This window comes from Nelumbo lutea, chromosome 3 (genome assembly GCF_056320005.1).
Source record: "Nelumbo lutea isolate HS-2025 chromosome 3, American lotus-T2T, whole genome shotgun sequence".
NCBI classification, from domain to species: domain Eukaryota; kingdom Viridiplantae; phylum Streptophyta; class Magnoliopsida; order Proteales; family Nelumbonaceae; genus Nelumbo; species Nelumbo lutea.
Genome location: NC_142686.1, coordinates 55,035,077 through 55,179,255, shown reverse-complemented (window position 1 = coordinate 55,179,255; position 144,179 = coordinate 55,035,077). Strand labels below are relative to the sequence as shown.

Here is a 144,179-nt window from a genome sequence, read left to right as displayed (position 1 = left end):
TCGGCGTGTTTGGATTTTGGCAAAGATTCATCTCAATGAAATTGATAAGATATTAAATTCCACTCAGTTGAGTCAATCAACTTTAGCCGCAGCCCCTTCTCAAACTAGAGATAATCATGCTCTTTCTTCGATTTTCCTAAACTTAGGAGCTTTCTTTTGAGGGTTGAAAGAGTCCTCTCTTAGGTGAATGAGTTCTCATCCCTTTGGTTGAGTAAGTCTCCAAATCTTACTATCTCATTGTAATTCATCTTATAGTAATGGAGTTCCATACAATTTCATTTTGTTTCTATTTGTTTAAGCAAATTTCTTTCATTTATTCTTTATATTTGAGTTGCATCAATCGGTAAGCAGGTTGAGTTAGAGCTTGCAAGTTCATTGCTCTACTCTCTTTTATCATCCAAAAATAGTATTGCAGGTTTAGAAAATAGGGCAAACGGCGTCCCTATTTTGACAATAAAATCATCAAAATTAGTTGACAAAGTTGCCTACATATCCAAATTCTTCGAAATGTGAGGTAAGACGTTGAATGTCCAAATTGAAATTCAACACAAGACTCCAATTCGATATGCTCATCTTGATGAAGAAATCAATAAGCTTAAGAAAGGTTACAAAAACCTCCAATAATAAGCAAATTTATTAATAAAATGAAAAAAGAGTAAGAAATTTTCAGTTCAAAAGTAATTTTTATAATTTAAAATATTTTAAAAACTTATAAGTAATGATAACAATCAATAAATATAACGACAAAAAGCAATTAATAAAAATAATATATACATTTTAAAGTTTCTTTAATTTAAAATCCATTTAAAACACTAAAATCAAAACATATATAATAAAAATTAATAACAAATTAATAATATTGTATAAGGCTCCTTATGCCACAATTTCTTTTAACAAAGTTTGTGCATCACATGAGTCTTATAACTATTAACCTAACAAGATTATCAATACTAGAAAGTTTTAGATCTTCACTATTATGGAAATATAACCAATATCAGGACTGGGGAAAGAGCAATACTGGATGGGAGTCGATGTCAAAAGACAGAGAGGGAAAGGGTTTATGTGAGATCCGATGTCATAATAGGGAACAATAGGACCCAATGTAGAGAGAGGGGGTTGTGTATTGGGAAGGGGTTTATGTGCCCCTACTTGGATCAAGCTTGACAGTGAGCCAAATTTCATAAAAAATTAAAAAAAAAATTATACATGTAAAATATTATACATAAAAAAAAAATTATTTCTTATTATTCACTTAAAATTAAAAATATTATATAATATAAGCTTGATTAGGCTTCACTGAACCTTGAAACTTGGTTTAGGTTGAATCAATTTGAGCCTTTGACAAACTGGGCTCGAAAGTTTCATGAAAAACTTGGTTCGCATCCACAGCTACCTTTAGATGAGCAAACAAAGCAGTTCATTTGATGGCAAAATTTACAAGAACCAAGTGGTGTCTCATTTTTCTCCTTGGATTATATTCCTCAATCTTTAGCGAGGTTTTGTATTCGGATACCTGACAAAAAAAGAGAAATTTGATATGTTTAATAATAGGAGATAGAAAACCACAACCTAACTAACTCTTGCTACACTCAATTAGGTCCTATATATACATAATAAAAATAAGTTAGGTTTAATTGTTTTGTCGAATATGATAAAGTGGTAGTTTCCTAATCAGCTCTTTCTATTTTCTTGATTCATCATCTTATTGGAAAATATATGCCAATAATTTAAAAACAAAAAGGAGAGAAAAAGTGACTTCTTTCAATTAAAGAATCCAACTTTGAGAGAACCTGCAATTACATGGATTTTATCCCATGCTTTGGAGGGACACCGAGTGACCATCTCAGCTGCTGAATCAAGCTCTGCATTTTCTTGCCTCGTGCTAGATTATATCTAGAGCTTAATGCATGGTTTTCAAAACTGAATCAGACCGGATGGTCGGACCGTAAAAATTGGGAATCGGTTAGATGACTGGTTTCGTTTTTCACTAAAACGGGATTTTTGTTAAATAAACGTTGATTTGGTCAGTAAACCGCTGACTCGAGCGGTTGAATCGTTCGAACCGTTCAATGATTTTGATCTTTTTTTTATATTTTTTGTTAAAACGAGTCATCTATTTGATTCAAACAGTCAAACCGTTCAACTCGAAAACTAGCCCCTTGACCGATTTGTTGTCCGAATCGATTTTAAAAACCTTGGGTTAATGTAAACCTTGTTGATGTTCGCATGGATGCTTTCTAAGTTTTTAATTGTGGATATTATTTTTTCAATTTGGTACTTGTGGGAGAATAGAAATGAAAGGATTTTTCAATTCAATAATAAGACTATCCTCTCTCTTATTATTTTGAGTCAAGACTTAAGTGCCTTCTTAGAGGTTAAAAGCTTTAAATCAGATTTGATGAATAGAAAATGTAAGATCTTGGTTGGAGACTATTATGTGGAAATGCGCCCCAATGGACACTATCAGGGTTAACTTTGATACATCTTGTACATAGAAAAATCTGATATCCAATAGAGATAGAAGGAATTAAAAATATTTGTAAAAGTCACCCCAACAAAAAAAAAAAGTAATAGAAGAAACGATAAATTTATATAGGTCAACAGTGACATATTTCAAGTTTGAAATTAATTAGATTAGTTAAGTTAATTTGGTTACATAATTTCATTAGGTCACCTGGGTTAATTAAATTGACTTGATTATTTGGGTTTGGTAAGAATATTAGGTTAATTAGATTGATTATGTCAACCATGATAGTTCCACTTAATCAATTAATTAGTTGAATTAATTAAATCAATCTGGTAGTTAAATTAGGCTAATTTTGTAATTAATTATTTTTATTAGGTTTATTAATTATTAAGTCAATAGATAGAAAATAAATAAATTGTTTGCTCATTAATTTACTAGTCATTTATTGTTAACATTTATAGTTAATGAAATTTATTAATAGAAAACGGAAAAGAGTAATTATTATAAAATTAATAGTAATAGTAATAGTAATTACTATCAATTAGGAGTAACAAAAAATTAATAGAAAAGACGATAATAGAACATTAAATGACTTAATTAGCCTATTTACTATTAATTTACTGCTAATAATTCTTATTAACAAAATTTATTAGTAAAAAATAGTAAATCAAATGAGAACATTAACAAATTAGTTCTTAGAATTTCACTAACAAACTAACCATTAGAAACTCACTAACCAAAATGGTTATTGAAAGCCCATTTATGAATTTAAATTAAGGTTCATTCATCTTATTCTCTCAAAACGATTGATGTTTCTGGCATCAATCTCCCCCTCTTGAAAAGAACTCATCCTCGAGTTGACCCTTTGGTAGGCAATTGATGGTGTAAACCACCAATTTGGGTTGTGGTTTTTCATTGTGCCTCATAACTATTGAAACACATTTTAACGCCCATTCAAAATGTTAAGAAGATGGCTGCCCATAAGAATCTTCATATACTTGTATAAAGCAATCAAAATCTCCAATTTGATGAGTATTATTTTCATCAATTTGAAATTGATCACAAACAATAGAAGATTCCTCGTAAATAATACTCTTCATCAAACTTTGGAGGACTAGTTGTCTCCATTTTTAAATTAATTACGAATGATAGAAGATTCTTTATAAATAATAGACTTTACATCAAGCTATGAAAAACCATACCAGACAATATAGTCTTCTTTATTTCATATTATGAATGAAAAGGGCACATAAGATTGTCATTGCATGTATTGATTGTTAACTTGGGCCATCAACATCTTACCTCACTTTTTGAAGAATTTAGGTGTAGACAGCATTGTCAATCAATTGTGTTTTAACTATGACATTTTGTAGAAAATTTTGATTAATGAACCATTAATTTGTTTGTTGTATTACAAAATAGACCTGAAGACCCTTCCGATGGTGTATGGCATTACCTATTTTGATATAGATTTCATTTCCGGAATTAGAACATCATCTAGCCCATTTTCTAAAACTACAACACTGTTTATGGATGAGGAAAGAGAATAGAGCAATAAAGTTACAAGTTCTAACTCAACCCACTCTAATACCAACCAATTGGTGCAATTTAAATATGAAGAAAAAATGAAAGAAATTTGTTTAAAGAAAAAATGGAAAAAAAAAAGAAGGGAATTGAACAAAACTTTATTGATATAAGGTGAACAAAGAGGCAAAAAAAATTAGGATTCACTCACCAAAGGGATTGGGGACTCGCTTAAGAGATTTTAAGGCCTTTTCTTGGTACTTAACACAATACACTGACTTTTCAACGTAGGTGGTTATAGCAGAATTTGAATCCGCATCTCTGTTGGGACTTTCCAGCTAACACACCAACCAAGCCACCACTCAATTGGTATAAGGCATTATATAGAGAACAAAAAAAGTAGATGTTGGAACATTTAATATTTTTTATTAGAAATAGTAACATCATTAATGATATATCAACATACAACTGTCAACCCCTATTACGGGGTGTTGAGCCCAAGGTAAACTTTCATTACAACATTTCCCAAAACAAGTTCTCCCTCACAATCCCTTGTTTGGTTAAGGTATCAATTAATCCATTAGTTAACCTTATCGTCCACTTGAAACATGCATCAATCTCCCTTATTATGCTAAGGATTTCCTTTATCAATTTTCTGTGTCCAAGCTCCCAAACAACTTGACTGCAACCATTCAATTAACAACTTAGAGACTTCTTCTATCTCAATTTGGTTTAACCCAAAGTGTTTGGCATATCTTACACCTTGAAGCAAAGCCATCACTTTCGCTCTTAACAAGTCCTTCACTTTTATTGGCCCTGAAAACATAGAAAATATTCTACTATCTCCATCTCTGAAATCTTCCCCTGTACTCGAAGGGTTTGAATTACCTTCAGAGCCTCCATCAAAGTTCAACTTCATCCTTTATTGTGTTGGTGGGGACCAACGTTTCTGTACAACAAGTTTTAGGGAAATTATAGCTGCCACCTCACCATAATTCCTGTAAATGTCCTCAACTAAGAAGCCCTTGAATAAATCAATTGATTTCAACTAATGAATAATCATAAATGGTTATTATTTCTACAATTTCCTCCTTGGATATTTTTACACTTTTAAAGATCCTATTGTTTCTTTCTTTCTAGACTAACCAAAGAATAGTTGTTATTGTAACTTTCCACTTAATTCTTCTACACCTCTTTGGTTGCATAAAAAAATTGGGTCAAAAAGTTTTACCACATCCAAAGGAAAGGTCCACACATATAGTCAAAAAGATAAGAAAACCAAGACTAAATAAAGAATGCAAAAGGACAAGATATTAGGCGTGTGAACATCTCATTAGAACCCAAGGAAAGGCAACAAACATGGGGTGAAAAAAGGCAAAGATTTTGCCTATTTTCTTTTCAATACCATCCTAAATATTGAATTTTTGAAGTAGCACCTCTCAACAAAAAGCTCAAATTTTTGGAAGTACAGGGCTAAACCAAGCCTTCTTTAAAGGAAAGTTCCCTACAAGCTTAGATGATTGAATAAGGCCATTATAGACAATGAAGTTTTCTAAATTTTGCCATCCAAGCATGATTTATCCAACTAAACCAATCTTAAAAGAGTAATAAGTTCATCCACCATCTTCATTTCCAACTCCCTTAACCCTCTCCTTAAGCCTAGGTCCCATGAATTATCAATAAAAGCCAAAGAGAACACTTTTCTTTTATTCTCTGAAAGTGAATAAATAGTAGAGAACCTATCACTAAGGATAATCCCTCTAACCCAAGCATCTTCCCAAAACAACACTTTGTTTCTTGCACAGGCATTAAATTTGAAATAAAGGAGAATGAAAGGCAAGATGCCATGGATAGCTTTCTAAGGAGAAAAATGAAAAGCCCTAGCATTGAGACCCACATCCCAATAATTGTTTGCCAATCCATGTACGTTAGCAATCACTCTATGCCACAGTCTATCTTATTGCATAAACAAACTCTACAATCACTTCCCCAATAATGATATATTTCTTAGTTTGATATTTCCTATTTCTAGGCTTCAATCATCTCTACTTCTAGGAACCACCTCCTACTTCACTAGGTGATCTCCTTAGTTTCTTCCTGTTCCAATAGGGAGTCCCTTGTAATCTTCTCTAATTGGTTTGTCACTTTTCCTAGTACTTAGAAAGTAGATAGGAAATACACTAATAAATTGGCCAACGTTTTTAATTAGAGTTATCCTTCCCCCAAGGAAATGTAACATTTAATAAAACACCCATTAGTAAACTAGTTGTTAGAAACCCACTAACCAAAAACACTGTTTAAAGCCCATTAGTTAGTTTAAATTAAGGTCTATTTATCTTATTCTTTGAGAATGATTTGATGCTTCTTGAATCATAATTTTAAACCGCATCACCCATTGAACTGGAGGCTTTCACCTTTCAGGAAAGGTTTATTACTTGCTCAACAGCTTAAGCTGAATCAAATTCTAATTGAAGGAGATTCTTTGGAAATAATCCACGCCCTTTGGAAACCAATGTTGTCAAAGTCCAAGCAGATTGGACAGTTGGACTATCAAAACGGGGAACTGGTAGACAAAACCAAAAACAGTTTTTTTTTTCTTTTTCTTTTCTTTTTTTTATGCTCAATTCTTTGAAATGTTGGCACGGTGAAACTAACTTTATTTACATTTTAACATGCAATATGCCCTCTAATATTTTATTATGTAAAGCATATTTTGATTAAAAGATAACTATAAGCCTATAACCCTTTAAAATTTATTTATTTTATTAATTAATGTTTTTAATTTGAATAAATCAAGTGGTTCAACCATTTGCCCAAATAATATTGATCTAAACACGGCTTAGTGAGGAGAGTCAGCTTGATGAAAGGAAATTCCATTTGTCAGTAATCAATTTATGGTCCACTGGAAGCCATTTAATAATTCTAGAAGACAAATATCATGCATGGTACCCTGACCTTAAAATCAAGAATTACCTGCTTTTATTTGATAATAATAATAATAAAAAAAAAAGACTTACATTCACACAATTTTGTTCTTCTACGTGGTGGTATGTATTCTGATAATCTCTTCTCTTTCCCTGCGCAAGGGAATTGGGAAAACTGACATTCCCAGATGAACGTTCACAATGTGAAATTCAAGGAGTGAACATGGGACCCATAAACTGCGCCCATTAATAGCTCAGGTGACACCTTGGGAAAGAATTAATTTAACAATGCAAGTTCCCCACTGCAATACTCCTTGAGAATAAACTGAACAAATTATACTGTCTTGGTGATGGCCATCCGGACAAGCTAACAGCCATTAACTGCCTGATAATCTGATGAAACTTTGGATGATCAGACTAGAATATTCAGAAGGGGTAAATGCCATATCGAAATATCAAATGATCCCTGTTCTGATACTGGTAGTGGCATTGATCTTCAGGGAGTGCTCTGGGATATAGGTCCGACCTGTTATTGCAAACAAATGTTCCAATCAGAATCATTGCTTCTACCCACTAGAATGTGGGGTTAAACACTGGCCAGAAAGGTAGCAATAACTTGCCAAGTTATTTGAATAACTTGGTCCCATATACCCTAACCCTACATGGGGGGGGTAATGCCTGTAATGTTAATCAAATTCAATAAACAAAATAAGCTCACAAAAATGAAAAAAGTGTAGGACTAAATTCAATGCTGGGAGAAAAAATAAAAAAGAAATGGCACAGAAGAAACCATATCTGCCCCTCCAAGGCTCCAACTTATTTGGAAGTTGGGTTACATTTCATTTACGAAACGACAAAACACAAAAACTATGGCCTCTTCTAATCCATAACTTCCATATTCTTCTTAACATCAATGCTAAATAGACTCCCGATTGATAACCATTTCAGATATAGTGCATCTCAGACTCCTTAAATGTCTTTGGTAAATGCACCAATTGCAACTGTCTTGGGAACAACAAATATGGTAAGAGGCTTCTTTCTTTCAGGCTGCGTTTGAAAACAATGCAAATATGTAGAGTGCAAAACGGTTCATATAAATTGTAAAGTTGGGTTAGTTTTGCATTGACAAATTTACCTCCTTACCATACAGACTTTTGGCTGTAATGGATGCAAACACGAATTCCAATAAAGCATATGCTTTTTTTTTTATCAAAAGCCCACTTGAATGCAAATTTACTTCGTTTTTATTGATGTATTTTTACATCTTATTATCAATGTAAATATGCATTGATCTGTCATTTGTCAATGCAAAAATGTAATGTTGCCAAACACACGCAAAAGTGAACCAGAGTGGAAATTTACCCTGAACCAGGATTTACACTCCATTTGCATTGTTTCTAAACGCAGCTTTAGAGATTTGAACCCTAAAATTATTCTTGTGGAAGTGAAAATTTAGGGATTTTTTAAAGGCTTAATGATGCAGGAGCTAATATGGGATCTCTCTATCTATCTATATATAGTTCTGTCCCAGAAATCAGGTAGTGATTAATTATCGTGTTGCATGATTTAAGCTATTGTCGTGACTGATTACCATAAATCATATTCACTCTAGGATCTCACTGACTGATTCTAGGAATTAAATTGATTTATGTTTTCCCTTAATTTTACATCCAAACCAAAACTTACCCATTTCAACATTTTTGTCCTTTTGTGTCAAACCATATGCAAATACTTTCGTGTTAGATGCATCAAAGAGACTTGATAAAAGATGAGGAAATCAAGAATAGATGGAGAAGCTATTTTAATAGATATTAAATGAAGAGCATAAAGAAGGTGATAGTCGAGGAGGAATTAGTGACTCTAATATTACTAAAAATAATATGTACCTTCATAAAATTATAAGTTTCAAAATGAATTAGGATATGATAGTATCACAATAGGATAATGAACAAAGATGTTAGATGAATGGGTAAAGAACACTATGGTTTCTATATTCAACAACAAAGGTGATATACAAAGTTGCAATGATTATCATGGGATTAAGCTCATTAGCCATATTATAAAACTTTGAAAGATTTTTTTGAGTAACAACATGCAATTTATTCATCCAAAAAATACACTACCCAAGAGCTAGATAGAATGGATAAGTACAAGATGTACAATGACCCCATTCATTTTTTGGTAAATGGAGAGGGGAGAAATTGGTCAACAGGAAAGTGATTACCGTAGACCAACAATCCCATGTTCTTTTTTTGGTAAACCATAGGTCCCATGGTAAATGACCTTTCCCCGGGTATCACCTAGGTGGTTAACTTTCCCACCAGGGGGAAAGTGGTGGGTAACTTTCCTAACTGGGGAGAAGTTGCCAACAAATGATGGGACAAAATTTCCCTTCTAATAATAACATTTTATGGGAAAAAAGGTGATTGGTCAACTTACCTATTAAATCTCTGTACAATGCTTTGTCCAGAAATTAGGTAGGGTCTGACTCAATTAAAGGAGAATAGGGGAAACCAATTCCCCCAGTGGTGGAGTCTTTTGCTTGGCTCATCTCAATGGGAAGTATCCTGACTCAAGACAATCTTTGCTTGTTTGAAGAGGAGTCTATTCTTCACCCTCTGATTCGATGCAATTACATTAGGAGTATTTGGGCCTATTTCTTCAAGCTATTTAACATGGATGGTTGGGATCCTAATGTCTGTATGGAGATTTTTGGGCGCTGGCCGAGGGTAAATGGAAACATCAAAACAAAAATCATGTGGATTTGTGCTCTATTTGATGTATGTTGGGAGGTCTGGAAAGAAAGAAATAAGAGAATATTTGAAGGCAAATTGAGAAGCAATATAGAGTTAACGGCTGTCATCACTCATCAGTTCAAGGATTGTAGGGTGGGTTTTAGTTTTGCCAGAATTCAAAGGACTAAGCAAAGAAAACTTTGGAGATGACTTCTGGAATACCCTGAATGATTAAGTCTTGCTGTATTTTCTGTTTTTTGTTCTCTGCTTCTGTTTTGTAAGAATTGGGGTGACTTCTTGTCACCAAATCAATGTACCTTTTGAAGAAAAGGTACATCAATCTGATTGGAGCTAAGGGCATAACTGTCTAACACCTTTTGGCCTATTTGAATAATTTTTTTTCTTTATTGATCTTCAAAAAAAGACAAAGAAAGAACACAAGTAAATGTACTTACCTGGGTAAGTGTTTCCTACCCAGGTAAGTGCACTTACCCAAATAAATAGCTTCCTGAAAAGTAACGGGGCCAACGTGTTAGTCAAGATATCAAATAATAAGCTCATAAAGAAACTCACAACATAATAAATGGCCCAGGTTTTCCCCAAACTAAATGCTCTTTGTTTACTCCAAACTTGGCAAGAAAATCTACAGCGCACTTGCAAACCTAGGGACCCATCCAAATTAAATGAGCTCTTTAGATTGTGCCCTAGTTTCTGTACTTATTAAATTAAGGTTCTACACCTCCATGGAATGTCTTCTTCTTGCCTCATAAAACTTTAAGGAATTTGGTAGTCCCCTTGAATGACAACTTCTGTTCACCCTTGAGAAATCATTAGATTCAAGCCTTCTCTTACTGCCAAAATCCCAACCCTCAAAGAATTACCATGCCCAGTTAGGCTTGAATAGCTGAGAAGAGTTTTACATCCATGATCTCTTACAATGCCTCCAATTCTAAATGCCCCAGGTTACAAAGACAACGGCCACCAAAATTAAATTTTATATTCCCCCCTTTGAAGCTCTCCATTCCTCTACTATTTCAGAGGCTCTAGGCTGGTGAGATATCACTATCAGTCAATCTCTCCAAAGATCATCAAATGAAAACACCTTTAAATTCCTCACATGCCAAAGCCCAATGTTCTATTCTCATTTTCGAAAATTTCAATAAAGGAGTTGATATCCAAGTCCTTGTCTTCAAAAATCCTAGTATTCCCAAGATTTTCTGATTGGAAAATAGTTTAGAAAAACATGGAGCATTAAAAAATTAGATTTTTGGGGACAAATATCCCAAGGACTAAGAGTTTTAAAGGATCTTAGATGAGGTGGTTAACCAAGGGTTGCCTTTGAGGGATTATCTGATGATGTATGAACACACTTTGTACTACTCCTTTCTATATCTTTATTAATAAAAGTCATAACTGTTATTCATCATTAAAAAAAAACTTAGTGTTCCTTTCTCCCCATATTCTCCATAGGATTGCAGCTCTCATACAATGCCATAGAATTTTTTCTTTTTGTGTGGCATACCAGCAAGTTGATGGAGAAGAATAGATGATGGTGCTATTCATACTCCACCAAGGAGAGAGAGAAAATAGATCCGAACCTGAGAAGCAAACTGAAAGTATAAAAAGAGATGGTTAGTGTTCTCTCCATTCTTGGGAACAAAGAGCACACAAATGAGGGGAGAGGCGTCAAGTTTTTCATTCCTATGAAGTCTGTCCTTTGTGTTAATGGCCTGCATAGTAGCTTCTTAACAGAAAGTTTTACTTTTGGAGGGGACAGACCAATCCAAAGAGCCTTAGATGGGAAAGAGAGTGGCAGTATTGAAAAAGAATGCACAAGTGAACTTGCCCATTGGATATCAAGGGGTACCTCTTTTGGGTTATCATGAAGATCTATTACATCTTTTATCAAAGAGAGAGAGAGAGAGAGAGAGAGAGAGAACAGAAGATCTATTATATCTAGAGTTTCTTACCTTCTAATCCCTCCCCTCAACCCTAGGTTCCATGTGATTCTCCCTTGGTCCATGATTGCAAGTTCATTAATATATTGTGAGGTTATAAATTCTGGGGTAAGATAAGAGGGGAGTCCCCCACCATGGATCCTCCCAAAGTTTCACTTTACTTTGGGATAGAGTAATTGAGCAGAGATTAAGACATATAAAAAGTATATTGGGAAAACAATTTAGTGGCATGACAGGGAGATCAACAATGAAAGCTATCTGTTTATTGAATCAATTGATAGAAAATTTTAAAGAGAAGTGAGATCTTCATATGGTATTATTGATCTAGAGAAGGCATATGATAATCCTGAGAGAGATAATATGGTGGGTTTTTGAAAAGAGAGGAAGCCAAATAGATATGTGGATTTAATTAAGAACATGTATGAAGGGCTAAAAACCAATGATAGAACACCTATAGGAGAACCGGAATTTCTAATTATAATGGAACTTCACCAAGGCTTAGTACTTGTCCCTTATTTATTTGTAGTGATCATGGATGAATTGACTAAACATACTTACGAGGAGACCATGGTGCATATTATTTATTAACAAATGAAGCATAAAACTATAAATTGGTAAAACTAAAGAAGGATTAAATGGAAAATTAGATTAGTGGATAAATACCTTAGAAGAAAGAACCATTACTTGGTATAATAGTATAATCTTGTGCTAGCAAGAGTGAGAAAATTAATTCAAATCTGAGAGTCGCCACTTTGTGCAAAAAAAAATGCCGAAGGATAGAAGTTAGAACCACAACTAGTCTAGGGGGTAATGGCCTTTTTTGACCTAGAGATATCTCAATGTGACATCTTTCATTACCTTTGTTCGATAACCCACAACAAGGGAGAGAGTGAGGAGGATATTGCCCATATAAATTGGGCAAAATGTAGGGATGCATCTAGAATATTATGTTTTAGGAGAATACAACTTAATCTAAAAGGAAAACTTTATAAAATGGTTATAGGGCCAGCAATTTTGTACAGAGCAAAGTGTTCAAAAGTCAAAAAACATGTTCAAAAAATGATTGTGGCAAAAATGCAAATATTAAGATGGGTGACTGGGGAAAGTATAAAGGATAAAATAAAAAAAAAAAAATCTTACTCGATGAATACATGAAGGAGAATAAGAATATGGATGATATGATTTTGAGAGTGAAGGACCTTTTTAGGCCATCTACCAATGAGTGTGATAAAGGCAAGATTAAACCCGCCAAGAAAATAAAAGAAAATTAAACCAATTGTCATATCATCAGAGAGTAAAAAGGATGAAATAGCTTCGAATCTAAACCCGAAAGATAAATCTACAATCAAATCATATCCCACCTAGAGAAGCCACGGAATTAGAGAAACTTATGAGAGATTTTCTATGGGAGCCAGGAGAAAATAAGATGGACCATCTAATTGAGTGGGAGATTGTGTGCAAAAGTAAAGAGGAAGGGGGTTTAGGCATAGGAAATTGTAGAGAAGATGGGCCGAATGGCCCATAGGCTGTTACTGTATGCAATATTTATGTTCTTCTCTGTAATGGGCCTTATTCTAGGCCCATACTCTTTTATGTTCCTTTTTTGTAATTTCTTGTCCAACTAAGGACCTCTCTTGTAATTACTAAAAGATTAACTTAATAAAAGTGTATTAGAGAGTTAGAGGGAGGTTATGTTTGAACTCCTCATCCTCTAACTCTTCTTGCCGCAGCTCTCTCTTCTTCTCTAATCTTCTCTCGCTAGTTTTCTTTGTTTCAAACACAGTCCCTACTTCTAGGACTGTTTTTCAACTTGGTATCAGAGCAGGCCACTGCTTGGCGTGTCCCTCATGTGGTTCTAGTCCAGCCAACTACATGAGGAGGTTCTAGGGCTGAGAGTTTACAGTCATCCGCCTGATTCTTGGAGGTCATTGGAGGGTTCCCAAGCTTCTACACACTTGGAGAAGGGTTCGGTGACCAGGAAGAATCAGAGAACAAGTTGCTTTGCCTGATTTAAAATCAGATAAAAGGGTTTTCAAAGTCATCCTAGAGGACAAGTGTTCGGCCTGGTTTATTGTTCAAACCAGAGACTCTCTTACTGTAAGTCTTTGCTCAGTTGTTTCTGGGTTAATTTTTCACTGTTTTGGACTGTTAAAAAGGGTCGAAGTTTCTTTGGAAACAGTACAGCTATTCGGCTATCCTCTGGTCTGATTTAATCCAGAGATTTCTGGGTTGTTTTTTATTTCTTTTCTGGACTGTCAAGTAGCCGAAATACCCCTGGAATCACTGCTGCTGAGACTGCTTCATTCGGCCACTGTTGCTGGACTGCTCCTACCCAGAAATTTCTGGGTTGCTTTGGAGGTCCTATTCGGCTGATTATTGGGTTGGGAAGTTGCTGAGACTGTTAAAACTAAGTGGTACTAGTCTCATCTTCATTCCAGCCCCTTCTTGAAGGCTGAAATAGTAAACAGTGCCCTATACTTTGAAGGCTGAAACGGTAAACAGTGGGCTGTTAAGTATTGCACACTGAGTGTTCAACAGAAGGTCTCTCAATGACTGTAGTCTTTTGTCTTCCTCTTTGGGACATCGGCTGTTAGAATCTGAAATACCTTGTGTTTGGAGGTTGTTGGGTGTCTTTTTGGAGGCTGAAACAGTAAAGAAAGAACTATCACCGAACTTTGCATGATGGATTTCTCAAACTTTGAAAACAAAAATACTGCTGAATGTGGGCAGATTTTGGGAACCCCAACCGATTCTATGCTAGCTGTAACTACAGTCAAGCTTGATGGGACCAATTACTTAGCTTGGTCACAATCAGTGAAGATTCATATTTGTAGCAAAGGAAAATGGGGTTTTATTTCTGGGAGCAAGAAAGCTCCTTCAGAGGATGATCCATCTTATGAGAGATGGGTACAAGAAAACTACACTGTGATTGGGTGGCTTGTGAACTCAATGCAGCCACAGATCAGTCAACATTATCTGTGGATGAATTCGGCTAAAGAGATCTGGGATAGGGTTGCAGAGACTTATTCCCAGAAGTTGAATGTTGCTAGAGCTTACAAACTGAGAAGTGATGTGAAAAATCTAAGACAGGGGGAGAAGTCACTTGCAGCATACTTCTCAATCTTAAAATCTATATGGCAAGAGATTGATTTGATAGAGGCTGTGACTTGGGATACCCCTAAGGATGCTGAAACATACAGGAAATTGGTTGAACGGAATAGGGTGTTTGAGTTCTTGACAGGACTGAATTCTGAATATGATATTACAAAGCAAAACATCTTGTCCAAGGAAGATGTTTCATTGTCACAAGCATATACTCTGGTCAGCAGTGAAGAAAGTAGAAGGCAAGTGCAAGTTCAAGGAGTTGGTATTAATGATCATTTTGCAAATATGGGAACTAAACCCAAAGGGGTTACAGAAGCTCACAGTGGCACAGGAAGGAAAGAAGTGATGTGTGAATATTGTAAGAAGCCGAAACATTCAAAGGACAAGTGCTGGAGTTGCATCCCAATCTTGTACCTATCAGATTCCAGAAGAAGAATGATAGTAGAAAGACAGGAAGTGCACATGCAGCCACAGGCACAGATATAGAGGTTGAATCTACCAGTGCACAGTTGGCAGCCATGAAAGCTAAATATGAGAAGTTTGGAAAGATGATCAATCAGCTTGAAGGTGCATCTTCATCATCCATCCCTTCTAGAAGTTCAGCCACCATTGCATTTGCTCACTCAGGTACAAGGGCTTCCGCTAACCATGCATCCACCTCAAGTAACACAAAACCCCTTGGATCATAGACTCAGGTGCTTCTAATCACATGACCAACATTTCCACTTTATTTGTTTCATATGATTTACTTCCTGGCCGTGACAAAATCACCTTAGCCGATGGTTCTCTTGCCCCTATTTCCGGCAAGGGAACTGTCAAGGCTACAGACTCCTTACTCTTATCTTCCACTCTTCATGTGCCTAAATTAAATACCAAGTTGTTATCTGTAAGTAGCCTGACCAAATCATTAAATTGTTGTGTAACCTTTTTCCCTTCTCACTGTGTGTTTCAGGACCTGAAGTCTCAGAAGGTGATTGAGAGTGGCCATGAAGCGAATGGAATATACTTGCTCGACACCCCTGGCCAATGCTTTGATCATCCCAAGAATGTTGCTTTTGGTTCTACTTTTTCAGAGTCTGCTAGTCAAATTATGTTGAATCATTGTCGGTTGGGTCATTTACCTTTTTCTGCTTTAAGCCATTTGTTTTCAAAACTGTTTAAGGGAGTCAGTGTGTCCAGTCTCAATTGTGAGTCTTGTCAGTTGTCAAAGCACTGTAGAAAAAATTACCCTGTGAGCAATAAAAGATCCTCTTTTCTTTTTCATATTGTGCACTCTGATGTGTGGGGGCCATACCATTTATCCTCTATGGGGGGTTACAGATATTTTATCTTGTTCATTGATGACTTCTCTACATTCACCTGGTTATACTTAATGAAATCCCGGGATGAAGTCCCAAGACTTGTGAGGCAATTTCATGAGCTTGTTCTAACTCAATTTGGTACCAGAATTAAGGTTTTCAAATCTGACAATGCAAAAGAGTATTTTGAGAAGAGTTTATCCTTGTATCTTTCAAACATGGGGGTTATTCATCAAAGCTCCTGTGTTAGAACCCCTGAACAAAATTGAGTTGCTGAGAGGAAAAATAGACATATTGTTGAAGTTGCAAGGAGCCTTTTGTTTGCCTCACATGTTCCCACAAGATTTTGGGGTGATGTTGTACTTACTGCTACCTATCTCATAAACCGTATGCCATCCAGGGTTCTAGGGTTTAAATCCCCCTTCAGTCTTCTTCATCCAGACAAGGATCTCTTCCCAATTCCTCTTCGTGTGTTTGGCTGTACCTGCTATGTTCACATTCCAAGTGTGCAAAGACACAAGTTTGAACCGAAAGCCCATAAATGTATCTTCCTTGGTTACTCCCCCACACAAAAGGGTTATTGTTGTTTTGATCCAAAGACTGGCACCCGACATGTCTCTATGGATGTTACCTTTAATGAACTTTCTCCTTTTTATGGTTCCTCTCAGGATGGACTTTGTCCACAGGGGGAGAGTCTGTCACAAGTTTTTGCTCTTTCTCTTCTTGTCCCAGTTGAGTCTCTTGACAAACTTGTATCCTCACCAAATGAGTCAAAGGAAGATCAATCATTTCATACCTCTTGTCCCAGGGACCCTATTTCTTTACCCCCTCACCCTATCCATAATCCCAAAGTGTATCAAAGGCAGAGATCCAGGAATGAGCAAGTGGTTTCCTTTACAATAGATGAAGCTCATACATTCCCAACCACAGATGAGATAACAGGTACTGCTTCAACTCCTTTGGAATCATCTTTTCCAGACCTTGATGTCCCCATTGCTGTTAGGAAAGGGAAGCGGAAATGTACTACACACTGCATTTCCAAACACCTTTCTTATGACCTGCTTTCTCCTTCATACTTTGCCTATCTCTCTTCTGTTGCTTCTAACCCCATTCCTAGGTCTGTCTCATAAGCTCTTGGGATTCCAGAATGGAGAGATGCCATGGAAACCGAAATGGATGCTCTACATGCAAATGGTACTTGGGAGGTGGTGGATTTGCCTGAAGGGAAGGATCCGGTTGGGTGCAAGTGGGTTTTCACCATTAAATACAGGGCTGATGGAACTATTGAGAGGTACAAGGCTAGGCTTGTTGCAAAAGGCTATACACAGACATATGGGATTGACTACCTGGAGACTTTTGCCCCTGTTGCCAAGATGACATCTGTGAGGGTTCTTTTATCTCTGGCAACTCACTTTGATTGGCCTCTCTATCAGTTGGATGTAAAGAATGCATTTCTGAATGGTGACTTACATGAGGAAGTCTACATGTGCCTTCCCCCAGGGATGTATGGGAAAGATATGCAAGGAAAGGTATGCAGATTGAAGAAATCTCTTTATAGTCTCAAACAATCTCCTAGAGCCTGGTTTGAGAGATTTAGAGTTGCACTTGTTAAATTCGACTATGTTAAGACACAGTCGGATCATACTCTGTTTGTGAAGAAAAGTAGACCTTTGGCAGTGTATCTCATTGTGTATGTTGATGACATTATAGTGACTGGTAATGATGCCTCAGGCATTCTGGCTCTTAAGTCTTTCTTCCGTACAGAATTTGAGATTAAGGATCTGAGAGAGTTGAGATACTTCCTTGGCATAGAAGTTGCTAGATCCAAGGATGGGATCCTTATTTCCCAAAGGAAATATGTTCTTGATTTATTGTCTGAAACTGGAAAACTGGGTGCAAGACCAACTGCAACTCCCATTGATATGAGTCACAAACTTTCAGCTACAGATGGAACTCTGTTGGAAGACAAAGGGGTTTTTCAGAGACTTCTTGGGAAGCTCCTGTACCTGTGCATGACTAGACCAGATATTGCGTATGTTGTCAATTGCATTAGCCAATTCATGCATGCTCCTAGAGATACTCATATGGCAGCAGCAGAACGGATTTTGTGCTATCTGAAAGACTCTCCAGGGAAAGGAATCCTATTTACCAAGCATGACCACTTGAAACTTGAAGCCTATACTGATGTTGATTGGGCTGGAAAAATGGATGACAGAAGATCTACTTCAGGATATTGCAGTCTGGTGGCTGGTAATGTTGTCTCTTGGAGGAGTAAGAAACAATCTGTTGTGGCCAGATCTTTTGCAGAAGCAGAGTATAGGGCCATGGCACATGGGGTTTCGGAATTGTTGTGGCTAAGGTCCTTAATGGAAGAACTTGGGATTGATCATGACAGACCCATGATGTTGTACTGTGATAATCAGGCTACCAACAACATTGCTCACAACCCGGTACAACATGGTCGAACCAAACATATTGAAGTTGATAGACATTTTATCCGAGAAAGAGTCTCCTCCGGAGAAGTGTGCCTTCCATTCGTTACCTCTGAAGGACAATTGGCAGACTTTCTCACCAAAGGCATCTCCAAGGCAAGACTTCATCATGACACTGGCAAGCTGGGCATGATTGACATCTATGCTCAGCTTGAGGGGGAGTGTAGAGAAGAAGGGCCGAATGGCCCATAGGCTGTTACTGTATGTTATCTTTATGTTCTTCTCTGTAATGGGCCTTATTCTAGGCCCATACTCTTTTATGTTCCTCTTTTGTAATTTCTTGTCCAACTAAGGACCTCTCTTGTAATTACTAAAAGATTAACTTAATAAAAGTGTATTAGAGAGTTAGAGGGAGGTTATGTTCGAACTCCTCATCCTCTAACTCTTCTTGCCGCAGCTCTCTCTTCTTCTCAAATCTTCTCTTGCTAGTTTTCTTTGTTTCAAACACAGTCCCTACTTCTAGGACTGTTTTTCAACTGAAATGCAGTACAAAAGAATGTAGTGTTTTTAGAAAAATGGATGTGAAGGTGGCCTTTGGAAAGAAAGAGTTTGTGGCACGAAGTGGTGGCTAGTATTCATGGCTGTTTAGAGAACAGTTAGAATGTCGGTGTATCTTGTCAAGCCATGTTGGCAACACCGTGTAAGGCAAGTCATAGTATTCTTCCACAATTTCTCAAGTTTAACAGGTATTATGTGTGTTATAGGAATTTTGCTTGTTTTTAGGAGGATGTTTGGGTTGAGTACCCTTAGTATGGAGGTTGTGTCCAAATTTATCCCCACTCCAGCTCCTTTGGCCCCAACTTGGGACTTTAGTTTTCATAGAGGATTAAGAGATGAGGAGATTCATTCCTTGTCCAGTTTGTTGAGTACCTTTAGTAAGGTTTGTATAGATCCCTCAAAATGAAACAAAAGGATTTGGTCTTTTTTTGTGTGCCTCTTATTTTTAAATCCCTCTGCCAATCTCCTTCTCAATGTTTCCAATCAAGGAAGTTTGGTGTAAGCCTATTCCCCCTAAAATTAGTGTTTTTTGCTAGGTGGGAAAGGAAAAACCCTCAATAATAAAAGAAAGACCTTTCCCGTGCATCTCACCTATTTGGCATGTTCTTTGTAAGTCTAACAATAAGGATTTCTTTCATTTACTAATTTCTTGTGTGGTTATTGCGAAATCATGGGATTGGATTTTTTATTTGTTTCAGTGCAGGTAGACTTTGCCATTAGAGGTTAGCATGCTATTTTATTCTTCTACCTTTGTTTGGCCTAAAAAAATAAGGTGAATGTGGAGATGTGCTAGAGAAGCTTTGTTGTAGACCATTTGGGAAGAAAGGAATGCAAAAATCTTCCAAGGAGAGAAGCCTACAAAAGATGAAGGATTGTTTGTTGTATAGGGCAATCCATTGGTTAAAAACATAGGAATTTTTGGGTTCTTTTTCCTTTGATGATTGCTGGAGGAATTGATCTTCTGTGGCAAGTTTCTCTTCCAGAAATAACTACTACCAGTGACTTGGACATCCCCCCTTAAACATTATGTAAAACTAAGCTTTGATAAAAGTAGTCTTGGTAATCCAGGCTCGTCTGGTATGGGTGGGGTCCTCAGAAACGAGGTTGGGAATATCTTATCTATTTTTTCTCAGGTCCAATGGGAGTTTGAGACTCTACAAGGGATGAATTACTAGTGGTTGTTCAAGGAGTGCAAATAGCAAATCAGCTCAGAGTGGAGTCCCTACAAGTAGAAGGGGACTCAAAAGTGGTGGTGAGGTAGTTGAAGGATTCAGATTCTGTTATGTGGTGCTATAGGAATGAAATCAAGAGATTCAAGTGGATTACATGGAATATGAATATAAGCATACAATGAGTGGGAAGAGTGGCAAATGCTTTAGCTGATGGTTTAGCCAATCAAGGGATCAATATGGAACATCTGTTTTGGGCTCAGTTGTAACTTGCTTTCTGCCTTAACCTATGTATTTTGGAGAGGATGCAGCTCACGCCTCTCCTAGGGATGATTGTATTGATTTGATCTTTTGATTAATAAATTATTTTTCACTGATAAAAAAAAAATCAGCTTACAGACTAGTGAAAGATCAAAATAAAGGCAATCATAGAGTAATATTCAAAATCAGAATATTTGGACGTTAACATTTCTTCCTCAAATCAAATATTTCTTGTACCTGTTATTTAATGATAGAATACCATCTAAGAGTTTCCTAAAACGTAGAGGTAGGAACATAGATATGGATTGCTCCACATGTGGAGAGCAGGAAAGTACTCATATATTCAAAAGCTATGAATATGCACAACAAATCTGGATGTTATTAGACCCAATATTCCCAACTCTAAGGGGTGTGTGTAACCTCAATTGAGTAGCAGAGAAAAAGTAAACAAGTCAGACAATAGAGATTAGATTTACAGATTGAAGGAAAACATGGGAATGTTACTATGGAAAATTTGGAAAAATATAAATCAAAAGGTGTTCAATAACACTATTCTCCCTCACCTAACATCATTGAGGCCAGACACTAAATGTTAGAATATAGTGCTACTAGCATTTTAGACAAGAATTAAGAGAGTAAACCTTAAAGCTATACTAGGTGAGATGAAAAGATCCACCAGAAGGGTACATCAAGATAAATTTTGATGCTTCAAGAAGAAGTGATTGGAGTACTACAATCAGATACTTAGCCCAAAATAGTGAGAGCAAAGCTCTATTTCCAAAAGCTAGGGATATTGGGCTTGTGATTGTCAATGTTGGGGAGGCATGTTTTGCCCTAGAAGCCCATAAATAACCACCAGGTTTAAAAACAGAAATATAATTATTAAGGGTAACTCAAAGCATGTAATAGACAGTGTAAAATGAGTTGATGAGAAACAACTGGGAAAAAATTTATTACATGATGAAACACACACAAGAACAAGTGGGAAAGAAGCCACTAGAATATTTATTGTCTGCAATCAAGTTCAATATGCATGTATGCACAGATAAACAAGCTTATAAGATTTAGATACTTGAACTCTTTGGTTATCCTCTGGGTGTGAAATATTCTTTTTGGGTTGGTGTGTTCACTCACTCAATATTCTTCATTCCTATACATTCTAATAGGCCATTAACCAATTCTGGCCCCAGCTATTTCAAGGGTACCTTGGGAGGGGTGGACTGGATATGGACCTAACATCTGGCACTTTATGCACAAAATGACCATTATCGACTCAAATGTGCATTATGACTCTTGTCAGCTCAAGACTTTACCATCACTCCAACCAATGGACCCTCTTTCCTATAAATTTTATTTTCTATTAATGAATTTTTTTTATTTTACAAATAAAAGAACTGTCAAGTTAGCCTGTCTATCATGTACTTAAATGTTTCCAAGCAGAACATGTTTTCTGGCATAGCAAGAAACTTCCTAACTATGAATGTTTAAATGGCTCATACATGTAGTTTTTATATGAAGACTAGTCAGCCTTGTTACATCCAAACCATAAGAGCATATTCATACCTTTCTCTCTAACATGAACCTGCAGTGTATCGAGTGTAATAATCCCATCTGTCAAGGGGAGTAATTCAAGCTTGACAGTAGCAGTGGACTGAGCAGGAACACATCTGAAACAATAAAACATAATTTTCAATGCTTTCTAACAATAACAACAAACACTAACAACCAAAATAAGTAGAAGATATTACCCAAGAGGAAGTGTACTCTGAAACCAAAGATGTGTGCAACCCAATCCATTACTTGGAATGACATCAGAAACAGAAGCAGTCTCCTCATGAGAAGGAACAGACATTCTTCCACCACTAGAATTCTCCTTTTGATTATCGGGAATAGAACTAGAAAAAGAACTAGAACTTAACCTGTGCACACCAGTACCACGTCTCTCACCACTCACTCTTCCTGCAAACTCAGAAAAACCAACAAATGGACTCCTTGGTGTTGATGGTGCAGAATTCAGAGAGACCACTGTAGGGGGTGAAGTAAACGATGCTGGAGCAAGAACTGTTAGGGTTAGATCCTCCGATGTTAAATTTGAGGCCTGAAGAGTTAAAACCTGAAAATTTTGGAAGCATACCACCATTTAAATTTCAAATTCAAGGTTAACCAAAAGCATATGCTGAAATGCTGAACAAGACAGGCATTAAACCTGAACTGGAAGCTCAGAAGTTCTTCCATTGGACCCAGAAGTTTGTTGTGACATTTCAGAAGCAACAGAAATCATGAGATCCTTTGCAACACGAGGTTTCCAACTCGTAGGCTTCTTGAAAAATAGCCTCGACTCTAAGGAGAAAACAATGAACACCAAGCATAAGATAAGAATCAAGGAACTAATAATCCACATCTTGAAGTATTTCAGGTACAAAGGGATTGTGATAAGATAGATACCAGTGTAGTTGCATCTACATGATACTAAAACTGCATACTTATCAGCAGTTAAAGAAACCCTCTTTCCTTCACCAAGCCTCGAGGACAGATGAATACTTGGTGCTGTCCTTCCATCCTGTAAATGTGATAGTTGAGAATTTTTTTCACCATAACCCTTAAGATTTGACCACACTGAGTTTGCTGGTTTGAGAATAAAAGAGTATTCTTCACCTTTCCTGCCATAAGATAAACAATAAAATAAAAAATAAAAATCAAAGTTCAACTGGAATAAGAAGAGCGAATATCATTATCATTTGCAAAATATGACACTATAAGGCTAGAATTAATAGATTCCTTTTTGCTAATACCCATTTGTATGAAATTTAACAAGCTATACACTAATATCCATTTGCAAATGGGCTAACAGATTCAGTTTTTTAAACTTCCATCTTTCTACAAGTCTTGAGAGTATGTTTTGTTTATATTTATAGTGTTTGTGTTTCAAACCCTAATATGTCCCGTGCTCATCTTCAGATCATAGTAGAGAAGTTAAAAATATCTAACACTAACATGCCAACTAGAGGTGGAATGTTGAGAATATGTTAGCAATATGGTCGACCTACGGTGTCCATGTCCCAAGCCATAAGATTTCTTGTGTTAATTGTTAAACATAGGTATTTCTATCTTTTTACGATAGATATGGCACTGAAAAGAATGGAATGACGAAACAGGATTCATTTATCCGACTCCATATCTTTTTACGATACATACTTCTGTTGTTGTATCACTAAGACTCTTTTAACAATTTAAAAGAATAAAAGTTGAGGAAGTCAAGAATCCCCCTTGACATTTTTTCTTATACCTTTCCGGTTGCATCACTTTTACAATAAATCAATAATAGACAATATCTATTAATAAAGAAAAAAAAATTTCAAAAACTCTTTTCCTTCCCTCTTTTTTTTTTTTTTTTTGAAATATGGAAATAGAAATTGTATTAAGACGAGAGGGAGATATTCCCTCCCAAGAAAAGTACAAAGAGAGCCAATATAAGAACTATCAAGAGCTAATTACAAAAGTATCATTCCCAATGATCCTATCCCAACATGAGAAGACACTTAGAGAACCAGGGATATAGCAGCCTCTCCAACTTGCCAATCATTGATTCCATAGGTGAATTTTTGCCATTAAAATTCATATCATTATGTTAAATCCAGACGGCCCAGCAAACTGCAACTGGGACTAACTTCCACAAAACGGATCCCCTCTTACAAGAATAGAGAGCCATGCTGGGAAGAGGCTACTTGGGTCACTAGAAAGCATAAAGAACACCCCTAACAACTGGAAAAAATGCCATCAAATGCTGCAAGTCAAAGAACAGTAGATCTGAAAGTGGGAGACAGATTCTTCCCCTTGACAATAGAGACTACATGGGTTAACTAGAATCATGCCTTTTCCTGCAGGTGATTGATAGTTAGGGTCCTCTCCATAATAGTTGTCGACACAGACAAAAAAAAAAGAAAAAGAAAGGATTTTGAAGGAGGTATAGACTTCCATATCCTTTTCCATGCCACTGCTGCTGAGCCATTAGACCTATTCAATTTAGAGAAGAAAGATCTGACTGAGACTGTTTACCCTTTAGAGCCATTTTCTTCCTCTTTTTTCTTTTCCTTTTATTTTTTCAGGGGGGAAGGTTTTACGGAAGGTTGACAAATAAATGTAAGCTTTTATGGCTACTGAGAAAGATGGTTTCTTCAATCAAGCAAGCATACACCAGAAGAGTTTTTGAGATAGTAACTTTCCTCTTAGGCATAATTAAAATTAATAATCCTGTTTTCAGGGAAAGCTCCTTTTAAATAGTTTAATTATGAAGCTTGAACCCATCCTTTAGAAAAGGGTAGCACTAAGCACAAGTTGGTAAAACTTCAAACTGAAAGTACAGTCATAAGTTGCCATAAAGAACAAAATTCACTATTTTGTCCATAAATCCAAATAAAAACTTCTAAGTGCAACCACAAATTCTATGGTCTGAAATTAGGAAGAGGAATTATTTGGCATAGTTTAGGTGTACATGTGCACCATGATTAGAAAGAAAATAAAAAGGAACAGATAAAATGTACTCTGCAAACATATAAACATTCTTCCTTTAAACATACATGGATAAAAATAGCAGTAACCAAATTACAAGTATAATATGCAATTTTTTAACAGCCCAAAACTATATACAACACACATGCCAGGGATACCAACCTGAGGGCAATATTTGGCAAGCTGTGGTCATTTCCAGCTTCGATGCATGCAATTGGTAATGAATGAGGCGGTTCACTTTTTGGAGCCTCCTCAAAAACAATTGATATAGCATCCACAAATATCACAATATCTGGTGTATTTGCAGGACAAATATTCTGGAAAAAAATGTTTAATTTTGTTGTAATAAAAGAAACTGGCAACACACACTTATATAGAAATAGAAATATTTTGGGTCAGCATTATATTGATTTTTTTGAAAATCACAACTAGTACCTTTATCTGAACACAGAGGAGATCCTCTGTATTACAGTCAACAGTGAAAGAATGGATTTCTACTGGTTGAATAATTTCAAGTTTTCTTCTCCACCTCCTTCCTGGTATGTAGATGCCTTCCAGTCCACAATGAACAGAAAATCTTTCTGGTTCAAGCGATACACCTCTAAAGGATAAACGCTCTTCACTTCCAGTTTCTTGACTCTTCAGAGACTTCTGAGGCAGAAAACGATCCCAGTCTTCCAGCTCAAAGTTTGGTTTAGAATTGGAGGTTGTAACTTCAGGAAGGGGTGGTGAAGTATTTGGAGGAAGAGAAGACATTGAGTAACTTCTCAAGTTACCAAACGAGAAGAGTTGGGAGCCAGATGAACCAGGAAATGTGGACTTCTGAGATGTTGAACTTGCATTCAAAGAAGCAGGAGATAGAAGACGAGCTGGAGGAGGAAGACTGCGATCCAGAGGAAGCAACCATTTGAGAAGTTCCCCACATGGATCATCCTGATTTGCATACATAAGGTTGTTGACCTTCCCAGAAGCTAAACTTCTTTCCTGATATTTCTCAAATTGAAGCACATCAAGTATGGGATCTTTTGAAAAATTAACTCCAACATTGACTCCTAAAAGCACCTGTATTCTTCCAAACAAGGAGACAGGATGAGAATCAGTAACGATACTGGTAAATGGTTTTTCAACCACAGCAAGTTAGGAATATAAGTTCAACTGACAAATGAAACAATTTTGAGTGCAAAGACACAATCATGTAATTCTTTTGCTGATGGGCTAGCTAAACAAGGGGTGGACAGGGATGTCATGTTCTGGGCAAAGATGTGATTTACTTTTCTTCTTTTTCTGTTCTCTCTTTCTCTCTTGTTTCCTTTTTTGGGGCTCTTGATGTAGCTGGAAGATGAGAAAGTGTCTTCTTCTCTGTAATTATTGTGATAATTAATGAATTAATGAATTGTGTTATTGATCAAAAAAAAAAGACATAATCATGTAATTGTATCAACATGGAAATCTTAAATGCCAAACTAGTTTGCAATAAATTCAAATTTTGTTTTATAGAATAACTTAAGAAAAGGTGAATTCTACATGGTTGACACTGGTATACCCTTGGACTGCCCTGGTTTTTCTCCAAGAAAAACTTTGCAGAGAAGTTCTAAGAAGAATGAAAAAAGTTAGTAACTCAAAATCCCAAAGAGGGGGATTATCAGAAAAAATATTAATGTAAAAAGGGTAGCCCAAAGGTTCCCACCAAACTTGTATCCATTTAAGGCTTCCCAATGTTCGCCTAGAGCATTCATCTCGCATCTAATGCACACAGACACAGACATGGGCACAGCAGAGAGAAAGAGAGAGAGAGAGAGACAGAGAAGAGGTATTTACTATATGTATCTGCCTGCATGGAAAATTTATAGATAGATAGACAGAGAGAGAGAGAGAGAGAGAGAGAGAAGAGGTATTTACTATATGTATCTGCCTGCATGGAAAATTTACAGAACTAACATTTTGTTAATTCTTTACTTCTCTTTCTTGCATTGGCTACTATATCTGCATGGGTGTTCATACACATATTTGCATGTCTATGCATGGGATGAGTGAGATTGTGCTCCTATGAGAATTTAAATTCTGAATTCCATTTAATTTAATTATTATAAAGGGGATATTGGAATCCTAAATGGTTATCAAATGGTGGTCTTAACCTCTTAGGTGATATTTCTCTAGAAATTCAAAAGATGTAATACTTCTACTGAGTGCAACTATTAGGCATATAACAAGAATGCAATAGTTGAATGGCCAAGTTTAATTGCCATCTTACAGAATCTTGCAAATCTCAAAAAAGGGCCATTACCCAAAGTTGATCCTAGCTATCTGGGGTCTTGGGAGGGGTAAACTGATACGGTCCTAACCTTTGGCTTTTTATTATTATTTTTGTTTTGGCACAAAGTGAGAATCTTGCAAATCTGTCCCTAACAAATTCAAAAATTGTAATACTTCTAATGAATGCAACTAATAGACGTATTACAAGGACACAATAGCTGAATGGTCAAGTTTAATTGCCATCTTATAATCTGTCCCTAGGAAAACTATCATAGGACCAGTGGAAGGTTTGAAACAGATAAATCTCAAGAGATTCCTTTAGCCCAAAGTCATAATAGCTTACACCAGTATTTTCATATACTCTAGTGTATACTAGTGTATGTTTACCAATTTTGAAATTTGAAGAATTTGGATTGTACTTTGGTAATGCAAATCACTCTATGATGCAGGTTTTGTCTAGGTCATTGTATCCTGGAACCTTGATTTTGTTGATACCACTGTTGCAACTTTGATATTATCAAAAACAAATTTATTGAAGAAAATTACTAACATAATTTGCCCCATATTGAAGCCTTTTTATCTTTGATTTCCTTCAAACTCTTCTTGGATTGGGGCAGAAATACAAAAGGCAGATGCAAAAGGATCCCAAAATCCACTACTTTCTGCATTCCATTGTTTGACTTTGAAAGCTGACTCACATAGAATACCGAAGTAGCAGGTATTTTGCCACATTTTCCAAGACTTCTATGAATAATGAAATAACCATTGGGGTGCTAATCATTGCATTATCCACCAGTCACAGATTCTGTGCCATGGAAAGTGAGATTGGAAAACTTATTAAAGATCAAGCAAAGCAAAAGACTAACTTCCCCTACAACCATGGAAGCTTCAAAACATACCACTATATCCCCATTAGAAAGAGCGCAGCACTTGACAGTATTTCTAGCTACTCCACCAGATACGCTTGCATCAAAGTTTCCTCTATCAATAACTGCATTGAGTTGAGTACCCTTCCTTGAAAATTTTCTGTTCCCTCCATTAATTGTAGTCAATTTTTCCCTAGCCATCTCAGATGATTCTGAAGATGGCCCTCCTGATACACTTCTTCTTGACCAAAGCGGCTCATCTGATTCTGCTATTCTAACAAAAAAATGGGAATGTTTAAATCTTTCCAAAAGTGCCTGGGTCCGTCTTCTATGACTTTCTATTCTGAGAAGAGATTCGCTTGCAGAAATATCCCCACTTGGATCAATCTTCTCCGTAGTTAATGGGGTGTCACTATTATGCTCTACCTTTTGACTAGCAGGACTTATTTCCCCTCCTTCAGTAATGGAACTGGATTCAGTTTCCATACTAGCGTTTTGCTGCTTAGTCTTTTGTAAGCCATTTTTACTCATCATTGCAGCAACCTTGAATGGAGTTATAAGCTCTTTATCTTGATTAGAAGTTGACAGACATGCCAAAATGTGAACCTGTTCACCTGGTTGTGAAAATAGAGTTCAGACTGAAGTTATAATGCAACAGAAAAGGGAACTCCCAGATGGTCGTGTCAAAGCTAAAAATCCAAAAACATTAACATTCAAAAACAATAAAACTACCGGGAAAAACAAAGGAGCGGTCCAAGGCGCGAAGTGTGAGTATATCTGGTGCATCATTCCAATCATCAGGAAGTTCCTCTGCAAGTGTACATCACGAATTAGAAACACCAGAAAATGAACTCCAAATTGCTTATTTACAATTTATTCAAGTCGGTGGCATTTAGAGATTATTAAATTCATGCTTGGGAAATTTAGGGGAACATTCACTAAGAAATCAAAATAACTAAAAATATAAGTCACGCATCAGATATGATTCTAAAAGAATCATACCATGACAAAATATTATAGATGGACAAGAAAAAAATTAATTGGGACATAAGAGTTCCTCTCTAATAAAACCAACTATCTGTCATTATCATCCAATTATAAACTGATGTCTACAAAACATTCCACCAAAAATACAATTTTACCCGTTTAAGCTACATGTGTGAATTAACGCTCAGATCAATCTATTGGGGTAAATTTCTAGAATATCACGGAACCACGAAACAAATGTGATTGGTTATAAGGCAATTTGAACATTGCAGAGATGGATATCGCAAAACATGAACAGAGGAAACAAAACATGAATAAAAATTAAGAGCAACAAAAACCCAGAAAAATTGTGAGGCGAATTTATACTATATGGAACAGTAATCTATCCTTCGTCTTCTGTTGTAACATCGGAATGATTCTCAACGATGGGAAGATGATGCTTGGCGCTTTGCCCTTCAACACCAGTACTTCCACGTCCATCTATGCTTGGGGGGAATTTGGAAGGGGATCTTAAAAAATAAGGCACTCCAAAGTTATTGCTTGTTTTGACGTAGAATTCTGGTGCGAAGCGGGTTCAACAACAGAAGGGTGATCGACGACTACAACATGTGCAGTTTGAAGTAGAAAATTCATTGTAACTCTCGAGTGAGAGTTAAAGGAGAATCATATAAAATTTAACGAGGAAGCTATTAATAAAACTAGGTTGTTATTAATAATAACTATTAAGTATAATTTAGTTTTAAGTTTACTATTTATTTATGAAAAATTAAATAAAAAAACTAATATGGGTTTTGTATCTTTCTAATTTCTAATTTCTAATGTAACCTATTATATTTGAAAATCATTATTAATTTATATTTTTAATTTGATTTTAGATATTAAATGAAATCTTATTCATAAATAATAATCCACTTTATTTGATATTTATTATTTATCTAATAAACCTACTTTGAGTTATTTATTTTAAAAGTTAAATTAAGTTGCTTCCTAAAAGTTAAATCAAGTTTGTAATTAATAAATTTTTCTTTTTTAAAAAATCATTTAAAAATAAACTTGGGTTTATGGTAATCTTTTAGTAGATCCCACCATTTGTATTTAATAGATAATGGATAAGTTGTGTTAAGCTAATAAATATATGTATTGAGAATGCTTATGAGTGAAACTATCCACTTTTTGAATCATATTTCTTGAATTAATAGGATGCCATGTGTTTAAATAGTGGTAGTGGATTGTGGGCTTTAACAGCAATTTCTCAGAAAATGTCACATGTCTAGCTTTCCAAAAAAATGAAAATACCACATATCTAAATGGTAGCGGACTGTACATCGATAGTGGGATATGGGCTTTAGCAAGAATTTATCAAAAATTGCCATGTATCTAGAAAATAAGAAGGCCACTTGTCTAAATAGTGGTAGTGGGTTGTGGATTTTAATAGCAACTTCTTAAAAAATGCCACTTGTCTATATTTCTAGAAAAATGAGAATGCCATGTGTTTGAATGGTGGGGGTTGTAGCCTGAAGACCTTTATTTAACACACACACACACACACACATATATATATATAACTATTACTAATAATAATAGTTATAACTAATAGCTAATTCAGAGAATTAAAAGAATCATAACGTGACAAAATATTAAATGGGCAAGAAAAAAATTAATTGGGGCTTAAGAGTTCCTCTCTGATAAAACCAATTGGTTGTCATTACCATCCAAGTATGAACTGATGTCTAGAAAACGTTCCACCAAAGATATAATTTATACCCGTTTAAGCTACATGTATGAATTAACACTCAAGCCAAATTCCTAGAATATCATGAAAGCACCACTTAGACAAATGTGATTGCTTATAATGCAATTTGAAGATTGTAGAGATGGATATTGCAATACATGAACAGAGGAAACAAAACATGAATAAAAATTAATAGCAACAAAAACCCAAAAAAGTAGTGAGGCAAATTTAAACTTTATGGAATATTAATACATCATTCTTCTTTTGTAACATTGGAATGATTCTCAACAATAGGAAGTTGATGCTTGGTAGTTTGCCTTTTAGCTCCAGTGCTTCCATATTCAACGAAGAGGTAGTTCGAAATAGAAAATTCATTTTAGCTCTCGAATGAGAGTTAATAAGAGAATCATATAAAATTTGACGAGGAAACTATTAATAAAACTAAATAATAACTATTAATAGTTATCTTAAAAATATTATGGAAACTATTCACTGTTAATAACTAATTAATAGTAATTATAACTATTAACTAGTCATTATTAATAGTAATAAATATCAATTAACTATTAATAATAGTTCTAATTATTAAAAGTTAATAACCGAAGAAAACAAGTGATGCATCATATATGATTCAGAGAATTAAAAGAATCATACCATGACAAAACATTAGATGGGCAAGAAAAAAATTAATTGGGGTTTAAGAGCTCCTCTCTAATAAAATCAACTTGTTGTCATTACCATCCAATTATGAACTAATGTCTAGAAAATGTTCCACTAAAGAAACAATTTTTATCTATTTAGGCGACATGTATGAATTAACACTCAAATGGATCTATCAGGGCAAATTTCTAGAATATCACGGAAGCGCCACTTAGACAAATATGGCTTGCTATAAGGCAATTTGAAGATTGTAGAGATGGATATCGTAGAACATGAACAGAGGAAACACAACATTAATATAAATTAAGAGCAACAAAAAACTAGAAAAGGTGTGGGGTGAATTCATACTATATGGAACAATAATCCATCCTTCGTCTTCTGTAACATCAGAATGATTCTCAACAATAGGAAGTTGATGCTTTGCACTTTGCCCTTCATCTCCAGTGCTTCCATGTGAAACTCCACTAAGTCTACCACCATCTACGCTCGGAGGGGAATCTGGAATGGGATCTTCAGAAATGAGGCCCTCCAATGTCGTTGCTTGTTTTGACACAGAATTCTGGTGTGAAGTGTGTTCAGGAACAGAGGGGTGATCAAGGGCTGCAGCATGTGTAGTTCGAAGTAGAAAATTCATTGTCCCTATAGGAGAATCTTATAAAATTTGACAAAGAAACTATTAATAAAACCAAGTTATTATTTATAGTTAATAGTTATAACTGTTGATAGTTATAACTATTAACTATTAATAACTAGTTCTTAATAGTTATTATAACAATTAATAGTTATAAATAGTAGTAGTAACTATTAATAGTTATTAATAACTATTAACAAAACCAAGTTAAAAAAACATTTACCTTATAAATAGTTAATAAAAATTAAAAAATCATTTTTTAAAACATTAATTAAAAATATTTCAATTCCACTTAAAATCAAACTTAATAAACACTAATAAAAATAAGAAATTTAAATACAATAAAAAAGATCAATTAATAGTTTTAACAATATTATAATTTAAAATCTATTGCACATAATAAACATGGATTTGATATATCATATATTGCACGTATATTGAACCCGTGTTCTAGTGTTGTATTATGTTTTGCTTATTCTTTTTATTTTATTAGATAACTTTATATTCATGCATTTTGAATTAATTGATATTATTATTAAAATTGACACTTATAAAAAATAGAGGGCCTATTAAAAATGATATAGAAATAAGAAAATTTTCTAAAACTCATCATGACATTTCTCTTAAACTCACCAAAACTTTTCGAAGCATCTAGGGAACCCCATGTTTGTAAGCTGACATTAAATAGATTAACAAATATTGGTAGATTACTGCTTTGCCCTTTGTTCTATTGTAAATGGAAATTTAATAAAAAATAGCAAAAGTATATCTCAAATATTTCAATCCAAAAATTTTTCTGCTCATTTTACATATTTAAGTAAAAATGGAGCTTAAAAAAAACGCTTTTGATTCAAATCAAACTCATCTAATGCTCCATATCTATTTGCCTAAAACAACTGTCACTTTATCTCTTTTAATTTCAAATGCAACAAGAACCAATTCTATCAAATGTCATTTAGAACAAAGGTGAATTGAATAAAATTAGGCTGACATAAAATATGTTTAATAAGACTAATATGCCATTCAATGGTAGTTTGGTTAGAAAAATTGTATTTATGCTGACATGGACAACTTCTATCAATGAACACCAACAGTGATCTAACAGATGGTGAGTTTTGGAAAGCAAAAAGTCACTGACATGAGGTTTCCTGAATGTTTTGAAAGGTCATAGTGAATTTCAGAAAAATGTTGAAAAGTCACGGTGAGTTTTTAGACAATTTCCCTAAAAATTAAGATTCATGAAAATTCATTAAATTTTAAAATCCATTTAGATTCCATTTCAAAAAAAACATGGGTTTGACTTGGACCAGCTCAACTCAAATGGGAATATATTAAGGCTCCTTGTAGTTGTTGTGACCTAATTTCAAATTACCCATATAGAATGAAACAAGGCTTGTATATGTGACATGTGCAATACTATGTAGTTACAAGGCAAGGGACTAAGGGTGCAACTTGGGCAAGCCCAACCCGAGCTTGAACTAACCCAGCCTACATTTTTTCATGGGTTAGGCTTCGATTTTTTGTCCATAGGTTGGGCCCAGGCCAAAAGCCTTAGGCTTTTCTATTTTTGGTGTTGCACTTGGTAATAGCCTCTAGGTAGCTTTACCCGGTCTAAACCTAACTTAACCTTATCCTAACCTAAGTCTAGCTCAACTATACATAAGCAACTTGCAGTGACCTTAGCCTGACATAAACCTAATGTGCATGCATGATACGTACACTAAATTCCTATTTAAATCTTTAAATTAGTAACGATAAAAAGACTCATGCAATTTTTTAGTGCATTGAGCCTAATAGGTCCACCTTAGCCTAATTAACCAATCTAAGCTAGATCTGAGTTTGGTTTCAACTCAAGGATGTAAATTTTTAGTTCAAGCTAGGGTTGGGTTGGAAAATTCATGCTTAACCACATACCCAATTAGGATTTAGGTCGTAAGTCCAATATTTAGGTTTTGGACTAAAACCCCAAGCTTTTCTATTTTTTATGTTAGGTTTAAATCTAGCCACTAGGTAGCTCTAGCCCTGGCATAAACCTAGCATACATACATACATACATGCATACACATACATACGTACGTATACGTATGTACACATACAATATATATATATATATATATGCAAGATATGCAAACTTCCTATTTGAAGCCTTAAATTAGTGATAATAAATAGGTTCATACAACTTTTTAGTGCATTGAATCTAATAGGCTCACTTGAGCCCAATTGACCAACCCAAGTTCAACTCGGGTTGACTCAACTCAAGTATGTTAACTTTTCAATTCAGCCCAGACTTGGGTTGGAAAGATTAGGCTTGACCTCAGGCCCAATTTGCACTCAGGCCTTAGGTCCAATTTAGGGTTTGGGCCTAGGTTGACCTTAAACCCAATCAGCCCACCCACCACCCCTACAAGGGACAAGACCCCTATGTGTTTATGGTGCAAGGTACCATGCCTTTCATTAAGTGGGTGAAGCTAAACCATTTCCTATAAAAATCATTGAAATTTAATTTTTAAAACTCATTTAAATTCTATTTAAAAAATAAAAAATTAAAAAATGATATTTAAAAATAATTTTATTATTTTAGGAGCAAAAGCAAATGACATACAAATTTCCTGTGCATCGCACAAGTCCCAACTAGTACATACTAATATGTATTAAAACTTTTAACCTTGCAAAACACTGAGCATAATGGATTGGCAAAACAAGATTCATGTAACCAACCCCAGGATGACGATGATGACACGTGTCTATTTATAATCTATATCTATATCTATAATCTATAATACTATTAAGTGGGAATGAGGTTTAAATTCTGGAATTTTTCTTGACTTAAATATCCCTACTTTTTAATTTAATCCCTCTTTGCTCTTTATTATGAGGCAAAATGTGTAAATTGAACTACTACTTTTATTAAATGCATTCTCTTTCCTCTCATTAACTATTATATTCAAGGTGTTAAGTCATATTTTCTCCCATTAAAGTCTATATTCGAGGTGTTAACTCCTATTTATTAAATTCATTCTATTCCCTCTCATTAAGTCTTATATTCAATACTCACTCAAAAAAAGGCCTATATTTAACTCCCATTCTCTCATTAGATCATTTATCTGAGGTATTTTTCTTTTTCTTATGAATAAATTCTATTAGCCAAATCTATATCAAATGATTTTCATAACACAAAACCTATGTGTTTAAAACCAACATGAAAATGAAACCTTACCTTCATTTGGGTAATGGGTAAAGTAGTTCAACCATCTCAATCAAACAAGTCAATCAATTGTCTCATAGTTAAATAATAAAATTTTTAAAAAATAAATAAAATATAAAGAATACAAGAAACATGGGAAATTTTGTGAAACTCTTTAATATTATGTGTTAATTATAATATTAAAAAAGTCTGAAAAATAAAAAGTATTTTGTCAATGATGGAAATGAAATACAACATTTAAAATCTATCCATTAATGAAACCATTTTCCTGTTTATATCAAATGGGCCATCCCATGATGTAATAATTAAATAATAAAAAATTCAAAAAAGATAGATATACAAAAAATATTAAAAAAACATATATATTTTGTAGAAAATTTTGGGTACATTCCTAATACTATATGTATCCATTATATTAAACAAAAATAAGTTTGATAAATAAAAATTATTTTTATTAATAATAGAAATAGAACAAAAAATGAAACTAACTAAAAAAAGAAAATATTTTTCAATTAAGTGGTGGTTGAACATCCATATGGGTGCAAATTGGGTAGGCACAACTAGAGCCAGATGAACCAAGACAATAACTTTAGATGGGCTAGGTTTGGATTTTCGATCCTTGGGATGAGCCTGGGTCCAAAAGGTTGGGCTTTTTTTATTTTCTTTGAGTTGGGGCCAAGCTTTACCCAACTACATACCTACATACATAAACACATATTTGCAAACATATATACATATATTCATACAAAACTGCTTACATGCATACAAATGTATCAAGTTTCAGTGTGGCCCAGGACTATATTGGATAAATTCGTTTTAACCTCAAGCTTGGCCCAAGCTCAAGCATTAGGACCAATTCATAGGGTTGGACCTGGGTTGAGCTTAAACCTAGCCCAACTCACCCAATTCGCATCCTTAGTGATGATATTTGGGTAAAATGGATCAACCAATGATGTCATAAAATTATAATAAAAAACTCAAATATATATAGATAGAAATAAAAATTATATAAATTACAAAGTTTTGCCAAAAAAATTTAGACATCTCTAATATTATATATTTATCATATTAAATAAATAACAAGAATATTGAAATTGTTATTGTTATCTGAATTTTTCATGTGCAAATGCACATATACATTTACCAGTACATTAAAAGTTTATAACAAATCTTATTTGAGGACAAATTCTTACTTTAGACTAAACAATGGGCAATTGGATGGACAAAACCAAGTAATGATCATTGATTGGTAATAATAAAACTTCATTCAGCCTATTTCTGGAGTAACAAAGGTTACAAAACTAGACTAATGATGAAGTGGTAAATGGGGAGTCCGAACCTTGTCCCAATAAGCCTTTAAGGGCCATACATCGGGAACATCTCACCATGAAGGACAAGGGAAATGTTCTTAATGCATGTCTACAATGGCTTGTTGGAACGTTTATCGGGAGTATATCCGAGCTCTAAGTTGAGATCTATTGTGAACCCTATATTTTGCAATAGATCCTGATGCACATTTGATAGAAAGTAGGACCTTATTATATTTTTCTTTTATTTTTTAGGTGTGTTTCGATCATCTTTTTCATTCTAATGAAAAAGGAGTGTTGAACATACAAAGTGGAAATAGATATGTCCTGAAGGTACCAGCTAGCTTGTTGGTAAGGTCTCAACCTGTGGGATTGAATGGGGTGTTTCTTTTGGAAAATGGTTTACAAAATAATTGACTTAGTAATTAAAATACAATAACTGCATATGATTCATAATATGGACCTTCTACATTCTGATGGGGCTAATTTAGTGTTTTATGATTATCAATTAATACTTTAACTTAAACATAATTAACATATTAACATCATTATACATGTGCTAATTTGTAAAAATTTGTACAAATGTGTCTTGACAATTGACTCTTAACTCTTGGTTGACACTTTTATTACTACGGTGTAAGGGCATATGCCATGCAATGCAAGTAGAGATAAAATAAGAGAAGAAACTAAGACTTTCAAATTTTGAAATTCTATTGTGTTTTTTAAATATTTTAACTCATTTATTGGATTTAAATATTGAAATATATGGATAATTACCATTTAAGCTTATATGATATGATGCTATTAAAATTTTGTGATACAACTTTTATGACTTGCATGGGAAGGAAGTATGTTTGATAATATATTTCATCATGCAAACTATTAAAGTATGTATTTCTTATGTATTTGGTTTTTATACCTCATTCATAATTATTTTGAAGGTGTCAACTAACCTGTTCGTAAAGTCTCTAGTTGGTTGTACTAGAGACTTAGGAACAAATCTTACCTTCTAGGAATGGCAAAAGGGTGGATTTGGGGGTGATACTCCCCATTTCCAACCTTGACTTTGAAATAAATACTTGTCACCGACTCTAATCCCCTTTGGAGATTTTTTTTAAATATAAAAATATTTTAAACATATATATATATATATATATATATATATATCATAAATTATATAAATGATATTATACATGTATTTAATATATAATACATGTACACTATATATAATAAGGGTTAGGGCGGTGTGGAAATCAATACTATAATTTTATAACTTTCACCAATGATTATTCTCGGTATGGCTACATGTACCTACTGATACATAAGTCTGAATCCTTTGAAAAGTTCAAGGAGTTTAGACAATAAGTCAAGAAATAGTTTGAGAGACAGATTAAAACCCTTCGATCAAATCGATGAGGTGAATATCTCTCCGACAAATTCAGGGACTACTTAAAGGACAATGACAATACATCAGAGATGTCTCCTAATGCTACACCACAATTAAACGGTGTGTAAGAGAGAGGAAATCAAACTCTATTAGATATGGTTCGATCACTCCTCATCCATGCAGAGTTATCCATATCCTTTTGGGGGAATGCATTATAGACTGCAATTTATGTGCTGAATCAGGTTCCAACCAAGTCGGTTCCTAAGACTCCTTTTGAACTATGGACTGATAGGAAACCAAATGTGAGACACTTGAAAATATGGGGTTGTCTAGCACATGTCAAAAAGACAATTGTAGACAAATTGGAATCCAAAGCTAGCCATTACCTATTTGTATGCTACCCCAAGGACTTCATAGGGTATCTATTCCATTATTCATGAGAACAAAAATTATTTGTTAGTCGAAATGCCTACTTCTTGGAGGAGGACTACGTCCGAAATAATCATCGTCAAGAAGTTGCTCTTGATGAAGAGAGCTAAAGAGTAGTAGAAGATAATCCAAAAATTCTAGATAATAATATCCAACTTAGAAGATCTACCTAGGTTTCTAGACCTTTAGTACGTTACGGATATGATCAAGAAAGTTACTTCGTGGAAGCTACAGACAATGAGGAAGATCTCATGACTTATACGGAAGCTCTGTTGGACATAGACTCCCTGAAGTGGGTAGATGCCATGAAAGTCAATATGAACTTGATGAAAACCAACGAAGTCTAGACTCTTGTAGAGCCGCCCCTAGGGTGAAAGTAATCGGTTGCAAATGAATCTACAAGAGGAATAAAGGCCCTAACAGAAAAGCTTAGACCTATAAAGCTCCGCTTGTCGTGAAAATGTACACTCAGAAAGGAGTCAATTATGAAGAGACATTTTCGTTGGTGGCCATGCTGAAATCCATAAGGATACTATTAGCTATAGTTGTACACTACGATTATGACATTTGGATATGATGTCAAAATTGCTTTAATGAATGGAGATTTTACTGAATATATCTATATGCAACAGTTACAAGGCTTTGTTGTTAAGGGTCAAGAACATATGGTGTGTAAGCTTAATAGATCTATTTATGGGTTGAAACAAACATTCAAAAGTTGGAACATCTAATTCGACTCAACAGCCAAACAATTTGATTTTGAGAAAAATCTGGATGCACCCTGTGTTTATAGAAAAACATTAGAAGATAAGGTTATGTTCTTGGTTTTGTACGTAGATGACATTCTACTCATTGGGAATGATGTAGCAATATTGGCTACGATGAAGATATGGCTTTCATAGTAATTCTCCATGAAAGATCTTGGAGAAGTGTCTTATATCTTGGAACTTTAACTCTATAAAAATGGATGAAAGAGGATAATTGGATTATCCCAATCTACTTACATTGACAAGATCATTAAAAGATACAACATGTAGAACTCCAAAAAGGGATTCATTCCTTTTAAACATGGAACCACTCTCTCCAAAGGAATGTCACCAAAGACCCCTAAGGAGATAAAGGACATAAGAAAGGTTCCCAATTTTTCTGCCAAATGGAGCATCATGTATGCTATATTGTGCACTCAGCCAGGCATTATTCAAACCTTAAGTGTTGTGAGTAATCTAACCTAGAACAAGAGCATTGGACTACAGTGGAAAACATACTAAACTACAAACAAAGTGTAAGCTCCAAGAATCTCATGGCCGACTCAAAAAGATGGAGTCACCACCCATTTTTTAGAGAAAATGGGCTCTCATTTTCATATTTGAAAAATCAATTTAAGTCTTTGATAGTGACTCCATTCTCCATGGAAAAGACACATAATCAAGAGATTTTGGATTCCAAGAATTAGAAGATGATAGGTGTTAGGCACCCCTCTCAAAGTTGTTGTAACAACCCAATATGGGAGTCTTTTGGGCCCAAATTCTAGCGAAATGTGAATTAGCAAGATTGCTCAAAACTCCTAAAACCTAACGAAACATTTCCAACTTCACCCAAAATTGATTTGAGGTGATGTTATCGAGTCATAGGTGTGGTTTCCCTAAGACCCTTACCTTTCAACCTCTTTTTCTCAATCTAGACTAATCTGGTAATGCATGTTTCCCATGGTTTTAGGACTTTAAACAATCTAAAACTAAACTAAAAGCAGAGAGACAATGGATCGAGAGACCTACCTCTTATGTGTGACCTTGAAACAAACTTTAGAATAGCTAGAAACACTTCCAATGAAGATTGAGCAAGTTATGGAATTGGGTTAAGCATTTCTGGTGTTATGTCTCTTGTGTGTGACCTTGAACAAACTTTCTACTAGCTAGAAAGACTTCAAACGAAGCTTGACTGACTATGGAGCAGGCTAAGCATTTCTAGTGTTAAGTCTAGAAAACAGGGGAAACAAATTTAAGACTTAAGCTTGGTTTTAAGAATTTCGGGATTTCAAGTAGAGTGGGTGTTTTACAGAAGTTGGGAAACTCCCCCCCTTCTCAAGCTCAAGATGGGCCTCTATTTATAGAGAAAAAGCGAGGGGAGAGGGTCTAAAACTTGTGAAGCTATGGTGCCTAGGACTCAAAAATGACTTTTCACACAAATAGTTAAAGATTATTCAAAGAAATAGATGCATAGTCAAGCTTTCCTATTTGGTAAAACATTTTCTTCGGTTTGGGGGTGGTTTTCACGAGTTTTGAGCGTCTAATGGGGGCTTGGGGTGTGCCTGTCATGGTAGTCTCGTATTTGGGGCTATCAATGGTAAAAAATGTAAAATTGATGAACTTTAAAATATTATTTTATCTTTTCTTGGTTTTAAGTAGGGATATCTTGGGGGTTTGGGGCTTTTTAGGTATATTAGGCTCTATTTCATTGGTCCAAGTGTTCTAATGGGTCAAGAATGGGTCTAACATCAGCCATCACCCATTTGAGGATTCAGGTTGGGATAGATGACATGGCAATTTAATCTAACTTGTTGAAATGGTATCTTTCTAGTTTAATGGTCAAACGGATGAATCTGGCATTGAAATTTGGCGTGCTAAGTTTTTTTTGGGTCTCTGAACATAGTGGTGATGTCTGGTTGGTCAAAGAGGGTCAGGATGATTGAGATATATGGCTGACAAGTTTGGATCGACAAGATTGACATAAATAGGATCTTAGTTTGAGGAAGGGTCAAACAAGGTAATTTTGAGCTACAATTTGGTAGGTAAGCATTTATTACATCCTGAATCTGATGGAAGCTATGGATCTTTGACCAAAGGTGTAGATTAATAGATTTAATTCAGATCATGGTCTTAACTTATGATTTTTCAATCAATGATATGACCAAAAAAGGAATCTTACTTTTTCAATGGTCAAATGGAGGAGTTTGGTCATGAAACATGACTTTTTGGGGTTTTCTAGGTTTCTAAACATGGTGGTAAGGTTTGATTGGTCATATATTGATATGATGGATGGTATGCTCTAATTAATGAGATTTGTTGAAATATGATCTATGCTTGATGATGGATCAAATGGGGGGATTTTGAGCTACAATTTGGTAGGTAGGCACAGATTAAGGTGATCCATTAAGCGGATAGTTCTAATTTGAGAAAGATATGGTTAATCTTGGCAATAGTTCAGGGCCATCAAAATGTGATGTTGGTGTCTTTGCGATTAATAATTATAGATCTATGGTGGGATTCTATAGTTGATTGCTTCGTAGTGATCTTGAGGTGATGAGTGTTAGTGTAATGAAAGGTGGATCTTTAGAGTTTAGTCATGAAAATTGATGTGTAACTAAGTTATAGTTTTTCAGATCTAGGGATAGCGTCTAATCAAACGTTGATGTTAATATCAAGGTTTTTATTTGTCCCATAGATTGTGTCAAATGAGGGTATTTTGAGGTTTTTGAAAGCATCAACTTGATCTAGTTGTGTTTCTAGTTTTTGGGGTCTAGGAGGAGGGTACATAGAGGTAGGGTGAAGGGACCGAACAAAAATAGGGTGCTGACAACTACCCCAATTTGTTAGAGGCAGCAAGCTACTGAACAACAGAGGAAAAGAAGCACACAAAGATTATTGTGAGGGAAAAGAGGTCGGAGGTTGGAATTTTGTTGTTGGAATTTTAGTCAAGGCTATAGTAAATGTAGTGCAAAACCTTTGTTTAGAACGTGTCATACCATCCCAAGCCCTAGAAGGCAACTACAACTATCATACAAACATGAGAAAAACATAGTGGTGTCATCAAAAAAATAGCTAGTATTAGTTTATGTTTAATTTTGACATTTGATTAATGCTGGCATTAGTGATTGATGTATTATTTGAAGGATTTGATAGAGTTTAGAAACTTGTTATTTGATGCAGTTTGTTAAGTTTTATGGATTTTGATTTTTGGGTAGTTGGTTTTATGAAGTCCAAATTAGTAATTTGATGAAAGCTTATAGATTTTGAGTTTATTTGGATTTTGAATTTATTATTTGATGAAAGTTTAACATGTTTTGATGTTCAAATCAGTTATTTGATTTCAATATTCGATGGAAGTTTGCTAGGTTAATATGGATTTGATTTTTTGTGTTTGATGTTGAAAACATATCATAAAACCATTTTGAAAAATTGACAGAGGACATGTGATTGATGTAGTGCATGTTGTCGCTCTTATAGGTGACAAGAGCTCTTCAGGTGGGAGCAGTTTACACGTCAAAAATTCGATAATTTGGGTGGCAAAAATTGTGTGATGAAAGTGTACGATGTAAAAGTAAGTCTAATACCCCCAATAACAGTTTGGATTTCATAAGGGTGGTATAAAGATAAGGTGGTCTTCTCACAACTTATCCATCTACCTATGCTTCTAAACATACTACCATGCATCAGGGGCAAAAGATTTTTGAACTCTATAATTGATTTTAGGAATGCTCGAATAAAAAGTTTTTTTATGAGTAATTTGCCAGAAGGTAGCTCACACAGGATCTTTTTTTTGTTTGGATTATGCCAAGTTAATACTTTTGATTGATTTCAAGATTTTACACAAAGGCAAGCCATACAAAGTGATATATTTTGATGAATTCCAATGTGTATTTGATTATTCCAAAAAGTGGATCAACACAAAGTGAGAATTTGATGAATTTTGATAGGTATTCGGTTATGCCCAAAGGTGAACCACATGAAGCAAATGTCACATGAAACGTAAGATTTTGATAAATTTTGATGGGTATTCAATTATGCCCGAAGATGGATCATATGAAAAGCGAGAGACTTTGATGAATTTCGATGGGTACATGAAGCGAAAGACTTTGATGAATTTTGATGGATATTCGATTATATATAAAGGCAGATCGCATAAAGCGAGAGATTTTGATGAATTTCAATGAGTATTCGATTATGCCTGAAGGCAGACCGCAAGAAGCGAAGGTCACACGAAGCAAAAATTTCTTATGAATTTTGATTGGTATTTTATTATGCTCGAAGGAAAATCACACGAAGCAAGAGATTTTGATGGGTATTTGATGCCTTAATGGGGTGTGAGACTTGACGATAAAAGCACTATTAGTTTTAAAGATATGTGTCTTACAAATGTTAGATGCTAATTAGAAATTCATTTTGAAAAATATTCAAGCAAGAGGTGGTTGCCCCTTTCCTTGTAGAGATTGAATCTTCACAACTAGCTAAATCAAACTTCTTGTGCTTTGATATGATTGCTTTGATTTTGGAATGTATCCTTCTCTTTTTCTTTTTTTTTCTTTTTTTCTTGCCCTTTTTGCCCCTGATTTAGTGTTTCTAGGTCCAACTTCTCTTTTTCTTTTAACCTCTGGGGGGCTTGTACTTGATTTCATCATTGCCAGCAAAAGAATGCCTATTTGCTAATATCTCAAAGATTGATGAGATCTTATTAGATGGGATAAAATGTGGCTTAGTACATGGTTCAAAATTGAAAGATAAGAGGCTTAAATATTCTTTTCACATAGGTTTCAGATGCTTAAATTGACAAATTGGGCCTTTAACACTTTTTTTTTTGTTTTCTTCTCTCTTTTTTTAATTCCCTTTAGATAAGAAATGATTTTCATGTCTTTCATTGCCATGGGCCATACATCTTTCTTGATCCAAAAGGACTTTACGTTGGGGTCAAGAATGAGGTGGGGTTAGGGTGAAACAGGGGAACAGATGTTTAGCTTAATTACCCTAGTTTTTTTTTCTTCAAAATTGCACTTTACTAACTCAGTTTTTCCTTTTGACTTTATTTCCTTTTTTTTTTTTACTTGGTGTAAGGTCGCTTGAACATTTGACATCTGGTTTAGTGAAAGAAGACATCCAGAGGGTTGGTTAGTGGGTAAAAGACAAGGTAAAATTATCGATAGATGGCCTCCCTTCATCTCTTGATTGTATGTATAACTTATAAAATGAAATACTTGTTAAGGTTGTCCCCAATTGATCCTTAAAGGGAGAACTATTACTCTTTCGAAGATTTTGGGGACCTTTAATGAATTTGCCCTTAGTTCTTTTTGCCTTTTTTTATGCTATTTCTTTCATTTTTTTTGCTCTTTCTTTTTTTTTTTTTGCCCTTTGATTTTCCCTTTTGATTCAAGTATATTTGGAAACTTGTGGGTTTTGTCGAATAAAGGTTTAGATGAAAGGCTCAAATGAGATCTAAATGAATGATGAGGGACCAAGGGAAATGATCGACTGAAAATGGCCTCTTGCCCTTTCTTTGATCACTGAGCAATTGATATTGGTTTTGATGCCTTTATGCTGACTTAGGAGAAGCTTCTATGAGTTGATTCGATTGCCCTTATGCCTTCAGTGCTTGTGTTATTTGGGGTCTATCCCCTTTTTCGAATATTTCCTTTTTTGAATTTTCACTTGACAACCAATTTCTCATAAGAACATATTGATAGGACTCATTACAAATTTCCGATCATCAAATCTAGACATTGGAAGGATAAGTTGGACCCAATTGAATTTGTTGTTTTGTTAGGAGCAAGAATTGGGACATAAATATAGATTGATAAAAGATACAAAGCAAGATTTCATTAAGAAAAAACTGAATACGCTGAGCTTTAAGGTCCAAAGAAAACAAAGTTTAATACAAATGTTCTTTAGGTGGTAGCATATCCACACGCTTGAGACCAATGTTGTATTGGCCATCATCAGTGAGACATTGGATAACATACTTCAATTGTCAATATTCATTAGTCTCATGTCCTGGTCCATGATGGTAGGCACAGTAAGCCTTTTCGTTGAATTTTTTTGGATTTACAAGAGGCTTCCAAGGCAATAAATGAAGGTTGGCAATGTAACGGACTGAACTTCTTCAATTCTTTCTTGGATGGTTAAGGTGGTGGCCTAGGATTTGAGATAAAAACGGTGGTGTTTCCCCTATGCAAAAGATTAGCCAATCAATTTGGAGGGTTAATAGGTTTACTGCTTTTCGAAATTCTTCAATCTCTTAGTGGATTTTGAATTGATCTTTGGTAGGCGAATTCATCTTTCCTGCTAAGAGCATTAGAATTAAAATGGAAAGTGAGCATGTATGGATTGAATGAAAAGATGATTCAAGCAATGCCTAGGCTATCTGGGTTGGTACCTAGAGGGTGTCTAGATGGAAAACCTAGGGTTTTAGGTAATTATATTAAAAGGTGTTTATTTTTATTTGATTACCCGAGTTGCACCCAAGTGCTACTGCCCAAGCTAACTATGTACCCCTTGTGAGGAATCAGAGCAGTTATAGTTCTTGAAAATGTTACAAATTTGATTATAGACTTTAGTTATGCTTTAAGGGATTTTGTCAGACATTGATGAGATCTTGGATGTTGTCTTTGAGAACTGCGCAATTGTTTGTTGAGTGCCTCGGTCCTTGGTGATAAGCACAATACTCACCCAACTTGAAGCTCTTTGGTAAGGGATTGGGAAAAGATTTAGGTGACAAAGGTGTTAGATATCCACTCTCAATCAGCTGAGGAAGCAATTAAGATTACGGAGGTAGGGAAGCAAATCATCTCTTCACTCTACTTTTGAAGGGATCGGTTAAAGTTCAATGTTTCTGTGTTAAAGAGGAAGGTTAATGTACGACAATATCTACAGTAGGCTCTTAGTCTCAACTAATGGATTTGTGGATTCTAGGTGGATTTTCTCATGCTTAATTCCCCATTCGATGCGTGCACCATCCATTTGCAATTGACGAAAGTCTTGGAAAACCTTGTCCTATCATTAATGAATGGAAAGGTTCTTTGGACTTGACGAAAATCTTAATCAAATCCTCCTCTGACAAGGGTTCCTTCAGTTTGATAGACATAATCCTTCATTGTTTCAAATACTCGGAGATGTATTGATCCAGTCCTTGAGTAAGGTTCTCCAGATCATTCCATGTCAGTGATGATGGAAATCAAAACTCTTGATACATTATTTCGCCAGTTTTCTCCATGTCTTCTGAGTGTCTAGGTTGAGTTGAGTATACCAATCCAAAGCAGCTCCTTTTAGGCTCTTAGAAATTAGTTGGGTTAATAATCTTTCATCAGATCCAAGCTTAAACATATCTGTGCAATAAAGAAGGATGTAAGTTCTAGGACAACTCGACCCATCATACTTGTGGAATTCAGATTTAAAAAATCAATTAAAGTCTTTGATAGTGACTTCATTCTCCATGGAAAAGGCACACAACTAAGAGATTTTGGATTCCAAGAATTGGGAGAGGAAAGGTGTTAGGCACCCCTCTCTCCAAGCTACTATAAAAACCCAATACGAGAGTTATTTGGGCCCAAATTCTAGCAAAACGCAAATTAACATGATTGTTCAAAGATCCTAAAATCTAGCAAAATCGTTCCCAACTAAGCCCAAAATTGATTTGAGGTGATGTTATCAAGTCTTAAGTACTGGTTTCCTTAAGACCCTTGCCTCTCTACCTCTTTTTTTTTCAATCTAGAGGAAGTTGGGAATGAATTGAATAAAAGAATCAGAAAAAATATAAGTTTTATGACGTAATTTAGAAAGAAGAAGAAGAAAAGTCAACCTAGGTTCGAAGAGAAGAAGAAGAAAGAAGAGAAAAAGTGTGGTTAAATTGTTCTAGCCGCCCCACTAAATCTTATTTATATCTATAACTTTACAAGAAGTATAGTTACTCTAATAACCCTTCTTAAAAACAAAATAAAACAAATATGGCCCAACCGGCTCAACTACCATAACTATAATATAAAGAAATAAACAGTATAAAATAAAGAATGGGGTTGGGACCACACACACACACTAATAGTCTATCAATAATCTCTACACTCCCCGCCTCAAGTTGGGAGTAAATATTTGTCATTCCCAACTTGCGTAAATATGTTTCCAACTTGACTTTTGTGAGTACTTTAGTAAAGAAATCAACTAGCTACATACCTGAGGCAATATAGGGAAGACACAGTTCTTGAGATGCAACTCGCTCTCGAATAAAATGTCTGTCCACCTCAATATGTTTAGCCTTGTCATGCTATATTGGGTTGTGGGTAATGTTAATTGTAGTTTGATTATCACAATACAACATCAGAAGTTTCTCATAGCCAATTCCTAACTCATCAAGCAAAGATTTCAGCCATAACACTTCTACAACACCATTGGTCATTGACTTTTATCCAGCTTCAGCACTAGAACGAGCAACAACATTTTGTTTCTTGCTTCTCCAGGAAACAAGGTTTCCCCCTACAAATGCACAATACTTAGAGGAAATCTTCAATCAGCAATGCATCTAGCGCAATCAGCATCTGTTTATACCAGCATCTTATATACCTCTATCTTCATGTGACCACTATTCTTGAAAAGTATGCCTCTCCCTAGCCATCTCTTCAAGTAAACAAGTATCATTTTCACCGCAAAAAGGTGAGTGGTCCTAGGAGAATGCATGTAGTAACTAACAATACAGACAATATATCAAATATCTAGTGGTGTTAGGCAAAGATAAAGAAGTTTTTCAAACAGCCTTGATACATAGTCCTGTCCTCAAGAAGTTCTCCACCTTCTGCACTTATTTTATGGTTTAACTCAATAGGTGTGTCAGCAGGCTTTACTCCTAACTTTCTAGTTTCTTCCAATAAGTCAAGACCATACTTTCTTTAAGAGATAAAAATGCCATTCATAGATCGAGCTACATCAATTCCTAGGAAATAGCGCAATTTCCCCAAGTCCTTCACTTCAAATTCTTTGTGAAGATGTTGCATAAGGGAGTCAATCTCACTAATATCACTTTCCGTCATCACAATGTCATCCACATAGATAGGATGTAAGCCTAAGGAGGAGTTTGTCTTCTTAAAGAAGAGAGTGTGATCTGACCGAGCCTGCATGTAACCAAACCTTTCCAAAGCCAATCGTCAAAACTATCAAACCAAGCTCTTGGAAATTGCTTTAGCCCATATAAAACCTTCTTCATCCGACAAACTTTCTTTCCTACTTCTGTGCTGTAAAAACCAAGGGGTAACTCCACGTGCACATCCTCTTGTAAATCTCCATTGAGAAATGCATTCTTGACATCCATCTGAAATAGTGGCCATGAGAAGTTTGCAGCAATAGATAATAGAACTCTGATAGTGTTCATCTTGGCAATTGGTGCAAAGGTTTTCATATAGTCTATGCCATAAGTTTGTGTGAATCCATTTGCAACCAATCTGACTTTATATCTCTTTACAGAACCATCAGTATTATATTTCACTATAAACACCTATCTGCATCCAAAAGGTTTCTTCCTCTCAGGCTGGTCAACTAATTCCCATTTATTGTTCTTAACAAGAGCATCCATCTCTATTGTCACTTCCTTCCACTGAGGTATCAAAAGAATTTCTTGCACTGTTCTAGGTATAGGAATAGTAGCAATAAATTCCAGGAAAGATCTATAGGATTCTGAGAGACAATCATAAAAAGGAATTAGGAAATACAATGAGTAGTAGATGAAGTACAACGACACTTCCCTATGCGAATTGCAATTAGGAGATCACAGTCTTCTAAAAGAGGAGGTTGAGGCTCAACAGTGTTAGGCAAAGTGTTTGCAACAGTGGGCTCAATAGTGGGGGTAGTGCCTGGATCTGAAGTTGTAGAAGGTGTTGGGATCGGTTTGGACTACTGAGGACGGGAATGAACTGCCTCCACCACTGTCTATGATACACTCTCAACTAGGGGTGTTAACAATATTCAAAAATCCAATTTTGAATTCAAGGTTCAACATAATTGAATCAAATTTGAATATTTCGAATATCGAATCAGTCGAATTTGGATATCCTATTCATACCGAATAGCTAATCGGATTCGAATTTGGATATGACCTGATTCAATTTGATAAATATCCAAATTCGACTGATTATTTAATTCTTATATATAATATATAGAATTTTAAATTTTTTATATAATTTATATATAATAATTAATTTATATAAATAATTTATATATTTATATACTTATTAATTACCTAAAATAATTAATTAGTTAAATTCGAATCGAATCGAATATTCAAATATTTAATCGGATTTGAATTCAAATATTAATTTTCAATATCCATTGGATATTGTCTTATCCGATTTGAATTCGATCCGTTTACACCCTACTCTCAACTCCCTGCACTTCTGATAACCCTCTTCACGGCACTCCCCCTTAGTAACTGGAATAGGTAATGGAACTTCTAGGGCTGAAATCCCTTCCTCACTACTCTCCCCTTAAGGAGAAGCCTTATGGTAATAGGGCATATCCTCAAAAAATGTGACATCCATGTACACAAAATGCCTCCCTGAAATATGCTCATAACAACAATACCCCTTTTGATTTTGTGCATACCCAAGCAAAATACATTTAGCAACTTTATGATCAAATTTGGAGCAATGAGGTCCAAGGATTTGAACAAAACAAATACACCCAAAAGTTTTAAGGGGAATAGTGAACAAATCCTTGTCTAGATTCAGAAGGTTGAATGGTGTTTTCGTGTCTAGAACCCGTAAAGGAATTATGTTAATAAGGTAAATAGTTGTACGGATTGTATCCCCCCAGAAACATATGAGAACATTAGGGTTAAGCATGAAGCTTTTGGCTACCTCCAAGATATGTCTATTTTTTCTTTCAGCAACACCATTCTGCTAAGGTGTACGGGGACAAGTGCTTTGATGAATGATTCCATGATCTAGGGGATATGATGCCAAGTGTTTTGCAAAGTACTCATTGGCATTATCAAATTTGAGAGTTTTATCCTTATTTCAAATTGGGTTAGTAACACCTAATGGAAAGCCTGGGTCAGAGAAGGGACCTCATCTTGAGAGTGCATAAGGTAAACTCACGAGAGACAGGTATAATCATCAACAAATAACAAGAAGTATTTGTGCCCCCCCCCCCTCATAGCAGGAATATGATATGGCCCCCAAACATCTGTATGCACAATTTCAAAAGGAAAATTTATTCTTGTATTGCGCAAAGAATAAGTTGATCTACAATGTTTTGCAAGTTCATAGCTTTCACACCTCAAAATAGACACTTAAATTGACTCAGACAAATTTGGAAACATGCTCTTCAAAGACCCAAAAGACAAATGACCTAATTGGTTATGCCAAAGCAAAATCTAACCCAAAGGCTGAGAAACAAACAATCTCCCAACTTCACTCTCCTTCCCTTGTGGATGCCTAAGCAAGTAAACTCCATTCGTCTCACAATTAATTCCAATCACCTTCCTTATTTCTAAATCCTAAAAAACACAATGATCAGGGAAAAGGTCACTGAACAATTTTGATTCTTAGTAATACTAGTAATTGAAAGCAAGTTAGCATTAAGATTAGTGACGTGAAAAACTAAGGACAAGGAGATGACATCAGACAGTTTGATGTCTCCCTTGCCAAAAATAGGTACAAGGGAGCTATAAACAATAGATACTTTGTCCCTACTAGAGGATAAACAATAGGTGGTAAACATGGTAGATAAACTAGTCATATGGACAGAAGCACCTGAATCTATTACTCAAAAGGATCTAGTGTTACCTGGGGCTGAAGTATGATATATTGTAGCTCTTGTACCTAAGTGAGCAAAGGCTAAAGTAGGAATAGTAGAAGTTGTAGTTAAAGGCTGAGATGATGACCCAAAAATACAAACTTCATTCTCTAATTGTGTCAAGGTAGCCTAGACAGCAGCTAAGGCATCTAAGGATGTGGTTCTTGTGTTGGAAGTGGATGCACTGTCTGTAATAACTACCACATTAGCATTTCCCTTCTTGTTTCTAAGTCCCACTGGCATTAAGTGGGGATGCAACTTCCAACAAGTGTCTCTGGTATGTTTCGGCTTCTTACAATGATCACAAAAAGATGTCTCATTTATCTTCCTTCTTTATTACCCTTTCCTTCTCCCCTCCAACTTTAGGTTTTGTTGCTGCTAAGGCTGATTCTATAGCCTGAATTAGTTACATAACCTTTCTCCTACTCTCTTCACTGTGAACCAATAAGTAGGTTTGATATAATGTCACACTCTCCCTAGTAAAAAGTTGTTGTCTTACAATGTCAAAATATGAGTTCAAACCAGCTAAGAACTCAAACACTCTATTTGTTTCAATCAGCTTTCTATATGTTATTGCATCCCTCTGACTTTCCCACTCAATAGTTTCCAAGTGATCAATTTCAAGCCATAGGGATTTCAAAGTAGCAGAGTAATTGAGGCTAGCTTTTCCCCTTCCTTGAGATTATTCACTTTACACTTCATCTCATAAGCTCTAGCAACATTGTTAATTGGGCCCATTCGAAGTAATTAGTTCCACCAAACCTAATAGTGGTTACCTAAAAAGAGTTTCCAATCATACTACTAGTCCCTAAAAATCCTTCCCCTTGAGTTTTTAACTCATTTCTAGCCTTCTTCATTCTATGTAGAGCACTAATAGGTCAAGCCTTCGAGAAAAAACCCAAAAGGAACTTCTTTTATGTTGAAACCCTAAGGAATTGAAAGAAAAAACAAGTCAAAATTTATTAATAGCTAGGAACATTCATCAAAAATTCAATCTCAATCAATAATTACTTTCCAAGAAAGCACCCACAATCAATAATCAACTCCCCAGTTCATCACCAATAAAAAAAAATCAGTCGTTAAGTCCCAAAAAACTAATTGTAGGGTTTTGAAAGGGAGAAAATAGTAGGGATTACTATGGTTTATCGATTGTTGCTTATAGAGAGACTAAAACTACTTCTAACCAAGATCGGCCTTGCTAAAGATTGCACCTTTTCTCAGAAGAACAGTGGTTGCCACCTCATTTAAAACCCTAATCTTGGTCGTACATGATTTCTCGGATTCTTCTTGGTCACTAGGCAATCTCCAAGAATCTTTCAATTCCTTAGGGATTCTCCAATAGTCCAGCAACCTCCAAAAACCAAGCACTACTGTAGAAAATCCAGTTCCAAAGAGTTTTCATGTAGCTGACCAGATCAGGCTCACATGAGAAGAAGAGTCAACCTAAGTTCGAAGAGAAGAAGAAGAGGGAAGACAAAGGGTGTGGTTAGATTGTTCTAGCCGCCCCACTAAATCTTATTTATATTTATAACTTTACAAGAAGTAGAGTTACTCTAATACCCCTACTTAAAAACTAACGAAAACAAATATGGCCCAACTACCATAACTGTAATATAATGAAATAAACACTAAAAAATAAAGTGTGGGGCTAGGACCACACACACACTAATAATCTATCAACTATCTCTACAAAATGCAAGCTTCCCATTGTTTTAGATCTTTAAGTAATCTGAAACTAAACTAAAAGCAAAGAGATGGTGGAATGAGAGACTTACCTCTCATGTCTGACCTTGAAACAAACTTTCCAACAACTATAAAGACTTCAAACAAAGCTTGAACGAGTTATGGAGCTGGGATTAGCATTTCTGGTGTTGTGTATCTCATGTGTGACCTTGAAACAAACTTTTCCACAACTAGAAAGACTTCAAATTAAGCTTGACGAGTTAAGGAGCCGGGCTGAGTGTTTCAAGTGTTATGTTTAGAAAACAAGGGAAACAAATTTAAGGCTTGAGCTTGACTTCAAGGATTTCAAGATTTCAAGTAGAATGGGTATATTATACAAGTTGGGAAACTGCCCCCCCCCCTCTCAAGCTCGAGTTGGGCCTCTATCTATAGAGAAAAAATAAGGGGAAATGATCAAAAACTCATCCAATTATAGTGCCTAGGACTCAATAGCGATTTGGTGAACATTTTCTTTGATTTGGGGGTAGTTTTCATGGGTTTTGTATATCAAATGGGAGTTTGGGGCGTGCATGTCATGGCAGTCTCGTATTTAGGGTTGTCAGTGGTAAAAAAATATAAATTTGATGAACTTTAAAATGTTATTTTGTGTTTTCTTGGTTTTAAGTAGGGATATCTTGGGGTTTTAGGCTTTTCGGGTTTATTAGGCTCTATTTCATTGGTCTAGGTGTACTAATGGGTCAAGAATGGGTCTGACATCATCTATTACCCTTTTGAGGCTTCAGGTTGGGACAAATGATGTGGTAATTTAATCAGATACGTCAAAATGGTATCTTTCTAGTTTAACGGTTAAACGGATGAATCTGATCATGAAATTAGAAGTGTTAGGGTTTTTTTCGGTTTCTGAACACAATGTTGATGTCTAATTAGTCAATAGGGATAGGATGATTGAGATCTATGGCTAATAAGTTCAGATCAATGAAATTTGCTAAAATAGGATCATGGTTTGATGAAAGGTCAAACAAGTGAATTTTGAGCTACAATTTGGTAGGTAGGAATTTTTTATCACCCTAAATCGGATGGAAGCTACAAATCTTTGATATGAGGTGTGGATTAATAGATTTAGTTCAGATCATGGTCTCGGCTTATGGTTTTTTAATCAACGAGAGGGCTCAAAATGGAATCTTACTTTTCCAATGGTCAAATGGAAGAGTTTGGTCGTGAAACTTGGCATTTTGGAGTTTTTTGGGTTTTTGAACATGGTGGTAAGGTCTAATTGGTTATACAAAGTTGGGATAATGGATTGTATGCTTTAATTAATGAAATTTGCTAAAATAGGATCTAGGCTTGATAGTGGGTCAAACGAGGGGATTTTAAGCTATAATTTGGTGGGTAGGCATGGATTAAGGTGAGGCCTCAAGCGGATAAATCTGATTTGAGAAAAATATGGTCGATCTTGGCATTCGTTCAGGGTCATCAAAATAGGATGCTGGTGTTTTTGCGCTTGATCATCATAGAATTATGGTGGGATTCGCTAGTTAATTGCTTCATAGTGATCTTGAGGTGATGGGTGTGTTGGATTCAATTTTGAGGAGTTTGAGTTCGAAAACCACATAGATCAAGGCCGTTAATAAGGATGTTTGTGTGATGAATGGTGGATCTTTGAAGTTTAGTCATGAAATGTGATGTGTAACTAAGTTATAGTTTTCTAGTTGATTTGGTTGTGTTTCCAAGTTTTTAGTGTCTAAGAGGAGTGTACATAGAGGTAGGGTGAAGGGACCGAGCAAAAATTGGGTGCTAACACAATGAACCAAAGGCTATTATCTTGTCTTCAATTGTAGTTCACTACAGATGGTTAGGTATACAGATAAGTAGTATGCCAAATAAGTAGTATGAAAGTCTACATCTGGATACATTTGGAATCCTATATTGTGAGTTAGAAAACTAGTCCACGATCAAAGCAATGCACATTGTCGTAAGTGAGGCTGCCAAATAAGTAGTATGAATGAAAAAAATCTTCTAGGAATTTGTAGTCATACCACAACACCTATTCCACTATTGTGTGACAACACTGGTTCTACGAGAGATTGTTGGTAGAGGAAGCATCCAAGTTTAGAAAGTAGCATCAACGGAAAATGTGGCAGTCATATTCACTAAACCACTAACACAAAAAGTATTTAAGAAACACATGGATAGTATGAGACTGAGGCTTCTACCCAATTGGACCTAAGTGCAAATGGGAGCTGTTAAATAATGTATGCCCTTAACTCCAATCAAATTGATGTATACATTTATTGTAAATGAATAAAAGTACATTAGCGTTTTATGTTAATATTGGTATGTTTCTGTGTATTTACCCCTTAAACTAGGCACTTATGAAACTCGTGTTAGTTAAGAATGTTCTCAATCATTGGATAGACTTGGGGAGTTTATCCTGTAAAGGCTAACACTTATGTGCTTCCAAAGAAGTTGAGGCAGTTTGTGTCAATTTCTAAGGTTAGACACAAAGCACATGCAGTGTGTGTTTAGATGAAACACTAAACTCAAACCATTTTTCAATTATTCCCTAGACCTTGGAAATTGATGGGCCAAACCATAAAGTTACACATAACCCTAGACTTGATTATAGTACTACACTAGGTGTTGGATTGGGTTGTCTTTGATATGCCAATCAACAATATCCATCAAGGGTCAAAACCTGGGTATGTTGATACAATCTAAGAATTTACCTGATTGGGTGATCATAGTGATAGGATCAGCCCCTTTGTCGGACAAAGTGAATGATAGGGTTCACACTCTCTTATGGAAATCTAAACTATCGACAGTGAATTTCAACTGTGTTTAAAATCCAATTTTGAAAAATATATTTATGATACATACATACATATATATATATATATATATATATTAATGTTTTATGAAAAATGTTTCTAAAAGGTTTTAATTCCTGAGATCCATCCGAATAGAGAGAGTGTGAAACTGTACCTTACAGCTAAGGGAGAGGTCTTTCCCTATCGAGTAGTGTTGGGATCATTATGTGCCGAGTGGTTAAGTGTAAGAGACCATTATAGAACCGATTACCTAATGGGATTTATCTTACTTATGTCCATTATCCTTGGGTCTTCATAGGATGGCTAAATTCAATGATCATTTAGGTGTAAATGTTGGGCCCACATTGAGCCCATAGTTATGTACTTAAGGGTTCATTATGTATAGCAGTGAATTCGGCCAAGCCTTTTTACCGAGGTTAGACCAAACCCATGTGGACTTATGTGAAGTTATTGTGGGATCCCACGCCATACATATCAGGCCTAAGTTGTCCATGCAACACCTTGGAACGTGAGCCTTATAGCTGATGGGCCTAAGGCCCATAATAAATATGATTAATTAAGCTGGCACAGGACAATTGAGCGAATCTAGATTTGGATCTGGGTATGGAGCACCTATTCTTATAAGAAGATACGGTTCATCTCTAGTTAGAGTCTAGATCTGATTTAGATCTGGATTATCTCCTAATTAGATTAGGAGATAGCTCCATAAGAGATTATAAAAAAGGCGGGGGCAAACCAGCCAAATACAACGTCATAGTTTTGTAGTTTCTGGTAACTATATTTCTCTTTTGTCTCCCAGACATTCCAGTTCGATCCAAGTAGTTGGTTGTAGTTTTGTTGAAAACTATGTTGTTGAATCAACTTCACCTATACACTATGCCATCTTCAATGGAGGTTGGTTTTAGGACTGATTTAGGCATGAACTTCCACCTTAGGATCTATGTTTTTGATATCCATATCAGGTATATATCTCCCTCTTGATTTGATTTCAAATCTGGTCCAGCTCAATGCAAGATCGATTCAGAAAAATGTAGTTTTTCAAAACATTGAGAATTCGATTCCTAAAAGGATTATAAAATTTTTGAAATTTCACCCAGCCATTTAACATGGTTCATTCATCCATAAAATGGATTCTAACTCTTCCAACAACTTGAACGATTGCAAGTGGGTTTCAATAGATACAACAAGACTTATTTAAAAATATGATGTTATCATGAACCTAGAACACTCCAACCACATGTAGATCTTCCAAATTAAGTTCAGAAAGAGATGCAAGTTCCTTTTGATTGAACTAAATCCAAGTGTTCAACACAAATTTTATTAGAAATACTAGATGAAAACGAAAAAACATTAGCAATAAATGGTATACCACGTTTCTCAATTTGTGGTTTTGGATAACCAGGAATCCCATGGGATGGTGGTCTCTCAATATTTTCCTAATATAAGTTGACTAGGTCATGATAAATGATGACAACAGAAGTAATAAAACAGATGTACTAAATGAAATGTGCATATACCTACTTCATGAACAAATTCCAAGCATGTAGTTTCTTTAGTTTATTTAGGGAAAAAAAAAAGACAAGATAGAACACAAGGCATTGGTTACCTCTATAGATGCATCAGGTACAACCTGAACTATATAGTTGATACTTGCCCACCCAACTTCATCCCATTCAATCTAAAACATGCATTAATGGTGATTGACTTGTCTACATACTAAAATAGGAAAATAAAGTCACCAAATCAAACTAATAGCCTCATAGCATGTAAAAATAGACATAATGTAGGACTAAGCATGCACTCTGCAACTTTTCTCCATTCTCTCTATCATGGTTTAGCCAAAAGTCATCAAAATTAAATCCAATGTGATGAACAGAATTATCCTTCAACTTCTATTTCATAGATAACTCTACATATGTGAGTGTTTGAGAAAAAAAACAAGAACAAAGATATATAATGGGCAAACCAATGAAATTTAATTATATTACTTATATTCACTGTAGTAATTTAATTTCCAATAACTTTTCTTCAATGTATATGGAATACACTCCTAGTTATTAGTCAAAAAGTACATATATAAAACACAAAAGTAACCTTACATATTATTTTTTATCACTTAAATATGGGTATCTTTTTTGTGTTTAGGCTAGGGATTTATTGGGTTTTTTTTCTTTGATTGGTAACTATTGTTTTAAGACAGAGAATGTAATTTGAATGACTACTTTACACCTCATTCAATTCTCTCATTAAGTTTTATATTTTAGGTAATAACTCCTCTTCATTGATTCCTATATTTAAGCTATTTTTTATCACTAATAAATTCTATCAATTAGATATAAATCAAAACGTTTTTAATAATATAAAACCCATGTGTTTTAAAACTAATAAAAAAAAATAAAATTGTTCTTTTGTCCTAGTGGTAGGTAAGTAATTCAACCATTTGAGTCAAATGGATCAACACACAATGCCATAATCAAATGATAAAACTTTTAAAATAGAAATAAATGAAAAAATATAAAAATAAGTTGAGCATATTTATAGTAATTTATATCAATCAAATTAAATAAAATAAGTGTGATAAAAATAATTGTTTTTATTGATGGTGAGAATGAAATGTAAATTTTAAAACTGATCCAAAAATGAAATTGCTTTAGTTTCCTATTTGGTGAGGCACAAAAAGTTCAACCCTTTGGGTCAATTGTGTCAAACCTTTATGTCAAATTTAAAAAAGGATCAAAACACAAAAAATGAAAAAGACAAAAGTTTGCATATATTTTATATTAATCTTAGTAAAGAAAAATGTTTGTGATAATGTTAAACAATACTTGTTTTTATTGATTATGGAAATTAAATACAAAATTTAAAAGCAACTCAAAAACAAAATTGTTTTCCTATTTGGTGGTAAGTCAACAGTTCAACCTTTCAGGTCAAATGTGTTAACGCTTGATAACATAATTAAATAATAAAAAAAATAAACAAAAAATTGAAAAAAAATACAAAAAGTATTGTAGAAAAAGCTTAGGCACATATCCAAATATGTTATATTAATCATATTAAATAAAAATAAGTGTGACAAGGAAGAATTGCTTCGATTAATGATAGAAACAAAATACAAGTTTATAATTAACCCAAAAAGTGAGTTATTATTTGCTGGCAAGCCAATGGTTCCACCTTTTGGGTCAAATGTGCCAACTCTTTTTTTAGCCCCAAATATTCTCGTGGTAGAGGGGTGCCACCATGAAAATTATTAATTAGAAGAAAAAATCCTATGAAGGGAGACAAAAAGCATCATCCCTTGATAAAACCTATACAACGTGATCTTCAAATCATAAATAAGGATATCAATTTTCCCCATTTCCACCTAGTACCCAACCTCCTCAACCAAATAGAGTTAGGGATGAAGATTGTCTTAGCGGAGACGGGGGCAAAGATGGGGATAGGAATTAATAGGGATCCCCAATTGAGGACAGGGGTCAAGGATTGGGAGTGAAGCTCCCTACCCCGCCTTGACCCCAATTATATATATTAAAAATTATTTATATTAAACATATCATATTATATATGTGATATTATTTTATTATTTATATTTTAAATTTTTTCTTTATTTTCCAAAAAAAATTTGGGGATTTGGGTACCCAAGGGGAACCTATCTCAGTCAGTGATCGAGGATGGAAAATAATTACTTTTATCCCCAGTAGAGATCAGAGTCAAGAATGGGGATTTGTTTCGAGATCAGAATCGAGGATGGGGAATATGGTCCCTGCCCCACTGTCATTCCTAATCATAAATATACAAAAGCCATGTCTAAACTCTAAAGATCACTGAAAGAAACCAAAAATAACCATAGTTCATCTAACATGCAAAAATGAAAGACCCATCCCATCACCAAAAAGAACCATAGTTCATCATCTAACACGCAAAAAAGGAAGACCCACCCTATCACCTTGTAAAACTAAAATAGTGGAGTAAGGTAAATTGATTGCCCCTTCATAGTCTCTATCAATGTTTTTGAACCGTCGACTCGTTTGACCCAACCAGGGGTTTGCAATATAAAGTTGCAGAGAGGAGAATTCAAATCTGAAATCCAGTCTAAGACACGAACTCAGATTTCGGATCCAAGAAGAAGAAGAAGAAGACTATAGGTGTTTTAAAGAACTCAGATCTGATCCAAGAACTCAGATCTCAGATCTGCATATGTTGTCGCCACCTCACCGTCACCATCGCCACTATCATCATCGGTGAGCATCGAATCATCCTTCTTCTCTCCTTCCTATTTCTTCTTTCATTTTGTCTTCCTCAGCCAACGAAAGTTCTCCTGGCTTTCTCAACCGACATCTCTTCTTTGTTACATGAGGTTTGCATATTAGGGAAAATCTCATATAAACATTTGCCCTAATATACAAACCGTCCGAACTATTCGACCCGGACGATTGAACCGCTGACCCGGAAACTAATAGCTAGAACGGTTCCATTTCCAGGTCGGTTTTTAAAACCTTGGTCTCTATCAACAAGAGAATCACAAGACACACATTTGATAGGGAGTCATTAAGAGAGCTACCTTCTCTACAAGCATGGTTAATTAACCAATGGATCCCTGTCAACTCTTTTTTAGTACCACCAAGTACATTCTAAAGATGCCATGGTCAAGCAACCTTTTTAAGCATGATATCACTAGAGTTCACATCTCCGCCCCACAGCACATCCCCTCCGTGTATTGGGAACATCTCCCGATGATAGTATCAGTCCTAATGATGTCATCATTGGGAGATGTTTCCAATACACGGCAGGGATGTGCAGGCGTTGTAAATTGCAACTGTCTATTCTGAATCACCCCACCCCACGACTAATTCCCAAGTTTCCTCAAAGTACCATTAACATAATAAAATAATAAAAATTAAAAAGATGAAAACACAAAATATTATCAAAAACATAAAAGTTTTATAGAAAATATGTGGGAACATCTCTAATATATCAGTCTTTGATGCTATAATTAAATTATAAAAAAAATAAAAGAAAAATTGATAATGTATTATTATTATCATAATCATAGCAATCATCTAAATATACATTGCTAGTTATATTTAAATATGCATTGCCATATTGATGAAAGAATGTATTGTATCCCTTAGCCCCAAAGAGATAAATAACAACTCATAACCAAATAGAAGGTTGATACATGACATATCATACCCACTTTTCAAAGGGCTGGTATGTAGCGTGGGTGGGATACTGTCATATAATTTCACCGTATCAGTTCACATTGTATTGCATCAGCCCATATCGATACCTATCAATAAGTATTAGCATATACAAACCAATACTCCTGTATTCAATTAGAAAATTAAAACAAAAAGAAAAAACAATTAATAATAAAAGTTAATATTTTAAATATTAATAAGAGTTACATTGTTTTCCAAAATTTATCTTAATAATAAATAAAAGTTAAGATAAATTTTGATGTCGAGTGTATTACTAGAAATCACTTTACTGAGGGGCTGCTTGAGAGGCCCCCAACCTTGCTCTCAAATTTAGATATCACCCTATCATCATTGAAGGGGACTTGAAGCTAGTCATCGACTGCCTGAGGAAGCTTGAGCTACCTGTCTTGGAGATTAAAGAGCATGATTGAGGATTGTCATCGCATCGGGGGCCTTTTGGATTGTGGGATCTGCTATCGTCATGTCTTCCGCAAGGCTAACCAAGCTGATGATTTTTTAATGCACATTTCTGATGAGGGAAGTGAATGTCTTTTCTTCTTTAGTTTTGCCTAGGGGTCTCTCTGTTATTTGTTTTTGTTTTTTTTCAATTCTTGGGTTCATGCTACACCCCGTCTTGTGTAGCAATCTTTGGATTTACCATAAAAAAAAAGTCCATGCATGCTTCACATAAATTATTAATACGTGTTTGTTATTAATACCTTAAATAGTCTCAGACAAATTGCTATTGATGCATTAGTAGAATTTATGTTTTTTCCTAGTGCATTCAGAGTGTACATGCACATTTCTTTTAAGGCTGTAAGTTCGCATTTTGATAGGAAAAAAGAGACAGAAAGTTGGGGCAAAGTTGTGCATGAATTCTCTCCAACTTACTGTTCGACAGGCTTGGATATACAGTTGGTCACGGCTGTACTGGTGAACTTGTAGTTGCTCGGCCTGCACACATAAAAATAGGTGGTGCAAGTCCAGGCTGGGCCAGGTTTCAGTTCAACCCAGGCCCAACCCTAAGAATTGGGTTTAAAGTTCAAGACCAATCAAGCTTAAACTATTTAATTCGAGTCTAATTTGTACTAAAATTTGATGTACTTAGGTTGGGCTCAGGTTGGTCAATTAATTCACACTAGAAACTGATATTCATGTGTGTATAATTACATGTATGCATATATGTAAAGTTTATTTAAAAATTATATATATAGTTTATTAAAAAACTATGCATATATATATATATATATATATACATGTATAGAATTGGGCTAAACTAAAATTGGGATAAGGTTGGGCAGGTTCAGGCTTCCTAAGGGCTAGACCCGAACCCAGCCCAAAAATTTTAAGACCTAAATTTTTGGATTCAGGTCCAGCCCGAGGACCAAAAATTAAAGTCCAACCCATGTAAAAGTGTGGGCTGGGTCGGTCCCTCCCAAACTGCACCCCTACATAGAAGTAGAAGAAAACTTTGCAATCCTTGGTATTGGGAGAATTTCATGTCTTTTGAGAGGTCAGATTTCATACCCACACCTACCCACAAGATATTTTGGCTATACATAAGAAACATCTTCTGTACTTAAAATCATTAATGGGGAGATGTTTTCGATGAACAGCTGTAATGTTTCGTGGGTAGATGTGAGTAGGAGATCCAGTCACTCTTTTAAAACCTGCCTCATGGTTTGAATGTATCCGATAAAATTGGAGTTTAGATCAGCGCCCCACAATGTCCCACAGCACATTCCCGCCATTATCGGGAGATGTTCCTAATACACAGCGGAAATGTGCTATCGGACGTTGTGAGGCGCAGATGTGAACTCATAAAATTGAAAACTACTTTTGTGGCGAATAGGGGCTTATTTCAAAAAGTTCATCTCCTAATCACAAGATGCATGCTGGCCACAAGAGCCGACAGCCACACATTGCGAACAACCGTTACACATTATTGTCATCCATGGGGATATGTTTGCAATATCCAACTATAGTGCCTTGTGCACAGGATGTGGCCAGCGTATGGTGGTCAGCAGATTCGAACTCTTTCAAAAGCGGCCAATGTAGGATGGGAATCATCTGGCATGGAAATGACAAAGCTACCTCTAACATTGCTTTTTGGGCTTTATATGTGAGCCCATGGCCTAGCATACCGAGTGTATATTGCACCTTCAGCAAAAATGTATTGAACCGCTTGTGACTACTCCTTGGTGCTTGAAGTTCTGGGCTTGCTTCTTATGCTCAATCCTACTCAATGACAAGTGCTCAACTTCTCATCTTGCTGCTGTGCTACTGCTAGGTTTTTCTCTTCGTACATTTACTTCAGTACTTCTCAAATCTCTGTTGCAGGAATTTCTTTCCTCCTTGTTGCATTGCTAGCTACTCAGGATACTTCTGGTTCGATTCTCCCCATGCCAATTGAAAACTTTCCCTGTGATTGCTACTCTTGTTCTTTGTATTCTTTGTATCTTCTCTTGGTCAATTGCACCTAATTTTTGTAGATCATGATTGTTTTCCAATGAGTTGAATGAAATTGCCTTTTGGCTTTTACCAAAAACAAAACAGCCTTTCTCATTATCTACCAAACCAAACATAGCCATGTGTCCCCATATGTATATACCTTAAAATCTCTCCAACTTGCTTTACCCATATTTTGAACCTTGTCTGACACCTTTTATCAAATATGGGATGTGCTCATGTGCCAAGATCACACCTTTGTGAAATTATGTAACACCCTAAATTTCCACTTAAGTTTAGGTTAGCCCTCCTTTTCATCAGAAGGAAAATAATATCACAACAATAGTCGCCTAAGTAAGAAAAATATAATAACAAAGCCATACTTTCTCTGTGTTAGTCTCATTTACCTATATAAATTACAATCAAATAAGATATTTTAACAACTTCATGACTCAGCCTCATAAGCTTCTGCAGCAGCAATCTCAGAATCCAATTTGTTTATTAGTTGCTCACTCACGTGTTTTGCTACAGATACCATGTCAAGAATGACACTTGGGTCTAAGCCCGAACCCCCTCGTTTGGTAAGACCACATATGTGTCCATGCCTATTAACAGAAATAGAGACAGCCGAGCTCATTTGTGATTCTTCTTCTGAGGTTGCATCTACAATGTAGTGTCTACCAATCTGCAAGGACAGTGATCAAATTTTCTTATTAAACAATGCAATATCAAAAGAGATTATGAGGTATCAAACTGGTAATCCAAGGTTAAGCTACAATAACAGGGACTCCACAGTTCTAAAAAAAACAAACAAACAAAAAACAAAGTTATGAATTTTAAGTCACCTTTGTTAAAGTTACAATAACTGGTACTCCAGTGGTGTCAAACTGTAAAAATTCCTCATCACTTATGTCAACCTCTGGTTGCTCGTCACCAGAAGGGCCCATGGCAACATGGACTTTTGGAATGCCTGTATTGCTCAAGGCAGCCTGGGCAGATAAACAGAAACAACAGAAAAAGTTAAAGGCTGGATGAAAACATCTGGGTTGACCTTTTGGAATGTATGATAATAAGATGATAAATCATTTGTAATACTACCAAACAAGGATAAATTAGAATTCAGAGATCAATGAAAATTCATTTAAGTTGTGATAAGCCAGCACTATGAAAGGTGATGTCATGCAATTTTAATTTACCTTGATGGCAGCACCTAATGTATCTAGCAAATTCCCATCCGAACTAATGACAAGACAATCAATGTAGAGGTCCCAGCATATCTTCCCTTCGATAACCATCAAAGATGAGAGATCAATACCAGCCCCTAACAAACATTAAAATGACAACAGAATCAGCTGATTGAATCTGGCAATAAGAGACACACTTTCCACTTTGTTAGAAGATACTGTCAAAAGAAAGATACTGTTGAATTATCTTGCTTCTGCACCTGCTCCACTTTTACCCCCCAATAAACATCTCTGTAGTGCAACTGAAAGTTCTGTTGCTAACTCTTCACCTCCTCTACGCTGTGTACAACACATAAATATGATTGAATACCCAAAAAAAGCCAAAAGTACCATTAAGTGTAATAATGAATTATTTATGCCAACTCAGAAAACAATTAATAAGTTGATCAACATCAAAATGATAAGTTTGAAAGTTGGAACACCAAAAGAGAAGAAAAGACACAAAGGCCCAAAAACAATTCATAGTTCCATCTACGTGAGAAGAGTAACTATGTGTCTTTTGAATAATGGACAGAAAACTTTTTATTTAAAAGTTTACATCAAATGGTTTAATGAAGCTGTCATGCAATCTTCTTGTATATTTTCTCCCAAATTATCAATAGATTCCTTTTTGTTCTTTTAGTGAGGAAATAAAAAGGACAGAATTTTGCAATCTTCAATCAATATTCTTTACAAAAAAAGAATCCCAAGCAAGTTTTGTTTGTCTAGAAACAAGCCAGAGAACAAAAGAAAGACAATTTTGTTGAACGGTTTATTTTCCCACTCTAACACATGCAATCTTATAGAAAATTTGAAGTTGTAAAACAATAAAATTAACTTTCACACTAATATAAGAAGATTTATAAAAATATGGTTTGGATTTTGTGAATCAACAAACATGCATTTCTGCACTGGTTCTGGATAAAATGTTACAAGAAAGAAATCAGAAAGATCACTCACTGTGGAGGTTTCTACTTCAGCAAAATTTGCTCTAACAAAAAGATTGTTGAAAAGTTCTTAAACAAATTACTTTCATACAACACAATTGTAATGTATGTGCAAATCCCATGCTCATACAAAAGCAAGGTACGTTTCAAAATGGCCACCCAGGGAAAAGATAATTAACCAGCAGTTGGTAAAACAGATTTATGGAGTGTAGTAGTATGTAGGTGATGACCAGCACCAAGAAAAGTTTCTTGTGTCACGTAAATGATAAGTTTGAAAGTTGATCAAGAAAAGTTTCTTGTGTCATTTTGAAAGTTGAAAGTTGGTAAAACAGATTTATGGAGTGTTAAGTAGGTGATGACCAGCACCAAGAAAAGTTTCTTGTGTCACGTAAATAAAGGATGGTGAATTGTCTATTCACTTACTAATTAATTGTGAGGTGCCTTGTTCCCTTTGGCAATTCTTCCTTGATATGATGTTTGGTTCTAGTTTCTATTGGGTTCCGCCTAATAGTGTAGCAAGCTTCTTTAATCAGTGGCCTTCTTGCAAAATGGGTTCAAGAGGTAAAATCTTTTGGAGAGCCTTAACACATGCTGTCATGTGGTATATTTGGGATGAACGTAATAAGAGAACTTTTTACAACAAATTTGCTAGGATGGAAGCCATTAGAGAAAGATTTTTTTTTCTTCCATCTTTTCCTGTCTTCTCTCCTCTGATCAGTTCAAAGGTTTCAGCTATTCTGATCTTGAAAGGAATTTTTTTTATATTATTCACTCCCCCCATTTTGACAATCAGCCTGGACACTGCAGCACTCCAAGGCGAGATCTAGATTTCTTACTGAGGTTTGATGGCAATTGTAGATCTTCTTCCAGCCAGCCTCCAGCGGCTGGCATTGGAGGAGTTATTTCTTACAGTGGCCCCATTGGTGCTGTAGATGCTTCAGAAGCTAAAATCAGAGCCTTGGTGATGGGTCTGAGAAGTGAGAACTGTTAGATCTCTGCAGCTGAATTTTGTTCTCATTGAGGGGGATTCCAGAAATGTCATTAATTGGGCCTCCCATCCAGAAAAGGGCCCTTGGAGGTTGGGTCATTTCCTCAATGAAATTTCTGAAATAACCTCTTCTCGGCATTGCAGCAATAGATGGATTCCAAGGGAGCTGAACTCAACTGCTCAACTGCGGATCTTTTGGCTAAATCTGGGGTGGATAGAAATTTTTGTATAGTGCTAACATGTTGCCCCCTTAAATGAGGAGTTTTTTAGCTGTGAAATCCTGATGGTTTTGTTTGTACATCCCCCCCACCCCAGTTTTTTGCCCCTATTGAATATAATAGTTACCTTTTTTCAGAAAAAAAAAAAAGATCATCTCCTTTGTATAAAAGCATATCCACAAACCTCAAACATGGGGGCTGCTACGGGACTGCAGTCAACATATATAGCAACTTTTCCTTTGTCAGGTTGGAGAGGAGTTGGTTTTCCAAGTTCAGCCTGAAATTAAATGAGAAACAAGAGTTAGCATGACATTTTAAAGGTAAATTTCATCCTAAGGACAGAAGAGAGACAGTTATTAGAGGAAGAATGCAACAATTAACATAATCAAGAGAATGTAGAAAACATTACATATTCATAAATTCTTAAGAAATAGAATAATACCCTGTAATAAGAAATACCTTTACACTGGCAATGACATCTGTTGCGCCCATCCTAAACCTTGCTGAACCATTTGCCTGTTGGAAAACCCATGAAAGAATGCTAAGTCCCATATTGTAAAGGAAATCATCTGATGAAGAACTAGTTCTATAGAGAGGTAACAATCTTACAAATAGCAAAGGACATAAACACCATACCTGAGGAATGACTCCAGTTTCAACAGATATTGGTCTATAGGTTAGTCTTTTTCGGCCATCAGTGCGGATGTCTTGGGCAATGCCACCTTGTATGAAATGCTTCTCTCCAATAGATAATCCCACCATTCCAGAAAAGTATGCAACCTAAATGGTAAGAGGAACAAAACATATGAATCAGAAACAAGGAATACTAAAAAAACAAGAAAGCAACCCTAGATGATGGTCAAACTGGTATGACCAAAGGGAAGGATAAGTAACTACCAAAAATGTAAACTAAATAGACCAATCTGAACCACCTACCCTTATTTCTTCATATTCTTGGTATCAAGGTTTTGGTAGCCTGTGCTTTTTCAAGTCTGAAACTCTACCCTTACTTCACCCTTTCACTCTATAGTGTACCCAAAAAATAAAAAATAAAACATTATGAGACATTACATGGGTGATATTGGCCTATGAATTTGATCCTAAAGTCCCAAAATGCACCTCCCCCCCCCGAAATGTCCCCACATATAACCATGAATCTGTACTCTTAATGTCTGAACCAAGTATAACCATGAATCCAAACTCTTAAGGTTTACACAAAATTTGTGGCAGACCACTCTACAAACTGTTGTAAATAATTACCTACTTGAAAAGATAGAAAAAAGAAAGAATAAAAAGTTTATGAACCAAAGCTGAAAAGTATTTAATGGTTGGAAATATAAATTTTTTTATTTGAAATTGTAGCCTTGATTTGAGCAAAGATTACAACATAAACAAGTACATCAGAGAACCAACTAGGGTTTATCCAAGGAGATCAACCATCGGAGCTATCTTTCCTTTGCAACAATTAATAGCAAAGTTTAGAGAGAGAAAAAGAGACATCTTCTTATGGTGTTCATTGATCTAGAGAAAGCATATGATAGAGTTCCCAGAGAAATAATACGAGGGTGGTCTTGGAAAAGAGAGGGATTCCAAATAGTATATAAGGCACAAGGTGCCAAAAAAGCACAAGGGGCATTTTGTTTTTTGCGCCTGAGGCACAAGGGACACGCCTTTCTGACGCTAGGTGCAAAAAATAAGCTAAAAGTTCAAGAAAGCAAAAATATTAAAAAATAAAACTATCAAAAAAAAGTAAACATACTATTAATTAAAAATATTTTAAAATTCAAGATACATAAGCATAACATGTAAAGCATATTTAAAATGAAAATGTAAAAATAAAATCAAGCAATAACATATAAAACATTTTTTTATCAAATAACATATAAAACATATTCAAACATGTAAAACTCCCAATCTCTTTATTCATTTCCCAATTGCATTATTTAAAATATCTAATGTGATGTTTAATATTATGCATTCCTATTCTTAATTCATATAAAAAGAATATTGTATAACTTTAATTGTCTTTTAAAAATATCTTGTATTAGGATGAATGAATGGGCAACATTAGCAAAGACGGGGGGATTTTGGGAGCTTTAGTGAGAGAGTGAAGCAAGTGAATTGGATAGTAAAGTTATAAAATCATTTTTTATAAGGATTAAGAATTTAAGACCCTAATATGGACTTGTTTGGGCTTGGTTAGGAGTTGGGGGGGGGGAGACAACAGCCCAGCCACTAGGCATAAAAAAACAGAAAATATCAAAAAGGCACAAATTTTCAAAAGGTGCACACCTGGACTGAAGCGCAAGGCACACCGGGTTTGTGCCTTTTGAAAGTGCTATGCCTAGGGGCTAGGCGAGGTGCATACCTTAAAATCAATGTTTTAAAACGCGGAGGCATGACGCAAGGCATTCCACTACCCAGAGGCGTAGTTCAAAACGCAAGAGGCGTAAGCCTCCCGAACACAAGGAGGCGTAAGCCTCCTTAAGAGGAGGATGAAGATGAAGGGGGATCTCATTTTTTTCTTTATTTTTAATAAAAATGTTTTATATTAAGAAGAATAAAGATGCATAACATTAGTTGAAAGGGGGGGGGGGGGGGGGGGAACCACTTTCTTTCCGCTTATCTTTTCTTCCCTTCCCTTCCCTTTTCTCTTTTTTTCTTCTCTTTCTTTTTCTTTCCCTTCCCTTTTCTTTCCTTTCCTTTTTTTTCTGTTTTCTTTTTTTTTTTTGTCTTTTTATATAAGATGTGCATGAGGCATATGCCTCTAACACGCCTCATGAAAAAAGCGCAAGAGGCGTACGCCTCAGAGGTGTCAACGCCTCCCACGCCTTTTAAAACACTGCTTAAAATGTGCCCCGCTTATGCACCTAGGCGCACCTTTTAAATCACTAAAGTATATAAGGTTATATGTATGAGGTTGCAACAACCAATGTTACAACACTAGTGGGAGAGAAAGCAGATTTACAATTATGATGGATGTTAACAAAGGTTCAGCACTTAGCCCTTATTTATTTGCACTAGTAATGGATAAATTGACTAAACAAATTAAGGAGAAGATCCCATGGACCTTGTTGTTTGCTGATGACATCATTTTAATTGATGAAACCGGTGAGGAATTAAATGTAAAATTTAGCGTATGGACAAATGCCTCAGAAATAAGAGGCTTTAAAGTAATAGGAGAATCAGGGTACACTTAGGATTGGAGACCAAGAGATAACTCAATGTGACCTTTCCCAGTACCTTGGTTTGCTAATTTATAACAAGGGAGAGATTGAAGAGAATGTCTCCCATCCCATAGAATTAGAGAAAGATGGACAAAGTGGAGGGGTGCATTCAGAATTTTATGTGATAGGAAAATACCACTTAGATTAAAAGAAAAATAGTTGTAAGGTCAGCTATTTTATATAGAACAAAGTGTTAGGCAGTCAAGAACAACTTGTCTAAAAAATGTGCGGCAGATTTGCATATGATGAGATGAACAAGTGGAAAAACCAAAAAGGATAGGATCAAAAATGATGTCATTCAAAAGAACCTAGGAGTACCTCCAATATGTGATGCAATGAGAGAATGTAGACTAAGATGGTTTGGTCGCATCAACGGCACCCCCAAGAAGAGGTGATTTGTTGTAACTTGAAGGGGCTAAAAGGGTTAGGGGTAGATCAAAAAGGACATGGGTAGAAGTAGTAAGAAATGATTTAAGCACCAATAATTTAACAATGGATATGGCATTAAACAGAACAGAATGGTGAAACATGATTCATGTAGCCGACCTCATATAGTTGGAATAAGGCTTGGATGATGATGATGATGATGTCATGACAAACTGTTGCTTTGATTTATATCTTCAAAGACACATAGGCCATATTTGGTTCAACTCTCATTCTTTCTCATTCTTACCCAAGGTCAAATTCTAAGATGGAAAAGAACGAGTAAAAATGGGAAGAATGAGAAAATATTGCTCCAAACCAAACACTTTTCCTAAATAATGAATTCTTTTTGTAGCAAGAATGAGAGTAAATTTTAACTTGTTTGGTTACAAATTTCATTCTCATTCATTTTCTTCATTAATCAAAATAATAACACAGGTATACATATAACACTCAATAGCATATATATATCATGTAATCATGAAATACCCACACCAATAAATGGAGGTAGTGAACTCCATGACAGCATATATAACAAGGGAGTTAAGAAGTCTAGCAAGGGAATGGTCATTAGAATGAGTTCAGTACCAAGGACAGCCCATAGCCTAGCAGCTGCTATAGCTAAGAATAGGGAATAGGGTACATGGGCAAAAACATTTGGGGGATGTTTTAAAAAGTAAAACGAAATGATAAAAGAGAGGCCTAGTAGCTTACCTGACCTCGATTGTATATCCTGTAAATGAGTATACTAAGGAGTAAGCACCATTTAAGCCTTGTACATGGAACCTATGGTCCCTTCTTATACTTTTTTTTTATTGGTACCTTCTTACTTATACCTGGATTTTAAATTACAACCCACAAGACCAAACCTGGATTGTAAATAAAATCTTCTCACGTAAATAAACACCACTACCTCTAGAAAAGAGATTGTTTATTTAACGATCCTGTTGACAAAACACATTCTGAAAATAACAAATTACCGTCCATACAACATTACAACTCAACTCAACGAAGCCTTGCTCCAATTATATGAGGTACAGGTAGGCTACACTAATCCTGTTCAACCATCAGTCCAGAATTTTATATATTTTACACACCATTTGCGCAGCCATATGTGTGTAGGGGTGCTCACGGTTCGGTTAACCAAACCATGGGGTATTTTTTCAAACCGAACTGATGCAATCGGTTACCTGTTAACCACGGTTCGGTTTTTCAGCTTTTTATGCACTTACAATAAAAACATATATATTAAAAAAAAAAAAAAAAAACTAAAACTGTCTGGATGGTGGTTGATGTCGGTGCCGGATTTTTCATGAAGATGGCGGATTTTTCATGAAGATGGTGGTTGTTGTTTGTGCCGGCACTAGTTGGTGCCGGTGGCGGAGATGCAGAGAGAAGAGGTGAGAGAAAGAGAACAGAGACGGAAGTATGTTCGACAGGCTTGGTGTTGTCGTGTTGGTGGTTGGCATTGGACCGATGCTTGTTTTCCGACGAGGTGGCAACCGGCGTTGTCGCTGGTGCTACCATGTTGTTGGTTAACACGGGCCGTGCGGCCGTCTGGAGTGAGGATTGTGGAACAAGAGAAATGAGAGAGTGAGAGAAAGGCAAAAGAGAAATGAGAGAGTGAGATGAGTGAGAGAGACCAAATAGAAAAAGTAGAAAACTGTTAGAGTGGCAGACTGGCAGTCTAGGGAAAAGATAAAAGAGAAGTCTAGAGACAAGAGAAAATGCCAGACTGGCAAGTCTAGGGAAAAGATAAAAGGGAACCAATGGGCGATGGAGAGTATTGAAGATTGTTAGACTAGCAATCTGGCACTGCCGAAAAAGGTTGAAAATTCAAAGAGAAAGGCTGAAATAGACTACAAACTTTTTTTATTCGAATTTCAAGAAAAAATAATAAATATAATATAATATATAATATTATATAAATATATATTGTATATATACCGGTCGGTTCGGTTAACCACCGATTTTTTTAAATGGTTAACCGAAACTATCGGTTTTTTAAGAATACCAAACCGACCAGTTCAGTTAACCGATTTTTAGTTTGGTTTTTCGGTTTTTTTTTGCTCACCCCTATGTGTGTGTGTGGGTGTGTGTGAAAATGGAATGCATCAGAGACCAGACCTGAAAATAAGAAGCAAACAGGAAAGGAAGAAGGGAAACAAATTAAAACATAAAAGGTGAACCAGAAAAAAAAATCACACTAGTGCAGTTTGAACGTTGCAAGCCCCATGGTCCAGTCAATTACTTTTACAAATATTTTTTTTTTATCGATACTTCTACAAATAATTGCAGGGCCCATTTGGCTTAACCATAAAGCTTTCAGCCTATTTGGGTACCAGAAAGCTTTATCTCTAATCTTTCATGTTCTCTGCTGTATTTTGTTCTATTATGTTTTGAAATTCAACATGAAATATACAATATAAAATTTTAAAAAGAAGATTACAATTAACATCAAATATTTTAATTAATGATTAGTTGAAGTCAATGTGCTACATATTGTCTTTTCAAAGTTGAATTACTAACAGAATGCATATATTCAGGGTCAATTCCCTCTAGATTCTTCCATGTGTAGATACATTAACAAATTCACTGTACACTAGTAGGAATCAAGCTTCTTGTATGTAGCTGCTTGAGAATAAGCAGCATCCCTGTGGATTATGCTCATTGTGGCCCTTTAGTGGCATCTAGTAGACATCTTCTTGGATCTCTTTCTAGGCATTCAAATGCTGCTTATAGTACCTAGTACCTACACAGTCATGAGTCATGTATGGATACTGGGTGGGACATGATGCTGAAGACGGTCGGGGCTATGTAGAGGCTTTTGTGGATCAAATCCTATGATGATTGATTGTTTCTTGAATTATGTTGCATTGTTTATTTTTTCCTTCTTCACCTTGGAAAATGTTCCAAATATGGCTGATGTTAAAAAGATATATGCAGTCAAGATTCAAGAGTGCAGTCACTGGATATTGATCATTTGTTACTCTAGGAAAGGTGTTGCAGAGAACCTGACTGTATTAAAAGATGCAGTCATCGAATTTGCTTTTCTCAAAAAAAAAAAAAAAAACTGCACTGTGCAGGAAATGGTTGGGATGCAGGGGTATCTAGATGGGCTACTCTTGCAACACACCTTGGAAGGCAATTCATGGCATCCTCCCCAGTTCTTCTGCTTTGTAAGGTATGATGCTTGTTCTGGGACTCATGTTCTTTTCTGGGAAGACACTTGGGAGGGAAATTTGCCCCTCAAGGACCTGTTCCCCTCTCTTTTCTCTATTTCCCTTTATAAAAAAGAGATCCCCATATACCCCTTTGTCTACAAATTGAGACCTTGGCTTCCGTAGAGGGTTGAGGGATGAGGAATCCTTATCAGTTTCTGAGCTCTTATTGTAACTTAGACCAGCTCAACTCTGATAGGAGAATTTGGACTTTGACTCCAAAAGGTTCGTTTACTTGTGCCTCTTTCTTTAAATCCCTTTGCTCTAGTTCTTCTCCTTGGGAATTCCCAGTTAAAGAAGTTTGAACTAGGCCTATTCCCCCAAAATTAGTTGTCTTTTGTTGGGAAATTTGCTATGGAAAAATCAACACGATGGATAACTTGCAGAAGAAAAGACCTTTCTTTTGTTTATCCCCTAACCGGTGTACCTTGTGCAAAGCGTAGAATGAGGACTGTTACCACTTATTGATTTCCTGTTCTTTTGCTGCAGCTATTTGGAATTGGGTATTTGATATGATTAGATGCAGGTGGAACTTGCCAACTGAAGTAAATTTGTTGGTTTCCCCATCTACCTTCGTGTGGCCCATGAAAATAGGGAGAATTATGTTGAAGTGTATAAGAGCAGCTCTCCTATGGACCATTTGGGAAGAAGAGATGCCAGAATTTTTCAGGAGAAGGAAAGAACCATTCTTGAGGTCAAGGAGTGTATTTTGACAAGCGCCATTCTGTGGCTGAAATCCTTAAAGCTCTTTGAAATTTACTCCTTCGATGATATAAAGAATTGGTTTGCAATTTGCCTTCACTTCTTCTAAGAAGCCCAGAATTCAAGTAACTTGGACTCCACCTATGGAGGGCTTTGTGAAGCTGAATTTTGATGGAAGTAGTCAGGGCAATCCAGAACCGTCTGGTATTGGTGGTGTACTGAGAAACGAGAACAGCAACGTTCTTTCTCTTTTTTCAGGACCGGTGGGAATAGGAGACTCTGTGAGGGCTGAACTCCTAGCTGCAGTACAGGGGATACAGATTGCTTGTCAACTTGGAGTGCAGAACTTAATAATGGTTGGCTGACCCGGGTACTGTCACTTGGGGCTTTAAGGATGTTTTAAAAAAGGCCAAATGGTTCGCGAGGAATATGACTGTTAGGTTTCAGTGGGTGGGTAGATCGGAAAATGCCTTGGCTGATTATCTTGCTAAACAAGGGGATACTCGGGTTACTCTGTATTGGGCTTCTCTATAATTTTCTTTATCCTTTGTTCTGTTTTTACACTAAAAGGTTGATGGAATCCTCCATCTCCCCTCCTTAAAGGGAAGGTAGCATCTCATGCCTCTCCCTGAATTGTACTCTCTTTGGCTATGATTTAATAAATCTTACCATTCAATGATTAAAAAAAAGGACAAATGCACACTTTCATATGGTACAATTTGAAACTAATAGTATCAATAAACCTGTTGTTTCTCTTTTTGGGTCTATAAGTTTTTGGGAATGAACCAAATGAATGCTTTCTTGGCTTGGCACTGGCTATAAATCCAAGTGTTTCTTAAAGGAAAGAAGTATTAAGCATTTGGCTTCAAAAATACATGAAGACTGTTATCAGTAATTTTATAGTTAAATGGGTGATGTAAACAAGACTGTTATCAGTAATTTTTAGCATTTCACTCTTAACCGAAATGATAAATATAAATATGATCAGGCGATACAGTGTTGTACATGATATGGCGAAGGCAATCAGCACTTTTTATGCTCTCAAACACCATATACAAGGTTTTGATACTAGTTCAATTCATCTAACAAGCAAAACAGATTAATCTTATAGTACTTGTTAGTACTAGTCAAATACAAATTTAGTAAGTCAATCAATTAATAGCAGCAATTTTCAATCAGTTGGTTCTAGTCACATTGATCCCATTTGTTGCAAAAGATGAACCGTAAGTGAAAATACTTTATGGAGATAACATCTGCTATATAAGTTCAAAATTAGTTGGATCTAGTCAAACATCTCTGACAAAAGGGAAAGAAGTCCTATCAGAGTAGCAGTTAGATAACTTTTGAATTCAAGTAATGTAATATAAGACTGATGTACAATATTCCACTAGTACTGAGCAGTGGGAAGAATGATTTTTCATTGAGGATCTTGTGTGGCATGGCGAGTATATGAAGGCTTCTTGGAGGAAGGTTTGGTTGGGGAACCAATATAGAATTTATGAGAGAAAGATAAGTTATAAACAGTCAGCTCAGCATTATCACTCACTTTATGGTTAATGGGGGTCATAAAATTACTCACTATGGTCACAGCTAGAGGTCATCTATATATCAAGGTAAATATATCTCCTTGGGTATCACAAAAAATAGATAATTAGCAGATGCGTTTCAACAAAAAACAAGAGGGATGTTAGTAGTATCTATGGCCAAGAACATGATAGATAGACAAGAATCTATGGCCAAAAGATTGATGGAGAAACCTTGATGAATGGATAGTGCAACCACTCACAAGAAATCAGAAAAAAGAAGGTTAGGCATTTTATCCAAAAGCATGTGGATCCTACCATGAGGAGGAAAACCCAATGTAGCTTATATTTCTTTTTCTAATAACCTCTCCATAATGGAGGGATGACAGAGCCAGTCCAAACTGCACATCAGTAAGGGACCCTCTTGATCGATGATATGTTTAATTCCTATATTTACAGAGAACATACAGGTCACCTTGTATTGTATTTTTCTCAATATATAACATAGCTGAAATTTTAAAATTTTGGGTTAAAATTAAAAGCCCAGTAAAAAGGGTAGCTTGATTAATGGGTAGAAACCTACCATATGAAGACAGCTTGATTACAACATCTAAAGCCTTTGGAATAACAAAAGTTCGAAACCCGTGAATGACTTGTTGAAGAAGGGGACAAATTTAATTCTCACCTATTACAACTTCTTGGTAGGATGCAATATATTATATCAACCACACCAGCGGGACCTATGCCTACAGATGCTACCAAATAATGGAAGATTTAACATTTTCAGATGCTTTTGGCAAAATATGTTGTATTTATAAATGCTACCAAATGATAGAAGATTCAGTATTTTAAGATGTTTTCAGCAAAATATATTGTATGTCACAAAATTTCACATAGCTCCTGCATAATTTGCTTTTGCGTTGCAGCATGCAGTATGCTCTTACTTCAGTGGCAAATAAATTACATAGCTAACCACCATATTCACAGATGTTCTTTGAAATGAAGAAATTTATGCCTGATAACTACAGCCTGCAGTTATGCATTGGAAGGGGACCTTGCTAAAATGGAAATATATTTCTCTTAAGCAAATATGTGATTTATAGATATACTCACTCAATTATCTAATTTCCAATATTTAGCATTTTTTGGTAGTTATCAAAGTTTTAACCTCGATTACATGGTTGTCTAACTTTTTGGACTAATAACCAACAAGGTTTGCCAGTTTAAAGGTAATTTATTAAATGGTGAACAGGAACATAGTACAACACAGGATCAGGCCCACACCACAACCACGTGGCACCTAGATCAGCATACAGTCACAAGCTCTACAAATTGACAAGAGAGAGAGAGAGAGAGGAAGAAAAGAGTTTCTGGTTAACAATAAAAAATGGGCAGAAGTAGGACTTAGGCATCTCACCTAGCGTTTGAGGGCATTAGAACACCCCAATGTGGGGGGAAACTTCCTTGAATTGGAACCAGAAATTCAACACAAAATTTTTTACATATGCACCTATAATCCTTTCTGAAAATCATGATTCCCCCAAGTGAGGAAGTTAAAAAAGGCTCCAATCCAACAGGTTAGCCCTTGAAGGACATTTACAAGGCTTCCAACTGTGTGTGTGTGTGGGGGGGGGGGGGGTGGGGTGGGGTGGGGGGGGAGCAAGAGAGAGAGAGAGAGAGGAACAGCTAAAAGTAGAACTTATGCTTAATTATAAGACGCTTCTTCTATCATACATCAAGTAACTGGATTCAAATTTTTAATGATATTTTAGTTCACTACCAACAGAAGGCTACTGAAGCAAGTATTTTTTTTCTCAATGCTTCATCAAATTATCGGCTTATATTGTTCAGTTCCAGTTCTTGTTTTCAAAATTCTAAAATTTTGAGATGATGCACCTTTTTCCTTTTTAAAATAACCAGTCAAACACCTTTAGCAAGTATCGGTAACAGATTTCCTTGTGACCATGCGGTAATCGAAAGTGAATGGCTTTGTTGATGTCAACTCCTAAATGTATGTGTCCTACAGTTCCCAAATTTCAAATTTTATTTTATTTTATATTTCTTGAACATCTCTGTTTGCTGTTTGAGAAAGACTCAGTGACTAGTTGCTTAGATTTTTTTTGAGGGGGGCTGAAAGGACTAAAGAATGGAAGTGTAGCATAGAATTGTACTTCTGCATTTTCTGGATAGATTATCAAGTATGGATGGATAATGATGTGCATTTTCTTATGACGATTTGGGTTATACTTGAAAGATCTTTTGCCCAAGGTAGGAGAGGACAGGGGTTGAAATTTAGGAATAGTATTGGGGAAAAACTACTTTCGATGGTGAAGGCTCAAGCTTTCAGGAGAAAGGGATTGCAGATTATCAGTGCGACATTGAGAGAAGCTATGATCCCTTTTTGAAGAGAACCCTCTCAGGTTCAGGATGTGCTGTTGAAGATGAAGGCTTTTTTACAGAAACTCCAAAAGAAGGAAAAAGTACTGTTATGATTCGGCCTGCCTTAGAATTCTATCTGTCTGAGATCGGTTAGGTAGAAAGAGGTAGAAAGGTGGAAGAAAGAGAGAAAGACAGAAAGAGAGAAGGGGAAATTCTGGTTCGAACTGGAAGTGTCAACATAACCTTATCCCAGTCGGCCAGACAAAACTTATATTATTAAAACTGATTGAAAAGACATATGTGCCCTTATTTAAGTTAGGAGCACCGGTTCCAACACAACATTACAGATCAGCAACATTAATCTAGGTAAAAAGACAGAAATACCCCTACGCTAACACTCCCCCTCAAGCTGGTGAGTATATATCATATACTCCCAGCTTGTTACATATGTAGTCCACTCTTCCCCGACTCAAGCCTTTTGTAAATAAGTCAGCCCATTGATTTCCTGTATTAACATGTGTAGTGTCTAGTTCTCCGTTCAGCACCTTCTCCCTTACAAAGTGGCACTCAACTTCAATGTGATTGGTTCTTTCATGAAACACCGGATTAGAGGAAATATGAACTGCAGCTTGATTATCACAATAGAGCTTCATTGGAGTGTTGATGTTGTACCCTACTTCCTGTAGAAGGTTCCTTAGCCACACTAATTCACAAGCGGTGTGCGCCAAAGCCCTATATTCTGCTTCTACACTGCTTCTTGCCACAACCGTCTGCTTCTTACTTTTCCATGTCACTAGGCTACCTCCCAGGAAAGTGCAATAGCCTGTAATAGACCGCCTATTAGACATAGAACCGGCCCAGTCAGCATCAGAATACCCTTCTATTTCAAGTTTTCCACCACTCTTGTATATCAAACCGCGACCCGAAGCCCCTTTTAGATACTTCACAATTCTCAGAAGTGCATTCCAATGAGGAATCAGAGGTTTTTGCATGAATTGGCTTACCACACTAACCGCAAATGAGATGTCTGGTCTAGTAATGGTTAGGTAGTTTAGTTTGCCCACAAGCCGTCGGTATATGCCAGGTCTTCAAACACTTCACCCATATCACTGCTTAGCTTGGTATTTGTGTCCATGGGTGTTTCAGCTGGTTTGGCACCCAACAAGCCTGTTTCTTCCAGCAAATCAAGCACATATTTCCTCTGGCACAGGTTAATACCATACTTGGATCTTGCTACCTCTATCCCCAAGAAGTATTTCAGCTTACCAAGATCCTTTGTTTGAAAGTGATCCTGCAGATAAGTCTTCAGCCTGTCAATACCCATGTTATCATTTCCAGTAATAACAATATCATCTACATACACCACCAACAATATTTTTCCTCCCGGAGAGTCATAACTAAATACAGAATGGCCAACTTTGCACTATTTCATACCAAACTTCTTTACCACCTTACTGAACCTACCAAACCATGCTCGAGGAGGCTGTTTAAGCCCATATATAGCCTTCCTTAGTCTGCACACCTTACCATCCTCCCCCTGAGCAACAAACCCTGGAGGTTGCTCCATGTAGACCTCCTCGAGTAAGTCACCATGCAAAAAGGCATTCTTGATATCAAGCTGATATAATGGTCACTCATACATGGCTACAAGAAAGATCACAACACGAACTGACCCTATCTTAGCAACCGGTGAGGAGGTCTTTGTGTAGTCAATACCATAGGTTTGGGAGTACCCTTCTACAACCAATCGCGCTTTCAGGCGTTCAACACTACCATCAGGCAGATACTTAACCATATAAACCCATTTACAACCAACAGCTTGCTTCCCAAGAGGAAGAGTAGTGAGGTCCCAAGTATGATTATGATGAAGGGTAGAGAGTTCTTCTTCCATGGCTCAGCACCACCCTGGAAAGGCAAGGGCTTCCTGGACATCCTTAGGAACAACAACTGATGATAACAAGGTGACAAACTAGCGATGGGAAGCGGAAAGGTGAGTAAGTGAAACATAATTTGAAATAGGATGAAGGGTGCAAATGTGTTTACCTTTCTATAAAGCAATGGGAAGGTCAAGCTCACATGCTGAGTGCAAGTCTGGTGTCGGATCCGTCGACGGAGATGTAGCCAAAAGAGTAGCAGCTGGTACGCATGGGCGATGTGTATACACATGACGGATAGGTGGGCGTTCAACAGGTGGTGGCATCGGAGGCAAGGATTTGGTCATGGCTGGAACCAAGGAAAGAGAGTCAACAACAGAAAGTGGAAGAGGAGGAGGTGATGATGAAGAAGAAGCATCACCGGACCCCAAAAAGAACGGAGTAGACTCAAAGAACGTGACATCAGCACACACAAAGGACCGTCGAGAACTAGGAATGGTAACAAAGATACCCTTTCTGGGTCCAAGAATAGCTAAGGAAGATGCACTTAAGAGACGGGCATCGAACTTGACATTCCCGGGACCCAGATTATGGACGAAGCAGACACACCCAAATAAGCCTTGGCGTAAGAGGAAACGGAGACAAAGCGGGAAACAAGACCTGAAACGGAGAATGACCATCAAGGATGAACGTGGGCATCCGATTAATCAGAAAGCACGAGGTAAGCACTGCATCACTCCAAAAGGGTTTGGGAACATGCATGTGATGCATGAGGGATCTTGCTGTTTCCAGGAGATGGCGATTCTTTCTCTCAACCACCCTGTTTTGTTGTGGGTGTAGGTACATGAGGTCTGATGTATAATGTCGTGTTGGTCCAAGTATTCCTGAAATGATGAGGATAAATATTCGCGGTCATTATCAGAACGAAAAACTTTGATGTGGGTACAAATTGGTTACGAATCTCAGCATAAATTTTCTGAAAAATGGTAAACAATTCACTTCTTTCTTTCATTAGATAGAGCCACGTCATCTTTGAAAAATCATCTACAAAAATGACAAAATATTTGTATGCATTATATGACATCACTTTATAAGGACCCCAAACATCTGAATGGTTTAAAGAAAAAGGACTCGACACATGGTTATCAACCCTAGAACTAAAGGGAACACGATGGTGTTTCCCAAACTGACACGACACAATCCAAAACAGAAAGTTGACTCAAAGACGGAACCAAAGACTTCAAGACTTTTAGCGACGGATGACCAAATCGGCAGTGCCACTGGAGAGGAGAAAGAGATGACTGGAGAGCTGTTGAAGTTCTACCACCACCACCGTCAAGATAATACAGTCCACCAGCTTCATGCCCTCCACCAATCTTCATCCCCGTCTTGAGATCCTGAAAGACACACATAGAAGGATCAAAGGTAATGGAACAGTTAAGTGATTTGATCAGCTTACTGGCAGACATAAGATTAAAAGGCAATTTAGGAACATACAAAACTGATGAGAGGAATACAAGATTTAGGTCAACATTACCAACACCACAGATTGAGGATGTGGAACCATTAGCAAGGGTGACAGATTGTGATGTTGAGCAATGAGATAAGGATGAAAACACACCTAGAGTTCCAGTCATGTGATCGGAGGCTCCAGAGTCAATGATCCAGGGATTGGGTATGGATGCTAGACAAACCATACCAGAGTGAGCAAAAGTCGTCGTGTTCTGCTATGATTGGATAAACCTCTCGTATTCATCACGGGGAACACTCACCATCTCCTCCACGAAACCATCTGTGGGTGTAGGAGGTATCTAATCAGATGAATGATTCTCCTGTCTAAAGTTGGAGCTTGAGCCACTGGTCGCGGCATGATTAGCCCAGGTTGAGGGTGGACCATGTAGATCATAACAATAGTTAATGGTATGTCCATCCATACCACAATGAGTGCACTTCCTCGGGCCTGAGCCACGTCCTCTACCACAGGCTCCCCCTGAATCTCTGCCCCCAGTACGACCACCACCACGACTATAAGTAGGCCCACCATTACCACTTCGTCCATACACAGAACCACTACCACCACCATGGCCAGACTGAACTCCCCTAGCTCCACCTCGAGTACAACCTCTCGATACAGCAAAGGCAGATCTATCTGAGATATTAGAGTTCTCAGTAGATCCGATAGAAATACTCCAGAGTCGAGCAAATACCTCTTCCAAGGAGGGAAGAGTTGATCCTCCTAATATCTGAGCTCGTACTGGTTCATATTCAGACTTCAGTCCCACCAAAAATCTAGTCACATCAAGTTGTTCTCTCTGTTGTTGCTGAATATTGACATCAGAAGTGAGGGAGTGATAAACATTCAACTCATTACGTATGTTTCTCATGTTGGCATAGTACTCCTCAAGACTCTGATTGCCCTGTTGCAGGTTAAAGTACTCTTGATACAGCTGATACACTCTGGTTGTATTGTCCTGACCCGAAGACAATTTCTTCACATGGTCCCACACATCTTTGGCAGCGTCAAGAAACATGAAGTTTACACTAATCCTAGGTTCCATACTATTCCACAACCACGTGATGATCTAAGCATCCTCTTGCTCCCAATCTTCATACTCGTGAGAGTCAGTGGAGGGTTTCTCCTCTCTTATGTGTTTTACCTTCTTCTTTGCCTTCAGAAAGACTTCAACAGATTTGGCCCAAGGCACATAATTCTCTCCATTTAGTTTAATGAAGATCATCTGAACATTCAGGTAGTCTATAGGCACCACCACACTAGGTTTACAATCACTGTTCTCCCATAATGTTATCACTGATTCTGCACACTTGCTGAATTCTATTACCATTGAATTCTGCACACTGCACACAACTAGATCACACCTGTCATATTGGTTTCAGCACTTGTTGTTGCTGAAAAGTGTGCTCATTACACCACAAACCCTACTCCTACGACTACCTGAAATCTCACCACTATATGATTATAACTCTTCCTTCGAAATACACAAAAATCAGCATAAACCCTAGCACATTACTATCTGAAACCCTAGCATATGGTCTGAAACACACTTCCTATATGATCCATAACAGATATCATGCACTGAGATCTCTTACGCTATCACTGAAGTAACAACCACACGAGCAGGAAATCAGTCCACACACGACAGCCACTGCACCACACAGATCGGCCCTCTATTCTTCATCGATTAGGGGAGGACGATCTTAGAAACCATAGCAACCGATCACACAATACCTGAATAGAGGCATAGAAACCTCCAAGGGAAGAGGGTGATCACTCCTTTTTAGCCCTTTCCCTTATCTCCAGTCGAATGCAGAAAAAAAGGAGAAACCCTAGATAGAGTGCGCAGAGAATAGAAATCTAGGCAGATTCAATCAACTCTGATACCATGTTATGATTCGGCCTGCCTTAGAATTCTATCTATCTGAGATCGGTTAGGTAGAAAGAGGTAGAAAGGTGGAAGAAAGAGAGAGAGAGAGAGAAAGGGAAATTCTGATTCGAACTAGAAGTGTCAACATAACCTTCTCTCAATCGGCCAAACAAAACTTAAATTATTAAAACTGATTGAAAAGACATATGTGCCCTTATTTAAGTTAGAAGCACTAGTTCCAACACAACATTACAGATCAGCAACATTAATCTAGGTAAAAAGACAGAAATACCCCTACGCTAACAAGTACAATAAATATGAAAAACTCTCTTCAAGCTAAGTCCTTCCCAGATGCGGTCAGAGGTTTGGGAGAGGTGAAGAAAGACACAAGTGTTGGGCTTGGGCCCAGAGGAGCAAGATAGCTTGGCGATTGTTGCTACAACCTTGGAAGGCAATGGAGAAAAAGAAGCTTTTCCACTGCTGGTTCAAACACAAGCGCAACCTGCTCCAAAACCCCTCGCAGTGCTCCTACCAACTGATGGCTTCTCTCAGACTCAACTACAACTAGTAAATCTGAGGTATGTAGAAGAAAACGAAATTTCCAATTGGGTACTTTCTAACTTTCTTAGTTTTTGAGATTTCTTGGGGGTGTCCTTCAAAGGGCTAGAAGAGGAAACGAAAGCCTTGCCCGTTGCAATTGAAAACAGATTTTTGGTGGAAAAAGGAAAAAAGAATAGGAGTTGAAAGAACTGCTGAGACTGGCTTGGGCTTAAATGACACCACAGAGAGTGTGAGACCAGTGATTTAAAAGGTGCGCTTAGGTGCACAGGCGAGGTGCATTTCAGGATATGCGCCTCGCCTAGGTCCTAGGCGCACGCCTGGTGCACCTGATGTGCCTTGCGCCTCAGCCCAGGTGTGCGCCTTTTGAAAATTGGGCGCTTTTTTGTTTTTTTGAACATAACGGCTGGACCGGGGGCTCTGCCCCCGGACCCCCATGCCATGCCCCTCGAGGCAAGCCCAAACAAGTCCACATTAGGTCTTAAATTCTTAGTTATCACACAAAAAATAATGATTTTATAGTTTTAATTGTTTTTTAAGAAGACATTTTATTAGGATGAATGAATGAACAACATTACCAAATTGGGGGTTCTCGGAGCTTCGGTGAGCGAGCGAACCCCCAATTTGGTAATGTTGTTCATTCATTCATCCTAATAAAATGTCTTCTTAAAAAGCAATTAAAACTATAAAATCATTATTTTTTGTGTGAAAACTAAGAATTTAAGACCTAACATGGACTTGTTTGGGCTTGCCTCGAGGGGCGTGGCACAAAGCCGGCTTGTAGAATTAGGAATGTAATATGTTTTACATTACATTAGCTATGTGAAGTACTGCAATTTAGTGAAAAAAGAAATTAGAGGTTTTACATGCATGAAAATGTTTTATATGTTTGATTTTATTTTTAAATTCTCATTTGAATATGTTTTACATCTTATGTTTAAGTATTTTAAGTTTAGATAATAGGTTTTTTAAAACATTATTTTAAAATTTTAGTTTATATTTTTTATTAATATTATGTCTAATGTTTTTTTTGAATTTTTTTGGCATTTTTTTGAATTTTCTGACATTTTTCTTTATTTTTTAGCATTTTTTTTATTTTTGCGCCTTGCATCAAAAAGGCGCACGCCTCTGATAGGCCCCAAGTAGCAGCTAAGGGTATAATGCTCTTCTTAGGGTGAGAACCAACCACAGAAAATTATTATTGAATCAACTTCTGCCTTCCCATATCTGAATTAGAGTTTAAATACAATTAGAAATCAACTGCTTCCCTAAACATAAGGACTCAACTATCGACTACTTTCCTAAACTTAAGCCACAACTAATACATGGCCAAGTAGATACCCCACGACCAAGATATTCTCCAACCAGTTATTAACCCATTCTAAAGCAAATAAAGGAAACATAAAACAGAAACAGAAGTATGTCTACACGTCCAGCATCACTCCATGTACCTCGGATTCTTCCTAGGCACCCTAACAGACCCTCTTAACTTATCATTGCCCCCCCCCATTAAGTAGAACCTTGTCCTCAAGGTTCAAAGTGGGAAACCGATCCAGTAGCTCCTGTGTTTTTCTCATGTAGCTTCTTCGATGGGTAATTTCTTCCATTAGACTAGGCTTTCCTCAATGAAGAGCTTGCCTTTTTTCACCCACCTTGTGTCTATAATAGCTTCCGGTTCAGCAATGATTTCCCCATCATGTGTTATAAGTGGCAAAGTTGTGCTTGTAGCGACGTGATCACCAACATATTTCTTTAATAAAGACATGTGAAAAACAGGATCAATCCAGGAACCTTCTAGTAACTCAAGCTTATAGGCAACTTTTTTCACCTTCTCTTCAATTGTATATGGACCATAGAATTTGTTGGCCAACTTTTGGCAAGTTCTTTGGAACACAGTTTGTTGGCGATATGGATGCAATTTAAGGAAGACAAAATCACCAACCTGGAATTCAATATCACGTCTCTTTGAATCAGCTACCTGTTTCATTATGTTCACAGCTACCTGTAAATTGGTCTTGAGTTGTTGGAGGATAGCATCCCTTGTGAGAAGTGTTTGATCAACTCCGTTTACTACTGAAGATCCGACTTCATAGTGGGGAATGTTGGGTGGCAATCTTCCATAAAGTGCTTGGAAAGGTGTCATTCCAATGGATATATGGTAGGTGGTATTATACCAATACTCTACCCAAGGAAGGAAGGAAGTCCACTTGCATGGCTGTTGAGATGTGAAACATCTAAGATATTGTTCGAGACATCGGTTTAATACCTTAGATTGTCCGTTGATTTGTGGGGTGGTAGGAGGAGCTCATGCTGAGTTGGGTTTCTGACAGTTTGAAGAATTCCTTCCAAAAATTGCTTATGAAGATGGGGTCACGGTCACTGATGATCGATCTTGGCATTTCATGCAGCTTAATCACTCCTTCAACGAATTTTGTAGCTATTATCTTGGCAGTGAAGGGATGCGCTAAAGGCAAGAAATGCGCATACTTTGACAAGCGATCGATGACAACCAGTATTGTATTGAATCCATTAGAAGTCGGCAAGCCCTCTATGAAGTCCATTGTGATATCCTCCCAAACTTGGCATGGAATGGGTAGGGGTTGAAGGAGACCAGCTGGTGATTGTGTGATTGCTTTATTTCTTTGGCAAACGTCACATGAAGCCACATACTCCTTGATAACTTTATGCATCGATGGCCAATAGAATTGCTGAGCCAGCCGCCTGAATGTTCGCAAGGTACCTGAGTGTCCACCAAAGGGTGAGTCATGGAATTCATATAAGAGTTCAGAGATGAGGTTCGAATTTGGAGGGATTACAACTCTGCCTTTGTAGCACACTAATCCATTTCGCCATTTATAAGGTTCACCAGGATTTTCATTCGCAAGCTTGCCAATTTTGATCATGTAAGGATGTTCAATGGCCTCGCTTTTGATAGCTTCCCACAAAGAGGTATGAGGCACGAACAAGGTGTCAAGATAGGGACTTCCTTCTACTCTGGACAATGCATCTGTGGCTGAATTTTCACGACCTGGCTTATAGACAATTTCATAATCATATCCCAATAGCTTAGCCACCCATTTTTGTTGCTCCGGAGTGGCTATTCGTTGTTCCAAAAGATATTTGAGACTTTTCTAGTCTGTATGAATATAGAACTTGTGACCAAGAAGGTAACGACGCCAAGTTCTAATAGCTTCAAGAATGGCGAGCATCTCTTTTGCATAAATGGACCATGATTGTTTGGAAACCCCAAGGGCTTGACTCATGAAAGCAATTGGCCTGTTTTGTTGCATTAGGACCGCCCCAATTCCTCCACTTGAGGCATCTGCTTCAATCACAAATGGCTGGTCAAAATTGGGCATAGCAAGTGTAGGTGTTGTAGTCATGGCCAGCTTCAATTGTTAAACGTTGCCTCTGCCTCTGGTGTCCATTAGAATTTTCCCTTTTTTAAGAGATTTGTCAATGGCCGAGCAATGATTCCGTAGTTGCAAACGAACTTCCTGTAATAACCTGTGAGGCCTAGAAAATCACGCAACTCGGAAACAATAATAGGAGTTGGCCACTTCAACATGGCTTGGATTTTTTCCTGGTCCACCTTAACGCCATTTGAAGTGACAATGTGACCCAAATACTCAATTTCTTGTTGGCCAAACGCACACTTGCGAAGCTTGATAAAGAATTTGTGATGCCTTAATAATTCAAAAACCGTTTTAACATGTTCAAGATGCATGGTCCAATTGAGGCTATAGATTAATATGTCATCAAAAAAGACTAAAATGAATTTTCGTAGGTACGGGCAAAAAATAGAATTCATGAGAGCTTGAAAGGTTGAGGGAGCATTACATAAGCCGAAAGGCATAACTAGATATTCACAATGGCTATTGTGAGTACGAAATGCGGTTTTATGAATGTCAAATGGATGCACCCGTACCTGGTGATAACCGGACCATAGATCAAGTTTAGTGAAAAAGGTCGCCCCATGTAGTTCATCTAACATGTCATCAACGGTGGGGATGGAAAATCGGTCTTTTATGGTCACCGCATTGAGAGCCCTATAGTCAGTACAAAAGCGCCAGGAACCATCTTCTTTTTAACTAATAAAACAAGAGATGAAAATGGACTTGTACTAGGTCTGATTAGCCCCAATCTTAACATGTCATGAACTTGTTTTTCAATTTCGGCTTTCTGAAAATAGGCATACCTGTAAGGTCGAACATTAATGGGTTCGGTACCTTCCTTGAGGGTGATGCGATGTTCAATCTCTCTTGCTGGTGGTAGTTGTTTTGGCTCTTGAAAAATATCCTCAAACGTACCCAACAATTGTTGCATGTCCTCTTGAATCTCAGGTGCCTGTGTATCAGATGAGGGCTGAAGACAGACTGCGAACAGGGAACATCCTTGGCGGGACTGTTTCGAGATGGTTTTAAATGACGTGGCTTGAATTGGTGGGGCATCCATCCCAGGTAATTGGTGATAATTTCCCTTCCATTGAAACTCCATGGACATCTTTTTCCAATCGCAAACCACCATGCCCAAGAGCTCTAGCCATTGGACTCCAAGAACCACGTCTAAACCCATTAGTGGCAATGCATAAAGAGTCAAGGTGAAGGGTATACCTTGTAGGAGAATTTTCACATTCTCGAATCTGCCCTGACATGTTAAAGTCTTCCCATTAGCTACCTTCACCGCAAACGGCTTAGTGGGAACCACTGGCAACTGTAAAAGCCCCACCACCTTATCATTGATAAAGTTATGAGTGGATCCACCATCTATGAGAACTATCAGCTCTTGCGATCCAATCTTGGCTTTAACCCTCATGGTCCGATTTGCAGCCCATCCAGTGAGAGCATGGAGAGAAATTTCTGGTGCATCATCTTCTTGGAAGTTAAAGTCGTCCTTCTTGTCCTCATCCGTATCACTCAAACCTGCTTCAAGTAACAACAATTTTGGCCCCTGGCATTTATGCCCCGGTGTAAACCTTTCATCACAATTAAAACACAAGCCACGAACTCGTCTTTTTTGCATTTCCTCCCAAGAAAGCCTCTTAGTAGGTGAAGGTTGTTTGGTTTTCACAAATGACGATACCTCCGTGATGGGTTGATTGATTGGCTTGGGAAGCTTCCGATATCGAGCTAGTTTCTCGTCCCTCATTCGTGCTAGGCTAACATCCTTCAAGCAACGAGGTTTAAACATACGAATACCATCTGCTATGTCGGCCCTTAGTCCTCCCATGAATGTTCCCACTAAATCTTTCTGAGTCCAGCCTTGAACACGGTTGCCCAACCTTTCAAATTATTTCTGATAATCACGTAAGGATCCCGTTTGCTTGATCTTCGACAATGCTTCGTCGAAGTCCTCAGAGTCAATAGGACCAAATCGAGCCCATAACTCCTCTATAAATTTCTCCCACGTCACCGCTTTGCCCTCTTCCTTGTAGGTTCGTTTCAGCCATTGCCACCATTCATTAGCCTCGCCCTCCAACTGAAAAGAGGCTAAAGAAACCTTTTGCGAATCCGGCATAACCTAAAAATCAAAATATTGTTCAGCTCCTGCACACCAAACCGTTGGATCCTCACCTGAAAATCGAGGAAATTCTACTTTGACTGGTTTCGCTGTAAACAGAGGCCGACCTTCATCTGAATTATCGTGAACCTCCTCTCCAACGATGCGGCTACGAACCTTTGAAGACGATATCTCAAGATTGTTGCTAACTCCAGTCCCTTTACTAGAGAATATAACTTTAGACAACTTATTGATGGTATCCTCCAATTGGTGTAATTTGTCTGCCATACTCTCCTCCATTCGACTGAAGCTATTTTGGAGCCCCCCAAGACCCGCTTCCAAATTCCCGATCCTCTCCTTGTTAGTCGCCATGAAAACCCGGCTCTGATACCAATGATAGGTCCCAGTCAACAGCTAAGGGTATAATGCTCTTCTTAGGGTGAGAACCAACCACAGAAAATTATTATTGAATCAACTTCTGCCTTCCCATATCTGAATTAGAGTTTAAATACAATTAGAAATCAATTGCTTCCCTAAACATAAGGACTCAACTATCGACTGATTTCCTAAACTCAAGCCACAACAAATACATGGCCAAGTAGATACCCCACGACCGAGATATTCTCCAACCAGTTATTGACCCATTCTAAAGCAAATAAAGGAAACATAAAACAGAAACAGGAGTACGTCTACACATCCAGCATCACTCCATGTACCTCGGATTCTTCCTGGGCACCCTAACAGACCTTAACTTATCAGCCTCGCCTTGCGCCTCAAGCGCAAATTGACCCCTATGCCTTTTTTGCGCCTTGCGCTTTTAAAACACTGTGCGAGACATAACAAGAATAATACAAAAAGTTAAGAAATGGAGAGATTCAAAGTATTTTTGTGGAATATTAGAGGCCTTTGCTTGGGTAGAAGGATGATAATCATTGGTTTTGTAAAAGACAGAAAGCCTGATTCCCTACTAAATCAGGAAACTAAATTACAGAAACTGACCTTCAGAGAGGTGAGGAGTGTTTGGGGTTGACTCTGTTGACTGGCTTGAACTCCCCACGGTGAATACTGCTGGTGGAGTAGCCCTATTGTTGAATAATAATTCCTTTAAACTTTTAGACAAGAGGATTGATCTGTTTTCCATCTCAGCCAAGATTTTTTGTGGGAAGCAAAGAACCTTCAGTTACTGGTAACAAGGGTGTATTGGTAGGTGCACTCTAGTCTGAAAAATGTTTTCTAGGAAGAACTAAACTAAGTTAGAAGAGATTGGGGAGGTCCTTGGGTGATTGGGGGGGATTTCGATGCTATTGTCAACCCAAAAGACAAGAAAGGTTGTACAAGGGTTAATAGAGGCATGAGCATTTTAAGGATTTCATTCAAAGATGGAGTTAATTAATTTGCCTCTCTAGAGCAAGGTACACCTGGACCAATAACCAAGACAGTCCTTCACTTGTAAGACTAGATAGGTCCTTAATCTCCCTTGAATGGGAAGATTCCTTTCCCAACTTGAAGCAGGAAGCTCTCCCAAGGGCTGTTTCTGACCATATCCCACTTTGCTAGACACAGGTGGTTTGAGGAAATTTTCCCGCCCCTTTAGACTTGAATACTGCTGGCTGGACTCAGAGGAGTCGGCTTCAAATATTCAGCAATGGTGGGCTGAAGCCTCTTTTGAAGGCACAGCCAGTTATGTTTTTTTCAAAAAAACTTGAGTGGCTGAAAGCTAAATTAAAACTATGGCAAAAGGAAAGGTTAAAGAAGGATGAGGAGAAAAGGGAATATTGTCTGCTGATTTGAATGCAGAGGAGGAAATATGGAATATCGTCTGCTGATTTGTCTGGAGTAACTGCCATTCATAATTCGAGCAAAGAATTATCAAACCAAGTGCTAGATACTGAGGGAAAGAGTTCTCAAACCGAAATTAAAGATGGATGGCAACATTCACTCTTTCTTTTAAACTTGAAATTAATGAAGTGCAGGACTTGGTTTTTAAATCCATCTTTGGGGTGTACATTATGACTTTTCAATTCCAGTCCTAAACTTCATTTCTAAAAAGTAGTTTCCAATAGCTAGTTTTTTCTTTTTGTTTTTGGAAAAGGTAAGGTAAATTTATTCAAACAGAAAAGGAGAGAAGTACAACAAAACCCAGGCCAAAAAGACAGCCTGAGTGCAAATCAGATTACAGACTCCACCAAGACTGAGAACAAAACAAGTGAGACAAATTCTGAAGCTTAAAATCCTCAGTAACCGACACCCAAGAGATCAGCTTGCCGACAACTCTCTGCACTAATTCTTCAGGACCTTTTAGCTCTATTACAGAAATTTATACTATTCCTCTCAGCCCAAATAGACCACAAAACAGTTGCAGGAATGGCTTCCACACTAACTTTCCTTTCTTGTTGAGGCCTTTAAATCTCCAACAGCACAGCAGGTCCTTGACTGATCTTGGCATAACCCAATTAATACCAAGAGCTTTCAGGAAATGTCCCCACACCAGGGAGAAAGTCGGGCAGTGAAGGTACAGGTGATCTGTAGTTTCTGGGAGAGAACCACACAAACCACAAGAGGGGTCCAGAATCTGAATGCCACGTCTCTCCAGGTTAGCTCCAGTCAAACGTTTATCAAGAGCCATTGTCCAAACAAGAAAGTTAGACTTGGAAGGCTTGTTGGATTCCAAGCCTGATTGGCAGGAAAATCCGAAGGACCTGAACTGTTCAACTTGAGGGCCAAGGACTTAACAGAGAAACAACTATCTGAATTCCATTTCTAGCTCCATTCATCCTCCAAATTTATATCTATCCCCTGATTTTGAAGCAGCCCCAGCAGCTCCACAGTTTCTTCTAGCTCCCAATCAAACAAGCTTCACCTAAAAAGGGGGGTCCAAATAATGGTTCCTCCAGAAAAGTTATAACTCTCAGCCACTGAAGAGTCTTGATTAACAACACATTGGAAAAGGAGAGGGAAAGCTTCCACCAAAGGGCCCTCCAAGAACCAAGGGTCCTTCCAGAACTTTATTCTATCTCCTTTGCCAACCTTAAGACTGACCCCTTCCAAGAGGGCAGGAAGATTCTTCATAATGCCTATCCAAAGAGAGCTGCCCCAGTTTGGAGGAGGATCCCTTGATCTCCAATTACCCCATTCCACCTCATACTTAGAAGCTAAGAGGTTTCTCCATCAAGCATTACTTTCAGAAGCAAATCTCCATATCCACTTACTGAGAAGAGATGAATTAAACTTTCTTAATCCTAACCCCCCTTCTTCCTTAAAGAGACACACTTGATCCCACTTGACAAGGTGTATTTTCTTTTCTTCTTCCCAACCCCTCCATAAGAAATTTCTCCATAATTGCTCCAGTCTTTTTGCTATTTTGTTTGGGATAGGAAAGAGAGAAAGAAAGTAAGTGGGTAGGTTACTTTCAAGAAGCCAATTTTTATTCCATTCTTTCAATGACTGGGACCCAAGCCGAAGAGGAAGACCATTTTGCCCCAAGGGGAAACCACTTCACCGAGAGGAAATCAACCTGGCAAGCCAACACCTCAGCACATTCATCTAAATTTGAAACTTGGCCCACTAGAATAATCTGACTTTTACTCAAATTAACTTTAAGAGCAAAAACCACTTCAAACCAGCTAAGAATTCCAAGGACAATCTATAAATAATTCGGAGAGGCATCAACAAAGCATAAGGTATCATCTACAAATTGGAGGATATTGACATTTTCCCTTTCAAGGGAGATTGCAAAGCCTTCCAAACACCCAGAGACTGCAGCCTTCTTGCTAACAAGTGTGAAGATTTCCATGACACAGATGAATAGCAAGGGAGCAAGGGGATCACCCTGTCTCAAGCCTCCAGAACTGTCAAAAATACCCACAAATTGCCCATTAACCAAGATTGAAAATTTCAGAGACGTGATGCGGACTTTGATCCAGTTTCTCCATTGCTGCCCAAAGTTCAATTTTTCCAGCACAAAATCCAGGCATCTCCAGTTAACATGGTAATATGCTTTCTCAATATCAAGTTTACAAATCAAAAATGAAGTTCCCTCTCTTCATCTAGAGTCAATAAGTTCATAAGCAATGAGAACTGAGTCTAGCATCTGCCTCCCCGGAACATGGTCATATGCTTTCTCAATATCAAGTTTACATATCAAACCCGGAGTTCCCTCTCTTCTTCTAGAGCCAATAAGTTCATTAGCAATGAGAATTGAGTCTAGCATCTGCCTTCCCAGAACAAATGCACTCTGATTATTATAAATCACACTGCCTAAAACCCCTTCCATTCTTTCAACCAACACTTTAGCCAGGATTTTATAAAAACTGTGTAAAAGGCTGATTGGCCTAAAATCCTTGGTGTTCATAGTTCCCAATAGCTAGTTTCAAAATATCTAGTTTCATATGTTGCCTTTTTCCTTATTTATTTCAGTCTTATACCGTCAAAGTGTGGGTACTGATTTTCATCTTCAATTCTGACATTAGGTTTAAATTTTGAGCATAAATTGCATATTTGCTTCAGTTTCCAAAGTTTGAACTTAAGATGCAATTACAAAATAGACTTTTCATATTGATATCAGATTTCAAAATTGGATTTTGATATTGCACTGCATGTTCCCCCTATTTCTAGTTTCATATTTTATTTATAATATCATATTTTAGAGCCTGCACTTAGAGCATGATCACAAAAGAGGGTTTTCTACGTTTACATCAAATTTTCAGTTTTAACTTTGGCATTGAAACCACACAACCCGTTTTTTTTTCAGGTTTCAATGTTAAATAAGCCATTAATATGCTATTGTGATGATGCTAGGCACCAATAAAATCCTGCAATCTATTCATTCGAATAATCACAAATAATAACTGATAAAGGAGGACTAATGGGGCAAGTAATTATTATAGACATATTCACCATTTACTTGAAAACTCAGATCCACTAAAAAGGGCGGAGAGGGGGAAGAAAGAAAGAACGGAAGATTATATAGTAGATTTTCCATTTTTTGGCCAGTAAGAATTAAACTCTAAATCCAAATCTGGAAGCCATACACTCAAAACTATCCAAGAAGAGCTCAGTGATGCTAACCTTAACCCAGGTAATATAAATCTTATTATGAATATCCCATCGAAGATTACAAAGAATTAGATAGCTATACAAGTTAATATTAAATAGCAAGCCTACAGTTGAGGATGATTCTATCTATTAATCATACCTTAATTGCAGGGATGAAAGTGAGCAACTGAGCACTCGAAAATGGTTCTTTGTGGTCTGGTTTGCTGCAGCGGAGAAACTGGCGAGGAATGAAAAAATGTGTGAGAGAGAGGAGAGGAAGAAGAAGATGAAAGGGGAGAGACAAATTGGTGGTAACTTACCTCGTCGTCGCCAGAGAGCTCAGATCGATACTTCAGCTGCCGGAGGTGGGAGTGACGAAAGAGGAGGGAAAGGGAGTCAGAAAGTTGGAATCGGGTAGTGAAGGGTTTGAGGGGTTGTTTGTCATTTCATTTTTTCTCATTTCGATGAGCCGTGAGCGGGAACGGGATTTCGATTCCGGGGGGGGAGGGGAACTTTGGCTGCCCACGGATGAGTGGGATGACAGGAATTCCTGTCGCTTGTCAACGTAACACATGTCCTCTTTTTTAAAACTTTTAAAAGTTGAAGCTTCACGGTTACATTTAATTAATAATTAAAGTATGGACATCGGGTATATCTGACAATTTGAATATAAATATAAATACGAATATGTTTGAAAAACGCATAAATATAAACAAAAAAATATAAAAATGATTGAATACGGCAAGAAAATGCATACAAATTCCATAAATATATTAATAATATTAAATTTAATGTCAAAATAAGTATAAATAATATATAAATACATAAGAATTATATATTTAAATGATATATATATATATATTTACATATGAATAAATATATTATAATTAATATAAGAGGACATGTAGATATTATAAAATTTTATTAATAATGTATCAATCAAGAGTCCAAGGCAAATATTATATACATTTTTAATGATTAATACATGCAAAAAGTCAATATTATTTTATTATCTATTAAAGTGTAAGGCATAAAGCATGTGTAACTATTATATTTGAATTATTACATTATTTTGTCTATTTTACTATTTTTATTTTTTAACATTAACAAAGAATTCAATTAAAAAATTAATTCTTAAATGTTTGATAAATAATAATTATATATTTGTAAATAATAAATAAGTTATTATAAAATATCAATTAATAATTTATAAAAATATATAATCTTAATTTAAAATATATCAAATCTATTAAATTTTTGAAAATGCATATCATATGAAAATTCATAAACTTTAATTAATAAAATAATTATTTCATTAATAATATTTTATTTTACACAATTTTTAAGTTAAAATTTATTTTTTATATTAAATGTAGATTAATGGATTTGATAGATTCAATTTATATTATATTTTTAAACACTTTGTAAACAATACCTTTAGTTTTGTAAATAATAAATACATTGTTATTTAATGCAAATTAAAATATTAATTAATAGTTTATAACAATTTAAAATATATATACCATATGCAAATTTATAAAATTTAAGTATTAAAATAATTATTTTATTATGAATCTTTTATTTGTATCAACTTTTTAAATTAAAATTCATTTTTAATATATATGTAGATTTTATAAATTATTTATTCCAATGATTTATAAGATACTAATTTTGAATATTGTTCTATTTAATTTATAGTTAAAAATTTTGAAAATAAATGTATGTTGTTTTTGTTTGCATGTAAACATTAAGTTTAATAAAAGTTATTTTGTTACACTTATTAACATGAAATAAAAAATGGCTTTGTGGTTAATGTACAATCACGCCTTGGCATTGGCCAACTTGGGTTTGAGTCACACTCCTCCCATTTGTATCCTTTATCGATGCAATCTGATGCCAAGCTCGTATTGATATTTTAATACTTGCATTTAAGTATTTAACTTTGAATGTGGTCTTCACAACGTTAACAAGGAGTTCGTTAAACTTTAACGTCCATCCACTTAGAGCCTGTTCATTTCTTCTTAACTATATCTCTTAAGATGAACTTTTAACTATTTATACTATTTTAAAAAGCACGAATGGCCTTAAGAATATTTCTAGAATTTTCTAAGGACAAAATTTACCCCTCTATATTTAAATTTATTGATAAAAATTAGGGGAAATAGGGTAATTAGTTAGTTATTGATATTAAATGAGTTGAAAAGAGGTAATTTAAAGATATTAAATTCTCTCTCATTAAATCCAACATAGAAGTTATTAACTTTCATTCGTGTTCATTGAATCATATATTTAAGTTATTTTTGTTTCTTCTCATCATTAAGTTCTATTAAATAAATCCATACTTAATAAAATAATAATTCCAATAACATAAAAGCTTATACTTTTAAAATCTACCGAGCAAAAATAGTGTTTTCATCTATGTGGTGGTAAGAAATTAAATCATTTTAGATCAAATGGGTTAACCCATGTTGCCACGACCAAATAATAAAAATAATAAATCTATACTACTTTAAAAAGCACGAATGGCCTCAAGAATATTTCTAGAATTTTCTAAGGACAAAATTTACCCCTCTATATTTAAATTTATTTATAAAAAATGAGGGCAAATAGGGTAATTGGTTATTGATATTAAATGAGTTGAAAATAGGTAATTTAAAGATATTCAATTCATTCAATTCTCTCTCATTAAATTCAACATTTAAGTTATTAACTTGCATTCATGTTCATTGAATCATATATTTAAGTCATTTTTGTTTCTTCTCATCATTAAGTTCTATTAATTAAATCCATACTTAATAAATTAATAATTACAATAACATAAAAGCTTATACTTTTAAAACCTACCTAGCAAAAATAGTGTTTTAGGTGGTGGTAAGAATTTAAATCGTTTTGGTTCAAATGGGTCAATCCATGTTGCCACAACTAAATAATAAAAATAAAAAATGGATAAAATTAAAATTAAAAAATTTGAGAACATTTTTAACATACATATTAAACAATAATATGCATGATAAAAAAGAAAATGTTTTTATTAATGATGGAAATGGAATATAAAATTTAAAACCAATTGTAAATAAAAGTTGTTTCCTATTCTCTCTCATTAAATCCTATATTTAAGATATATTTTTCTCATCATTAAATTATTGTAATTAAATACATAATATTAATTTTAATTGCATAAAAATAAATATTTTGAAAAATAATTTGAAAACAAAACCATTTTCTTCCCTTCTAGTGATGGGCAAACAATTCGACCATTTAGGTTCAAATGGATTAATAAATAATTTCATAATTAAATGATAAAAAATTAAAATAAATAACTATGAAATGCAAGAAGTATTTTTATTAATGATAAAAATGGAATGCCAAATTCAAAATTTATCTATAAATTAAATGATGTCATAGTCAAATAATAAATTTTTTAATAATAGAAAATACAAAGAATCACAAAAAAAAAGATAGAGAAAATTTTGGGCACATATTTAATATTATATATTTAAAAAATATAAAATATTAGGTACATCTCTAATATTGTGCATTCATTAAATTAAACAAAAATAAATTTTATACATAAGAACTAATTTTATCAATGATGAAAATGTAATACAAGACTTAATGTCAACGTAGAAATCAAACAATTTTTATTTTTAGATGATGGGTTAGTGGTTTGAGTCAAATGATAACATAAACAAACAAAATTTTAAGTGTGAAAAGTAAAAATATTTTATATAATGTAAATGAAATATACAATTTAAAGGGAAAATTATAGTCAAAGTCGGTTGTACATTTAAAATTATGTTGCGGGTTGGTCCAAAAACCAACGAAACTCTGACAACCGGCTCTCCCACTCCCTTTGTCTCTCGATCTCCCTCCCTTCCCTTTCATTCTCACAATTATATCTCGATCTCCTGCTCCCTCTGTCTCTCCCACTCTCTCAGCTTCAGTCTGTAGCCAAATCAAAACCTCTCTCCCTCTCTCTATTGTTCTCCCTCAATCTTTCTCATTCTTCTCCCTCACCCTCCCTCTTGGTCAATATCTCCTTCTCTCTCAATTCCTATCGTTCTCCAATTGGTGTAATTTTCGTATCCAAGAATTTCTTGTCAATTTTTATCAAATTGGTATAATAAATTTTGAACCAAGTTGTTTTCATGTTCTTTTATGTGATCTGATTAATACCATATAAGTGTGTAAGAAAATAAAACAAATGAGAGAGGGAGTGGGAGAGAAACTGAAGGAGAACGATAGAAAATGATGAGGAGTGATTTGACCCGACTTAATAAGTAAAGGACACGTGGATGCAGCCTGACAACTAGACGACAAATCAACATGTGGTGCCACGTCAGCAAATCGGGGGACCTCGGGTGCTCGGTCACTTCGGAGCCAAAGCACCTCGGTACCCACGTATGCCGAGGTGCCACAACCAAACCTAGAAGCTAGCCAATTGTCTCCGAATTTATCGGGATCACGCCATGTAACTATAGGCCTTATCCTCACCCTGCCCAAATTAGAGGGAAACAGTAAGCCTTATTAACTTATACGTTGCCCTCCTTCCAAAGCAGAATGGATCCTTACATTGCAGGCCGAGGATTCTGGGAGCATTTCACGAGACCCATGACAGCCCAGCTATATAAAGGCATCAACCCCCGAGACTTAAGTACGCGCGATTACTTGCTCACTATGAAAGAATGGTAGGATCCATCTTATAGACGCCAAAAAAGATTGTGGAATGGGTGGGTAAATTTCAAAAATTTTCCTACCTTCTCCCAACTGGGAATCGTATTCCCTAAATTTAGAATACAATATTCAAGGATCCTACTTGAACCATAATCGAATCAGATCTGAACCAAAAGGAAAATGGAGGATTATACCTGATCCGGAGAAGCAGTATCTCCCAAAGTTGGTGTTCACGCCCAAAGATGACACCAAGATCCGCTCCTACTGAAGATGACACAGCTGTACGTGGAACGGAATCAGCAGAGTGCGTCCTACACACTGGATCCTTCTCAAGAACCCTCTGGAAACTCTGAGCACCAAATCTTTTACAGTCTTTTCTGCAAGACTGATGTCAAGAATTGATTTCATGATTTCTTTCTTCTGCAAAGATCAAATCTTGCAAGAAGAAATCGCGGCGGCTGGAGGAGAACTCCTAGGACGAAGATGACTAAATTGCTTCTCTTCTCTCTAGAGTGTGTATGAGATCCTATCTCAATTCGCAAGATGCTATCTTGCTTGAACCCTTGTTTTGAAAATCCCTTTTTCTCTCTTAGGGTTTCTCCTCTTTTCTTATTGATTAAGAAACATCCTAAATTAGGAGTTATCCCAATCCAAATCAGTATTTAGATAGGGAATTATCTTAATCATATCTGCAGATTAAGTTAGCTTACTCCTGATCTTATCAGGAGATTACCAGATTCAAATCTGATTTGAATTTGGTCTCCCAAAGTGGATAAGGTTAAAGGCCCAATCCTTTTGCTAACATTAAGCTCAGATCCGCCCCATAGATGGGTGATCATATCAGCCCAACTCGAAATGGGCTTTTGGCCCATTAAGTGTTCAGTGCTTAACTAGTTTCCAATATGCTGCTTAGTTGGGCATCTTTGTATGGCGTGGGACCCAAGCATTGATCTACACACCAGCCACATGGGTTCGGCCCAGCCTTTATTACAAGACCTAGCTAAATTAACTGAAAAGCTCAGTGAACCCCTGAGTCCATCACATGAACCCTATGGGCCCAACACTTGCATTAAGTGGTCCCTGGGCCAATCTTATAAAAACCCAGGGACTGTGGGCAGGTGCAAGATTAGCCCATCAGGTACTATCCTAAATGGTCTTACACTTAACCTCTCAGCCCTTAATGATCAAGCATTGCCTGACAAGAGAGGACCTCTCCCTCGACTGCAAAGAACAGTGCCACACTCTCCACTCACATGGATCCCGGGAATTAAAACCATTTGCAAACACTTTGAAACCATATATAAATATATCATATATAAATTTTGCACAACAAAATTCCAATGATTGAAATTAACTGCCGGCAGTTTGGTTTCTATCAGAGAGAGTGCATTCCCGATCATTACCTTTGTCCAACAAAGGGGGTGATCCTGTCACTATGATCACCCACTCAGATGAATTCTCAGACTGTCCCAACATACCCAGGTTTTGATCCCCGTTAAGGATCTCACTGATTGGCATATCAAAGACAGCCCAATCCGACACCTAGTGAAGTGTCATAATCGAGTCTAGGGGTCAGGTGTAACTTTCCAATTTTGCCCATCTGTCTCCAAGGTCCAGGGCAATACTGGAAATCTGGTTCGGTTCAAGGATTCGAGTAACCCCATACTGCATGTGCCTTGGGTCTTACCTTGGTGGCCGAAATAGGCCATCCCAACACCTGGTGGCACACCAGTATCAGCCTTGGCAGGATAAATCTCCCCAAACTTATCCAATGGTTGTGAACATTGAAAACTAACACGAGTCTCTATAAGTGTCCAATTTTAGGGTCTTACACAGAATTAAACCAAACAACATGAATCAAACATGCACTTTATTTATTTACACTAAATATCAAAAGTACATCAAATCGGATTGAAGCTAAGGGCATACAAAATTGTCTAACACACTAGCCTACTTGCATTCAAGCTTTCAGCTCACAACCAGAGTACAATACTAACTTAAGCATCAAAGCGATCTCGCCGGGTTAGCCACCTTGGGTTCTCTGATCCTTTGTCTTGCAGTTTGGTTCAGCTTGCTATGCGACTAGTGTCCAAGTAATCTTCCAGCTAGGAGATTCCAGATCGCGCACCATTAGAAATTAAGGGAGAAGGAGATATCAACCAAGAAAGAGGATGAGAGAGATTGGGGGAGAACGACAGGTAGAGAGAGAGAGAATTAGAGAAATTGATATAGAGAATGTAAATACAGAAACCAAAAACCATTTTTATTTATTTTTAAATCACATAGTCGTTGAGTAGATAAAGATGACTGTGAGTGAAATGGTGTGAGCGGCGGCGACGACTTCTCTTTCTTCTTCTTCTGCTACCTCCCCTTTTGAACCCAGATCTGCTACCTCCCCTTCCTCTCTCTCTCTCCTCTCTTCTTCGTCACAGTGATTTTCCCATTTTTTCCCATATCTAAAACCAAACAATGGAAGTGTACATTTTTACACTTTCCCATCCCATCCCATCCTATCCCATCCCATCTTTTCCCTTCCCACAATCCAAACGGAGCCTGAGGTTACATTATCAAAAATCAAAATTTAAAGGAAAAATTCCATATTGGTACCCTGTACTTTAGGGCTTGTCACAAGTTAGTACACAAGGTTGCATTTGAAAGCGGTATAAATCAAGATCGATGCAAATATTTATGCCGGTTCGGTTTTGACAGCATTTGGAAGGAGTGTACATCAAGATCAATGTAAAATTCCACTCATGTTCGATTTTGTTGGCATTTAGATGGAGTGGAGTTTTACGTTGATGTAAAACTTCATCTAAAGTAGAGTTTTACATTGATAATCGATGTAAAACACTACGCTTTTCTCTTCACACTTTTTGAAACTCAAATGGTCACTTTTTACGTTTCGATGTAAAATGTCATCAATGTACTTTTACACCAATGATGTTTTACATCTGTTTCAAACTTACGCCAAACTTCAAAACATGCCACTATAATACCTCAACTCCCAAAATCTACTAATTTAGTATCTAGCATCAATTATCTGATATCAAATATGATTTATAACATTTCAAAATTACCCTTTTGAAGAATACAATAACGAATAATAGTCCCAAATCAATAGCTTTGAGCAAGGTTAATTGCCCCTTCACTATAATCAACTCCAATCATATCAACGAACCCTTGCTTTGAAAGCAAGCTCATGAAGAAGCAAAGTTGGCAGACAACTAACAGAAAACAGAGCAACAAACCGGACCACAAAGCTTTGAAAACAAGAAAATAGGGCAAGAGACAATGCAAGCAACAAATGAAAGTGTAAATGGAAGGGATAGAAACCACTTAACAATGAACGGTACAGGATACATATCTACCCTCTATGAGGTGTGAGCGTGGACCCTCTAACTAAACATGAAGGCTGTGTTTGGTTTGAAGGAAAAAGTAGGGAAAGGAAGGAAAATGTAGGGAAACCTTTACAAACGTTGTATAGGTTTTCCTATGTTTCCCTTCCTTTCCCTACCTTTTCCTTCAAACCAAACATAGCCGAAAGTTCACGCTTCCTAGAAGTTGCTTTGGGATCAAGCAATTCCGATGCCTCCAGAGCTTTTCAATTCTACTCAGACCTGAGCCTCTCCCCTCCACTCTCTCTCCATTCAAACCAAAACACTAGGGGTTTGTGTGCATAGTTGTTTTTGACCTGTTTGAAAACCATCTAATCTAAATCACCTTCAAAAGATTTTCAATCCAAGTTTTTTTATTTATGCTGAATTATTGTAAATTTTTGACATATATGCAGTTGTTGTGTAATTTTTTAGCGGTAGGAAATCATCGAATTTCGGTCCTCTAATTGGCCATAATGATGAAATCATGTTAAAAGAGTCGGTAGACGGTTCTTATATGCATGTCAAGAAGGCATTTCTGACGTTTCTGGTTTTGGTTCAGTTTTCTTTCGACTATTTCAAGTTAGGTTGTGTTTGGAAATGATGAAAATAGAGTGTGAATGCAAATATATAGAGTGTAAAATGGTTCATGCAAATACAAAGTTGGGCTAGTTTTGCATTGACAAATTTACCTTCTTACCAAACATGATTTCAGATGCAATGGATGCAAATATGAATCCCAATATAGTATATAATATGCCTTTTTTTAATCAAAAGCCCACTTGAATGCAAATTTACTTATTTTTTATTGATGTACTTCTACATCTCATTATTGATGCAAACACGCATCAGAAAATGTGTTTTCTGTCATTTGTCAATGCATAAATGCATTGTTACCAAACATAGGGTTGATCCTCCTATTGAAATTATCTGGTCCTATTCTGCGGTTATCTTTCATGGTGGTAATCTAAACTGACTAGACCCTCTAAGTTGATAATTGTTTTGCAAGTAGGATTTCACATGAACTTCAAGAGGGTATTGTAAAGAAAATTAGATGATGTCCAAAGGGTGTTTATGTCACTTTACATGCCATTTAACGTCCATTAATGATTTTGGACTAAAATGATAGTTTTCAAAGTCCATGTACTATAGTGGCATGTTTTGAAGTTTTTGTACTAATTTGCAACAACCCCTAAAATACACGGTACTAATATGGAATTTTCCCAATTTCAAATTATTATCTACATAAAAAAATTGTATATGTTAGCACAATCAAGTCTATCAGGTAAGACTCAATTATCCCGATTATTAATCGAGACACTTCTAGGTCTATGGTTTGTTTGGAACTAGTACAAGTTGTCCTAAATCACAACTGACCCATTGATAGCCTTAGAGTTGGAGATCTCCTTCCCTCAAGTCCAAACAAAAAACCACTTCCACATGATCAATATCCACAAGTCTCATACGGTGTTTTGTTGGGAAGAGATATATCTAGACTCTCAATAGGGTGGTTAATACAAGTAAATTTACTAAAGTGCCCATTTGTAATTCCATGGGTTGATATCAACAAATATCAAAATCATGAAATAACAATTGTTAAGGCACAAATCATTCTCAAGGTATTCTCAAGATGAACTTTGTTGAGCGCTTATTAATGAATTGAGTTTGAGAAATGTTAAATGGATTTCATGATGACAAAATAGTCTTTCTTTTGTTAATTTCCTTATTCCTATGTGTTTTGGCTTTTGTAGGTTTTACCTTCTCTAGGGGGTGTATTTGAAAGAGAAAAAGAACAAGAGAGCACTAAGGGGGTGTATTTGAATGAATGCCCCCACCCTTAAGGCTCAGTTTGGAAAGAGTACAAATGCAAATATGTACAGAGTAAATACATACAAAATATAAGATTTTGCATTTGTACTCCTTCCAAACTCAACTTAAGGCTGCATTTGGAAACAATGCAAATAAATGTGAACACAAATATGTAGAGTGTAAAACGGTTCATATAAATTGCAAAGTTGGATTAGTTTAGCACTTACATCTTATTATCAATGTAAATATGCATTGGTCTATCATTTGTCAATGCATAAATGTAATGTTTCCAAACACAGGCAAAAGTGAATTAGAGTGCAAATTTACCCTGAACCGTGATTTACACTCCATTTGCATCGTTTCCAAAAGCAGCCCAAAGAGCAAAGTTTTATTGCGATGGGAAAAACATATGCAGTTACATAAATGCCCTTATTAGGAGGGCCTGCTAAGGGAACAAGAAATTAAATAAGAGATGCATTCTATGCATACAAGCTACTTAGGACTATCTACACTCCCTCTCGAACTAATGTGGATACTGCATTAGTTTGCTTACAAGGAACTCATGGCATAAACGAGTTATGGCTTTGGTGAAGATGCCAACAAGTTGCAACTTTGATGAAACATTCAGAAGAGTAATTGTCTGATGTATTGCTCATTGTGACACTAGCAAGTGCACTAGCCGTTCAAGTAATAAAGTAGTGAGTGAAGTATCGTTCCCACGAGAATTTAGGAAACAATTACCAATACTAAATTGAACACTTCTTATCTGATCAACAAATAAATCAAAACTCTAATGAAAGCTAAGAAATCCTAAATTAAAATCTATCTAAATCATTGGCCCAATTGCCTTCAAATCAGGTTAGAAGAGTAAGCAGTAAATGTCAATCTCAGAATTCAGCAATCTATCAATTTGGATCATTCGAATGAATCATGATTGAGCCTTGGTTTGGTGAAACCCCAAGGTCATGAACAGCCTTTCTCAAGCGCATGTTCATCCTATGCATGAGTGACGGTTCTTCTATCTCTAGCAAGAATCTAATCCCCATGCATGTATTTCTTCAAACACTTCTAAGGCATCAATTCAAATCTGAATTGATCACCAACTGAATTGTGCAAGTTATCTCTAACCTTGCACTCAATTCAGTTCTTGAATAGTAGATCTGAATTCCTAGAGTCTCGCTCAAGCACTCTAGGAATTCCAAGCTGTAGATTAATTCACCCAATCTGAAATTTGCAGATCTGAATTCTCTTTCAAGCAATTCAGATCTTGCAATCTCAGATCTGAGCTGAGTTTTGAAGGTTAGTTGGCCGAATTACTCTACAATAACACCCTTATTCAAGAAACTTCAAGTATAATTCATGACCATTTGAATGAATAAAAAAGAATTAGATTGCTGAACTGAAATTTTACAAGCTGAAATACATCAAGGAAGAATGGAAACAAGGAGAAAGAAGAAAGAAAATATAACAAAGAAACTGAATTCAAATCAAAAGAGAATGAAACTACAAATGATTTATTACAAAAGATCTTTGAATCACAAACCCTCAATTCGAACTCACCTTCTTCTTCTAGCTTGCTTGTCTTGAACTTCTTTCAGCCCTTCTTCTTCTTCTTCCTTGCGCCTAGCCTTCTTCTCTTCTCTTCTCTCAAGGTGGCCGAACCTCTAAGAGTGGGAGAGCCTTCCTCTCAAGCAATTGAACAACTTTCTCCCCTCCTAGAGGCCTCCTTATATAGTTTTTCAAAGGGGCTCTTGCCCCTTCTTGAAGCCTCTAGAATGGGGTGTATTACACCCCTCATGAACCTTCTAGAGTGCTCCCTCCTTCTCTTCAAGAAACATCTAGGAGTTGCCGCCCCTAGCTCCCTTTGGGCTGCTATTTGGGCTACAACTTAGCTTGCTTTTGAGCTCAAGTGGGCTACACTCTAGGCTGTTATTTGGGCTAAAAATGGGCTGGGCCGAAATTTCCTTCTTGGTAGGCTTCTTCCCTTGGATTTTCCAAAGAGTTTCACTTGCTCTTCTTGGGCCGAATGAAATTCTCTTGCTCTCATGGCTGGGCCGGGCTGAACTTGATAAATTTTGGGTTTTCTTTTCTTGCTTTTGCCTTCTTTTTGTTGATTTAGCTCCCCCTGAAATCTTTCTTGCAATCAAGCTAAAATAGGGCAAAATTTAATTAAACCATCATAAAATTTCATGCAAAAACCTCATAAAATATAGATAAATTGTAAGTTCATCATTGTCCCTACAATGAACTAGTCAAGAATGAAATAACAATCAACCTTAATGTCTTTGATGCGCTCATAGAAGATGGGATTGAAAGCAATTCGGATGGCATTCATGTTACCTGCATATAATGGTGTGGGAGCAAATATAAGCAATTGTAGTTCCTAAAGAAGACCCCTCAATCAAATAATCTCTTTGCAAGTAACAAAGATTGTGTGATACTTTACTTTTATTGATGATTTAGGCCATGTTTGGGAGTGTTTATGTTAAAAATAAGTGCTTATTCGAATAAGCACTTATTTGCATTTGACACCCAACTTTTTCAACTGCTTATTTTAAAAAATAAGCATTTATTTTATATTGGGTGTGTGGTGGTTTTTTTCTCCACTATGCACTTAACTAAGCATTTGTGACTCTTTTGTCCTTAATTTTCTTCCAAATTTTCAAAATATTCAATCCAAAGTGAATGAATAAAAGTACTTGATAGAAGTGTTTTTATCAAAGTACTTTTAGTACTTTTACAAAAGTGTTTTCATAAAAGTACTTCGATAAAAGCACTTTTATTCATAAAAGTACTTTTGTAAAAAAATGTTTTCATGTAAAAGTACTTTTACAAAAAATGCTTTTGTAAAAGTACTTTCGTAAAAATATTTTACTTTCATAAAAGAAATTTTATAAAAGTGCCTTTGTAAAATTGTTTTCGTAAAAGGGTTATAACTGGTATTCTAAAATTCACCGGGGAATTATGGGAGAAAAATTTGAGTGCGTTCTTATTATATGAGCACTTCATAAAAAAACTGAAAGTTTGAGCTTAAAAAATAAACACTTATTTCAGGCTTATTTCTCAAACACTAAAAAATGCTTAATGGTACGATCCCCACCAAAATAAGCACTCCCAAAGATGGGCTTTTAGGCACAATAGTCTACTTCTTGCATGTCTAGGAGATTAGAGAATCATCAAGAAACGGGCACTATCTTGTTGTAGTAGAATGATGGGTATCAAGACACGCTGCCTAATTATAATTAGCATTTAAATATACCTGAAATTGAAGTGAAGCATAATAGGAAAAGAATAAACCATGGCCTATGATACCATAAAGATATCTAATAATCCTATGAATAGCATTAAGATGTGGATATCATGGTGTAGACTACATTTAATATAAAGGTTCTCCTTCATCGTGTGATAATTTTACATGTATGTAATTCCATAGGAGTGTCATCTCGTTTGGTATTTGTGAGATAACTTAACTAAATCAAGTTTGTTATGTATTTTCCTCGGAAATATCATTCCCATGTACTCATTTAAAGCCATTTTGTATCTTTATATAGTTTCTTTGATTAATAAAGCAAAAATTTTTATTAGAGGCATTCTTGATATTCTTTATTATCTAGTCATAAGGTTACATCGTAGAATATTCAAGTGGTGAATGAGACTCGTAAAGGGAGATTTGGATGATTTGGTTTCTTGTAAACCTAGCATATCCCAAGGGTGGACTTAAGCATTTCACTTTATGGTTGCCACATGGTCATTTAATAATGACATCTCTGCTCTTTCCAACATGGTAAAACCCAAATCTAAGAGATCTAGGTTCGCAAACACAAATCGGAGAGGTTTCCCCCATGGTAGAACCCATATCTGAGTTCACATACACAAATCGAAGGGGTTTCCGCCATGGTAGAACCCAGATCAATGCAGACGGATCAGAGAGTTTTTCGCCATGGTACAACTTAGATATGGGTTCGCAAACACAAATCGAAGAGGTTTCTGCCATGGAAAAACCCAAGTTCACACAAACACAAATCAAAGAGATCACACCAGATCTAGTTTAAATCTATATTTGTGTTCATTGTGACGGATCTGGGTTTGCAAAAGAAATCCATCGCATGTAATATATTTTCTCAAAAAAAATCTTATATTTCTTCTATATTTTTTGAAAATTTCTATTAATTTAAAAAAATGATGGAAACTACTTTCAATAAAATATCCTACATTTTTACGTTTTATTTTCTTGTATTAAAAAAAAAACTATCGGTTTTTGTTATCTTCCTACATTTTTTACTTTGGCTTTCTAGTATTTTTGTTATTTATTTTCCTTTTTTGCTTTGTTATAATTTTTGTTTTTTCCTACATTTTTTATATTTTTCTTTTTTTTTGTATTTCCAAAAATTTTGTATTTTCTTTGAGTTTTATAGTTTTTCTAAATGTTCATAATTTCTATTTTTTGAAGTTTATACATTTTCCTATATTTACTTATTTATTTACATTTATTTGTGTTTTTTCTATATTTTTTTTTATAATTTCATTGGTTTTTCTAAAATTCTTGTTTTTTTATATTTTATATTTTCTAAATTTATGCATTTTTGTATTTTTTGAATTCTTCTGCAATTTTTGTGTTTTTCTTTTTACAATTTTCTGTTTTTATGTGAAATGATAACTTTCATTTAAAATTTCTATTTTTTATAATTTTTTTTTATATTTTGCATGAGATATGTTTATTATTTTCTGCATTTTCATTTGAAAAATATTTTTTTTATCATTTTTATGTTTACTTAATTGATATTTCTATGTTTAATGCATTTGTAATAGAAAGAAAAAAAAAAAGATGTCAGAGTTTGGGTGAGGGTGGGTAAAGGTCATGGTGGGTTGTGACCCACTAACATCAATAAATATGGGTGGCAAATGTTTTTCTTTTTTTTTGGGGGTGGGGGAGGAGGGGGGTAGGAAAAAATGAGTACTTCATTTCAAACAAAGAAAACCATAGTTTGGAAACAAACATAGAACAACAACAGACAAACAAAACAGAGCAATAAAACAAAAACAAAAAACAGTAGCAAACTATGCAGGCTCAAATCCTGTTAAGTGAGACACTCCGGGCAATCAAATAGAAATAAACCTCGACCCTGCACACCTCTCTGCGCTAGGGTATGGGCTAACCCATTACCATTCTTGCTAGCAGAGGAAAAAGAAACATTCAAAAAACCCATTGCACTATCAATGCCTTTTAGGAGAGAAGAGACCTCTTCTGGTCTAGGGAGACCCTTTTTACTGACAGCCGAGAGAAGTTCTTTACAATCAGATTCCACCACACAGTTGGAAAAACCTGAGAGTCTAACTAGATCCAAGCCTTGTCTCATAGCTATGGCCTCTGCTTGGAGAGTTGATGCTACAAGAATAGGACCAAAACATGCTGCCAAAACAACACCATTCAAATCTCTAATCACTGCTCCAAAAGTCCCCTTATTGTTGTATTTGAACCCTCCATGAACTTTTTTTTTTGATAAATAAACCCTCCATGAACATTAACTTTCACTTGTCCTGTCGGAGGAGGTTGCCAAAAAAGAACTGGTGCTTCTGTAGTTTCAGATACATTTGTACCTCCTGAGTAATTCTTCGAAGTCCCTATCATGAGCTGCAATTGCCTGTGTACATCCATCAAAACCAAATTTGGAGAGTTCTTAGTGTTGTAAAAAAGAGAAGAGTTTCTTACTTTCCATAAGAACCACAATATATAGGCAATATTTTGAAGAAGAGAGCATCCTCCTTCACTTGAGCACAAGATTGAAGCCAGCTTTGGAGCCAATTTTTAAAAATTATATCAAAAGGGTAGGTGTCCATCTGAGCATTTAAAACACTACCTAACCAAGTTCTCTTAGATAGTTCACACTAGCAAAGGGTATGGAAGACAGTTTCTGTTGTTGCACCACAGATTTCACATGTATCATTATTTACTACCTGTCTCTTTGCTAGGAGGGTTCTAACAGGAATTGCATCTCTACTACATTTCCATAGGAAAGTTTTGACTTTGAGTTCCACAGGGATTTTCCATATGGATTTCCAAAGGGTACAGTTGGGGGGCTGACCAATATCAGCATTATCTGATTCAGTAAGATGTTTTGCTACATAGTAGGTTGACCTAACTGTAAATCTTCCTTTCGAGTCTGGAGTCTAGGCTAGCACATCCTCCCACTCCCCTCTTGCCAGATTCAAATTTAGAATTTTGCTTGCATAGAAATCCCCTACCAACTCCTTTACTAAATATTCTTTCCATGCTCTGCTATTATTGTCAATCAGTTCACTTACCAAGGTAGGAGAGCCTGGCCCCATTAGCTTGAAGCCATCTACCTGTGGAAGCCAACTGTCACCCCAAATTGAGAGGTTATTGCCTTTGTTCACTAGCCACACAACTCATTTTTGGATAATCTTCCTTCTAGCTAGGATACTTTTCCAACCCCAGGAGCCTGAGGAGGGGAAACCATCCCTTAGGAAATTTTTACTTTTGATGTATTTCCCTTTTATTATTTGGGCCCACAAGCTATTTTCAGCTGAAGCGATTCTCCATACAAGCTTTGCTAGGAGAGCAAGGTTAAAACAACATGGATCCCTAAAGCCTAACCCTCCATCAAGTTTGTTTCTTGTAATTGTGTCCCAATCCACCCAATGAATTTTATTTCTATTACTTTCATTCTTGCCCCACCAGAAGGTTCTTTGGAGTTTATTTAACTCTCCATAATTTTTTTTTGGGATTAGAAAGCATGATTTAGCGTAAGCTGAGATAGCTGTTACCACGAATTTCAACAAAATCTCCTTCCCTGCTTGGCTTAGGTACTTCTCATTCCAAGCATTCATTTTGCTCTAAGCTATCTCTACCAATTGAGAAAAAATATTTGCTTTGGTTCTACTAAAAGAGGTAGATAGTCCAAGATATTTGGATGGGCTCCTTACCAGCTTGACTTTGAGGCTCTTAGTGATGATTCTCTTGAATTTGGGGTGGGTTCTGGAGCTAAAAAAGATTTCAAACTTAGTAAAATTCACCTGTTAACCAGATGCCTTTTCATATCTTTGAATGACTTCCACCACATGGGCTCCTTCCTGAAGGGAGGTTGTTGTGAATATATAACTCTAATCTGCAAAAAATAGGTGAGAAATGATGGGGCAGTGAGCATTTAATCTTATACTTGAGATTAAAGAGTTTTGGATCAGCCCATTTAAGTTTGTCGAAAAAACTTCAGAACACATGACGAAGAGATAAGGAGATAAATGATCCCCTTGGTTGATCCCTCTTTTTGGGAATATTTTTCTTATAGGAGTACCATTGACTAGTATCTGGTAAGATACTGTGGATACACACTCCATCACCCATCAGACCTACCTTGGACCAAAACCCAATTTTAGGAGGATCCTCTGAATAAAACCCCACTCCGACCTGTCATAAGCCTTGCTCATGTCAAGTTTAAGAGCCATCGTGCCTTTGGAACTTTTACATGTTTTCATGTGGATTAGTTCATGGGCAATGAGGATGTTGTCATTTATCACCCTTCCTGGGATGAAAGCATACTGATCTGGGCTGATGATTGAGTCAAGATAGGGCTTCAACCTAGTTACCAATGCTTTTGCAATGACCTTATAGGTTGTATTACAGAGGCTAATAGTCTAAGATGGGTTGCACACTCTAGGTTCTTTACCTTAGGGACTAGGGTAATGTAGGTAGAGTTCAATTCTCTTAATAGATGCCCGGATTGGAAAAAAATTTTTACCGCATTGATTACATCTTCCTTAACTATTCCCCAATATTTTTGGTAGAAGAAATTAGGAAGACCATTTGGCCCCGGAGCTTTCCTGGGCTCCATTTGAAATAAAGCGGCTTCTATCTCTTCCTCATTTACATCTCTTTCTAGACTAGATCTCATTTCTTTTGTAATAGAGTTGGTACATGCTTCCACAATTCTGCCCAAGTGTCTGGGGTTTGTAGATTTGTAAATGTCTCCAAAATGGTCCATTAGGACTGTATAAATTTTGTCATCCCCCTCTACCCAATTTCCTTCACCATCTTTATTTTATTTTATTTTATTTTTGGATTGATACTCAACCCACACCCAAGATAACCCACCCCACCCATTTGCCACCCCTATGTTTGATCATGCAAAAGAGAAGTTACTGTTATTTTCTCATTGACCAATCATTGAAGATCTTAGTAGTGTAGGCACTCATGATTCAAAAGTAAGCCCATGCTTAGATATGAACTAAAAATTAACACAAAAACAATATTTATTTGCTACTATTTATTTGTTATTGGTTGCGTAAAATAATAGAAAAGTATTAACACAAAAACAATATGTAAAATTAATAATAGAAAACTTACAAAAACTAAAACAAAAAATTAGGAGAAATAAAATCAAATATTATTGATGAAAAAGACAAAATTAAATTAATCAAAAACAAGAAAATAAAAGTTATATTCTTAATCTCCATTTACAAAAATGAAGAAACAGATGAATCGTCAACACACCCTGATTTTGTATTTCCAGGATTACCCTCTTAAAATGGTTAAAATTGTTAAGACATCTTAGTTTTATATTTCCAGGTTTTCCCTTTTTTGAATCAGCTGCCCTTTGTATTGGGAAGTGTGTACAATTATATTTCCAGGTTCGAGTCCAATTATATTTTGACATGTTACCGAGTGCTGAGTTAGAGTAACCTACAACCTGCTAAAATGAAAATTCTCTAAAAATTTTCTTTGTTAAAGAAATAAACACAAAGGTAAAGCTTTCAACCTAGAGTTCAAAAACCTTTTGGCTTCTATCTCAACCCTTTCCTCAAATCTGAACTCTCTTTGTAGAAATCGTCACCAAGAATTTGTTAGGATGGACAAATTCCCCACTGGTCGTGGTTTTATGAGGAAAATATAGTAAAAACCTCCCTTGAAAATGACGTTTAAACATTGAAGTGCTAACAAATGATTTACAATTATTACAAAAATATTGAAAAGTATTGATAATTCAGTAATAATTACTGATAATTAGTTTGTTTATTCAATAATTTGACAATTTCATAATGATGATAATTTCAGTAGTTGTTATTATCAATTTATTAGTCATTATTAAAAATAATTATCTATAATTTTTACTATTAATAACCTCAATAGTATTGAAATTATCAAATTATTAAATAACAAAATTACTGTAATTACTCAAATTTCTGAAATAAAAAATCATCAAATAAAAAAAATCTATAAAAATTATTGAATAACAAAAGTGATTTTAAAAATCATTGTTATTATTATTATTATTGAATTATCAATAATTTCCAATAAAGTTGAAATTATCAATAATTTCTATGGGATAATTATAATTGTTATTATTATGTAACTATCATTTTTGAAAATATTGTAATTACTATTATTATTTAATAATTCTCATTATTATCATGTAATTACAAAATTATTGAATAAAAAATAGTTATCAATAATTGTTTTGAATAACAAAATTTAAATCATTTTTCGTAATTTCTAATAAGAAAATTTTTGAAAATTATTTTAAATAATGGTAATTATTGGAATTGGCATAATTATAAATTATCAAATTAATGGATAACAAAATAATGTTTTTCTTATGGCATTTTTTAGGGTGTTAGTAAGGATTTTCAATTTCTTAACAATTTCTCTGAAGTTTTGTACTATTTTAGGAGGATAGGAGGATGGTGTTTTGTTCAGAACATGAGTTGGATATCATGATTGAGGATTATGATATGTTGATTCAATGATAGATTTCAAGTTGTCGATGTAGGCTTGGCAAAACAAAAAGATGCACTAGCAATTCTTCAATTTTAGACCAATTTAGTTTAAAGGTCCTAAGAATAAGTGCTTAGTTAATCATTTTGGGTCACAATGGAACTACTGAAATCAGTCAACTTGATCGTTCGAGAATGAAAAAATGAGAAAAAAAAAGGAAAAGAGGGGATACCTTACCTGGTTAATTGGTTGAGTTGCAGTTCTACCATTGGTTGGAAAAGACAATGGAGAAGAAAGTGTCAAAGAGCCTAACCCTATGTTTTTGGACGATTGAAAGGCATAAGTGGCATTTTGAAATCTAACTAGGGACAATTTTGTAATAAAAAAAATTGAAAAAGTGTTTATTGTATAAGCGCTTTAAAATTTTGAAATTTTAGGCTACTTCAATAAGCATTTGTTTCAAGCTTATTTCCCAAATTTTAATAAGTGCTTAATGGTATGGTCCTGGCCCAAAATAAGTTCTTATTCAAATAAACACTTATTATTAAGCACTCCCAAACTTGGCCTTAGTAGTTAATGAGCTTTAAAATTGACTGCATTGGGTATTTTTTGCTATGAACAATCATTGGATTTTTTTTATATCTTCAATCATATTTTTTTCGTCTAATCATGCAAACCATGTCAAATTATGATTAGTTTATCAAATTGAGTAAATTTTCACATCTTCAATCATAATTGTTTGGTTTAGTTTAGTTTAGCTTGGTCCCCATCCTAATGATTAGCTTATAATCTTAATTGTTTGATTATAAGCTAGAGTTGGTTTATAAATTGATGAAGAATTGAGTTGTTGTTATTTTTGTTGTTGTTGAAATATAAATTTATTAGAAAAGAAAACAAAGTATACAAAACATGTATGAAAAGCATAAAGCAGAGACAAAGCAGATCCCACAAGCCATTCCAACAAAAGAAACTTTGAACAGGGATGAGATCACAAGAACAAGACCTAACAAAGGCAGCACCCAAACACAAAGACATCGGATATCCTACTACAAGGCCCAAAGCACCCCCTAAAACATGAAAAAAAACTAGTGGACCTAATTACTTCTGCCTCTACCTCTTCTACCTCTCCCTCTAGTGCTACAAGTCCCACATGAAGGAAGACAACAACTGACAGGTCATAATAGTTCATCAGCAGCTTGGACAAAGTAGATCCCATAATCCATTATTATTTGTGTATTATTTTTCATACTTGAAATTTGAAAATTAGTTTATAATAATTCAAATATATTCTTTTAGCAATAATATGATAAACATACACGTGCAACACACGTGCACCCCACGAGTTATCAAAAAAGAAAAGAAAAAATAAAAGAAAAATAATAACAAAAAATTTATTAAAAACTAACAATAGAAAATAATTAGATATCAGTTTCCCATGCATTGCACGGGCCCCACTATATATACATGTCAAATTTTAGAGTGGGCTCATTGACCAACTTGAGCCCAAGCCCAACCTGAATGCATCATATTTCAATCATGGTTTTCAAAATTGGAATGGACCAGATGGTCGGACCGGAAAAACTGAAAATCGGCCAGGTTACCGGTTTTGTTTTTCCCCAAAACTGGATTTTCTCCAAAAACCGTTGATTTTGGTCAGCAAACCGCTGACCTGGGCGGTTAACCGTTCGAACCGTTCAAACTGTTTTGACCATTTTCTTTTTATTTTTTGTTAGAGCAGGCCAACCGCTCAACCCGGGAACTGGACCCCTAACTGGTTTGTTCTCCGGGTCGGTTTTAAAAACCTTGATTTCAATCATTCGATGTGGGGCAGGCCTGTGTTGGGAAGATGAGGGCAAAAGAAAAATGGTGACATCGTCTCCTCCCAAATTTCTTCAACTTAACGGAGTCCATGTGATTAATGGGCACTTGGACTCAAAGAATAAAATAAAATAAAATAAAACACTTTTAATTTCACCTCTCCCTCAAGTTGTTCCCCTCCCCATTTCTCTCCCCTGCCACTTTGCTTGAGTGTCTTTCTTTCCAACCACTGCAAATGTGAACTCCCAAATTATAATGGTTTTTGTTGTTTGAACAACACAAGCAAGGTGATTTACTTAGGGTCTGTTTGGTTCATAGTCAGAATTGAAATCAAAATCAAAATCCTCTGGAATCGGAACGGTCCATTCCCATAGTCTGTTTGGTTCAGACAGGAATGGGAATGGGAATTAAAATTAGCAAGAATGAGATTTCATTCCCAAGGGAGAGGCACGGAATGGCCATTCCCTCAAATGGGGGAATGCCATTCCAGCAGAAATGGGAATGGGATCCCGATTCCGCCCAACCAAACAGTTGGAATAGGAATAGCCCATTCTGATTCCTATTCCAGACCCCTATTCCTGCAAACCAAATGGACCCTTAGTCATGAATTAAGGAAAGGGGCAAATGCCTCCTCGTCGAATTAGAACCATTTTTGCGGTCTTAACAATTTTTTTTTTCAAAAAAGAATTGAAAGGAAAAATGAGGTATTGAAATTTACAAGATATATCATAGGCCTTGATCAAGATATACTATCTCTAAACATTATGTGAGACCCAAACATATGAAAAACAGTGAATTTGTGAGGGATAAATAAAATCTGGCAGCCAAAACAAAAAAAAAGAGCTAATAAAATCCTTTTGTTCATTATATCTAGAAGCAAGAAGCTTGTGATTTCTCCCTTTTGTTTTTTTCTACGAGAAACTCTGAAGGTGATTGTTTTCGATTCTGATTGACAAGTTCGTTCACTTGATGAGGCAAGGTAGGTGGTCAGAGAAAAAAGAGCTAGAAGGGAAGGGGAGAGAAAACTCAAGATGCAAGAGCCAAGAGGGGAAATCGAGCTAGGGAGATGTGGAATTATGGGTGTTCTAAGACACCCGTTAACAGCCATGCATTAGGAATATCATACGTTTTCTCATGAGGAGAAAAAGACCCCTTTGTGAATGTTCTGCTAGTTAACCTCAAAACATATTCTCATTGTAAATCCCCAAACTACCCTTATTTATTTGAACAATGAGAAGAAATCATCATCATACTGTTAAAATCCAATAACATTCTTAAACATTTCGTGTTTTTTTTGGAGTGGGAAGGAACTTTATAGTGCTCTGATAGAGAGTTGCTGATTAACTCTCTACAAGAGAGAAGTGATCATTCTTAGTAGTTGTGTTTGCTGGTTTTTCTGTGGATCGAATAGAGAGGAGTAGTCAATGGAGATCACCAAAGCAGGAAAGGAGGAGGAGCAACCAAGAGTATTAATCAAGAACTCTGAGAAGAGATTGGGTCTCTATGCAAAGGTAATATCGGATAAACCACTTAATGTATCAGGAGTCATAGAGCAAATCAAGGACATGTGGTGGTGGGTTAAAGGAGAGTTGCATATCGAAAGAGCTACTGAAAATCTACTTTAGATCTTTTTTACTAGAGAAACGGATAGGAAGCATGTGCTGAGAGATGAACCGTGGGTAGTGAAAGAGTACCCTCTCATATTGAAGGAATATGTTGATTATATCTTACCCTCATAAGTGAAATGAATCTATGGATGTGTGGGTGAGAATATTGAATATTCCAATGGGGTACAGAACAAAGGAAACAGGAGCTCTACTGGCGCAAACAACAGGGGAAGTTTTAGAAATGAACTCTGAAGAAGATAGAAGAAAGAAAAAGAAGGAAGAATGGAATAGGGGCTTGAGAGTGAGAGTGAGAATAGACATTAGAAAACCATTAGCAGTAGGGGCAAAGGGAACCTTAGAGGATGGAAAAGAAAGCTAGTTCTTCTTTTAGTATGAGAACCTGCCGATTTTCTGTTACAAATGTGGAGTGCTTGGGCATCTGGAAAAAGCATGCGTGGAGGCTACAGATAATAGCAAACAAATAGAAAATCTAATTGCAAGAATGAAGGAACAAAGCTTGGACTCCTCCAAAGCTTTGATTGGATACGGGCCATGGCTGAGAGTTGGAGTTGGAGAAGAAGATGATAGATTCCTGAATCTTGAGAAGAAGAAGAAGAAGAAAGAATAGGGGAGAAAGAAATCAGAGTTTTAGACCCTGAGAGAAGAGTCTAGAAATGGGAGGAGAACTGAGATAAAACAAAGAAAAGAATCTGTCGAGACCAGTTTGGAAGGTATGGACGAATGAAGAAGAGAAGCCCTGGAGGATAGAGCAAAAAGAGTAGAATGTAAAGAACTTATCAGAACTCCGGTGAGAAGGAAGCTCTTCCCTGAAGAGCACGACACAGAAGTTGGACTGACAATCATGGAGGAAACACACCGGAGCTTCAATGTTGTCCTATCTTCAGCTAGTTTTTTTTTTGGTGAAGAAGTCTGAATAGAGAGCAGGTGGCATGGATGGAAGCAAAACCATCCCCAACCGCACAAACCTTACTTTTCCGGGTTACTTAGTTAGAAAAGACCAACTAGAGTTGAGTATTGAACCACACAAAATAGGAAAATCGTGCTTGACACTACAAGTCATACCAGATATGGAAGGTGAGAGAAAGGATTTCGAATATAAGGGAGAAGAAAATCTTTCCATTTCCAGGAAGATAGCAGAGGATGAGCTAGAGGCATCCTCAGAATTTATTGTGCATACTGAAGAGGTTACAGGTGCAGACAGCCGCTCTGATCAAGGAGAAGAAAAGTGGAGTGATGAAGAGCTGGGTATGGGCGGGCAACCTAACCTAAAGTACCTATTCCTAAACCCAGACTCAAACCCGAACTCAAACCTGGAGCCATCCCTAGACCCAAAACCGGAATTGAATATGGACTCAAACCTGGACACAAACCCAAACTCAAAGCTAGACTCAAACCTGGACCCAAACCCGCATCACCAGATAAGAGTTAATGAAAAAGAGGTTCTGCTTCTCGCTGAAATCAGTAGAGAAAAGAGGGGGAGAACTCTGAGTCAGGAAGAAGATGCACAAGAACAAGCCAAATGAAGGAAGAGAGGCCAAGAGGAAGAGGGACAAGGGCTAGATGGCATAGAAGGTGAGATTCTTAGTTTCTTTAAGTGTGATATCGAGCAACAAACACCAGCCACCACAAGTTGGATCTGGCCGGCAAACTGCAAACAGGTATGTTGAACCCAAGATTTCAAATCTGCTTCACTTCTTTACTAATCTAATGATCTATCAATAGATAGTAATAAGAAAACCAATGTTTTTCCTAGCACAGTAGACTTCATGTTAAATCCCAAGCTAGGTGATTGGATCCACCAAACAAAGAAAAGGGGGAGAAAAAAATCAAAAAAGAAAAAATCTGAAATACATAAATGGTGCCCAAACCTTAAATGCACATTAAGAAATAAATGTATATGTACAGAAGTAAAATACAGTCAAAGAATGAGCACATTGTGGAGAATAATTTTTAAAAATCATTTGAAAAGTCAAGAAAAGGGAAAAAGTTACAAACTCAGTAGAATTGGAGGCAAGGGAAATAGAGTTGGAGTTACTAAGGCTCTATTTTTTTTCACTTTGTACACGAAAGAAAATGCAAATCTAAGAGCAGAGAAAAAGAAAATTCAAAAATTCAAAAGACACTAAATTTACTTTGATTGTGTTGGCTTAGGTTTCTTGGAAAATGTAGGGCTTGCGGGAGTTGACCCAAAACAACTCCCTCTGTGGAAATGAAGGTTCTCTACTAGAACTAGATGAAGGGGTCAAATTATGATCAAGAAAAGTTAATCAAATTGAAAAGCAAATAGATGAATGGATAAGAAGGGAAGAAATCATGTGGGCTCAAAAAGCTAGGGTTAACTGGCTTAAGTTTGGGGATAGAAATACAAGATTTTTCCATAATCAAACAATTAAGAGGAGAGCAAAAAATAGAATCTTGAAACTGAAAAAATGAAACTGGAGAGTGGATAGAGGGGCAAGAAAATATCCAAAATATCATGGAAAACCATTTCCAAAAATTTTATACATCATCTTCTCCTACAGATATGGAGATGGCTCTGCAATGCATCCAAACAATAATAAATGAAACATACAATGAAAACCTAGAAATTGATGTCTCAGATGAGGAGATCAAGGAAGCCTTGTTCCAAATGGCTCCCAGGAAAGCCCCATGACCAGCAACCTCTTTTTTTCAATTTTTTTGGGAGACTGTGAAGAAGAATGTAGTAAGAGATGTTCAATGTTTCTTTAACTCAGGAGAAATGACCAAAAACCTCAATTCAACATTCATAGCCCTAATTCCATAAATAAAAAATCCAGAAGATGCTTCACAATTCAAGCCAATTAGTCTGTGTAATACTGTTTACAAGATAATTGCAAAAATTTTAGTAAAAAGAATGAAGCCAATTTTAAACGATATCATCTTAAAAAACTAGAGTGCCTTAATCCCTAGGAGAGCCATTTTTGATAACATCTTAATTGCTCATGAAGTAATGCATTATATGGCTCATACAAAAGCAAAAAATGGTTTCATGGCAATTAAGTTGGATATGAATAAAGCTTATGATAGAGTTGAATGGGATTTTCTGAAGTTAACCATGTAGAAGATGGATTTTGGTAATAAATTCATTTCTTGGATCATGAAGCATGTATCCACAATTACCTATCATCTCTTAGTAAATGGCTCCCCATCAAGAAGAATTTACCCTCAAAGAGGATTAAGGCAAGGAGACCCCCTGCTAGAAGCCATCTCCCTCTTTGAAAGAGCCTCCGAGTAATAGGTGAATTACCAAAAATCTAAAGTTTTCTATAGCAAAAACATACACCCCAAGTTAAAAAAGATGGTTTCAAAAGTGATTGAAGTTAAAAAAAGTAGAAAAGCCTTCTATTTATTTGGGATTTCATCCTCTTGTAAATAGAAAAAAGAACTAAATTTTTGAACATCTTTCGGAGAGAGTATCAAACAAAGCCAAATGTTGGAGGGGATCTCTGCTATCTCAAGCAGGAGAAGAGGTCCTAATGAAGTCTGTCCTGACTGCAATACCAACCTATTGTATGTCTTGTTTCCTTCTCCCAAAGAACATCTGTAATTCTTTGACAAAAAGCTAAAAATCTTTCTGGTAGGGAGTTAAGGAGGAGAAGAAAAAGTAAGATGGGTAAATTGGAAAAAAAAACCCTTTTGTAGTCATCTCTCTTAGTTGCAGGTCAACAGTGAAGAGATATCTCTGGCAACAAAGATCAGAAAGAGCTTCCGAAGCTAGCCCGAGCAAAAAGGATGTTTTTTGGCTTCATTATCAAAGATCATTTAGGGTATTGATGGTGTGTGGGCTTTGGGCAAACAAAAGCTTTGTCACCTCTGAATAAGAAGCTCAAACCCTCCTAAAGGCAGTTGTTGTTGTAGATAATACGAACAAATCAGACCTTGTTTTTGAATTAGAATGTGAATATTTAGTTAGATTGCTAAATGATGTTGATGGTTGTGAAGATCCGGATGTCCTCTTTTGTTGTAAGGATATTCAAGAAATTACCACCAAAAGAATTTTTAGAGTTCAATTCTGCCCGAGGAAAACAAACCAAGCAACGCATACCACAGCCAGATATGGTTTCTCTGGAGAATTTGAATCTAGTTTTGCAAGTCCTTGTCTTTCTAATGTAGTGAACTTGGATTTAGCATTTTGTGAGTCTGTAGTAGTTTTCTTCCCTTTTGTAGTAGGTTTGTTTTTTAATGTTGTTTCTATGCCTGTCTCAGATGTATCTTTTTTCTGGTTTTAATGAAATGGAATCAGTTTTCACTTCTTAAACAAGGGTATGGGATACATTAGACCCCAAAAGGTAAGGATAATTGTTAGTCCCAATCCCACCACATTCATGGACTAAGGAGTGGGGAGTCCTATTAAATTATTATGCGTGAGATTGTTACCAACAAAGAATTCATGGTCGATTGCTGTAGACCCAGACACTTTGGGATTGACTATGAGAGATACCCCCCTTTTATTACTCGAAGGGCTATTGTCCAGAAAAGTGAACTCGGTAGTTGCCTTTGTGGGATGTTATGACTTGATGGCAGATATACTGTTTCAACTTTCAAGTGCGATTAGACCATGTTTGGTTCAATACTCTCCCTCTATCATTCTCGCCCAGATTGAGATTATAAAATGAGCAAAAGAACGAGTAGGAAGACGGTCTTTGCTTTGAGCCAAATAATGTTAATTGACTTCAAATCAAAAGCAGCAAACCCATAATCGTTATAATACAGCACAAAGCTTCGTTTGTCAATACAAAGAAATCTACACCATTATATGCAAAGCAAATTCTACTTTGATACATCATAGTCCCCTGGCGCTGTAATATCAATGAAGCTCAGATGGCCAATGAGATGATGCAGATGAAGTCATGCAACGCATAGGTGGATCAATTTCGTTTTCCTGCCCACGTGCTACCCATACAATATAACTATATGCATTTAGCGTTGGTTTTCCCTACGCCTCACATATCTGGTTCTATCATTGTATCTGGGTCTGTCTTGAGCTCTCTGGGGCACTGGCTCCACCCTTCTCTGTCTCTCCGGGGATCTTTGCACGATCTCTCCGTTCACAAACAGTTCAGCTGCAAATGAATAAAAAAGTAAGGGTAACAAACTCAGGATGGTAGCATTGACATTTGACAGTAGAATATTGGGAAAACATTCAAACAAATTGAGACCGAGAAAGATGCTGAACCAAGCTCTTATATCACTTCAGCCACAATTAATTTATGTCTTATTTTTACATATTAGCTAAATGTCATGTTTCATCTCCACTGATCTGCAGCTCCAGTTGCAAATGAGAAGCCAAGAACAGTTAGAGAGAAGTTTTGACTTAAGTCCATTAGCATTCAAAGCTATTCATTGCCCTTGGAAAGGCTCTCTTTTTCTTTGCCAAGATGGACTACTGCAACATTAGCTGCATATAATTAATTACATTTGCACCCATAATAGTCATTTGAAAGCTACAAATCTATTTGAGTGTTTCATCTCCACTGATCTGCGACTCCATTGAGCATGAGAAGCCTAGAACAGTTAAGAGAGACACTTGATGTGAGTCCATTAGCATTCAAAGCGACTCATATCCCTGTATGGGCTCTCATGCTTTGCCAAGATGGACTGAACATGTTATGTAGCTTTTCCACATTTTCACTAATTCATGTTTATGAAACAAGAATCTTGTAGTTGGAAATGACCATCAGGTGTTTCATGGCCATGAACTATAGCATTAGATGAGGGAAGAACTCAACAGAATACCAAGTGTCACACACCATAATCAATCTGCCATGAACTATAGCATTAGATGAGGGAAGAACTCAGCAGAATACCAAGTGTCACACACCATAATCAATCTGCAGATGGACGGGGAAAAGATGCCCAACATTCATTGTTTTTCCTATGTAAATACTACTAACAAAAGCATGCATGCGTCATGGATAGTAACAAGAGGTAATGGCACCAATGCTTGCTCCTCAGGGCAATGGAATATGAGACCACCCATTGACAGAGCATTTCCCCAGAAGGAAAGAATACCTCCCCCATCACATAATGATAGAAACTTGACGATTGCAATTCAAAAGCAGGCATTCACATGCTAAAGGGAGCTTTACCAATGTGGATTGAGCATAATCATGTGCCCTATGTGACTTAATTGTGAACATATTCCACGCTGTAAGTTCCAATTCCATGCCCAGATTTTATTAGCTAAAAGCAGTTAAACTTCATCTACCCACAGACACTCAACAGTGAACATATTCCACGCTGTAAGTTCCAATTCCATGCCCAGATTTTATTAGCTAAAAGCAGTTAAACTTCATCTACCCACAGACACTCAACAGTGAACTATACATCTAATATTTTCCTATTCAAAATAATATTGACAGGCAAGGACACTCAGCCTCTAATTTTTTCCTATTTAAATGCTAATAACAAAAGAATGTATGTCTCATGGCCAGTCCCGAGAGGTAATAGCAGGACACTGCTCCCCAAGGCGATGGAATATGAGACCACCCATTGACGGAGTACCCCCCCCATAAGGAAAGAACATCGACATCTTTGAGCTTTTTTTGTGACGTTTACAGTGGAATATACAAACATAATTGGTTTGCTCCATTATCAAGTAAGGGAGATCTTTTACCAAGAATGTCTCCCCCGTCACATAATGGCAGAAATCTGACCACTAGAATTCAAAATCAAGCTTCACCCACTAAAGGCCTTACATTTTACAATAGTGGATTGAACACAATCATGTGCTCTATGTGCTTTTAATTATATATAAACATATTACAAGCTACAAGTCAACATCCCATGTCAATATTGATAGCCCAGATTTGGGCTAGCTAAAAGCAGTTAAATTCACCTTATCCTACAGACAAAGAAAAGCAAACAATAAACTTACAATATCTGATAGCTCGTTCAATTTGCCCTAAATGAGATGTTTCATAGTTCAAAAACATGTGTTCCTTTGCTACTATAAAACACTAACGCTTGCTTGTTTCTCCACAACATTTCTATGTGTATCAATAATACCGCACAAATGTGTTCAATGTAGGTGCATTGATTTAACAAAAATAAACCATGGAAAATCATTGATAGACACTAATTTATTAATAATTTGTCACGTCATCCTATGATTTTTAATCTTACCTCCGTAATCCTTGTTCTCTGCATCGACGTAAGAATCAGGGAGCACAAAAAGCACGCCAGGAAGACCTAAGGAGGAGAACAGAAGTCAGCAATGTTGCAGTCCTATAATACGATTGGACCTGTTAAGCTTTTAATCACAAACCTTCAAGTTTATTTGACGTTTCCTCATCAATCTCACATCCGAAACCAAAATATCTATCGCATGAGACGTTGTATATCTTCTTCTTTGCTTCCTCTTCACTGATATTTCACACAAGAAAGAAAGAAACAATTAGAAAAGCAAAACCCAGATGAAAAGGAAAGGTTTTACTTCAACCGTCACCTAAAAACCCAGAGAACGAGTATCAACATTTTACTTGCTTGCACTGATTAGAAATGCAAAGCCAAAGGAACTTCAACGATATCCAGAACCGATCAAAACATCCAAAAGACACAAAAAAAAGAGAAATGCGACCAAATAAAAAAGGCATATTTTGCGGTAAAGTGATCATTAGCTCCCAAAGAAAAATTAAAATGTAAAACTAAACCCTAAGCCCTGGTTTCAGATTTGGGGTCAAAAGATCATTAACCCCCAAGAGATAAAAGCAAACGATATTTATAATGAAAAACCAGACCCTAGAAATGGTTTCAGCAACCATACTAATTCAATAGGCCTCTTTCATGTTCTTTACCTTCCAACAACCTTGGCTAGGGTTTGGATGTAGCAGTCGATCATCTGCTGCTTCGTGGCACCCTCACCACCCGGCTTATCCATAACGATGAGCCAGTGCTCGTAGTCGCAGCCAGGGAACAACGGTGCCATCTCCGTTGGCGGCCTATCGCTGAAGTTTGAACCCGAGTTCAGCGGCGAATACGCCGAATCACCAGATCGATTTACCCTGCATCTAATAGGGTTCAACCGAACCGCGCCGGGGGAAATAACTCGGACTGAGTGAGAAAGCAACACCGAAGGACGCCTTCCCCGGAGAAAGCCAGGCAAGGGAGGGGCTCCAGAAATAGAAGTGGGAGAAGAAAATAAGCGTTTGCAGAGCAAGTGAGAGGATGTTGAGCAGCGAGACGAGGTGATAGCTCGAGCTAGCGCTGCTGCCACCGTCGTGGCCATGGCTGGACTGGCCGCTGGGTGAGGAAGCGAAATAGAGAGAAGAGAGGAGATTGTGAAGAGGCGAGGTTCAGGGTTCTGATGGGGTTTAGGAGGTATTTATGATTGTCGTCAATGGGGTAAAAACTAAAACCCTAAAAGAGAGGAGCACATCCATCGACTGGTGCATCAAAGCGATCAGACGGCATCTTTTCTGGATCTACGTTCCCTTCTCTGCAGTTGATTAGATTGATGCGTCGAGTCCGCGACTGCAAATTGTAATATCTTCGCCGGCTCCTAAAATATCAGTCGAAGTGGGACCTGGGGCCATTTTGGCATATGGGCCCAAATGGTGGGTCTAAGGCCTTAAGCCCATGCCCAACTGGATTAAAAGAACCATCAGTATATAGAATGGGTAGATTATTGTGATGCACGTGATGGTGTTGAGATGATAACTGTGTAGACGGCTTGCACCCAAAAAGGAAGTTGCTTGCTGTATAAACCACCTCTAAAGGCTACTGTGTAGCATTCTCAAATATCCAATTGTTTCTAGCTTCCCATATGCAATAAATGATTCTTGCAATGCTGAGACTCGTTAATACTTGTTGCTTCCCTATGTTTTGAGCCAGTGAATTGTACCATTCCTGAATGATGATGTGAATGGGTGATTGTGGAATTGTACAAGGATTTAAGCCAATTTGGGCTCCGCACCATACAGCCCGTAAATGGGCATTGAAAATAGAGGTGGTGTGTGGTCTCCTCTTGGCTGTTGCAGAATGCACAAAGTTTGTCCGGTTCTAGTAACCAAGGGCACTTACTTTTTGTGAGAAGTCCATCCCAGAGGGTCTTCCAAATAAAGGCTTGGAACCGGTATGGAATTTTGAGCTTCCACTTGAAGTGAGTGGTCGAGCTTGATGCACCCAATGAAGAGAAGAGATGAAAGGCCGACTTTACAATGTATTGGCCAGAAGAGTTTTTCTTTCCAAATAAGTAGATCAATCGACTGACTTGGCTCTAGGTGTATTGCTATAATATATTGAATGGTGAAAGCTGAAAAGAATTGCTGGAGCATTGGGAGACTTCATGAACCATCTGGGTTAAGAAACTCTCACACCTTCATATCACGCATCCTAGCTTGAGCTGACGGCAAATTAGGATGTGGTATGTGTATGGACAGCGTTGGAACCTAAGGATCCGAAGTGGTAGAGACATCTAGCCCATCCTTGATGGAGCACAGTAAATTCGAACGCAGTAATGGTAGTAGCTGATGTGCTTGCTGCCACCATTCAGAAATGCGACTTCCTTTTTTTAAAGTGTTTGAGAAAATGGGGTCACTGTAGCTTTGGAGAAGAAGCTCTGAGGCTGTCTTTAGAACGTTATTTGTCTCCACTCAGTAGTTTTACTGAGTTTGTTGTTGAGTTATAGGCAAATTCGTTCTCAGGATACAACAAAGCCTTGCCTTGGGGAGAATCTGCAACCAATAAAGTTGAAGAGTTTCCAAAGAAACCTTCTATGAGACTGTAGCAGACCGAACTGAGAGAGAGAGAGAGAGTGAATTTCAAAATTGTGTGTTTTAGAGTCTGATTCATGCTCCTTAAATAGTTTGCGAAGAGGTATGAAGAAAATGTAGGTGCTGGTTTACAGAAGACACCTTGAACAGTCACAATTTCAAACATTGTGACTGTTTAAAAAGTAGTTAACAATTAGTGACTGTTAACTTTGAATTGTACCTCTTGATCACACTCGATCGAATCGTGATCAGATGCGATCAACGATCAACAACGCACCAAAACCAAAACTGCCCATCGCGAGCCACGCGAAGTGCGAGCAAAATGCGCCTCATTGCGCCGCGCACACGCGTGCGCGCGCGTTGCGTGATATCGAATCCCCATACTCTCCTCTACTAATTCTAAGGAGTGTAAATCATCTCCTATTGAAATACTGAAAACAAAACTTATAATTTTTCAATGTAAGACAAGTTCAAAACAGGGTTTTTGTAAAAGAAAAAACCGATTTTCCAACCAAGTGTGCAGGTGCAATTTCTCATGTAATTGACCAATCAAACCCATTAGATTTAATCTCTTATGAGATTAAAATCCAACAATCCCCCACATTAATTGATCAATTACATAGTTCTCTCTCAATCCAAACTACTATGACACAGTTATGCATACAAAAGTTGTTTATCAATTTAAACCACTTGTTAGTATAGTTATCTCAGAGCCTTGTCAAAGTTATTGGTGGTAAGATCTTAAACCAATTACTCTAAAAACAGACTGGAGACACCTATACACATAAAGATGTTCAGTCTCTACAAGAGTTTCAAATTTTGCTCAGCACTGTTATGGCCATGTGCTTCTTTCCTGGTTTCATTAACAATCCCAAAAGCAAACCCAAACCCTCATGAGAAGCGACACCATTTCTATGTTCACATAGGTGAAGTTCCACTATGTGCTCCGTTATTTGACACATTTCAGAACTTCATTAAGAGTTTATCTCAACCTCTCATCATAATGGACAACACTGTTTATGTTGTGATGGGAAATTTCTCAATGTCAGTGCTAACAGTCACATTGCTGTAACTTGTTGTTACCCATTAAACCCAATACTGATGGCTTTTCAGTTCAGGTTGGGTTACCATTACAAGTGACTAAGTAAAGGGTTTTAATCCCATCTCTTTGGTTGTCATTCTTACAAATTCTCTAGCTAAACCCTTGGTAAGAGGATCAATCAAGTTTTTACTTGACCTCACATATGTTATAGTGATGACTCCATCTCAGTTGCGTAACAAATTCATGTTTCAGATTTATATGTCTGGACTTACCATTGTAGGTACCACTGTAGGCCCTTGACAGAGTTGCCTCACTATCACAGTAAATGGAAATTGGAGGCATAGGACTAGGCCAAAGTTTTATATCTAATAATAAATTCATAATCCATTCAGCCTCTTTTCCAACAGCCGCTAAGGCTATGAATTCGGATTCCATGGTCGAGTGAGATATACAAGTTTGTCTCTTGGATGCTCAAGAGAGTGCAATCCCACCAAAGACGAAAATCCATCCAGATGTAGACTTGTTATCTCCATTACCGGTAATCCAACTTGTTATCTCCATTACTTGTAAACCGACTGAATTACTTACTGCAAATGCAATATTAGGTCTGGTACAAAGAATAACATACATCAAGCTCCCTACTGCACTAGCATACTCAAGTTGTGCAATTGCTCTACCATTATTTTCTACTAGCTTTATACTAGAATCATATGGTGTGCTATATTTTTTAAACCCTAAATGCTTAAATTTGTCAAGTACTTTCTCAATATAATGTGATTGGCTTAATACATAGCCCCTACTATGCTGTTTAACTTTTATTCCCAAAATTGTATCTACTTCTCTTAAATATTTCATCTTGAAGACAGAGGATAAGTAGTTTTTAGTTTCATTTATGCTAACCATATTGGTACCCACAATAAGCATATCATCAACATAAAGACATACAATTACTCCATAATTTTCAGTGAATTTTGAGTAAATGCATCTATCAGTACTATTATATTTAAAACCAAAGCTATGATGCAAGAATCAAATTTCTCATGTCATTGTTTAGGTGTTTTTTTTAATCCATATAGTGATTTAACCAGTTTATAGACTTTCTTTCTCGTTTCTAGAAAGAACAAATCCTTCTGGTTGTTCCATATAACTCTCTTCATTTAAATCACAATTTAAAAAAGTGGTTCTAACATCCATTTGGTGAACAAATAAGTGATAAATGGATGCTAATGCTATGAGTATTCTAATAGAAGTTGTTCTAGCCACTGATGCATAGATGTCAAAATAATCAATCCCTTTCTTTTGACTAAATCCTTTTGCTACCAATCTAGCCTTAAAAATTTGTATAGTTCCATCAATGTTGTATTTCTTCTAAACATCCATTTACATTTTATTGGTTTTGATCCTAGAGGTAGGTCTATTAGTACCTATGTGTTATTGGACATTATTGAATCCATTTCATCATTTATAGCTTCCTTCCAAAATGCATCATCTCTAAAGGTCATGGCCTCACTATAAGTTTTTGAATCATTTTCAATGTTTAGGACAATAGGTTCCTTATTTAAAATCTTCTCTCTATCAACTTCAACCAAAAATACAATTGACTAAATAGAGATAAAATCTGAATATAAGTGCTTCTCTGTTCTTTGTCTTTGAATTCTTCTAAGTCCTATTGTAGGTGTTACAGTTCTGTCATTTCTTCTTTCAGTCTCATTATTATCAACATGTATCGAGATTTGAGTTTCTCTGTCATTTTCTGTAGGTTCATAACACATTTTATTTTCAAAGAATTCAACATCTCTAGTTTCAATTATTATGTTGGACTCTAAGTCTAGAAGCCTATAGACCTTGTTATGTTCTGCATATCCAACAAACATACTTTTCTTAGCTCTGAGTCATAATTTGGTTCTTTTAGGATCTGAAACTCTATAATATGCTAAGCACCCCCACACTTTTAAATATGCTAAATAAGGCTTTCTTCCTGTCCATAATTCATATGGACATTTTATTAACAACATGCAGTTTATCATTTCTGTAAGTGTTTTATTTTTCCTTTCAGCCAGACCATTCTGTTGAAGGGTATAAGAAGCAGAACACTGATGTATTATTCCAAATTATTCACAAAAAGAATTAAAATCATTTTTAAAGTATTCAGCACCCCTATCACTTCTAAGGATTTTAATTTTCATTTCTAGTTGATTTTCAACTTTAGTCTTATATAGTTTAAACATGTCAAATGCTTCATCCTTAGTTCTCATAAGGTAAACATAGGTGTACCTAGAAAAGTCATCTATAAATGTTATGAAGTATCTCTTACCTCCTCTAGTTAATACACCATTGAATTCACAAGTGTCAGAATGGATTAGGTCTAGAAGTTGAGAATTTCTCTCAACACTAGGGAAATGTTTCTTAGCCATTTTAGATTTTACACATATTTCACATTTTTCAATTGATTCATTACTGTAAGCAATTATACCAAGTTTGCTCATGTTCTTTATGGATTTAAAATTCAAGTGTGCTAATCTATCATGCCATAAAGAGAAAGAATCAACAATATAAGTAGAAACTTTTCATTCATTAATACTTAATTTGAACATACCATTACAACCATATCCCTTTCCAACAAACATCTCATTCTTGGATATGATTAGTTTGTCAGATTCAAAAACAACTTTGGATCCCCTCTTATAAACAAGATTTACTAAGACCAAGTTCTTTCTAATGTCAAGAACATAGAGAACATTTAAGAGAATCAATGTCTTTCTGGAGGTGAAGTTCAACTCTACGCTGCCTCTTCCAGCAACTTTGGCATATGTTTGGTTTCCCATCTGTACCTCTTGGCCATTAGCCACTTCTTCGTATGTCTTGAACAAGGACTTATCCTTGCAAACATGGTCTGTGGTGCCTGAATCAAACCACCATCCAGAGGACGATTCTGCCATGTTGACTTCAGTAATCATGGCCACTGGATTGTCTTCTACCATGTTTGTAGTCTTGGTTCCACCTTTGCGATGTAGGTAGACTCGGGCATAATGCCCATTCTTTTCACAAACATAGCAAAATCCTTTCTTATTGTTGCTCTTCTTGAAGTTCCCATCATTCTTCTTTACTTGTAATGAAGGGTTAGTCTTTTTCGATCCATTTTTCACAAAATTGACCTTAGAGTTCAGCATACCGATTATGGTCTTATCCTTACTGTCTCTAATTCGAGACTCTTCTTCAATACGAAGGTGTTGTTGAATTTGCTCCAAGGTAAGTTTTTTCAGCCTTGTGCAGAAGCTTCTTCCTATAATCCTTCCAAGAGGGTGAAAGTTTGGCAATGATTGCTCCCACTTGGAAAGATTCAGGAATGATGATGTTAAGGGATCGAGTTTTGTTGACTATCACTTGTAGTTCATGAACTTGCTTCAGTATGGGTTTATGGTCGTTCATGGTGAAGTTAAAGTATTATGCAATAAGATACTTATTCGTACCTGTTTCTTGCACCTTGTATTTGAATTCCAGGGCCTTACATATTTCTTTTGGAGATGTAAGTTCCTTGTAGAAGTTGTTGAGTCGGTCTGATAAAGCATTCAGTATGTGTCATCGGCACAAAAGTGAGTCATCTTCTCATTTTGCTCTTTCCTTCTTTAGTTTCTCTGAGTCTTTGTCAGTGGGTTTAGGAAGTGATTGCAGATTTAGGGTCCAGCAGATAGTATAACTTCAGTGTGGTCAGAAAGAAGATCATATTGTCTTACCATCGGCTAAAATTTGCTCCATCGAACTAGTCTAGTCGAACAAGATCTTGGTTCATCATCTTGATCGAAGTCATGCTTGCTTCCGCCTCCATTGCAGAATAACATTCTAAAATTGTTGGAGAAAATGGAATCATTGTAACTTTGGAGGAGAAGCTCTGAGGCGCGTCTGAAGACACTATTTTTAGAACGTTATTTGCCCCCACTCAGTTTTATTGAATTTGCTGTTGGGTTACAGGCAAATTCGTTCCCAGGATACAACAGAGCCTTGCCATGGGCAAGAATCTACAACCAGCAAAGTTGTGAGACTGTAGCAGACTAGACTGGAGAGAGAGAGAGAGAGAGAGAGAGTGAATTTCGAAATTGTGTGTTTTGGAGTCTGATTCATGCTCTTTAAATAATTTGTGAAGAGGTATGAAGAAAAGGTAGGTGCTAGTTTAGAGAAGGTACTTTGAACAGTCACAATTTCAAACATTGTGACTGTTTAAAAAGTAGTTAACAGTTAGTGACTGTTAACTTTGAATTGTGCCTTTTGATCACACCCGATCGAATTGTGACCGTTGATCTCATCAACGGTGATCAACGGTCAGCAATGCACCAAACCAAAGCTGCCCATCGCGAGCCACGTGAAGTGCGAGCAAAGCGCACCTCATTGCGCCGCACACACGCGCGCACACGCGTGTGCGCGCATTGCACGGTATCGAATCCCCATAGCGCGCATTGCGCGGTATCGAATCCCCATACTCTCCTCTACTAATTCTAAGGAGTGTAAATCAACTCCTATTGAAATACTGAAAACAAAACTTATAATTTTCCAATGTGGGACAAGTTCAAAACTAGGTTTTTGTAAGAGAAAAAACTGATTTTTCAAACAAGTGTGCAGGTGCAATTTCTCATGTAATTGACCAATCAAACCCATTGGATTTTAATCAACATTACACAAAGAGAGAGGTATGAGGGAAGTATTTTAGCTTGACTTGTTTGCACCATAGCTCCTACTTATTTGTTAAATTTGTTTCCTGAACATGGCTTGATTCATGATGCCATAGGTTCTAAAACCTAGCCCTCCTTGTTCTTTTGGCTGGCATAGCTTGTTCCATGGTATAGTGTGCCTAGAAGCTTTATCTTTATCACCCCACCAAAATGACTGTCATTTTGTCTAATTTAGAGGTTGTTGCTTTCGGTAAGATTGATGTTCTTCACACAAGGAGATTGAGAAGCTCCACTTCAAGTTTATGCAAGTCTCAGACCATTCTAAGTTGCACCATACATGTGTCAAGAAGCACACGCTTGAGAAAATAACAGGGGTTCTTCGAAGAAAACTCCCAACGTGCATGAAGTAAACAAAAAAGGGTTAAAACAATGTATATCGTATTAATATTTTAAACCTTGCATGTAAGGCCATGTTTGTTTGGGGTGGAAAATGGAATCAAGGAAAACTTTATACCCCAGTTCGATTTTACACATGTTTGGAAATAGTGTAATTTTACATCGTCAATCGGTGTAAAACTCATTTTTTATTTTTTTTTACATCGACGGTCAATGTAAAATATACATCAAAATTGTCAGCGTAAAACTAACATCTCTTTCTTGTCATTTTTTCTCTTGCTGACACCAATGCGTCTCCATCAAACATCTAGAAGGAAAACCTACAACGGCAATATGAGATTTCTCTCTCCTAGGGCGGTGGCGGCAATATGAGATTTCTCTCTCCCAGGGCAGATCTGAACCCAAAGCAGTAGCGGTAAAACCCAGTTACAGTGGCAGTATGAGATTTCTCTCTCCTAGGGCAGATCTAAACCCAAGGCGACAACGGAAAAACCCAGTTGCAGCACAACAATATGATCTCTCTCTCTCTCTCTCTCTTCTTCTTGCCCCCTTTTTTCTTTCTTTGTTCAATCACCACTGCTACAACCAGTTGTAGCGGCAAATCTGTGAACCCACCTCCGACCTTTCTCTCTCCAAGAGTCTCTCTTTCGTTCTCTCTCTTTCTCTCTTCTCCTCCTTTTTCTTCTTCTTCTTCCTCTTCTTCCCTCCTCCTTCTGTGTCAACTACAGTAGCTCCCATCTCACCCAATTTACACTTTGACAACCAAACATAGTTGGTGTAAAATTTCAAAATCTATCGGTCCCAATTTCCATCAACAACTAAACCGGTTCACTTTTCCCATTTGTGTAAAACGGAATTTACACCTAAAACAAATGCAGCTTAACAAAAAAAAAAAAAGCACCCATGGGTGCATTGGACGCATGAACCCACCAATCACGTTCGACCACGTAGATTGACCATAGGATGGGTAACGTTAATGTGGGTTTGGTCATTTCCCATTGGTGTGTCCCAATTTCCATCAACAACTAAACAGGTTTACATTTACCATTGGTGTAAAACTGAATTTACACCTAAAACAAATGCAGCTTAACAAAAAAAACAGCACCCATGGTGCATTGGACGCCTGAACCCACCAATCACGTTCGACCACGTCGATTGACCATAGGATGGGTAACGTTAATGTGGGTTTGGTCATCAACTAATGGAGTTTAGTTCAATCGGATACAAAAGACAAAACATCCATTTTCATTTCACACTCAATTCGAACTCCCCCTCCCTATCCTCATTTCAAACCCTAGCACAACAACAGCTCACCGACACCTTTACTCCACACTGGTGCTCCCGTGAACGATGAAGCCACCAGCGACCCTGTCCAAGGTCCTTTCAATTTTTTATTGAACCTCTCGATTTTGTAGAGAACATAGTACATGCAATCGAATGAAGTCTCTTTGTATGGAATCGAAGGAACATGTGAAGAAGTGATTGCAAATGATGTTGTGGAAGGTGTACACCTCGGAAGGAAAGAAAACGATCATGCCCTGAAACCAAGCAACCACAATGTGTTGGAACCATTTGCCATGTTTGTATCTCTGGGAGTGGTTGGGCCAAGAGCTCACCCTAAGTATTTATAGATGTTTTACACAGTCGGAGGTTAAACAGATGTGTAAGCTCTTTAGCTGGATCAGAACCTATGTGTGCTAGCCCTCATTCTATTAATGACCACTACTAGAATTCTTACATTTAGAGGCTCATGGCTAGAGGCGGCACAAAAAAATGCCTCCAAAGCATATCAAAGAAGGCAGGATTATTTGATTGTCATAGAGGCACTTTTTAATGCCTCTTTAGTCAATTTTTATCCTTGCATATTTGGCAGACAAAAGAAAATGGTCGCCATTTAGGTTTAGCGCGCAAAAACCGTCACGTGCGAATGCCAAATCTCCTCCCGGACAAACGAGCGACTCTTAACATCTTCTTGAGCCAAACCTGTATCCCTATTTTCCCACTTCCTCTCCCCCTTTTAAACTCTCTTCGCACCTTCTCTCTCTCTCTCTCTCTCACCCTCTTCGGACGAATGAACTCTCTTGACAACACTGGACAAACTTGCAGTGGCAAGTTTGGTTTTCTCACTCATTTTTTATTTATTTCTTATTCTCTTCCTCCCTATCCTTGTTTTTTTTTTTTTTTTTTTTTCTATTTCTTTCTTACTTTCCCTTTTTCTACAACTCTCTTTTAATTTTTGTCCACCGAATCACAGGTCGCCATTACTCTTTGCTTATTGTTGATCGACCTCGGGTGATAAAGTCCAAAACGTGGTGGGAAATGAAGAAATCTTCGGATTGTCGTCCCAGTTACTGCCCCTCTTGGGCCCTTTCTTGGCCATTATCGTAGATAGAATTTGCTTCAAGATATTGTTGGCTATCGTGCAGACATCCTTTGTCTTCAAGAGGTAAGTTGGTGTGCATTCATTTACTCCATCTCTAGATTTGTTTGTTTTGAGGAGTGATACTTATTCTTCTCTTGGTAATCTTAGTTGGTTATGATTCTTGTTAAGAGGTATGCTTTTTCTAGTATTTTAGATAGCTCATAGAATTTCTTGTTGTCTGATGTATTCTGAAAACCCAACTAATTGATGTACAAGGAAAATTTCGTTAGTCTTATTTATATTGTGGTCTATGGGACTGAGCCAAAACCTAAATTAACTTTTACCTGTTCATGGCATAATAATGCTAGTATTTTGTAACTAGAGGTTGATGTTACCTGCTCCCTTTTAAAAAAGAAGAAGAAAAAAAACTTAGTGTAGAAGGTACATCTTTTTCTTGAGCAATGGAATTCCAGACCAAGGATGTGCAGATAGCTGGGTATTTTCTTGTTTTTAGACCTTACATTATACCAATAAATATGAGGTTGTGCAACATTTTTCCGTAGGGACAAGTTCTCACATGTCATGAAAAAATGAGGTTATTTAACATATTTTCCATTTTTTTTCATAATTTTCAATGCAATATTTGCATTTTGGTTCTCTATAATGATTGCTTCATATGTTAAGGAGGTTTTTTCTTTCATGTAGGTTGAATTTAATAAGGCTGCACAGTCTTTGATTGGTGCAATGGTTCCAAGTGCTTAGAATAAAGCTGCTTTGAATTGATTGCTCAAGGTACCTTCACTGCACTCAATTTCTTCTGTGTCTTCCTTGATTTGTTCTTGAATTGTTGGTTTTTCAACTGATGTGTTCCTTTTTTCTTATCCTTTGATTTCTGTGTAGGATAATATTGCACTAATGGCTCGTCTGGAGGCAAAATTTATTGCTAATAAGTGGTAAATTTTCTATATAGTAAGCACACGTCTTAGCCTTTTTATCTTGTATTTTAGTCTTTATTCTCGGTTATTCATCTATGACTATATTCCTCAAATTGTTGTAGTTTGAGTTTATGGCTTCTTTTATCCTTGCATCCATTCCATGATGACAGAAAGGGAGATTCAGCAATTTGTCTTAGTGTGCTGCATTATATATTGTGTTTTGTGTGTAGGTGACAATGTTTGTTCACCTTTTCATATGTCCTGGCTTAGATGACCATGATAATTTTTATATTTATTTGTATACCTTGTTCTCTACTAATTCATGGCTATAAAAGAAGGTATAGGACTGTTACTCAATGTTGGTCCCAGCTATCTGGTGTCTTTGTAGTGGTGGGCTGGATGGGGACTTAACCTTTGTCATTGTTTTGGCACAAAGTGGTTGTTCTTATCTTGAACTCACCTTATCTTGTTTGCCATTTGTCCTTATCAGCAATGTCAATGGTCACCCTTGCTTCATAACCAATAGTTTATAATGGCTTTGCTGCACTTGTAATACAAGTTCCAAGGTCCATTTGTTGTGTCAAACTTTTTGTGTAGTTTAAAAACATGTGGCTTTTTAATTTTGTACTCTATATGCTTAGAGCCTCCGGCATTATCAATTACCTCGGGTTCAAAGGCCTATGGCTGATGCTTATGCTTCAATGGAGCTATAGTTCATCCAATGTTCTCTCTCTCTCTCTCTCCACCCCTTCTCAATCCTTTAAATGTTAATGTCAAATTGTTCCTTCTAAATTTATACTGGTGGACTACCAATATGATTTATTGCATTTAGAGAAAAAATCTGACAAGTGACTACCTAAGCTGCCCCAACTTCCATCATAGCATTGATGCGTGACCAAACATCTTCTAGTAGCTTCTTATAGACAATCTGATCAACCTCATGGTTGTTGCATGTTACTAGTATGCCATACCAGTAACATGATAATATTAAAATGTGAGATTTTTGTTATTTCAAGAAAAAAACAACATTAAAAGGGGTAGCTGAAGATCCATGCCATCAATTACATGGTTTGTTGCTCTGTACATCTGGTTAAGTAATTAGCTCATGCCCAGGTTCCCTAACTGCTGGTGGTTATGTTTGTAGCCAGGATAAACCGACTAATATAAAACTTAAAATGCTAGAATGAAAAACCTCTCAAGAGATAATATCAAGGTAGAAGGAAATAAATTATTTCTTAGGGGATTTCTTAGACAGAGGTTTCTTGGTTGAGTTGGAAATGGCCAAACAAAATCAAATACTCTTTTCTGTTGCCATGCTTTAATCTTCAGAATTTTGGCTAAAATCTTCTACGAGATATTAGGATATTTAAAACTTATTTTGAGATTGAAATTTGATGTGGCTAGAAGGTATAGAAAGATTTTGGAAATGGATAAGCTTTTGGTTTTGGACTTTGTGAGTGTGGGGTTGAGATCTGAATAGAAGGAAGGGAAATGATATTGGTATTTTTAGATAAGGTTTCAGATATGAAACAAAGACGTAGTGTTTTTTTTTTTTTTTTCATTGCATAATTAATTAGGGAGAAGAAAATATCAGAGAGCACAAGAAAAGAACTAAAACAAGTCTAAAGAATTCCCTACCAGCATTTACATTTCTCTCCCATGGATCAATTTTTACATATAAACCTCATTATCAAACTTAAACAATCCAATACTTGCTGCTAAGTAGACTCTCGTTATGAATTACAAAAGGTCTACAACTCTACATAACCAAAACCAATGTTACATGAGCTTTTCTTAGTGGATGAAAAATCACTTAATACACGAAGACAATGTTTTTGAATGGCGGATACATGTATCTTTTTCTTTCCCCTTTGCACTCTTGTTTGACATAATTGAAAATCTAGGTACCATTGAGAAAATGACAATTGACATGTAAGATATATTCTGGTTTCCTTGATTCCATCTTTTTGCATGAAAAAGAAATATATCATAGATGGTAAAGATGCAAATTTCTTTCTATTTGTCTTTTCTATAGATTTATGAATGTCAAAATCCATAAAGATCTTCTATTGTTAACAGAATACTTTTGCCCTTCCTAATCCCTAACTCCATGTTCCTTCATATCTTTAGCTTACTTGAATTGGATTCCATGCACTTATTGGACTTCAACTCCTGTCTTTATTTCCATGAAATGCCAACAAAAATCTTTACTAAAAATAAGTAGATCTTTAGTAGCTATGAAAGTCAAAACATTTAACAAATTAAAGATATTTCTTGTCCAAAATTAAGTTTGTAAAACTACGTATACATGTTGGAATGAGAGACCTTAGTCATTACTTAGTTACAACACAAAATGGATCACATCAAAGAACTTATATTACATCGATTATTGTAATAGAAAAAAATGTTCATGGTTGCATTACATCTACCCATTTGTTTTAATTATGTAGATCTTTGTCTTGGGTAATAGCATTAAAAGTATCTTTGTAAATTTGATATTTGTTTACTGCTTGCTAGATATTGTATTCTGCTGAGCTTTTATATTGATTACTTTTATGTTGGGTTGTCAGTTTCCTGCATTACTCTTCATGTGGTAACACATTAGTTGTTTGCTTAGAATACAAACCAATATCTTAAAAACTATCTTGAGCTTTGACCTACTCAGCTAATTGGGTCAACTGGTTCAATAGGACAATTCACCTATTCTAACGATCAAAACCATAAAAAATCCATAACATATTCAACTGCCTGGATAATTGGATCAATCATCTGGGTTAATGTCATTTTGAAAACATTGGCACAAGCCCCACTTTTAGTTTAGGAACTATTCTAAATTATGCTAAATTATGCATGTGTTGGTACTCTACTCTAGGAATTTGAAACTCATTTGTTAACATGATGTAATTAGCATTTTCAATTTATTTTCTTATCATTTTCATTATTTTTGTAGGAAATAGTGAGTTGCTGAGGTTTTCACTCTCCAAGGGGGTTGATATAAATTCACAAAGTGATGCTAGTGCCCCATTGATTTGGATTGCTGGGAATGGTCAACAAGATGATGTAAAGTTACCCCAACATGAATAAGCATTTACTGTTGTACCATTTCTTTTGCTAACTGTGAACCTTTATTTCTGTTCTTGTAATAATTATTGGCATTTTCATATTTTGGTTCCTTTCTCCTTTTTGTTTTCTTTTTTATTACCTTGTAGTATTACCCCATTACTGTCATCTGTAGCAGCTGGATCACTGTCATGCTTAGAATTGTTGATTTAGTTGAGCACATCTCTTAGTCTTCCAATACTTATGGTTAACTATTTTGGTTAATTTAGGTTAGCATGTAGTAAAGTTGCCTGGTTTCCTGCTATTATTCATCTATGATGCCTTATGTATGAAATTTTGTTATACAATTATAAATTGGTCTGGAATTGTTCTAGAAAATACATGTCTCTCTCTTTCTGGAGTTGTTTTAGGCATTGCTCCGTTTTAGACACTGCTCCACCTCTCTATTGCCTCAGAGATCCAAGCGTTTTATTCATTCTCCCTTTCAGATCAATAGAAGAGGTAATCCAGGGTTCAGATTCCTAAACCTATTCTTTCTTGAAAATAATAACCTTTGACAAACCATCTCTTTGCCCATGTGTTTTTATTTCATATTTGTTGCTATATGTAATTAGATAAACAAAAGCTATTAATTTACAAAATTTATTTACTTAGTTTGGTATTTTCTTTTTGCTGCTTTTCTTTACAGGTTGTAGAGGAAGAGAGGATTGGATGAAGATTATAAAGAGCATTTTGTTTCTTTATATGTTAAAAGCGATTTTCTTTTCAATTCTATATTTGATTTGTAAGTTGTCAAAAAAGAAGTCATCTAGTGAAAAGGAAAATGGAATATAATGAGGCCTGAATGTTGTGCTTTTTTATGAGAATAAAAATTATCATATTTTTATCCCTTAATATTCAGTCTTTTACACTTATTTAGTACCTAATTGGATTCACTATTCTTGTATTTCGATTTAGGGCACAAAAGAAGGCGTTAGGTAAAAAATAAGGCTAATCGGGTAATTTTGCACAGTTTCAGCGTCGTGTGGTAATTTGGGCATAACTCTCCCATCCGGACTCCGATTGAGATGATTTAAGATGCGTTGAAAAGATAAGAAATAACTCTACAATTTTTATGTTTTGAGTTTTGATAGATTCAGACTGCATCGAGGTCAAAATCGAGCCCGAAGTCTAAGCCAATTCGTAGAGAAGCCTAATTCATAGAGAAGCCTTGCAGCGGCCTAATTTGTTGAGAAAGCCCAATACGAATTAGCATGCATGAATAAGAATCATCAAAGAGTCCTATCAGATTCAATTTTCTGTTGTATTTGTAGAAAGATAAAAGAGATTAAGATTACCTGTTAAGAGATAGGAGTAGATTAGATCTAATCTAGGCATTATCTATTAGAGAACTAAACTCCTAATGAAGAAAAAACTCTTTAGAGGAGTAGGAGATAGTTCCCTCTTAAGCTTATATAAAGGGGGTGGATTAGCACCCAAGGGCATCATAAAATCCTCCAAGAGAGCTTCAGTCTTGAGAGAGAACAATTAACAACTAAGGAGGAAGAAGCAGAGTTCGCCCCCTCTCATCTGGAAGCTGCGATTTCATCATGAAGTATCTGTAAGATTTTATTTTCTGGTTGAAGGGTTAGGGAAGCTTCGATTCTATAACATTGTGAGATATAATTGATTTTATTTTAGTTCATTGTTTATAGGTATTCATTTGTTTTCTGCGATTTCTTGTTAAGATTATTTTCAATGAGAATATTCACAATATATTGTACAATATATTTTAGTTCATATGTATTCATATTTGATTGAAAATATTCACAATATATTGCACTTTTTTTAAAAAAAAGTTGGAATCTTTTAGAGGTGGCCAAAAGTGCCTCTAAATGTCAAGGCATATATCTTTAAAGACAGTTAAAAGTTCCTCTAAAAAATTGAAACATTTTTAATTGAGATTTTTTCCTTCTTGTAGATTTTTTTAGAGGTATATAAAATCACCTCAAAACCATTTAAAGGCGTTCGAATGTGCTTCTAAATTGAACTTTTAGAAGCACTTATAACTGCTTCTATATAGGGCTTTTAGCGTCAATGCAATAGACAGTCGTATATGCCTCTAAAAGGCTAATTTAGAGGTGCATTACAAACACACCTCTAATTCTCAACCAACTATCTCTAAATTCTTTTAGAGGAATTTTTGAACTTTTTAGTGGATGCTGGAGTAATGGTTGAAGAATTAACATTGAATAATTACAAGAACCCAAATTTATCTGTACATGATAACTCAAACAATCGGGAAGGAGTGATTAGGCAGGGCAAGTGGCAAGTCCTTTATCAACTAGCATGTGGGTTGGGAAGTGAGAGTTCACATGGACATATGGTGTATTCATAATTGAAATGTGTGTATTCATAGCAGTACTCAGAACCATGTTTTAAAAGATGTGCCTAGGCTCATAGGCAAGATGTGAACTAGGTGGGTGGTTATTCATATCAGACCAGGTGGTTGGTTGTTGCTCCCGCTAATGTAAGAGTTTAATATATTGAATAGAGAACACAAGAACCCCCTTATAAGAAGAAGAAGAGGGAGAGGAAGAGGAAGAGGAAGAAGGCGTACGGACTAGAGAGAGTACCTGCTGTACCGCCGAATGATGTCTCTCGCCGGTAGTGGCTTCGTCGTTCACGAGGGCGTTGGTGTAGAGTGAAGACGTCGATGAGCTGCTATTGTACTAGGGTTCAAAATGAGGATAGGGAGGGGGTCAAAGTCCGAACTAAGTGTGAAATGAAAATGGATGTTTTGTCTTTTTGTATAAGTTGAATCGTGCTCCATTAGTTGACGGCCAAACTTACGTTAACGTTACCCATCCTGCGCTCAATCGACGTGGTTGAGCGTGATTGGTGGGTTTACGCGTCTAGTGCACCCATGGGTGCATAGAACGCAGACTCATTGAACTAAGACCTTTGAGGTGAAACTAACCCAATGTGGGGATGCGATCATGCGGGTGCGACCTAGTGTGCTAAAACTATGGTGCCTTATTTGATTCAAATTCCAATCAAATTTCTACCAAGCCAAAACAAACTTAGCCAGGTGGCAATAACTAGACATTGGTCAGGCCAGAAACCAAACCAACCAAACATCTTCATGCTTGAATTGAACCCACAACCACATCGTAACTTGTGAGTTCATCCCTAGTTCGTTCTTCGTGTTGTAACATTGATCAAACAGTTTTTGCACGTCCTAATGGGTATGATATGAATGAAATACAGGTCGTTGATTCTTCACCACTAGTTTCAGTAGATGTAAGCCCCATACATGGAAAGCGTCTCTCTCTATTGTTCCCCTTCCCAAATCCCGATGCATGTAATCAGGTTTGATCAAAGCTAGGGTTTGTTGTTTGCAACACTAAAAAGTTGTCAAGATTTTGAATGCCAACCATTCCGTTACAGTACGAGAAAAGGAATGTTAAAATTTTCTCAATCTTTGTTTTAATTGACTTGCTACACCTGAAGCCAATACTTGTAAGAATTTTTTTTTTTATTTTTATTTTCACTAGGGTTTTCACAAACAATGCCAAACCGATCAAATCGGCTCGATCCAACCCAATTTGGTTGGTTTTGAGTTGTGAAGAACCGATAATTCAGTTTGGTTCCGATGTTCATGTATGTGAAAACTGAAACTGAACCGAGTTAGTTAATTCCTGATTTCCTAGTCTTTCCCTAACTAGGTAATCCCTATCCTGTAGCTTAATCATTCAGTCCATCACAAGCCCATTGGTTTTTTGAGTATCTATGAATGTCAAATGGCAAATGCAGTCTTAATCATGGTGTGTAATGGGCCAAAAATCAAACTTGAACTAAAACTTTTTGTTTTGAAATGCATTGGACCAAGTCGCATTGAATCCAATGATAAACCGATCGATTAAACCAATAAATTGACCCTTCATGTTTGGGTCGGTTTTGCTTAATGGCAGGTCGGTTTTGATTAGCTCTTTAAATAACCCAACCAGGTCGGGTCAGTTAAAAAAATCTGTTAAACCGACCCAACCTGACTCGTCAACAACCTTAATTTTTGCTATTGGATAGTCATATGTCAAAGAAGATTCAAAAGCAAGATGCATTTGATACTCTTTCCAACTCTTAAATGATTTTTTCCTTTTTTACCTTTTTTTGGGAAAACATCTAATCCCACTCAAAGAAGATTCAAAGCAAGATGCATCCGATATCTTTTCAACTCTTAAATGAATTTTGTTTTTCCTTTTTTACCTTATTTTTGGTAAAAGCATCTAATCCCACTAAACTAGGAGAAATCAACTACTCTGATCATAGTGGTGCTAGGCTAAAACCATGAAATCATAGCCTTCCATACATTGTTGTGGAGAAAAGATCCCAATAGTGAAATCAACTATTTTGAGCCCACTCAATGTCTCAATTTCGTTTTCCAACAGATGTTGTACCCGCCAGTATAGTCCTAGATCTATAAAGGCAGAGCTTTCTATCGGTAAAGAAATCTACAAGTAGATCACTGTATGCTTTTCACCAATTGTTTTATTATTTATAGCAACAGATTAGTCATCGATATAATAATTGCTATATCGACGATTTCAAGTGTTGGTAATGATAAAATCACATTGTTTTTATTTCTTTTACAATTTTACTACTTTTAGTAATGATTCTTTATA

At 36.3% G+C, this 144,179-nt stretch overlaps 3 protein-coding genes and 1 long non-coding RNA gene across 9 annotated transcripts; 1 reads left to right on the top strand and 3 right to left on the bottom strand.

Annotated features, from left to right (window-relative positions):
• Positions 1-6,848: 6,848 nt before the first annotated feature.
• On the bottom strand, positions 6,849-32,072 carry LOC148865062 (uncharacterized). Its single transcript, XM_088976354.1, has 10 exons — positions 31,787-32,072; positions 28,792-28,869; positions 28,093-28,673; positions 25,376-26,002; positions 25,103-25,257; positions 22,877-23,091; positions 22,638-22,771; positions 22,180-22,544; positions 21,995-22,098; positions 6,849-7,441 (listed from the first exon to the last, which is right to left on the bottom strand). The coding sequence occupies exons 1-10, from the start codon at positions 32,070-32,072 to the stop codon at positions 7,371-7,373; spliced, it is 2,616 nt and encodes an 871-aa protein (XP_088832480.1). The 3' UTR covers positions 6,849-7,370.
• A 31,278-nt stretch (positions 32,073-63,350) lies between these two features.
• LOC148865061 (3'-5'-exoribonuclease family protein) lies at positions 63,351-94,859 on the bottom strand. Of its 2 annotated transcripts, XM_088979353.1 has the most exons (10): positions 94,613-94,844; positions 94,453-94,530; positions 67,406-67,493; positions 67,106-67,249; positions 66,929-66,985; positions 66,654-66,746; positions 64,538-64,616; positions 64,290-64,414; positions 63,939-64,082; positions 63,351-63,778 (listed from the first exon to the last, which is right to left on the bottom strand). In XM_088979353.1, exons 4-10 carry the CDS (start codon positions 67,229-67,231, stop codon positions 63,539-63,541), a joined length of 864 nt encoding a protein of 287 aa, XP_088835479.1. In that variant the 5' UTR covers positions 67,232-67,249; positions 67,406-67,493; positions 94,453-94,530; positions 94,613-94,844; the 3' UTR covers positions 63,351-63,538. The 2 variants fall into 2 exon arrangements, with proteins under 2 accessions (XP_088835479.1, XP_088835478.1); XM_088979352.1 differs by lacking the exon at positions 67,406-67,493 and having other exon boundaries at positions 94,613-94,859.
• A 27,129-nt stretch (positions 94,860-121,988) lies between these two features.
• Positions 121,989-126,211, bottom strand: LOC148865060 (multiple organellar RNA editing factor 2, chloroplastic-like). The gene is made up of 4 exons (XM_088975589.1): positions 125,143-126,211; positions 124,614-124,711; positions 124,472-124,537; positions 121,989-122,409 (listed from the first exon to the last, which is right to left on the bottom strand). The coding sequence occupies exons 1-4, from the start codon at positions 125,571-125,573 to the stop codon at positions 122,267-122,269; spliced, it is 738 nt and encodes a 245-aa protein (XP_088831715.1). The 5' UTR covers positions 125,574-126,211; the 3' UTR covers positions 121,989-122,266.
• An 8,202-nt stretch (positions 126,212-134,413) lies between these two features.
• Positions 134,414-140,412, top strand: LOC148865059 (uncharacterized). Of its 5 annotated transcripts, XR_016110731.1 has the most exons (7): positions 135,107-135,269; positions 135,416-135,607; positions 136,229-136,315; positions 136,424-136,492; positions 139,409-139,518; positions 139,929-140,019; positions 140,207-140,412. It is a non-coding gene; the product is annotated as an uncharacterized LOC148865059 (long non-coding RNA). The 5 variants fall into 5 exon arrangements; XR_016110730.1 differs by lacking the exon at positions 139,929-140,019 and having other exon boundaries at positions 135,067-135,269; XR_016110732.1 differs by lacking the exons at positions 135,107-135,269; positions 139,929-140,019; positions 140,207-140,412 and adding an exon at positions 134,414-134,824 and having other exon boundaries at positions 139,409-139,621.
• The last annotated feature ends 3,767 nt before the right edge of the window (positions 140,413-144,179 follow it).

Coding starts and splice junctions, on each gene's coding strand:
- LOC148865062 (XM_088976354.1), bottom strand. CDS start 32,072: ATGAATTTTCTACTTCGAACTACACATGCTGCAGCCCTTGATCACCCC. Junction 23,092..25,102: donor TTGCCAAATATTGCCCTCAG/GTTGGTATCCCT, acceptor ATCTTATGGCAG/GAAAGGTGAAGAATACTCTT. Junction 22,545..22,637: donor CTTCTGAGCTTCCAGTTCAG/GTTTAATGCCTG, acceptor CAAAATTTTCAG/GTTTTAACTCTTCAGGCCTC.
- LOC148865061 (XM_088979352.1), bottom strand. CDS start 67,231: ATGGTGGGATTATCTATTGGAGAGAAGCATTTCATACAAGGTGGCATT. Junction 66,747..66,928: donor ATGTCATTGCCAGTGTAAAG/GTATTTCTTATT, acceptor ATTTAATTTCAG/GCTGAACTTGGAAAACCAAC. Junction 64,083..64,289: donor CATTAGGTGCTGCCATCAAG/GTAAATTAAAAT, acceptor TTATCTGCCCAG/GCTGCCTTGAGCAATACAGG.
- LOC148865060 (XM_088975589.1), bottom strand. CDS start 125,573: ATGGCCACGACGGTGGCAGCAGCGCTAGCTCGAGCTATCACCTCGTCT. Junction 124,712..125,142: donor CTAGCCAAGGTTGTTGGAAG/GTAAAGAACATG, acceptor GTGAAATATCAG/TGAAGAGGAAGCAAAGAAGA. Junction 124,538..124,613: donor AACGTCAAATAAACTTGAAG/GTTTGTGATTAA, acceptor TCTCCTCCTTAG/GTCTTCCTGGCGTGCTTTTT.